We start from the raw sequence: 144,179 nt of genomic DNA, 5'->3' as shown, positions 1-144,179 counted from the left end.
TTCATACATAGGCAATTCCTTCCCAGAGAGATGCCCACATTTGGCCACCAGTTTATATTATTTTGTTTAAAACCTGTAGCCCAAGTCATTTCCAGTAACGCATGGTCACTTTGGCCCCTGGATGTCACCTGAAAGGTGTTTACGGTATTTACCACGTTCCTTGAAACAAATAAATGATCCCAAACTCTTCAGTGATTCCCATTGGACCAAGTGGGCTTACCTGGAATGTCACCACCGTTTGGCCATTAAGCATGTAAAAATCCCTAGTGTTCATTGCATTACACCTTGTTTTCAATCACTCGTGTCCCTTGTTCACCAAGCTGCCAGCATCATTAGTGAACATACTATTTTTATCAATACAAGAAATGTTAAAGTCCCCAGAAATAATCATGAATAAGTTATTAAATCTAATAGTAAAAGTATCAATAATGTCCGTCAAAGAGTCCACCAATACATCTGAAGCAACGGCCTTAGGGTTCCAGTACACATTGTAAATCAGGTACCAGCTCGTCTTTTTAAAAGACTCCTGGGTGATTTTACAAAGTTTAAGCACCACCTAATAACTAAAAAGGGTAGGAAGGGAATGGGGACGGTGGTAAAATATTGAATGGACACAAAAGGAGAGGAGAATGGTAACTTGACTCCCCTCCTGCACATGCTCCTCTGAGTACCTGTGCATTCAGACTAAATACGTAAATACAGTTCTTTCTCCAACACGTCCACAGTCCCCCACCACAGCAGCTGGTCCACTCCAGCAGTCGTTGTTAAAGGTGAATTGTCTGTGTTTATTGTCCTCAATCTCTGACCTCAGGAAGTTAGTTCCTCAGCATAACATTGTTTTTATTTCCCAGTATGATCAAATGGGTCCGGTCTTTGGCATTTTTTTGTCCTGTAGACTGTAGTTGGTGTCTATGGGGAGGCATAACTAAACAGGACCCAAAGGCATACAAAGCAATGCTAGGACTGTCTTTCTTAAACCCTCCATTCGATTACATACCTTACTTGAGGGGCAGTTCACCCTATTGACACCATAAATAGTCTGTTGTTAACACAGCAGGGTTTGGATAACTATCCAAAAGGCAATTCAAGAGACCAATTTGTTTCTATCCCAACCCCTCAGTGGTAATTTCTGTTGTTATGTTAAGTCTGTCCACTCACTTACCAATTGTGTCTAAAGCTTACCAGGGGCTATGCTATGCCCAATGCAGAAACACTCCACCTCTTCAAGGACCTCAATGAGCCATACAAACATTGCATATTGGCACCAATAGTTGTATGAAAGGGGCTTCCCTCTACTATGCCTAAATGAGATGACTCCCCTGAAATTTAGAAATAAAACAATGCCTTGTTTTGCAAGAATATAGGTATGGGACCTATTTCCAGAACAACTTTTACCTGAGCCTTCTGCTCACTTCTGCACTGAAACAAGCCCTGCCAGAACAAACCTGCAAAATAATGTGCACTGATAGGTCACTGCAGCTGTCAGTCAGCATCCCAGGGTCTGTCTATCTATCTATCTATCTATCTATCTATCTATCTATCTATCTATCTATCTATCTATCTATCTATCTATCTATCTATCTATCTATCTATCTATCTATCTATCTATCTATCTAACGATTTTTTGTATAGCGCTGCTTGCCCAAAGGCCTCTCCAGAGGTTTTAATTTAGTCTTCTGTGCCTCTGCCATCTGCAGGCATGAATGCTGTATCACCTTTCTCTCAGCTGACCAACAAGACTGACTAACTGCTGACCGCTAAGAAGCCCGAAGAGGAAACACTTGTAAGAAAAACATATATTGTTATGTCCTATACCCTGACTCATCAGGTTACATGATGAAGTTATTCCCAGAGAGATAACCACAAAAATTACTTTTTATTTTCCTTTAATCCCGTATTCAGATATACGCCCCTGCCTCCCCTGCCTCTACTTGGATTTTCTGCCTCAGAGATAGTTATGAACATCTGGGCTCAGACCGTGATCCAGCTTTGAAAATGTAAGTATAAGAGCTGGAGTGCTGTGCTGTTAGGGACGTTCCTAGCTCATCATGCACCCCACACGTTGGGCCATACTCTTGTGGACCCCTTGACTGTTCGAAAGTGGGGATATGAGAAAAAACATGCCATATGTGGTACAAGCCCCAGTGTTGTGGGAGGTCCAGAGATGCATGTGATAATCATGCGCCCTGCAGCTTTTTTCCTGCAGTTTGCAGGGGTTGACAGGCCGCTCTCATCCGTGGTAGTTGCGGTAACACTGCACAGTTCATGACGATCAGCTTCCTTTTTCTAGGAATACATATTTTGTTTAAACTTTTTCAAAGTTTATCGAACCCCAAATGTCCCCATATGTCCCAAGCAGAACCCCAACATGTAGCACCCCAACATGTATTTCCTCGCCCCAATTCACACATACACAAAGGCGTGGTTAACTCTGGAGTAAGTGTTGCCAGGTCAGAAGGAAAAAATAAGCTGAATGGCCACGAGGGGGCGCACTCATGGGTGCAGCCCGAGCGCGATCTTCTTCTAGCCCGGGACCGTTAAGTGACATGAGTCCCCGCTTTATGCCCCCCCACATGAAATTTGAGGCGGGTGAAGGTGAGAGGCTGCTGCACATAAGGGTGAAACAAATCGCCCCCGGAATTGTGGTGAACGAGGCCAGCAAACTTGCGGTGATAGCAAAAGTTGGATTTCCCGCCTGTGTGCGTCCTGAAAGGCATTGTGCTGCGCTGGTGTCCCTCTCGAGCAACTGGAACTAGCTGGGAGCATGGCGGATCCCTCCCGAGAGTGCGGGGGAGGAGAATGAGTGCCCCTCCTCCCAGATTACTGCAATTGCTTGGCCCCATGGGTGTGAAGGGCCCCCTACTCCCTATGTCCCCCACCTGGCAGTCGGCCGAGTGGGAGGTCCTCGGGTCTGGGGAGACCCGAGGTGACAACCCGCATGCAGAGGAAGACTTGCTCAGCTGTGGCCGGAGACACTATAGAACCCTAGGGGTGAAGTCAGGGGATGGTCAGGAATACATACGGAATCCTCCCGTGCGGAGTGGGCACCCCCAACCATACAGGCCACTGGGCCTGCGCCGAACGGAGGTAGAGAAGGGTGAGCCAGCAGCTGGGGCTCGTGGAATTCTGCTGCAATCACTTGCATACCGATAACATTGGAGAGCCTGCTGGAGGATGAGCTTTCAGCTCTACAAAACGCTATTTTAGAGCCCAAAACGTATTGAACGTGCTAGCTGTGTCTTCTCCTGTACCCCAAATGGTCTCTCTGTTGGAGACATCCTTGTTTGGGGCTGCAACTCTGCCACAGTGGTCAGGGAAACACACAGTCTAACTTCAGTGCCCTTTATTCCTTATGAGCAAAATTCCATGTACATTACCTCGCAAGCAAATAGGCAACACAACCTTAAGTCTTACCTACCTAACCAAGGACTCCCTGTCTCCAATGCGGTATGGAAGAAGAACCAAGGCACCTCCACAAACAGCAGTATAGCTTGGGAGCACATAAGTGGCAGTGGCAACTGCACGCAGGGACTGTTTCCCACAACCTTTAGGGATGAGAAGATTCCTATTGTTAAAGACCACAACAAGAGCCAAGCCACATTGTAGGGACAAAGGGGACAGTCTCTTGAGGGATCCTGAGTCCACCCCAGAGGTGAGGCTTGTCAGGTCCACTTGTCTCTTGAGATGGATGTGCTGTAATGTATAGTAATTCTTTGTTTAATTAACTACTTACACAATTCATACACAGTTCAGACTAAAACTTACATTAACTTCCATTGTTCAGAAGGAGAGTTCCCCAAGCCATCATGGTGGTGAGGAGGCAGGATCCTGATTGGATGAGAACATTCCACAAGATGATTGGAGGCTGAGGTGGCTTGGAAACAGAAAGAGAATTCCAAACTGCCTTTCATTGTCCTCACCTTAACAGGAAGGTCCTGTTTTTTGTATCTCTTGAAGTAGGCCCCATTTATTTTAATCTTTGAATTCAGCCCAGGTTGGTGAAGAGGCAGGTTGGAGTCCAGATCCACGAGGGACAAGACAAGCGGAGATCTGGTGGGAGCGGAGTGCTCTGATTTCTAGAGAAAGTTCTTATACAAATTCTACTGAAGAACAAATTTGCATTCATGAGAAGTTAAGAAGTGACTGCAAGTTTATTTTTAATCTCTTAGTTAGTTTAGGTATTTAGTCAGTTAGTTTTAAATGCCAAGAAAGCAACCTTTGTGAGTGCAAGTTAGGAGCAGCGTTCTGCAAGGAACTGTCATTTTAAGCTGACAGCAGTAAAACCAGTCACACTTGTAAGTGTTGATTTTCTCTCTGAAGGAAATGAAATGCTGTTAAGAAAGACTGCTGTCAAGGAAAAAGACTTTGATAATAATATGCACGCGCTATAGCAGACCTGTCCTTTATTTGCTGCTGCTCGCATGCATGCCACTGACAGTGTAATGATCGCTAGTGCCTGGCAGTGATTTATAACACGAAAGTAAGCCTCAGACTGCATCTGACTGCGCATGCGCTCAGGATGACCAGTGGTTTCTCAGGAAGAGAGTCAAGCGCAGCATTCTCTCATATCCTGGACAGGAGTCTAGGAGTTAGAAGGTAATATTCCTTGAAGAATGCAATAGAGGAGATACAAATAAAGGACACTGATTACTTAAAGACTCATTCCAAGAGAGATAAGACTAGCATAATAGACTCAAGGTATCTGCTGCCAGTTTGTTACTGAGGGTTTGAGTAGTCTATGAGAATGTTTGCCCAGGAGAGTCATTCCAGAAGAACAGTTTTCTAGTCTGCCTCCATCTAGCAAATCAACAGACATGTTTCCAGACTGTGGGATGGTACAGAATTAGTTTGAACAGCTATTCCAAAGGAAACCTCTCATAAGGAAAAGGTTGTTAAAGTTTTATTTAGAACCTCTGAAATAGAACTCGCTTCCCAGCTCTCAAGGGAAGCACAACAGGTATAGAAAAGTACAGGGAAACTCTGGTGGGGTGTTTTGATTAGGAAGGTATTCATCTTTGGTTTTCTCATCCTCTGCAGGTGCTCGGCTGGTTGGAGAGAGAGTAACCTATGTTCTGTTTTTTGTTTTATCCACTTTCCCCTTTCCCTTTGGGGTGTAGAGAGTTCTGCTGTTACAATCAGTAGTCGTCTACACATCACAGAGGGACTGTGGGGCTCAGCAGCTCCCGTGGATCAAGATTCAGGACCGCACTGAATGAAAGGCCAAATAGTAAAATAAGCCTGAGCTGCTGAGCCCACCTAGAGAATATGGCCTAGTTTGGATGCAGGCGTTCTAACCTCCTATGTTGTTGATTAGGGAAGAACCTCAGTTTAGGGGAAGGGTGGGCAGGGGAATGGAGGTGTTAGCAGTACCTGTTCCTTTGGCCCCTCCTGAGTGTTTTAGTGGGGACCCAAAAAGGTTTCAAATTTTCTTAACTCAATGTGAGTTACACTTCCTCTGCAGGCCTGGAAGTTTCCCCACCAAGGAAGCTAGGGTAGCGTTTGTTCTTTCATATCTGACTGGGGAAGCTGCTGCACGGTCAGAATTATTAGTTGGCCAGAAGAATCCAGTTTAAAGAGTTTTGCTCAATTTCAGATGGAATTTAAGAAAATGTTTGGGAGAAGGCAGTTGTCACTTGAAATAGATGGTGAGTTATTGTAACTTAGGCAGGGGAGTAGAGATTTGGTGAACTACATCACCATCACCAAGTTCAAGTCATTGGTGATGGAAAGTAATTGGCCGGAGGAGAAGAGGACAACGTTGTTTTACCGTGGTCTCAGGGATGACCTTAAGGATGCCTTGGCTAATATAGCGGATTGACCCTCTACCTGTGATGCTCTTATAGATTTGGTCATGCAGGTTGATTTCAGGTTAAATGAGAGAAGGAGTGAGAGGCGGAGAGGTTGGGGAGAAACCAAATTGGGTCAGCGTGTAGATAGACCAAAAGATTTGGCTAACAAATAGGATGAGGGAAAGGTTGCAGAGGCAGGGAGAAGATTTCAGGGTCCTTTATCCAAGGAAGAGAAGGATAGGCGAAGACAAAATAATGTGTGCTTATATTGTGGAAGAAGTGGGAATTTCCTAGGTAACTGTCCATATACTCCAAAGAGGTCCCAGTCATCCCGTCTCGGAACACAGGTTGCTGCTAACACTCTTCAAACAGCCATGCCACACATCACCATCAATGTATCCTTATTTCATTTGGGGGTCTTGAAGGGAGCTGGTCCAGCCATGATAGATTCGGGGGCAACTGGGAATTTCATGGACAAAAGGCTAGCTGAATCTTTAGGGATTCCCTTAGTGGAAAAGGAGATGTTGGAACAAGTCAGAGCGGTGGGTTGTGTCTTGTTGAACATCAGGCCCCATCACTCACGATACGGTTCCAGTACATTTATTCGTAAATGGTGATTATGGAGAGGAAATAGTTTTTCAGCTGATTGACGCCCCTCAGCTAAAGATAATTTTGAGTATGCCCTGGTTGACTTCACACAATCCTGTTATAGACTGGGGAAGGAGAGTAGTAGATTTCAGTTGTTCTACCTTCTGTAAGGAACATTGTTTACATTTCTTGGGTTGGAAAGATGAAGAAGTTAATGAGAATAGAGTCAGAAATGTGTCTTTGGCAGATGGAGGTGGAGTCAATCATTCAATTGGGGCGGTCATGGGAAGTTTACCTGAATGTTATAATGATTTTGTAGATGTTTTTGATTAATTAGAAGCCGGAGGGCTACCACCACACAGATCCTATGATTGTAAGATTGATTTAGAGGATGAAGCCATGTTACCTTGTAGTTGAGTGTGTGCTTTGACAGAGAAGGAAAATGAGTACTTGAAAGAATATCTGGAATAGAACCTAGCCAAGGGCTTCATAAGACACTCTCAGTCCCCAGCAGCCTCTCCCTTATTTTTTGTCCCAAAGAAAGATGGGAAGTTAAGGACTTGTATTGACTACAGCTCCCTGAACAGGGTTCCCATCAAGAATTGTTATCCTTTGCCTCTGATTTCAGAGATGTTGGCTCGTATTCAGGGGGCGGTGATCTTTTCCAAGTTAGATTTACGAGGGGCATACCATCTGGTTAGAGTTAGGGAGGGAGATGAATGGAAGACAGCGTTTAAGACCCATTTTGGACTATTCGAGTATCTGGTTATGCTTTTTGGTTTGTGTAACGCTCCAGCCGCTTTACAATTCTTTATAAATAACATTCTTAGAGAATTTCTGGATATCTTCGTGGTAGTTTACATTGATGATATCTTGATCTTCTCTTCTGATGAGGAACAGCATCAGAGACATGTGAGATTAGTCCTGCAAAGGTTGCGTGAAAATCATCTCTTTGCTAAACTAGAGAAAAGTCAGTTTCATACCAAGACTGTGGAATTCCTCAGGTTTGTGATCTCTCCTTCAGGTTTAGAGATGGACGACAAGGAGGTGCACGCTGTTAAAAACTGGCCTACTCCAACTCGGGTAAAGGAAGTCCAAAGTTTTCTTGGAGTCGCCAATTCTTATAGGAGATTCATTGAGGGGTTCTCCCAGACCATTCCTCCAATTAAAAGTTTGTTGAAGAAGGGGGTGAAATTTTCTTGGAATGACAAGGCTGAGAAGGCTTTTCAAGCTTTGAAGAAGAAATTCATCTCAGGTCCAGTTTTGCTTCATCCAGGTCCCTCTAAGGCCTTTTTGTAGAGGCTGATGCGTCAGATTTGGCCATGGGAGCTATCTTGTCTCAACAACATAAACAAACTGGGCAGGTGCATCCAATAGCACATTTTTCCAAGAAATTCTCTGAAGCAGAGTGCAATTACACCATAATGGATCGTGAATTATTAGCTATAAAGGCAGCGTTCATTGAGGGGCGGCATTATTTGATGGGGGCCAGACATACGGTCACAGTTCTTATGAATCATAAGAATTTGTTGTTTTTAAATCAGCCATAACTTTAACTCCTCGACAGTTGCGTTGGTCCCTGTTTTTTGAAGATTTTTACTTCCTCGTTACCTTCAGGCTGGGTAAACTGAATGGGAAGGTGGACACTTTGTCAAGGCAGTTTCCTGGGTGTGAGCAAAAGTAAAGTGGAAATTAATTTCAAGCCAGTGATTCCAGAAGATCATTGGGTTAGTTGGGCTTCCTGGGTTTCAAAAGACTTTGGATCTTATGCAGAGGCACTTTTGGTGGAGAACTATGAGAGTTGATACATTAAACTATGTGAAGATCTGCAAGACTTGTGCTAAGGCCAAGGTATCTTGTGGTAAGCCAGTAGGGCTTCTGGAACCTTTGCCAATTCCTCTGCATCCATGGCACACAGTATCTTTGGACTTTATAGTGGATCTGCCTTTGGATCAAGGATGTACAGTTGTTCTTCTCGTTGTGGATTGCTTAACCAAGGAGGCTCATTTTATCCCATAGGGGTAAGGCCACAGCATCAGCGTTAGCTGAAGGATTTTTACAGGAGGTGGTTCGTTTACATGGTTTACCTAGTTGAGCAATCTCTGATCGAGCATCTCAGTTTGTTTCTAAATTCTGGAGGGCTTTCTGCAAGGAGCTTGGTATGGAAATCCAATTGACATCGGGATATCACCCTGAAGCAAATGGTCAAGTTAAGCGCGTCAACCAAGAACTGGAAAAATATCTTAGATGTTTTTAGCAAGATGGAAAGGGATGTATTGATCTGCTTTGGATGGCTGAATTCGCTTACAACAACTCCAAAAAGGATTTGACTTCTATTTCTCCTTTTTATTGCAGTAGAGGCTTTTATCCACAATTTCTCAGAGAGCTAGTTCAGGGAGAATCGTCCAGTCCGGCAGTGGAGGAGGGATTACAAACCATGAGAGAGGGGTTGATTAAGGTGGCTAAATCTTTACAGTTGAATAAGGAGAGTTACAAAAGGTTTGCTGACAAGAGGCGTAACATCAGTCCAAGTTATGAAATAGGGGATTTGGTGTGACTTTCCACTAACTTTCTGAGGTTGAAGGGTCGAAACAAGTTTAGTCCCAATTTGTTGGGCCTTTTGAAGTCGAGAGGGTTATCAATCCTGTGGCGGTTGGACTGAAGTTAGCAGCTGGGTTGAAGGTGCATCCAACATTTCATGTCAGTTTGTTGAAGCCAGTGGTTAAAGGAACCAGATTAAGTCCCTTTGCTCAGGTGGTTTTAATTGAAGACAATGCAGATGAGTAGTTTGAGGTCAGGACAATTTTGGACTCTAGGAAATCTCAAGGAAAAATACAGTATTTGGTAGATTGGTTGGGGTTTGGTCCCGAAGAAAGGTCATGGGTGTTTGCTGATGACGTTCATGCGCCAATTCTGGTGGCTAAGTTTCATAGGAAAAATCCAAGTAAGCCCATTCTTTAGGGGGAGCCTCACCCCGGAGGGTAGGAGTACTACTTGAATAAGACTGTGGGTCAGTGTCCTACGAGTTCCGGTGGAGGAGGTAGACTCCTGTGGTTGACGATGGGAGGTGTGGGCCCCCAACCTTGGGGCATGTGCCCGCCTCCCTGGCATAAGCTGGGAATCGACAGCCATTGTCTGAAGAGACTCTAAGACGGTTCTCTATAGAGCACCAAGCTCGGTTCTCCACAAAGGGGCCCACCCGCAAAATAGGAGGCACCACACTGAAGTCAGAGGTGAATTGGAGGAGTCGACACAGTGGTCTGCAATGGGTCCCGCACCCAGGGAAGAGGGTGACATTAGGGCACAGAGTAAAAGGAAGGAAGACCCCAAGGTCTGGATGGGGCTGGAAGCACGTGGGGCTGAGCTAGCGATCGCTCACAACAGTACCTATGAGATCGTCCATCAGCAGGCGTTCTCCCCTTCTGAGCAGAAATACAGGACTGGAGAGTGGAGGAGGGAGGGTCCCCCCTAAGCCGGACTTGGGTGGTGTTGGCCCCGACTCTGGGACATGGCCCGCCACATGGGTCACGGCAGGGAGCAACGTCCTAGGATGTACATGTGATCTTTAAGAAAAGACACATAAAAGGCAACAATTACCACCCGGAGAGGTGTACAGGGTGAGCGAGCGTAAAGGGGAACACGCACTGGATAGCGGGTGGAGGTGCATGGAGGCAAAGCAGAAGTTGCCCACATATATATATACACCGAGCCGCCCCGAGCCTGGGACCGTAGCACAGGGCAAAATGGCTTCTAAACCGGAGGAATCCGCAGCAACCAAAAAGGACATGGTGGTGCTGATGGAAGAAATAAGGAACATGAGGCCAGAAGAGTTTCGAATGAAAATGGACGATTCGGAAAACTGAATTACGCAGAACAACCTTAGGCTATTCGGAATCCCAGATAGGGTGTGGGAGTTGGAGCAAGACTTGAAAAGCACACTTCACAAAGTCACAAAGTTGGTTTTTGATGACCACACCATTGATGAGACTAAGATCGAGAGGATTCATCGGGTGGGAAGGGCTACTGGGGGCCCTAAGTCAGTTCTGGCCCGGTTTCATAATTACGCGGACAAAATGAAAATCCTAGAGAAAGCAAAACAGAAAGGCCCGATCATCTATGGTACGTCCAGAGTGTCAATTCTTAAAGATTTATTCTCATTGACCCTGGCACGGGGAAGGATGTGCGTGCCCCTGACAAAGATGCTTCAGGAGAAGGGAGTGCGGTATAGATGGGGGTTCCTTTTCTCCCTCACATTTGAAATGGGTGGACACAAACATAGGCTGACGACAGAAGAAGACATTCGCAGTGACATGAGCGAGTTGCTGGGTGGATCTGACACTATGAAGAACCAGGGCGAAAGGTTGGATGATGTTAGACAGTGGCGCATCAAAGGTCCTAGAAGGAGGCGTATACCGGGGTCCAGGAAAAACACGTAGCTGAACGCATCGCCTGTGGTGGACACATGAATCACACTGGGGATACAGTAATGAGGATAATGTCGAAGAATGTGGTCTTAAATGTGCTGTGAGCTGGTGAAGGGGACCTAGGTGTACTCCTATTGGGTTATGTTTTTGTAGTGTGTTGGAGAGGATTTGTGGGACCTGGTAGATCAGACAGTTGCGGCTCATACTGAGGTGGGGGGGAGGAGGCTCAATGGCAATGAGAAAGGGTAAGTGCCGGACCGGGAAGGAAACAGTCCCTGCTGGTGGTCTGACCTCAGCCCAGTGATGTCAACAGGGAGGAGTCGGGTGCCTCTGAGGGTTATGGAGGGGGGAAGGGTGGATGGTGGGGACGGGGTTAGGATACAGTTCTTCTCCAAGTTGTGTTTTTCGGTTGTTGTGTGGTGGAGTTCTAAGCTTGGCCGCCAGGGGAGGGAAGAAGAGGTAAGGGCATTGGGATAGTACTATGGCAGTACATTTAGGAACCCAGGGGGGGTGGTCATTTTAGGGTGGGAACGTTGAATGTCAAGGAGATGAACACAACCACAAAAAGGTTGTTGGTGGCTAGGGAGTTCTGTAGAGCAGGCCTTGATGTAATGTTCCTCCAGGAGACTATATACGCCAGAGGAGAGGAACGGAGGGCCCCGGAATACTGGGGCTCTCTGGACCTTGAGGAAAGCGGGGGTGAGAATTCTCATTGGGAAGGGGCTTAAAATGGATGTGACTAAGGTATGGGCAGATGAAGAAGGCAGGGCTCTTTTGGTTGTTGGTACTATACAAAAGGTGTGTTTTACATTTGCCACAATCTACTGCCCCAACCAAGGTCAGCTGAGGTTTTTGTTGAAAACTCTCCCAAAGTTGATGTTGGAGGCCTCATGCCATATAATATTGGGAGGTGATTTTAACATGTGGGCTGATATTAACCTGGATACACAAGTGGGAGCTACAGGGACACAGGAGCCGCCCGGAAGATGGTGTGGGGAGATCCTGGAAATGTTGGGGTTTACAAGCTCAGAGATGAATGGCAGCATTGTCACCCGAATGAAAAGGGGTATACCTTCTACTCGACCCACACGGCACCTTCACCAGAATAGATTATTTGTACATCTCAAGGAGGCTGTGGGAGGAGGCGCTGGGCCCGGAGATCTCCCCGATCACATGGTCAGACCACGATATGGTAACAGTGGAGTTGAATAGGCTCGGCCTGGTACATAGAGGGTCCAAATTCGGGATGTAATGAGTCACAGTGGAAGGACCTAGTGTTCCACGTGGAAATGACCGCTGAAATTGGGGAATACTTCAAAATAAATAATATGGGAGAGGTTTCAAGGAGGATGGTCTAGGGGGCAAGGAAGAAAAGGGAGCAGACGTTAATTGAGAACAGGCTGAGAGAGGGGTTTGCTCACCTCGATAGGAGGGCACAGGATGCCACTGAAGAGAGAGCGGGCAGAGTTTTGGAGGCAAGGAGGAAAAGGGAAGAGCTCAGGCTCGTTGAAGAAGGTCGAAAAGTCCTATGAAAAGGGAGACAAGGCAGACACACTCCTGGCCCCCAGGTTGAGGAGACAGCTGTCCAAGAGATGGGTGGTGGCCATCGAAGGGGTGGATGGGACACAGGACCCGGTTACGGAAGGCATTCAAGAAGCATTTGCGACATTTTATGAAAATCTATACAAATCAAAGGCTAACCCAGGGAGAGGAGACATATCGGCCTATTTGGCCGAAACGCAGATGCTGAGGCTTTCCCAGGAGGAGGCTGAGGCATTGGAAGACCCAAATACGGCAGAAGAAATTAAGAGGGCAGTGGTGAGCCTACCGTTGGGTAAGGCTCCAGGGGAAGACGGGTTCTCAGCAGGTTTTTATAAGTCATTTATCTCCCCCTCCTCACCTTTATGGTTGAACTATTTAATGATATTCTGGAGACGGGGGAAGCCCCAGAATCCTTTTCTGTTGCACTAATAACAGTGATTCATAAGGAAGGTAGGGACCCCAGAAGATGTGGGTCTTACCGCCCGATCTCCCTCCAGAATATCGACGCCAATATTTACACACGGGTACTGGCGGCGAGATTGTAAACATGCATGCCCCACCTGATACATTCGGATCAAGTGGGCTTTATAAAGGGTCGACAGGGAGCGGACACAATGAGGAAAACCTTGCATCTGATTCATGAGACACGGGATATGGCGGGGGACCTCACCCTTCTCTCGTGGATGCTGAGAAAGCTTTTGATAGGGTGGAATGGGGCTTTCTTGAGGAAGTCTGGGCAAGGTGGGTTTGGGGTCTAGGTTCAGGAGGGGCATAATGGCAGTGGACATTTCCCCCAGGGCATCCGTGGCAGTTAATGACAGTTATTCCTGCTGGTTCACCCTTAGAAGGGGTATGAGACACGACTGTCCCCTCTCCCCGACCCTATTTGGGCTTTCTCTGGAGCCTCTTGCTCAAAGAATCAGAGGGGACCACCGAGTAGAAGGACTTACAGTGGGAAGGGTAGATTACAAAGTTGCGTTATACGCAGATAATATGCTCTTGTATGTAAGGAACCCCCCAACCTCTATACCAAGGGTAATCCACCTAATTGAACAAAATAGAGAGCTATCTGGTTTTAAGATTAACAGGGCTAAATCGGTCCTGTTTCCTTTGAAGGGGGACGGGGATGCAGACAGGAATAGATTCGTACCACTGGGACTAATGGTTAAGTGGGACACATTAAGATATCTGGGGATTCATCTCACAAGGGAGGTGGGAGACTTATTTGAAGCCAATTTCCCTTCACTCATTTCCAGATTTCGAGCCGACCTAGAAAGATGGGGGAAAACTGACCATATGGGTGCCTTAATACCCTGAAGATGATTTACCTGCCGAGGTTCCTATACGCATTTCAGATGCTTCTGTTTGAGGTCCCTGAGTCCTTTTTCTGGGAGACAAAAGGGGAGATGCTTACGTTTTTGTGGCAGGGCAAGAAAGCAAGAGTTGCGTACGAGGTTCTCACCTTGCCGAAAGAAAGGGGGGTGGGACTTCCGAACCTGAAACTGTATTATAAAGCTGTTCAGCTAAAGGTCCTCATACCACATCTTAGAATGCAGAGGGAATGCCAGTGGGTTGGACAATCTTAACTTAGCCCCCACCACGGTAGGGGAGTGGCTGTGGGTACCAAGAGGCATGCTTCCTCGTAAAATCAGGGACCACCCAATCCTGGGGACTATATGGGAGATCTGGCATAAGAAGGCGGATATGCAAGGAGTAACGACATGGCCATCTCCCCAGAGTCACCTCTGGGTGCCTTGTGTCCGAGACGCGATCCCAAACCCAGAGAGATTCCAAGCATGGTTTGAGGTGGGTCTGGAGAGGGTGGGCCAACTGTGGAAGGCGGCCTCCTTCATAACCATCATGGACCTGGTGGGGGAACTGGGTAGATGCACTCTTTCAGTCTTCCCATACCTTCAGCTAAAGGGAGTGCTCACGAGTGAAAAATGGAGGGAGGGGATACAGAGAGACCTTACTCCCTTTGACAGTCTCCTGGATAAAATAATTGAAATGAAGGGCTTCATTTCTGCTATGTACAGTCCACAGTTTCTCACAGGGAAGGGGTCCACCTAGAACCTGAGACAGAGATGGGAAAGAGATATGGATAAGGAAATAGACCCAGGGCTTTGGTTGAAACTGTGTGAGGAGGCCTTGCGGACCTCGGTCTCGAGTCAGTACAAATTACATGCCATAAAGCTTCTTCATAGAGGGCAATATGACCCGGCCCGGCTCTCAAAGATGTTTCAGTCGGCGAGTCCCATGTGCTGGCGCTTGTGTGGGAAAAGGGCTGACTATTGGCATATGTGGGAGAAAAGTATCTAGATATCAATGGAGTGACATTTGTGGGAGGGCAAGAAAAGGGTGGATTTTTCCTGTTTGAATGTCTTATTCCCAATGTTGATGGTTCTTGATGTACAAAAACTAAAATAAAAAGTAAAAAAATAAAAATAAGCTGTATGACCATTCAGAACAAGCCCAAAACAAGCTGCCTCCTGAACAAATAAGCTGAAAAAACAAGCACACCTCTAAATCACGTTGGATAGGTCTTAAAAGTAAGAAAAATAACAATGATGCAATTATACATAGAGAGAACACAAACACAATATCTTAGAACAAAAAGCATTTATTAAAATAGCATTTTATTTTTCTAACAATTAGTGTCTATTTTTATTTCTTGTGTGTGTGACTTATAAAAGCACATCATTGGCTTTTTGGATCCTTGGCTCCTCTGGTCCATCGTCCAACTGGTCCTTGATTCGTCACTCCTGTTAAATGCTAGGACTGGTATTTTTGTTCTTTCCATTATAAGTATTGGCCTACAAGCACCACCATGCAAAGTGAAAATCCAGGACTGGCTCATGGCATCACGCATGACATGGGCCCCCCACTTGGGAGCAATGTCTTTGTCAGTTGCTCCTCTTTTCTGTCGCCCCTCTGGTCCTTGACAACCTTGTGAGTACCTCTCCTCTCGTCAGTCACCCTTCTGGTCTTGGGCAACCTGGTTGATCGCTCTCCTCTGGTCCTTGGTTCATATGATCCATCAACCCTCTGGTCAATGGCTCCCTAATGAGTTGCTCCTTTAGTCCATCACTCCTTACATTTTGATGTAATCATAAAATACCCCGGTAGGTACCGAGGATCATTTTTGGCAAAATAGAGAAAGAATAGCCATGCAGAATGTTTACAAAGGATCCACTTGTACTCCCCAAGTGAACTAGCCATGTACTATGCAGAGGTCTAAGTGGGCGGGAGCGGTCGGGAGCGGTGCTCCTATACTTTTTATTTTTAGGTTTCACCGTTCCTATACTTTTATTTTAGAAAGAAACCGTTCTGGAATGCTTTAGTTTTAAAATAAAAGTGTAGGAAGAAGATGAAGCTTGCACTTCAGTGCACTGCACTGAACATTCCCTTAAATAGCAGGTGTGTTTGTTTGGGGGTTTGGATTGTGTGTGGGAGGGGGCGCAGCGAGGGGGTGTGTGGCGAGCATGGAAGGCCAGCAGGGAACATAGTTCCACTACTTATTTTCGTACACTTCGACCACTGGTGCTATGGCAGTACTGGTGAAAGGACTCAGTCATCTGGTTCACCCTAGAGTTGGCCTGTCAATGTACTGAGCAAGAAGTAAAATTAAACCTACAGGAGAAATACCAACATATGAACAGAAGCACACGTAAGAAGACAGAATCATACCCAACCACCAGAATAAGAATTGTCAAATGCATTAGTTCTGTTTTTATAATATGCCGTATGTACACCTGTATGCCTGGACAACCTAGTATGATAGATATTGCCTTTTTCTACCATGTACTGACATCTTACACCAGCACACTGTCAAATATCCAGCCATAGCCATTACACAAAGAGGTACAGCTATTATATGGCTCTTGTATGGTCAGATGTTTCCATCAAATGACCAAGTGCAGCCGATGGTTACATAAGTAAGCACAGGTTTTACTCCCCTATGCCCTGTTGCAGCGTCACAAGCTCAGGCTTTGCCATCATATGTCTGGTGCTGGTTCACATGCTAGTGAAAACTTTATATCCCTAGAGGCTGTCATAATGTGGCTATATCCCTTATATGCCTATGTAAAGCTGCCCCCCCACCCGCTTAGCCTCCTCAGCTTAAAAAGGAACTGTCCTTTTTAGTTTAGGTTATTATAAGCCAAAACTATTGCATTAGTGTACAGATAGGAAGAAATGGCATCTGAGGGACATACATCTTGTGGGTGTTGTTTGGTTAATAGCCCACCCATTGACCTCCTATTGCCATGCTAATCCCTATGGCCATTTCCAGCCAGTTCCTGCCCAACACCCTTTCTCATGGGAACTCTTTGAGCTCCTTTTAATCAAGCCTTAATATCAAACTTTGCACTCAAAGTGTGTGTCAGCGTTTTTTTTTCTTCAAAGCAGTCTTCTGCAAGTTAATGACTTAATTTGAGCTGTAAACGCTACTGGTGTAGTTCAAATGTCTTAACCATGTCTTTCTTCAGCCAATTGGTATATATAAGCACTTTGCATGTCCTTCAGTGAAGTCCTGTTAAAAAAAAGAATTGGCAAAGCCAGCAGTTTTTGGCTTGTGTATGTGTATTAAGCATTTGCCAGGCTAGTAGATGCCCAGAATCAAAAAAATATGAGCTTGTCCAATAGTACTTTTTCTGCAATTTCCTCAGTTCCCTTTCCTTTTCTTCCTTTAAAGCAAGACTGTCCCGCCCTGTGATTTGTAGTCTGGCATTGCCAAGAAATGATCAAATATAAACTGTATACATCATTTTCAAAACAATCACTGCAAAAGGTGTTGTCGCCATCTCACAAAAAAACCTCTACTGTGTCCAGAAAATGCAGCAGTTGACCCAGTGTGCTGAATGCAGTATTTTTTTAAATGTACATTACATTTATATAGCACTTATACAGCCCTTATAAATACTGAGCAGCAGGGGTCGGCACTGCAGTGGTGAAGATAAGAAGCACACCAGTAACCCATAGGGAAGTTAACTCCTAGAACATGATTGAAATGCGAGTTAACTTCCCTGTGGCTAAATTGTTGTGCTTCTTCACTTCACCTTTGGTGATGACCCCTGCTGCTAAATTTCATTCGAAATTATATGCTTAGCAGCAGGGGCCGGGCGATGTAGCGGTGAGATAACTTCCCCGTGGCTTATTGCTGGCTTCTTTACTTGACTTCACTGGCGCTGCAGCGCTGACCCCTGCAGCTAAGTTATGTAACTCCTATTTCAATCATGTTCTAAATTAGAACATGATTGAAATATAAATTAACTTCCCTCTGGCTTATTGTTGCTTCTTCGCTTCACTGCTGTGGTGCCGTCAGTGACACTTGCTGCTAAGGAAACTTGCTGCTAAGGAAACTTAGCAGCAGTGGTTGTGGCGCCACAGAGAGGGGAAAATTAAAAAAAAGGGATGATTTAACATTGGAAAAGAAAAGGGAATGATAAAGTATGGTGAAAGGAAGGCATGGTATCAAACATTAAGACAGACACAAGTTATCACAGTTCAAGGTTGTTTATTGAACTTCAATTGGGTTTGAAAAACACCAAGTACTGCAAGTACTGTTTACTGTGCCGGACCTTTGATCTTGTAAAGATTCGGGCTGCTGTGTTTTCTGAACGTTTATTCCTTGGACCTGTGAACATTCTACTGCAGCATGTATACTGACGTGCTGGTGTTTGCCTACAGAGAGGACGTCTTTAGCGGCAACACCATATTGCCTGGAGGACAGAAACAAAAGAAGATTCTAAACCACAGTGACTCCGCCCCCCCTGGCGCGCACATCCCGCTCAGTCGAGGATAAATACATACGCAGCAGCGCACCCACGCGCACACCCACCAAGTACTGCAAGTACTGTTTACTGTGCCGTACCTTTGATCTTGTAAGGATTCGGGCTGCTGTGTTTTCTGAACGTTTATTCCTTGGACCTGTGAACGTTCTACTGCAGCGTGTATACTGACGTGCTGGTATTTGCCTACAGAGAGGACGTCTTTAGCGGCACCACCATATTGCCTGGAGGACAGAAACAAAAGAAGGTGACTGTTGTGCACGTTGTGCACTTTAGACTAGTTGTGTACGTTGTGCACACGGTGCACAACCAGTAGTTAGTGTTGTGCCGCTAATATATGTCAGCTGCCCTCTGAAATACTTTTTTTCTAATTTTGTTTAAAGGTTCTAAACTACGGTGACTCCGCCCCCCTGGCGAGCACGTCCTGCTCTGTCAAGGATAAATACATACGCAGCAGCGCACCCACCAAGTACTGCAAGTACTGTTTACTGTTCACGGTGCGCGGCGCGGAGTGCGGAGCTGCAGAGATACCGTTTTATTGGTTATCAGAGGATATTACGTTATTCAAAGCGGGTGTTGGCTATAGTACCCTATTAGCATTTATATGCATTAAGTGTTCCCAAGTGTATGCTCTTGACCACTGGATAGGAGGACAGCTATAACTTCACTGCTGCTTGATTATCCGGTGGGGTCGGGGGAGGCTTGGGCCACCTAGAGTACCACATTACCTGGTGAGTAATAGGTTGGTGCTCACTTTGAAGATTGTGGTAGTTGTGGTTGCAGGTCCTATAGTATGGTCAAAAAATTGCAAAACGGGAAAGGTGTTTAAGTGTTAAGTGAGGGGAATATGTCAGAGGATGGAGTATCACAGGAAACTATAAATCACACCAAAAAAAAAAGGGAGATGTGCTCGCAAGATATCCAGCGAAATTGAACCTGTCTCAGCTCCTCCATGTATACCTATGCTAAATACAATTTCGCTGGAGCTGGAGAATTCAAAAAATGTATCAAATAAAAACAAAACAGATACTACAGCTCAAGTTCACGTGGAGAGTAATGATGGTCTCAGCTACCCATCAAACCCTATATGTAATATACCCATTACTGATAGCTCGCTACTGGGTGTGGTAACCGATGGATACAGCATACCTATTGCTGATACCTCACTGGTTGCACCAGTGGTTCTTGCTGAATTACACAGCAGAACGCGTCTATCAAACGGGCCATCGACCCCAGCAGCAAGCTTACATGGTCTTAGGGAATAAGTACACTTTCATGCAGCTATTGCGGCAAATTTGAACCAACTAAAAGAAACGAGAAAGAAGGAGATAGGTTGGGAGAGAAAAGAGATAAAACAAAATGCTAGTTTACCTGCACATGAGTTACGGTGTAACCCAACTGATATAACTTATCCACACTCACCTGTCCTAGGTTCTGACCCATTCCTCCCTAAACGGATTTCCGAGATACCACAACAACCAAATTCATCATTGCCACTCTTCCCTCTTGAAGATACCTTAGTGGATCTCAATCAACAAGAATTACAGAACTTTCCTGTTCTAGCAAGATTCTGAACTTGCTGGACAAAGGGCACGAATATACACATGGGGCAATTGGTGCCCTGAGCTCAGCAACCTCAGAAATTAACTCTAGATTGAGTAGAATAGAGGATTGTTTGATGGCACAAGAAAAATGCCACACCTTCTGGGCAGATCAGTTTCTTAGTGGCAAATCATGGTATGAGAATAAGTTGACGGAGTCCGTACGAGTACCAAATGTGGAAACTATGTCTCCGTTGAAGTCGCAATCCACGCAAACTACTTCCTGGGGAAATCTGACAGTATAGAAATAAACTCAGGTCTGAGTACTAAAGAACACAAAATGAACCAGCTCCCCCCATATGCAGACATTACTAAATTGCAACACGAGAGAATCTTGGTGCTAGAAAAAGTATTGTTGGCTGCAAATCTAGTGCCTGTTGAGGTTATGGGTGGACAACTGGACGGGTATGAGGAACCAAAATCTCCTGTGTTGAAAATCACTCCTGATAGCCCTACAGCCCTTAGGGATTTGATTGACCTAAATGAAGGTCCCAACCTGAAGGGTCATTCTCCCATTGAAGCCTTGGCAGAAGTCTGTAACGAAAAACAGTCGACCTTTTTCATGTCTCGCTAAGCAAAAAAACTTCATGCGAGAGCATTGAAAAGGCGGACTAACATAGGTGCACAAAATGCCAGCAAACAATTGGGGCTTAATACAATAAACACTATCAATAACAAACATTTTAAAAAACAGTCTATGCAAGAAAAGACACATAAAAAAAAAATAACATGAATGTAAAGGATGAAACGATTATTGATCTAACGCAATTAAACATTGAAAGTCAGGCCCTTTTAGGCATTAATGAGAGCAACGAAAATGTGAGCTCATCATCAATGTTGTTAAAGGGGTTGAATAAGGAACAAGAACAGGGAGGCGGTGTAGACACTGTGGAACAAGCGAGAGAGAGAGCGGTGTAATACTGACCCCCCCTTCTGATACAAACACAGTTACAACCATTCTTTGAAAAAATGGATAAGAAAATAACATCTCTAACTCAACACTCTCAAGGCCCTGCAATTAACATTGATGGCTCTGTCTCACTGACTAAAGAGTTAAGTGGCAGTGAGCACACCCAAGTGCGAAATGATGACAAAGAAAAGATGCTTCCACAGGTGTCTGGGGATGCTAATATACAGGTGACTCCTGATTGCTTAAATGCTCGTGAAAAGGAGCACTTTATCAATGCTACTCCAACACCGGATGGACAGGGAGTTGATAGAATCCCAAATTACAAAGAAATGTCACCCGAAATGAAATTGGTGATGGGTTGGACGGTGGATCCGACAAAAGTCGATAAACCTAACTTAAATCGTGCCTCATTAATGAAAGTGTTCCATCAAATACCAGCTTTGCGTAATTTGGTGTCTAATGACATTGACTGGATTAGACTTCCTTATGTGCCCAATTGTCGGATGCTTTGCAAATACCAATCTATAATAATTGCCTCTTTAATATGGAAACACGAAGAATATTTTCAAATGCTTGGTTATGATTTATCTATGTATTATTCGATGGAAGATGCGACATGTTTTGTTGAATCCCAGGCCCCACCATCTCAAAGTGAGTTCAATCAGAATCAGTGGCACAAATTGTCACAAGCCTTGCGTGGCTTGAACCTCTAATGAAAACATTAATCGGTGAGTTGCCAGGTAAAGAAAAGATATAAAATATTGCACTGGTGATAAACTCATGGAATTGTTGTGGGTTTAAGAATTTAAAGCTATGGTTTCAGGATATCCAACATAGTAAATTACCTGCAATAATCATAGTGCAAGAAACCATGGCACTCCAGAACATTTACTTAGAAGGCTATACGGCCTTCTGTGCCCATGCTGTGAGAGGTTTATTTGGGCATCCATCCCGTGGGCTTGCTATATTTGTGAAACATACATATTCCGTTAAGGTACGCCAAGTGTTTACTTCCACAGATATACTTGCTATAGAAGATACATCAAGCTCTCAAATGTACTCACATATGCTACTCATTTCACTATACTGGAACCCGACTGTAATGTCTGTAGACAGCATGATTGACAAATTAAATCATGTAATGATAAACGCTGTTGCAAACTCTCCAAATATGTAAATCATTATAGGTGGTGATTTTAATTCTAATCTCAGTACAAGTATTGTGGGCCAAGAAATATCAAATTATCTATATGCCATGTCCTCATATGAAAGGGGTCAATTATGGACAAATTACTTTGAACAATGGGATATGCAACTAATACCATTTGCTGAAAAAGAGCCATTGCATACTTGATCTTGTGGCTCTAAAATCTCCACGATTGACTACATTGTGATTTCTGGACCTCTAGCTAACACAGCAACCGTGTGTAATATCATACATTCCCACCTAAGTGATCACGGCATTTTGAAATGTTGTCTTGAATGTAATCTTCCAGTGTATAATTCTATACCTGCTCTGTCCTTATTGGAAATAGATCGGAAGGCATTATCCATTAGATGCAATACTAGCCTACACAGGCATTTAAACTATTTGGTTAATATGGACATTGTTAAAATAAATGTTCAAATGTCGTCTACAAGTGATGTTAAGTCTTGTGAAATAAAGAATGATACTATGATACGTGGGCATATTGAAGCGCTGGCAAACCAAAAAATAATTGAGAAACTGAACAACTATAATGGTACTTACAATGCTGCAATTGCGCTTAGAAAAAAACAGAAAAACATCGAAATACGTAATCTGCTTAAACACTCTAATGGTAGACCCTCCTATGCTAGTGAAAAAAAGACAATTCTGATAAGATATAAAAATGATCTTAAACAATTAAAGTTTGATAAATATATGAAATCTAACCAAAAAATGATCCATAATCTTACCGATAAAAACACCAGAGAAGTTTGGGCCACGCTGAAAGATCCTCTTTTGAAAGGAAAGCCGACATTGTGTTCGGCCGTGAGTGGTAAAGCTTGGATTGAACTATACCAGAACAAATACGCTTTGCCCCAGAAATTTAGTGATCTTCAAACTTTAGTTACTGTGACAGATCTACCAACACAATGTCCATGGGGTTTAGATGACATCGAACAGATAATAGGGAAATTGAAACCCTCAAAGGCTGCTGGGCCAGACGGCATCCCCCCGTGTGTCGTGAAAGACGATCCGAAGTTATGGGCAGCAATCATATTAAGGCGCTTTGAATGTGTATTCCAATCTAAAACTGTACCGTCATCATGGCTATCGGCTATTGTAATACCAATACATAAAAAAGGGCCCTTGAATGATCCTTGTAATTTTAGACCTATAGCCCTTATTGATGTTTCTGCAAAGATCTTTGCTGCGCTAGTCCTAAGAGACCTAAATGACTTCATCGTTAAACAGAACATTCTTTCTCGCTATCAAACAGGGTTTCGTAAGGGAATGGGCACACACTTAAATGCCACTATGTTGGCACACCTATTAAAGCTCACTAGGCAGAAAGATCATGGACTGATTTATATGGCCCTCTTGGACATATCTGGGGCATTTGACTCAGTAATAAGACAAATATTATGGCAAAGAATGCAAGGGCTATTGATACCACCACCGCGTATAGCCATGATAGTACTATTACACACTAATACAAACTACAGGATAAATATTGATAAAACTGGAACTTTAACTCCTCCGATTATCACACATATATATAAACAACGATGCAATCTTGCAGCCACTCTTTTCAATCTGTACTTAACTGAGATCGGTACCCTATGGCAAAGCTGCAATTCCTTTGCGGTCAAAATTGTTGATCTGCGTCTAGATTGGCTAGCATTTGCAGATGACCTAATATTATTTGACCTAACTCCGTTCAGGCTGCAAAATAAATTGGAACGCCTAGTTGAATTCTGTGACAACCATAATCTGAAGCTAAACTCAAAAAAATCGAATATTTTGGTCTTCACAAAAAGGAGAAAGATAATTTGTTATCAATGGAACATCAAAGGGATGATCATTCCATGTGCATTGGGCATGATATACTTAGGGTATAACTTGATCAACTATGATTCAATTGCCAAATGGCAGGTAGAAATTGCAACTAAATGCTTGCCATTGATTGCACAGATGAAATTAATACACTTGAAGGTCTGCCAATTCTCTTTGATTCCGTTGATTGAATTTTACACGCTTAAGGTTGAAGCAATCATTATCTATGGCTTAGACTTATGCTCTCTTGAAATTGGGTCAGTTTTTAATAAAATCCAAGGCAAAATATGGAAACAAGTGTTGCACCTATCGCCATCTTTACCAAATGCCATAATTATGCATGAATTGGGACTTACATCCCTAGCTACTAAATATCTGTGGCGAAAATTGGCTAGTTATGCCAAAATATTAGACCCGGTTCCAAATTCCTTATATGAAGATCTTGGAAAAATGCTAAACCATGGTTTTCCAAAATCTGTTTATGTTGCGGGGCAATTGTGTGAAAAGAGCCTTGAAATGATTGCAATGGACACAGGTGACCTAATTAAATGGCCACAAATTGTGAAGAAGAAATCATTGCAATATGACTGGGCAGTGACATCTGATAAAATTGGGAATTATTCAGCTTATAAGGAATACGCAAAATTTCGTCACAAACAGACACCACTGCTTGCTTATATCAGACAGGTTCCTTGTCAAAAGATACGCATATTATATATGCGTTTTAAATTTAACCTTCTTCCCACATTAGATCGTACAAAAAACGGCTCCACAATACTTTATTATCTGAAGAGGGTTGCAGATTCTGTAAAACCCAGGTAAACGAATCTCTAAAACACCTTGTGCTTTATTGTGCTCATTTCGCAAAGTAGAGGCAAAGATACCTAGGGAAATATGTGGATGAATATGTGGATGAAGCAGCTACTTATAAATTAGAATTGTTGTGGATACAATGCATGTGGGGATACAGGCAAGCATTGATTATTGATCTGTTTCATCTTTTATTTGCCATAGAGTTGAACATGGTAAATCTTAAAATCTGAGATGGTTACAATTAAGAGTTATAGAATGATATTCTAACAAGAAAGCACTTGAAAATGAATGTAAACTGTAATGATGAATTTATAGGTTGCTTGCTTTAGTTTATTATTTTTAAAGCTGAATTGTTACCTCCTTGTATTATGTTTTTATTATATTGTATTTATTGCTTTCTTTTCCATACCTTTTGTTGTTCCTTTTTTGCCTTCATTCTTACTTATTCCCTTTTATAAAATGTTTTTAAATAATGTTGTAAAGATATTTTCTATCAAAAAACAACAATAAAAAATAAAACCCAAATAAACACCTATCTAACCCTAAATCTAAAGATGGGAGCAAGCTACGACCATCAAATTATAAAAACGTAGTGTTGTCTTGTCAAAATAAAAGCGCTTATACTACTAAACCTATTGCCAATCCATACTTCTAAATACAAATAGTGTGGGAAACAATGTTATGCAAAAGAAAAGTGTTCAAGAAATGATATGTCAGGATACTCAAGCCATTGGCTTCCCTTCCCCACATTTTCAGCATGGGACAAGGCGACACTCTCAAGCTTAGCACAGTCTTTGGCTTCTCTAGCGAGGGTGTAGTTCAAAACTTCAACATCATGACCTTCTGTGGCAAAGTCTCTTTGCCATTCAAAGTCTCTCTTCCAGAGGGCCTGATGCAATACAACAAACAACACAGTTCCTTCCTCCTTAGGGTTTCACACATACACATTCTTGTGTGATTTTCGCGTCACCCTGGATCCCCCTCCGTCGGGCTATGACCCACTTCAACACAAAACCTTCTGTGGAGATTTTCGCTTCACCCTGGATCCCCCTCCATCGGGCTTAGCCCCACTTCAACACAAAGCTTTCAATTTATCTCCCTCTGCCGGGCTCGAAGTTTGCCACAAATGTTCTTTACTGTATCAACATCGAAGACTTTCGACTGTGTGTAGGGTTTTGCTTGACTTGTCGCAGGACCACTTCGATTCACAATGCCCTACAACTCTTTCACTTTTCAGCTGGATATCTTACAGAGACCTTCGATTGAGCACCCATGTGGTGCCGGACCACTCTGTCAAAGTTATTGTATCTAAGATTCAAAGTTCAATCACTCATCAGCAGTTCAACTTTACTTGCGTCTTTTAGCACACATATTTCAAACAATGTTCGTTCCAGTGCTCGCCATCCAATGTTCCCATTTGCAACTTTAGCTTCAACACAGAACGGTCTTGTCTTGGTCTCCCCAACTCACCGGCTGTGTTGACTTCACTGACGCTGCTTTGTTCTTGGAGCCAAGGCCAGTACTATGGCGGGTAATTCTCCCCGCCTTGATTCTTTACACGGCAGGGCCCCGGGTATCTCCGACACACCACGGAGGATTCTTCAACCTGTTTTCCTGATCTTACGCTTTCCAATCTCGAGGGCTCATGAAAGTAATGGTTCCTTGTCGAAAAGGTCAACGGAACTTCCCTCCTGGCAATACCCTTCTGTTTAGCCATCTTTCTCCTCTTGTTAAACTGCCATCTTGGAACTGCTGTTTCCTTGTGTGCTTTGCCTCGCTCAGAGTGTGCTCTCGTGCTCCTCCTTTTATCCGTGTGGGGAAGCTTAATGGAAGTCAGGTGGGTGTGATGGTCAGTAATTGCCTGACCTTGCCTGACCATTGTATTGGGAGACGTCAGGCATTCAGCTCAGGTGTTAGTCCGTTTTCTCTCATAGCAGGCTGTCCGTGAGAAAGTGTTTGTGTTGTAAAGGGGGGTGGGTGGTTGAGGTTCCTAAATATCCTACTTGGTAGGATGGAGTAAATGTGTTATAACGAAGGGGATACCGAGCCTCACCATCCGGTGTTCCAATCCCACTCCCCGAAGAGCCCTCACCCAGATTATCGTCCTGCACTGGTCCACCCCCAGGACCTGGATCCAAAAGCGATGGCTGTGTCCTGGCCACCTGGATTCCAGATCCCCGCAGACTAGTGGGCGAGACACCTTCTGGCTTCTCACAATGGGGAGTTGATAAGGGGAGTGGAACCACACATTTACAAATAGAATGGTCAGCAAATGTGCTAATTTTCTCATTTTAGGGCATTTGTGAAGACCTAAAAATCACCAAAGTCTCAAGCAACACTGTGGATAGCCATCATCTCTAGGTGATGTCACAACAGCCATTGGAATTAGACGATTGTAGTTTAGACATTAGCACAGGAAGATTTTAGAATAAACATCAACACTTCATATTCGCCAGTGACGACAGCAATAAAAACATTTAGACCGTTTGTACACCTGAACTTCGGTGACATACTGTGGTGGACTGTAAAGGACCTACAAAAGTTGGTAAAACTAGAGGACTGTCTCCGAGGTGGGATCTGAGAGCCCTAATGCACACTGCCATGCATTAGAGTGCTGATGGCCTTGGGCACGAAGAGATAGGATACATGTAGTCTTCAAGGGTATTCAAAGGCTAAGCAGGGTCCTGTCTGTGGACTGTGGAAAGGTGCAAAACGCTGAGTCGTGCTCCTGTAGAATCTGCTTGTTGCGGTTTTTGTCTGCTTGAACTAAACAAGCGCAACAATACATGCTTAATATGGGTAATAAGCAGACAAAAACCGCAACAAGCAACCTGCAAAAATTATAAGCGACTTTGGCCAAGAAGAAGCCCAAAGTTACTTATAATAAGTGGACCTGTAGTGAAAGAAGATAATCAGCCATTCCCAGTGACAGAGCTGTTGGAGGTCAAGGTCTATCCGCGTGGCCACGCTGTATTTTCATTTTCAAGCTATATTTATGGCTCTAAGCATCTGTGGGTGGGCGGGGCTACACGGTTGCCCTATAGGCCATTCCCAGCCTGGTCCCTGCCTGCAGCAGAAAGTGGTTTACCATTTAACATTGTCCGGAAGGTGAATTGTAGAACCTCTGGATTCCAGTCATGGTGGAATGTGCTCCTCGGCCTGCTGTAGTTTAGGAGGGAAGGTGGGGTAGAGCAGGCGAGCCCAGGGCTTTTAAGCAATGCGCTGCAAGGCACACTTGTTTGGACAGCAGGATTTCTTTTACCCATGTGAACTTCGGTCTGGCTGCTTGCAAGCTACTTTCATTTTCACGCTATCATCTAGGGCTGTGCATTAAAGGGAGTTTTCTTTGGCTCCCAACTACTTTTTGGGAAAGAGGTTAGCTGAGGGCCAGGTTTAACCCTGCGGCGTGAAGCCTGTAAATAAAATCCTGTTAAAAAGGTATGTAAGGATATTTGGCGTGTTACAGCACAGAGTACAGAACTACTGCACAGGATCAATGTGTAGCATGATTTTTTATGCAGCACCACTGCATGGGTTTGGTGCACTGCTATGATGCAGTTGTTTCAAGCTATGTGTTGCCAGTGTAACATGGACATATAAGTAAGGGCAGGTTATTCAGTCAAAAACGATTTTTAGATATAAAATGCAAATACATTTTTCACTGTTAAAAGCACACATCTGTACCTTCAAAATGCACAGCATTTCTCACCTGTAATGCCTATGTTGCAAGAGACACATTTGGTAATTAACAAACTAATATCACTAACAAGATTAATAATTATAACTCACTAATAAAAGAATGTGTCTTCACTGCAAAAAGAGGCAGACTCTGAAAATCAGTTTTAAACACACATTCAAGTTTTTTTTTTTCTTTGCCTTCCTGTGCTCTGTCCACAGTAACTGCAGGAAGCAAAGACTTCGAATAAGCAGGAAATCAGCTTGTTACAGTTGCAACTGTACAAGAAGAACCATTGTTAAAAGTAGGAGGATAGAACATGATTGATTCTGATTGGAGCACGTCACATCAAGCATCATGTTGGAGGCTGTGACTAGTGCTTTGCTGCAGAATCTGGGGGAAGAAAGGGAGAGACATCTTGACACAGCTCGAAGAAGGACGGGGTTGACAGCTGGGGAGGCCTGATTCCTAAAACAGATTCAACTTGGTTGCAGAGACTGGCTTTTCCAGTCAACAAGTCCCAGTTCGAGTGACGGCAGATGCTTTTCCTTGCTGGGTGAACCCCTCCAGAAGGCAAACAGCCAAAGAAGTTACATGCTGAATAAGCCTGGTAATTATCTCGCTGAGGTGTGGGGGCTGAGTGTGTACGAGAATATTCAGTCAGTGTAGGAAAGGAGATTCCTGTGCTTTACTCACGTGTTTAATGTTGCAAATTGAGTTCTTGTCTCCGCCACTCTCTTTTCAGTGTATCACAGATAATGCTGTTACTGTGCTATTTCATTTATTTCTGTAAAGAGTGAGATCGTGTTTAAATGCAACTTTTATAATACACAAAAATATCTGAAAGAAGACGGGTGGTGTGTTTTATATTAACCAATACAGTGCTGATGATGTGGGGAGATGTTTAGACAGTGCAATTGTCATTTTCAAGGTAGCTAAACATAAGATTTGGCTGCAGCCGTGTGCACAATGTAATTCAGTATGAGCAATTATAACTAACTGTGTGTGTTGTAGTCTGCCGGAGGTCTATGAGTCGGCAAAAAGGGAGGCCCGGGACATAGTTCACTACCGTATATAAGATAGTGAAAATACCACATGATAGCACGCTGCCGTAGATAAGACAGAGAGAAATTGCCCATGGTGGCACACTAAAAATGAAAATGTGGTGTTCCTGAAATGCAAGACTGAGGTCTCTCTAGTGATTACACGAAAAATCTAAACAAAAATAAGGGGTTCTAGATATTGGGGCCACAAATAAAACAAGGGAATTATGCTCACCAAAATACCACCAACCACGCATACCAACCACGCATACCAACCACGCATGTCTGTGTGCTGAAATAATGCATGTCCACTGTATTATTGTTGTACATGGCCCAATCTGAATACAAGGAGTGATTGTTGCTAAATTATTTTTCGGCGGTAAGAAAATACCGTCAGGCCCCAAATCTCCACAAAAATACCCAACACCATGTGAACTTCGGTCTGGCTGCTTGCAAGCTACTTCCATTTTCACGCTATCATCTAGGGCTGTGCATTAAAGGGAGTTTTCTTTGGATCCCAACCACTTTTTGGGAAAGAAGTTAGCTGAGGGCCAGGTTTAACCCTTCGGCGTGAAGCCTGTAAATAAAATCCTGTTAAAAAGGCAGACAGGACTGACAAGATATGATATATGTAGCACTGTGCTTAAACTTGCTGCATGTGGCTAGTAAAGAGCACAAGATATGTGTGTGTGCTCTGTTACACGCGTTGAATGCATTTTATAATGATGGAAACACGATTCCCGTGGGGGTGAAGACCACAAGTAAGCTATGCAGTCCCCATATTTAAGTCCTTCGAAATGGCGGTGTTGTACAGGGGCGCAAAGAAATCTACATTTCGGGGGGGGGCTACGTGGTGATGGAAGGGGCCACTTTAAAAAATAGGCGGGGTAAACTTGGAGGCTCCGCCCCTACTGTTCTACTCCACTCCCACCCCCCAGGGTCTGGTGTGGGGACCAACTATCAAATAGTATATTTTAAAACACAATGGGCCTCATTACGACCCAGGCGGTAAGTTACCGCCTGGGCCGTGACTTTACCACCATGGCGTAAACTATGTTTACGCCATGGTGGTTGGCGGACTTACCGCCCCATTCCGAGTTTGGCGGGGCGGTAAGTCCCCAATCCCCATTTACCCTTCCCCATTCCCATTTTTGCCCCATAGGGCATAATGGGAGTGGGGAAGGCGTTAATTACGCCACCGTAAATTACGGTGGCGTAATTAACTCCATGGTCCCTTAGCGCCATGGATTTTAACACCTGCTAAAAGCAGGTGTTAAATCCGCCATGGCGCTAAGGGACCTCGTACTCAGGCGGTAAGGGTCGGCGCTGTTTACGGCGCTGTAAACCCCTTACCGCCTGAGTTGTAATGAGGCCCAATATGCAGAGAGGCGATGGAAGTCTTTCTTGAAAGTGACAGCTTTAAGAAGGTTTTACTGTGTTCAAGTACATTTTTCTGAACAAACACAGTAAAACTTGAACAACGCCAGTTTCGGAGAAAGGCTTCCCTCACCTCTCTGCCTAACAAAATGAAAGTGCGCACATCCAGGGGTGCACCTAGGCTAAAATGTAGGCAGGGGCTAATCCTTCAAATGTTGGGAGAGGCGCTAACTTCAGAGACGGTGGAGGAGTGACAAACATACTTGTGTAGGGGCATCTAACTTCCTTACTCATTGTAATGAGACTATTCTAGTACAGCTTCAACGTTACAATCAGTTAACTCTCTCCTTTAAGTCTGAAAACACCCACTTCTGAAGGTCCTAGAAAGTTTGAAAATGGTAGATGGTGTGCAATGAAAGACTCAATATCATAGCATAACAGGACATAGCAAAGTGTAGGGGAGTACTATGGACGGCCCAAGCAACTTCAGTGGCTGGGTGCAACAGGGGAGAAAATGTGATGTTGGTTCTGCCAGATTTAGTCCGGTATGCTAGAATCTCTAGTGCACTGACTGGAGGGGGAGACTATGGGGGTCATTCCGAGTATGGCGGTAGGGGCTTAAAGGCACCGTTAAGGATGGCGGTGCCGTTAAGCCAATAACGCCATATTCCGAGGTCCCTTAGCGGGTTCCTACAGGAACGGCTGGTCTGACCAGCCGTTCTTAGCGGGACCCGTTAAGGGACCTCGAGCAAATAACGGGCCCGCTATTAGCGGGCCCTTTATTTGCTACTTCCCCATTCCCATTGAGCCCTCTAAGGACTCAATGGGAATGGGGAATGGTTTACTGAATGTGGACTTCCCAGGTCCTCCAAGGTTGGAATGACCTGGTAAGTTCCCATTCAGTGAGACCGGACCCGGACCCGGGTTTGGAGTCAGCTATGGTGCTAAAAGCGCCATGGCTACCCCCAAACTCGTAATGACCCCCTATGTCTGCCTGTCAAATCAAGTTATATGAGACTGGCGGAGGGCTAGTGCAGCAATAATGCAATTCTATGTGAGCGTATTGGAGCCACTAGCCACGCCAGGGTACATTCATTTGTCCCTACACTTTTTAAAACTGTCCTATTGTAAGGGTGTAAACGTAATCACTTATAAGCACTCCAATTTTTGCAGTTGAAGTCAGCGTGAGAGTACATTATTTGCCCAGGATAACACACTTATGCTAAACAGAGAAGCAGGGATTTCAACCCACTCTGCAATTTGGGCACAGCCACCTTCCTCAACACTTTACTTGGAACAAATATTTAAGTTTTGGGTGTCAATACCTACAATAATTCTGTCCTATAGAGTTTACTTGCAAAATCCAAAAAATTGCATAGTAAAGCATCATGACAACATGGTACATGGTAATGTTTATTTATAAAGTGCCTATACACAGGCAGTGTTTCAAAGTGCCCAAGGAGGGTGGGAACATGGGGAAAACAATGGTCGTTCAGAGTCCTTGAAATTCTGAGACAATAATAGTCTGCACAGGCAGAGTAAGTGCATAATACATTTAACAGTTGAGACGCAGCAAATAGGCCTGCACTGCGATTCTGCAGTTGGGGTGAAGACAAAAGAGCTTGTAAATACTTATAGCAGCAGCATGTTGGGCCAAAATAATATCAGTGTACCTTTATTTTCCACATCCTGAATGGAAAACTACAAGATGCAAAAGCAAAATATCTACGTACCCACTGTATTGTCAGCTTTAAGACACACAATAAAAGAGGTGTAAAATACTCACTTAGGTTTGGAGATTTGTCACAAACTTCCAGCGTGTTGTTATGTATGGTTTTAAGAACATTCAACTAAGAACATCAAAGCAAACTTTACTTTTTAGCATATCAAGCTATAAGACGTTATGGGTATGAACAGATTTTCAAAGGGTGCTTTAGTGTGTTGCTTGCTTTAACTGTCACAGATTTGCAAGGTGAATGGTGGTCTTTCAGCTGGAAATTCACCATCATGCATAAGTATTCTGCATCTCCCACAGATGACAGGAATGGGCAGGGGCGGAGCTACAAAGAGCATCACTGGCCAATCCCAGAAACCGAGCTATTGGAGAGAGGGCTAGCAAACTGTATTTTCATATTTGCATTTTTATGCTGTTTGTATGACTGTAGCCATCTGTGGGTGGGCAGGGTATCCAAGTGGGCGTGGCCCCGAAGATTGCCGAACACTGCCCCCCTCATCCTGCCATGGGGATGCAGGATATCACACAACACCGGCAGTGCAGGCCATAACGTCACAGAGGACGGGTGACCTCACCTGCAGCCTGGGCCGGGGCTCTCGGTTTATGGAGGAAGACGAGGGGTGGAATCGACTTTCAAAGCATGGATTTGGATGTGCGTCAGTAACTGAATCTAGCAGGGCCAGCTGCTCAGGTTTAAAGTGCGTGAACTCTCCGTGTGAGTATTTTTAATTTGCATTTCAAGCGAATCAAAGTGATTCGAGTCAGACGCTTGATAAATGAGGGCCTTCAACTAAAGCAATTTCCGAGGTGATGTTAAATTATAGAGGTTTCATCACCCCCTCAGACGCGTCCTAGCCATGCTTGCTAGAGAGAGCGCCTCTTATTTCTACAGATGATGTGAACGATGGTCGAGTGCCATTGCAAGTTCAAAGAACGTGGGGCGTATCTTAGTCAATAATATTGGGGTGAGTGGGGAGAGGATGTGAAGTTTCTGTATTCTTCCCAACAAGCTATGTGAAGTATTCAACTAACAGGGAAGAGAGCGTGTTGGTCACCGGGACTTTATCATGTACATTTAATTGAATCTGTGACCGAATGCCTTTCAAGGAAGTATCACTCTCAACTATGGGCGCAAGAACATTGGGCTAATTGGGCTTCAGAAACAGAAAGGCCCCCTTAGCCAGACGTGTTGATGCCCATGGTGGGACATGAGAAAAAGGGGATTGGGTTGATGTGGGTATCGGATGCTCTTGACATCATGTTTTACAGCTCTCTGGAAGTGACACCATTTCTTTTAGAGTGGGGTCCATGTTTATTATGACGAAGCATAAAAATTATGTAAAAATGTATGTGTAAAAGTTTTACACATGATTTTTTTGCTGTGCCATATTTTTATTTATTTGTATGGTGGAGAGGGGGCACGGAACGAAATGACCTTTTTCTGCAAAATGTACAAGCATTTACGCCAGCGTGACATTTTCATGCTAATGCACATGCGTTGGTTTCTTATGGAATCTGACTACTTTTTACACTAGCTGAAAGCAGGCAGATTCCAAAGGAATCCATTGCAAAAAACGACCTGACGTGCATAAAGGGCAAATGGCATTTACGCTCCACTGCAAAGTGTACCAACTATGGCGTACAACGATTAGGCGCACATTTACACATCTGGTTTGTACTTCGTAGTGCAAAAGAATAAAACTGCATGCATGGGACCTCTTTGCACGTAAGTAAACGTGACAGGGCACCCACCATGTAATTTATATTTTTAAGTAAAAGGACCCCCATGTTTTTTTAAAGTGCTGAAAACACACTTCTCTGTAATGCTGTGGGAAAACGGGAATGGGGCACCATTCAAGTAAATGTACCCCGCCCACACTAAGTCTCTGAAGGGAGCCCCTCCCATACCACGTGATGCTTTAGCCCCTCCCGAAGCTACGGCTTTGTCACGCTCCTGCTCTCAAACCACCACCCCAAACATCCCATGCCCACATTACTAGCATTGTTGTCTCATTCATTTGACTTAATTCAGGAGGCAGCTGTAGTGTCCTGTAAGTGGACCTCCTCACACTCTTTACCGCTCTCTCTCTTTAATCAGAGACTGACACGGGAGCTGGGGTGCAACACGTCTTCTCTTTATTTAATCTCAACACCAACTGCCGCTCCACGCGGTAACCCCTCCCCTTCCTGTCACGTGGGGCGCAGCCCACTCAACAATCAATAACAGAGAGAGAGGACTGTTCCTCTCTTCGATGCCTTGGTGACGACACCACACCCTCCCGTCACTAAACAGTCAGTTGCGTTCCCAACCCATTTCTTCGATGAGACGAGTAGGCCGCCTTCTGGTTCTGTGTGGTCGGAGGTCCACACTTGTGGATGGTGCCACCCATTCTCCTGACGTTATATCGTCTCCTGAGTCTTCCCTGTCTCCCTCATAGGGGGCGTCCCATTGGGAGAAAGTGTCACACACACTTGAATTTCTTGAGCGCTGAAAACCCGGCATCTTTCTAAAGTGAGAAGAGTTTCGCGTTATGGACCGGTGATCTCCTTCTGCGGTGATGAGCGATCCCTTCTTCCTAGTGATGATGAGGGGTTCTTCATTGAACGGAGTTGCGTTTTTGTGCTGTGGCCGTTGTCGGACCACGACCAGATCCCCAGGCGCCAGGTCACTCTCTCTGGCCCTGCGCTTGCGGTCGGCTGCCTCTTTCATGTGTTCCTTCATGAGGGAGTCTCTTGTTCGCATCTCCGTGTCCTCTTCGTACTGTCCTTCAACGTCGGGCGCGTGCGGTATTCACGTTCTGATCATTCGTCCGAGCATTACTTCTGATGGTGACTTCCCCGTGGTGCTGTGTGGAGTGTTCCTATAATCTCGCATGAGTTGGTACAGCAGTTTTTCGACAGGTTCTCCCGTGAGGCGGGCGATCTGAGTCGTGCGCTTGATGTTACTCATGAATCTTTCTACAGTGCCATTTGCTTGGGGCCACAGCGGCGTTATCTTACGATGATGGAAACCCATGTATTCTGCGAATCTCTGAAAGTCTTGTCCCGTGAAGGGTGGTCCGTTGTCAGACTTCACAACCTTCGGTATGCCATAGATCACGAACATCCGATCCAGTGCTGGGATGGTATGATGTGCAGCGGTGGATGGGATGACCTGTAGGTCTGGATATCTAGAGTATTCATCTACCGCTACCAAAATGTATTCGCCCCCTTCCATGGGCCCAAAGTGGTCGATGGCTATCTCTTCCCATGTTCCTTCGGGTAGTCCAGTCATTCTTAGTGGTTCCGGGACTGTGGTGTGCGGCTTTACAATGGCACAGGTGGGACAGTTTTGTAATAATTCCTCCACAGAGGTGTCCAGTTGGGGAAACCATAGCTTTTGCCTCAGCATCCTTTTGGTGGATACAATTCCCCGGTGTCCTTCATGAGCTAGCTCTAGCACCTTCTGGCGTAGGCTTCGCGGTATTACTAATTTCGTCCCTTTTAGTAGTAGTCCTTCCTCAGACTTCGCAAGTTCTTCTTTTACAGCCAAAAGGCACGTGATGTCTCGTCTGATGTCCTCGTTCATTGTTTCACATATCTGCTTTGCATGTTTCCACCGTCCTGTTTCTAGACACCTCAAGATGGTCTGTATTCCTTGATCTGTGTTGGATTCCCTTGTTATCTGTTCCATGTCGAGCCCTTGCGGTGTGCTGCTGTGAATAACATATCTGATGTATTGATCAGCAATGGATTGTTCTGGTCCGCTCTTTTCCTTGGGGTGCCGGGAGAGGAAATCTGCTGGATTATGTTCCTTCCCTGGCCGGTGTATGATGGTGAATCGATAGTCTTGTAGCCTAAGGGCCCATCTGGCTATCCTTGGTGGCATTTTGGCTTGTGGGTTGCCGTAGATGAAAGTGAGTGCCTGGTGATCCGTCACAACTGTAAAAGGTTTCCCATATAGGAAGAGGTGAAAATGCTCACAGGCCCATACGACCGCCAGTCCTTCCTTTTCTGCTTGAGAGTAGGCTTGTTCGGTTTTTGATAGGCTTCGACTGGCGTACGACACTATGTGTTTCTCGCCTCCCTCTTTGTCGTCTAGTTGTGTGAGAATGGCGCCTAACCCAACGGGACTGGCGTCTACGACAAGTTCTGTTGTCTTCTTGGGGTCAAAGTACGCCAGGTTTCGGGCGTCTGAGATGCGGTCTTTGATGATCTGGAATGCTTCTTGGCATTTGGGTGACCATACGAATTCGGTGTTTTGTTTGGTTAAGGCTCTCAGGGGTTCACTGATGGACGCAAAATCACGTATGTACCTTGTGCAGTAGCTTGCGAGCCCCAGGAACGATCTGAGGTCAGACGTTGTGGCGGGTGGTGTAGCTTCTCGGAGTGCACTAACCTTTTCGGGGTCAGGCGTCATGCCCTTCTCTGAAAATATGTGTCCGAAAAACCTGAGCGTCTTCTTGCGGAATTCACACTTTTCTTTGTTGAGTGTTAGCTGGGCTTCCTCCAAGGCCATGCAGACTCTCATCAGAGTGTCATCATGTTGTTCCTTGGTCTGGCCGAACACTAGAATGTCATCGCTGTAATTTAAGCAATTGGGCACATGCTTGATTACATTGTGGATCACGGCTTGAAAGATTTCGGCCGCTGAGGATACTCCAAAACTGAGTCGCTTGTAGCGGAACAGACCTAGATGGGTGGCAAACGTTGTTATGTATCGTGATTTCTTGCTGAGCTCCAGCTGATGATAGCCTTTGTTTAGGTCTAGCTTCGAGAATGTTGTCGCCCCATTTAAGAGGTGCACCATGTCCGTTATTCGGGGGGCTTGATGTCTCTCTCTTAGGATGGCTTCATTTGGTCTTCTCATATCTACACATATCCTAATGTCCGGAGATTCTCTTTTGGGTACCGGCACTATAGGAGAGACCCATGGTGTGGGGCCTTCCGCGGGCTCAATGATGTCGGCCTCTAGTAGCTTAGATAGTTCGCTTTCAACTTGCTGTTGAATGTTGATGGGGATCCCCCTGTAGTGTTGGGCTACTGGAGTGATGCGGGGGTCGATGTGAAGTTCAATCTGTTTTCCCTTCAGCTTTCCTAAACCTTTGAACAGGGCCGGGAATATTTGATCGATGCTTGCCGTTGGGTCTAGGTACTTGTGCACCATGAGACGATACAATATGTGAATGAGTCCCATCTCAGCGGCTGACCGATAGCTCAAGATGCATCCGCTCTCAGTGGCGGCTTCTAGTACGTGCATGGGGATGCTTTTCTTGTGTTCCTTGTACTGGCATGATGCCATGAAAAACCCTTTGCACGCTAGGGGTGTTTTTGATCCATAGGGATAGATGAGGGCTCGTGCTGGCTGTAGGCGAGGGGCGTTCGGTATGCTTTGGTATACTTCCTCACTTATTACATTCACAGTTGCTCCAGTATCTATCAGGAATTCTGCAGCTGTTTGGTTTATTTGTATTCTTAGTATCGGGCTGTGTTCCTTGGCCATGTTGTTTCCAAGGGCGTATAAATATCCCTTCTTCCGTGGTGCTTCTTGTTGCATTTCCGGTCTGCGGGACCTCTCCTCTGAGGATGCACTTGACACGCTGTCTGACTGTGATTGTTCTATGAGGCACCTCACGTACCTTCTGGGTCGCCTTCTTGCTTTTGGCTGGGTGGTTTTGTTCTCCCTCCATTCTCTCCTCTCTTGTCTTCTTTCCGGTTGCTCACCGTGGTGACGGCGCCGTCCCTGTTCCGGGAAGTGATGTGCCGCCCTGCTGTGGTGGGAGAGTTGATTCTGCTCTAGTTCCGTCGAGGATTTCCCACTCCTACCGGCTCCTTTCATTTTGCTGCGAAATATCAGGCATACGGACTTGTAGTGGTTGTCACCCCCACATGCGGAGCAGGTCTGTCCCATGGCCGGACACGTTCCTTCGTGTGGGTATTCATGGCCACATCTGTAGCAGAAGGGATCCGTGTTGGTTCTCGTTGTACCCTCCAGCTTGTTGATGCTTTCTTGCTTGCCGTGCGTGATCTTTATATCGTCCAGGCCTTCCACTTGTGCTGCGAGGGCAGCGTCGGATCTCGCTAGGCGCAAGATTTCTTCTAGACTTCTCGGCTGTTGTAGTAGTCGCCTCCGGAAGTCCGCGCTTTCACATCCCACAATGATTTGTGATCTAAGGGCCTCTTCATTCGAGTAATTATTGAAATCACAGTGCTTCATTTTTGATCTTAGCCTCATGACGAACGCGTCTATGGATTCTCCCTTATTTTGCTTGGTAGTGTGGAATACATGTCGCTCGTAGTCCACGTTTGTGTGAGGTGTGAAGTATTCTCTGAGCGATGTTTTTAGCTTGGTGTAAGTATCGATGTTGCCTTCCGGCATTTCCTCGAGGATATCACGCACGTTGGAACCTACCGCATGGTTTAGGAGGTTCAGTTTTTGTTCATCCTCCAGTGGTCCAGCTGCCTTTAGGCATACTTCAAAGTCTCTCAGCCATCTTCTCCACCTTGACCCCAGGGTGCTTGTCTCTGAGAGGTCAAAGTTAGCTGGTAATTGGGCTAGGAGGCTGTCCGTCATCTTCCTGTGCGGGGACGCTGTGGGGTAGGAACCCTCTTCTTGTGCTGGTGTCACTGGGACAGTGAGTGACACCCTTCGGGCTGGAGTCGCTGTAGCGGTGGGTGACTCCTCTCCTGAGCCACTCATGAGCCGGACCTGAGCTTGCTTGTTGTACACGAGTGCGGTGGCTTCTAGCCGCCACTAGGGGGCGCTGTGTTGGGGGAGTTCGCTCTCCCTGCGCCAAACGGGTGTGGATGGCTGCGTGGGGTCTCTGAGGCCTACGATGTGCGTCTCCTGACTCGCTGCTCGCGTAGGGGTTCGTGTGCTTACCCTTATAAGGCAAGCGCTGAGCGGGCACAACGTGTCTTTTTGGCCATTTCCCTGAGTTCTGTTGGAGTTATTTGCTCCAGCCGTTGCCGTTGGCAGGAGGTCAGTGCACCTCGACCGCCCAGTGGTGTGGTGCGGGGAGTCGCCGCTCCACCCGCGGCGTTTGAGGTCGCGTCTAGGGCGTCGATGCCGTTGGCGGGGGCGATGTCTTCTGTTACTCCCGCCCGGAAGGTAGTAGCGCGGGGAGCCGCCGCTCCTACTCTGCCCGTGGGGTGAGTGCTGCGTGGCCTCTTCCGGTGGCGGGGAGCCCTCACGCTCCGACCCGCTATCCTCGGGGCATCGGAGGACGGAAGCCTCACGGGCGTCACGAGCGCCGTGACTTGAGGTGGCGGGCACGGCGGGGCGCGTGTCCGCCTCGTCGCCAGATGTAGTGTCCTGTAAGTGGACCTCCTCACACTCTTTACCGCTCTCTCTCTTTAATCAGAGACTGACACGGGAGCTGGGGTGCAACACGTCTTCTCTTTATTTAATCTCAACACCAACTGCCGCTCCACGCGGTAACCCCTCCCCTTCCTGTCACGTGGGGCGCAGCCCACTCAACAATCAATAACAGAGAGAGAGGACTGTTCCTCTCTTCGATGCCTTGGTGACGACACCACAGCAGCCATGGTTTAAAATTGATGTGTCTATTAGCGACAAAGAGACAATTCTGTGGAAACTATCAACGTTATACCATACGTTGTTTTGTAACACTGCAGTCTGTTAAGCCATATATGAATGAGTCTCCGTGTAGTGCATAACCAGAAGAAGCAAATAACAACGATGTCAGCTAAGGAAGCTAAGTCATGATTTGGGCAGGATCGCGTACTTGGGCCAAGGGGAGAAGCCGGGATTTTAAGATAGGTTTCCGGTTTCCTAGTTTTAAATTAGGCAGTAGTCTTTGGGGGTCATTGCAAAGATGGTGGTGCCGTGGTGTGGTAAAAAAAAAGTGCCTGCCATGGAATAACTGTCACGTTTACCACACCGGCTTGCTACATGTTTGCGGGTAACGCACAGGAAATACTTCCAGCACTTGGCTGTGGTATTACCTCCTATTTACTTAATAAAGCTGGAAGAAATCGACATTTTGAATTGCCAACTGTGGTAAATCCTCCTTGCTCCCAAAGGAGTCTTGAAGGACTCCACAAATGCAGACTAACACCACGCTACCTCCACTCATTGTCAGGCGAATTTACCACCAATACTAGTAGCAGTAGCAGTACATGAGAATGGCAGTATGGCTATGGGAAATAATGCCATACTCGTAATTCCCCTATCTCTTCCCATCCTATTTCTAGTTTTACATCACTGCTCAGTGCTTTCTGCTGAATGCTACACCAGTGGTGTGGGCTCAATAAAGCTGACTTCCAAAGCAGCAAACCACCTGGCAAATCAACCGGACAATACAACTTGTGATTCCTGTGACAATGCAAAAGGGCACAACAGAGGACAGAGAATGTGTCTGAAAAATAGTTATACGGAAATCCAGCAAAGTACGCTGGATTAGATGTTTCAATATATATCTCAGTCTCCACATTGCAATACAAAGAAAGGAACAACTGTGCGGGTATTGACAACAGGGTCCAGCACTGGTTTACCATGAGTAACTATTTGAGAAGTTGACAAAATTGGTCGAAAAACCTATATGTCTGCATATTATATAGCAATTGATTCGTGTGGCGTATGTGCAAGATTGTGATGACAGTATAGCTCAGTGAGTTGAGGGCCCACTGCAGAGGTCAGTGTGTGTGTGCGCTCTGGCAGGAAGGAGATGATGTTTAATCCTTCAGATGTCAGTAAAGCAATTAGCATGGTGAGTAATCATAGCACTATTAGTGACAGCAGAGAAAATAAAAACTGTGGGCCTGTTTATAATGTGGACATATTCTGCCTCTATACTCCCACAAAAGGCTTACGTACCATACATTGCCATCTACTAGATCCAATCCTCTTGCTCATGTGGAAACATAGAAGGAGAGATCCCACTCCCAGTCTACTGGGTTATAAACTCTGATTTTTAATTATGATGCGATTGCCCACTAGCATTGTGGCAAAGTGGTATAACTTGAATTGTTCAGCCGCATAATAATAGTCTACACGAAAAGGAACTTCTGAGCAAGGATGGTTTGAAGAACAGTAATGTAAACAAACTAATGGGTCACATTTAATCATCTAGCTTCATTGCTTCATTTACACTAATTTCTAAAAAGCATGTAGAGCCAAAGCTACTCTATTGTCCGGTGGGAGATATGACATTTTGTGCCTGTCTTTTTTAAAAATTTTAGTTCATGCCAACTTGCTGCTTTACACAATAGTGAAGTTTAATTTTCCCAATGTAAATGCTGATCTAAATGTAGCTGATGTACAAAATGGAGCAGGCCTAGAGGTGAAGATGGCTGCAATATCTAACACTTGACATTGGAACAGCCACATAGATGTCATAGCTGTCAATTTACCTGGATTTTGCAGGTACCACCCAATCTGGATTCACTTGACACTCATAGCAAGTCCATTCTCCTGCATATACTTTAACGAACTTTACACCCTCCAAGACCAAACATTGCATTTCACCTGCCACGGAGGCCGAATAAGTTGAGAGATCTGCGATAACTAGAGAAGATGCTGCATTCCAACAAAGCTTTAAGTTTTGCTAAGTAGCTCCATGACATTTCTGACAGAACCATCTAGTCTGGCTGTTCAGTCAATAGCAACATGCATTCTCGGACTTGCAGTTACTTTATTACTACTACTTTTTATTACTATCCCTACAAATGTGTGGGAGCCCCTCAACCTAGAATGAACACGGTCAAATAACCTGTTCTGTGGGTAGGTTCCCACTAAGGAGGGTCTACAACCATGTTTTAGCTCCCTGTACCTTTTGCAAAGGAGAACTATCCATTTGCATATCAGTCTGGTCCCACCCACCTGAGCAGTCCAGCACCGAAATGCTAGGCAAGTCTCCTCTGAACAAGAGTACCAACAGCAACCCCAGACACATGTTTTGGCCTTGTTGGTCCTCCGTAGTGAGGTGAAGCTGTGCCTCTCTAAGCACATTGAGCAAGGGGTCCACATCTGGATTACCCTTGGTTACTTATGGTGAAACACACAGAACATGTAACAAAACAGGGCATCCAGTGACACTAGCATGTGATCCAGAGCCAGGCGACATGGTACACTACAGTCTGATCAATGCCCACTCCTTCTGTAACACTGTACTGTGATTCACCAAATTCTTAGTGAAAAAGGAGCTGACATACTCTTTACAACAGAAACCTGGTTGTAATAGCACACAAATCCAGCTTCACCAACTTCATACTCGTCCACGTGAACTGGACTGGCAAAAGAGGAGAAGATATTGCCGAGGCACACAAGAAACACCTCAAATACCGGCAAAGAAATGCAGCGTGGATGAAAATCCCAAATACCATAATGCTGAACAAGGGGAGCAGGGGTGTCCCCCGCTCCCCTTGTTTGGGATTATGGGATTGTGGGGTGGCAAGGGTGTCTTCCACTTCCATTAAATGGAAAGCAGGGGAAAATTGACAGGTGAATGTAGTCAGAATTTTCGTGATGCAAAGCTTTCCACTTTGCTATATCATGCCGCATTGTGGTCAGCTTCGGTATTCCAAGGTAGAACCAAAATATGAACTACACAAGACATGGATTTCTCCGACTGTGAAGGGCTTGTTTTCCATCTCACACTTATCCACCAAGCCAACCACTCCTTCCTAGTTATTTACAGACCACCAACCCAACTTTTGCAGAAACCGCTTCAGATGTAATTGCTAGCCTAGCAATACAACGCAAACATTCAATGGTCCTTGAAGACTTCAACATTTCGTCCGAGCAGTAAAAAGAGTTACCACCCAAAAACCTGAGTTCCAGCATGGCCAGCTTTCACTTGAAACTAATGATCTTTCCTGGAAAATCACCACCCAGCAATAATCCAGTCTCAGAGTAGGTTGGAAAGCATCTTTAATTGCAGTCGGCAAAGCAACATACAAACCATCCAAAGAACACTCAACCAACATATGAACTGTATACAGTCCAGCAACCCCCTTCCTGGGTTTACATGGTTTATATGCTGTTAACTCAGACAGGTCTTGCATGCAAGGGGTGGGCCATGCAACTTTCAATGTGAACAGTATAACATTTTCCAGGTGGTTTCAACCTGTATTACATATGTCTCATAATATGGTCTAAAAGCATCAGTGAGGTTCTCACACCTTGGCGAGTAACTTTTGCAGCATGCAGCAAACATATTCAGATACATTTCTAGCGAGTCAGCATTTTCGACTATGACTCCAGGTCTTACACGGGTCAGGCAATGCCTGGCCTGCCAATGTTGCTAATTCTACATGCTGAAGCCATCTTGAATAGTGAGGCAGCAATTTAAAACATGCTTGCCCGTGCCTAACAGGGAACACGTAAGAAGCTGGCAGACTATGAAGCAGGGCTCATTCACACAGCATAACGTGTGTACATTTCAGTTTGGACGTGCACACAACAACATTTATAGTCAGCAAGGCACAATTCAACATGGCAGCCGTTGGTGGCTGAACTTTCACAATCAAGGAACAGAGTAGTACATATATGGAGAGTACAATTTAACTTTTTCCGACCAGAGGTCAAAGGAACGATACACACTGCAGGCCATACTCACTAAGAAGGCTTAATAACCACTAAACCACCCTCATTCAGGTACCAATGAGCAATCATCACATTTTTATTATCAACACTCCCATGCACCAACTCACATCTCACAAAGAACAATCAACCACTGCCAGGAGAAGCTGGAAAACATGGAGGACGTTGGAAATCTTATGTAAGAAACCAAACCCAATCCCAACAAACCAGAACTCTTACTACCGCAAATAACTTTAGCAACACTAGAAAACTGTATAACCAAGCATTTGTAACCTCACTTCATCTAAAGCAGATCACCCTCTCAGAAAAAAAAGACTTGGCAAGATGGTTCACACTCTCCCTAGGAACAGTGAAAAAAAAGAAATTGAATATTTGGAAAAACATGGAGGAAACTATACAGCCCACAAGACTATCTTGCCGCCCAAAGACCGATCTATCATTGCAAAGCAGAACTACTTAAAGCAAAACATTTGACTATTCTGAACGAATCAACAATGCACCTCATCCACAAAAATAACTTTACAAAATCATATAAGCAACACAGCTTCATGCAGCAAAGTATTTCGACTTACCCCAAAACTATGTGACAATATCACTGACCATTTCAGATGCAAAGTTCGAAATGTAGAGCAAACCATCAATGCTGCAATAAGGAACAGAATTGGAAACAACATTTAAACCCTGGTCAATGACTTTCAGCCTATAACACTGCTGATGAAAATCTTTAAATCAATGTCTGAACCAGAATTTAAAAAAATTGGTGAAACTTGGCAACAAAGTCATCTCTCCGATTAACGCCTGCCCCCTGAACATCTACAAGGAGAACCTTAACAATGAAACATCAGCTTTGTACTTTAGCAAATTAATTAACTGCTATTTCGAAAGAGAAATTGTACCAAGAGCACTTAAAACTGCCAACGTCAAACCACGTCTACAAAACACAGCTGGAGACCCTGAAGACCCCTTCAACTTTTGTCCTATTTCAAACATACCTTACCCAGCCATAATTCTAGACAGCTGCGTATGCAGCAAAATCCTGTAGCATCTAGAGTCTAATAACTTACTAGCTCTCTCACAAGTTGTTTTCAGACGCATGAGAGGTACTGAATCAGTGTTATTTTACATTTGGGGCAACCTCAAAATCATAGCAGATGACAACGCCACCTTGGCACTAGTAATCCTCAACATCGCAGTGGCCTTTGACACTATTAACCACAGTACACCAATTAGACGGTTCAAAGAAACCATAACACAACTCTATAATGAATATTTCTTAGCCTAAAGAACTTAAATCACCAACCCTCCCATCCAGTTTAAACCCACGGTTCACTACCTGTGGAGTTCATCAGGCACCACATCTCTCAACGCTTCTTTTCAACAGCTATCAATCCCTTTGTTGAAAATCATAAAATCTTTTGGGCTCACCTGTTACAGCTATGCAGATGACACATAAATCTTATACAGAATGAACGACGATGGAAACTTCAACACCAATAAAAAAATATTGTGTCAAAAGACTGGAACCCGAAGCGCTTGTCAATTTCAAAAACATTTTTCAAAAGAGTTCTATTGAATACATTCCAAAATGTATGTTTTTGCTGCAGGTGGTCGTGTCAAGATGGACCCTATGCTCCAGGAGTCCCAAACATGACAATTCAATGGATACACAACCATTCTGCGATGATCCCAATGTTTGTCAAAGGCCTCCAATTTTAATCGCAAAGAAACAGCCAACACGTGTTTCGACCACAGGTCTTCTTCCAGGCTATGATTCGCATACCATGATACAGAGTAATATAAAGTGGTTTTTTACATTAATGATTATAGCACAGCATGTTAAATCATTACAGCATACCAGGCACAAAAACTCGGGCATAAGTGATCGTAAAACACAGAAAATTATAATAATGATCCAACAGAACATATTATTCATTATCTGTTGAAAACAACTATAATATCCAAAAAAGGATACCAGCACATACTAACCAAAACGGTAAAAAAAGAAGAAATAGGAGGGGGAGATAGAACACATAATTAGATAACGGATGAACGAAAATACATTGAAAGCACTTGTGAATTAGAAACTCAAATGACTTAGTCATTTGTAAAATGAACCCTTGTAAATAAATAACCAAATATGTGAAATAGAGAGGTGACATGCTTGAGAAATGGTTTTATTAGAAGATGTATGCTCCAATATTTAGGAGATCATTTTAGAGCTTGGAGTTTCTAACTTGGTTTCTCCATTTGCCTAGCAGGCATCTCTTGAAGAATCGTTGTGCTCATTGTCTCGCAATAAATTGGCCATAAAATGGAGAGCAAATAAGGAGCTTTCTGGCACAATCACTAGCACATTATGCACTTTTAAAGTGATATACTACTTGTCAAAATTATTTTGGTTCACCACATACCTAATTATTGAGTTGGTCTCTTCTCAGATCACAATGAGCTGCACTGGTGAAGATGACTGCAAGCTTTGGGGCAGATGCCAGGGGTGCTGCCAAGAAGCCTGGCCGAATCAAGTGTTGCGCCAGGTACCACATCAAACTCCAACTGTCTGGCAGCTCCAGCAGATGCTTGGAGCTAGAACATGCTGCCCTAATCAAGAAGATGAAGTCTGGCCAAATCTCTTCTTGGGTGATGAGTAAGTGCACTAAGAAATCAGAAATTATAAGTAGCATAGATATGCCAAAACAGAGAAAAGGGGATCACAGTCCATGATAAATGGAGAATACCAATTTTTTATGAAGGGAAATGCTTGAGCTAACACTTCCTTAACACTAAGAATTCCTCTTGGTAGTAATCTATATAACGGTTCTTTCCAGGTTAGATCATAGAACAGAGATAGACCTGGTATCCCCTGTCACTCTTGTTTTTTGCAGTAATCTATTCCCATCTTTTTTGGCTCATCCGCGTCATTATCAAGAATTGATGAACCATGAACATCAATATTAACCCCACCACAAATTAACTGCTTATACAGACCAGCAAGCCCGGATTCCCTCTTATTAGAAACAGAAGAAACACTGAACACATCTATCCTTATCTGGCCTCGCCGGTTTGGTGTAGCTTGAGTTCCCAGAGGCAGCAAGCACAAAGCACACTTCCACCCCACCACTTTTTGAGAGATTCACTGACAAAATCAAAATGGGATATATAGAAATGCTTGATCCAAAGCTTCTTTCGTATTGGGAATTCTTCTGTGGCACATTCCGTTTAATTGTTTTGGGACCATTTGCACTGTTAAACAAGTGGAAAATCCACATACAAATTAGTCTTTAGCAAGGCCTCAATGCAGCTGGAATTGCTAAGACATGCCTCTCTGAATGTTAATATTAACAATCCCAGAAATATGTCAAGTTTGATGGAGCTCATTGATGAGATGCAGCTTCAATCACTAAGCAAGACGAACTTGGGACTGAGGTCTGGGCATACCACCCCAGCTTACTGTAACTCACTGAGAAAGTCAAAACATGATGAGTGGACAAATCTGAGCAGTGTTTCCGAACCAGCTGGGTAGAATTCCAGTTCATCGTTTGTAATGTTTTGGTTAGATAACTCCATTGGGGGCATATTGAAGACTAATTTACATACTGCTCCTCCACTACTTTAATGTAATAGACAAGATACACATATGGACACACATTTCTCCCTGTGGAAATTACCAATTTTCAAGAAGTGCTGGTCAAGCATTTCTATCATCACTATTTGCTTTTCTGCGACAGTCTACCTGAGTGGAAAGGAAATGCCCAGATGTGGGAACCCAATTCCTTGTGCATACAGACCCAAGTTGCACCACATACGTGAATTCTCCACTAGTAGAAAATATCCCACTTGCCCATGTTTCTGTGTCACAGAGAGTTTATGTAGCACTGCAGTTTGGAGGTGAACTACTCACAAAGGGAGTAGGGGCCAAAACCTTTTTACCTATGATTTGTTACCTTCTGTAATGGCACAGGCAAGCTACAAGTGATCCAATAAAAGTATTCCCAGAAGAACTAACAGTGGTTAAGAAGCACTGGATGAAGATTTTCTTTGAACCTTCTTTTGGTCTTATCTAGCTAGATAAAAATATTAATCTGGTCCGCTTTCACACATTTTCCTATCTGGGTGTGAAGATGTTTTATGTACCATTAGTACCCAACGAGGGCGAATCATAATGAAAGGACCATTCTGATTGGCCCTCGCCGGGGCATTACCCGGCCGGGATTCCCTGGATTCCATGCTTTATTCCCCGGCGGGGGGCGTGGCAGCCCCTCAACCAATGAGGAGGCTCGAAGCGAGCCATCCCCGTTCCGAGGCTCCACACGGCTGGAGGCTTCCATCGTCTCCCGCCGAGGACCCAGGTACGTTTTCTTTTTTTTCCCCCTCCCTACCTTACGCCCTCCCAACCCCACTTACCTTCTTCTCTGTCGTCTTTCGGGAACGGACACGCTGGCCGATGGCCGCCATGAAAAGGGAAAACGGACTCTGTTTTCCCTTTTCCGGTGGCCATTTTCTTGGTCATTTTTTTTTTCTGTCCCGAAACGCTGCAGTGTTACGGGACAAAAAAAAATGCTTTTAGTGCCCCGGTCACGTAGATCTTGCGGCCAGGGTACTAATAGCTATATGCCCCTCACGGCGGGAGTCTTACCGGATCTGGTAATGCCCCGGGGTCTTCGTTAACTATGTGCCCCGGGGCATTACCTGAGTCGGTAATGCCCCCACCGCTCGGGGCATATTGCTTAAGTAGATATGCAAATACTGATCGTAATGTATGGTACACTTTTTAATGTTTCCTTGGTTGTTGTCATAACTCAGTGAAACTTTAAAATGTATATCTTTCACTTGCGTGAGCCACCCAAAGCTTGAACCCATGAAATGGCCCTTCTCTTGTATTAAATCAATTAAAAGGAAGGTTATGGAGAGGTCACCATTAGGGACAGGCAATATGGCGGCCACATTTCTGAGTTCCATCTAACTCCTGTTTTCCCCAAGCCCCCACAGCAGCAGAGATCCACCAACATTGTAGTAGTTGAGGACAGTGAAGAAACTCTTTCTGGAGCAATCAGGAAAAGGGAGGAGTCTGCTGAGCTTGTGGAATGAGCAGGAGTTGAGGGAACTGAGCTGTGAAAGGCCACTTTACAGTTCCGGCAAAGGAGTCGGAAGCCTGAGAAGTCTGATGGGAGGCACACCTCTGGATCCTGGCATCCTCTGCGCAGCAGAGCGGCTCACGGTTGCCAAGTAGCCTTGGGAGTGCCCACGAACTGTGTACTACCGCTTGCTTCGGAGCACATGAGGGCTCACCTGAGAAAGGCAGGCTGTGGGGCACCTAGGTCAGAGTCTACCCGCCACTTGGGAGACAAGAGCACCATTGGCTCTGCTGCAACTGAGGAGGAGAGCCTGGTGCAAGGGTTCTGCATTTGCCACAGGAGAGATTGAATGCTCTGATTGCCAGTCCTGCTCCTCTTCCCTGGTGCACCTATGCCAGCAAAAGTAAGGAGTGGCGCAACACAGTGCTCTGCACTATACAGGGGCCATAACACGAGTTGGACGGTATCCCCGCTGTAATACCGCCCAACTATACTAGTGTTAGCGCCCACCAGCACAGCGGTATTACCACTGGATCATGGTTTGGGCGTTAACTGTAAAACCCCATTCCCCATTGGTTCCAAAGGACCCAATAGGGAATCTTCGGCGCTAATACAGCGTGCTAATCCAGCCGGCAGTAGTACAGGGCACTAAATGGGATTTTCACCACCTCCAGAAAAAAGCTGGAGGTAAAACAGCCCATTCAGTGCCCAACTCGTGATAGGGCCAGCCTTCAAATGTGACGGTAATACTGCTACCGCCGCATTTAAGGGCTACAGACCAACTTGTGATGAAGCCCAGAGTATTGGAGGCCTCCAATCTGAAGAAGATGAACAAAACACATCATACTGATCTGACCATTCAGCCCTTAACTGGGACCAGTCAGAAGGGCCTGCTCGAATTTAGGGGGAATTGAAGCAGCATGTGGTGGGATTCAAAATGCACGTTTAATGTGAAGGCACTGAATTTAGACCAAACAATCTTTCAATATTATTTGTTCAAAAGACCAAATATAAAAAAGGGAAGGGAGTTTAGAGTGTATGTGTCACGCCTGTGCCACTGGCGCACACATTGGCAACCACCATGGACGATATGGTACTCGTTTATCTTCATAATACTCTTTAAACAACCCCTATTCACATTTTGGTCATTAATTTCCATTTGTATTACATTGGTACTTTTCTATTTAATTCAGCAAACTACATGTACCATAATGCACCTTGCTTCAGCTATCAATTCCTGGCCATTCACATTCGTCTGTATTGAAACCACAATCCCCAGAAGCCCTAGCAACCAGTGCTGCTTCCACCATCTCAGGACCAGAGAGGGAGGAGGCAGATTATCTTCAGGTGTGCTGCTCCAGGTGCTGCCAATTAGCCTGCCTCAGTACAGGGCAGGGCTGTATTTAAGCAGCTACCTGCAGGAGCTCAGTCTCTTGCATCAAGAGTCCTCCCAGACCCTTGTTTGCCTTTTGACTCGAATTTGTATGCTGTTCCTGCTGCTGCATTTTCCTGCTTTTGATCCAGTGCTCTTTCTGGGCTCCCTGCCTTGCAGCCCTAGCCTTTTGGGCTCCCTGCCTCACAGCTCTGCTCCTCTGGGCTTCCTGCCTTGCAGCCTGCTACACCCTGCTGCCTACAGCCCTAGCCCTTTGGGCTCACTGCCTGACAGCCCTGCTCCTCTGGGCTTCCTGCCTTGCAGCCTGCTACACCCTGCTGCCTACAGCCCTAGCCTTTTGGGCTCCCTGCCTCACAGCCCTGCCCCTCTGGGCTTCCTGCCTTGCAGCTTGCTACACCCTGCTGCCTACAGCCCTAGCCTTTTGGGCTCCCTGCCTCACAGCCCTGCTCCTCTGGGCTTCCTGCCTTGCAGCCTGCTACACCCTGCTGCCTACAGCCCTAGCCTTTTGGGCTCCCTGCCTCACAGCCCTGCCCCTCTGGGCTTCCTGCCTTGCAGCCTGCTACACCCTGCTGCCTACAGCCCTAGCCTTTTGGGCTCCCTGCCTCACAGCCCTGCTCCTCTGGGCTTCCTGCCTTGCAGCCTGTTACACTACGCTGCCTACAGCCATAGCCTTCCGGGCTCCCTGCCTCACTGCTCTGCTCCTCTGAGCTCGCTCCTTGCTGCTCCGCTGGGCTCCCTGCCTTGCAGCCTGCTACTCTCTTCTGCTTTCAGCCCTGACCCTCTGGTCTCTCTGCCTCAACGGCCTGTTCCTTTGGGTTCGCTCCTTGCTGCCCTACTCCTCTGGGCTCTCTGTCTGCCGCCTACTACAGCTCTCAGTCCTGCTCCTCTGGACTCTCTGCCTTGCAGCCTACTACAGTCCACTGCAATCCACTACAGTTTTTCTGTACCTTGTGCCATCCGGTACTGCAGACCTGCTTCCTTGTTAACAGCCCCCCTCTTTCCTGGCTGCTGCTCCCTTGCTCTCTTCCTTGTTTGCAACCCCTTGTTCTTGATCCCTGTCCTTCTCTTCCTTGACTCCTCTGTCCTCCCCTTTAGTTTACCCATTTCTATTGTACTGTTTTTTTCCTTCATTCCCTTCTGCTAGATTTCTATTAGACTTCCTTGTCCCTGGTTATTTCTGTTCTTGTCTCTCTTGTGTCTTATGTTGATCCTTTGTACAGAGCTTGACTGTTGGTTTCCGGCAGGCAACCTCTGCCCCTTCCCTTGTGGCGTTTCCAATTTAACAGACACCCACAGCTGTTGTTCCCAGCCATGAGCAGACAGAGTGGGCCTCTGTAATAGTAATCTGTGCAGAAGGCTGGAGTTTCCAAAGGTCCGTGGAACACTCTTTTTCCATATCTGCATACACCCCAAGAGGGAATCCAGTTTGTTAGTATCTTTGTATTTCCTGCCCCTTTCTGTTCACAACTACAGTTGCCTACTTTTCTTTCTTGATGAGTTTCCTGCTGTGTGTGTACTTATCTGTCACCTTAAATCAGCACAGCCACCCAAACCCTACCTGGGGGCCCTGTGCCACTCTTGACAGAGTGCCATCCTTGACAGTATGGCTCCTACATTGGGATCGCTTATTGGGAGTATGACGCTCATATGTGGGATTTTAACAAATTTCTGAGTGGAGTTCAAGGTCTCAACAAACTAAAAAGGCCTTCTGGGGTCGGTTGCTCTTGGTGAAGGGACATTTAAGGGGATTGTTAGTAACTTTGGAAGTCGTTTACACTTTTGACCAGCAGCTACTTACAAAAACATAACACCGAGAATGATCTTGAACACTACCTTGGTAATCATTTTCTGACAGATATCTGGAGGGATCGGAATTCTAAGGTGGGAGGGTGTACATCTTTTTCAATACCACACCTCACCTAGTCATCCACTGTTTATTATTTGGATGAAGAGGGAAAGAGAGTGCATATATTCCTCATGTGCAATTGTTCTATTGGGTTGGACAGACTAGAATCTGGTGTTCACACAGGGTGACATGGGAGGGTTCTGTACAGATGATGCGATGTGGAGACATAGCGACATACTGTTTCATGATGCGCCAATCGGGGAGGTTCTGGAAAGTGAAATGGAGAAGTTCTTTGAAACAAATCATACGGGTGAGCTGCACAGTAGCATTGTATAGGAAGTGGCCAAGGCTACTTTCTGAGGGCCATTGATCAGAAATTGAGGAAAAAGGCAAGGGGCCTAAAAAGGCTTAAGGGGGAGATCCAGAAGTTGGAAGATACCTTACAAGGAACTCAAGGGAGAAAGAAAAACATTGTTTCAGAGATTCAATTGAAAAGAGTAATGCAATCCTAAGGGAAGGAGATTTTAGAAAGCTTAGATTCCTTAAACAAAGAATTTATGAAAAAAAAGACAAGGCAGACACTTTATTGGAGAACTGGTTGAGAGTTTAGTGGTTAGAAAGGGACATAGGTAAGATTATGGAACCCTCTGGGAAATAATGTTCACACCCATCAGAAGTGGCCCATTGTTTTTCCCAGAATTCGGAGAAATTATACAGTGGCAATGCCATGGAAGAAATCCGAAGGTATCTGGAGGAATTATATCCCCCCAAATGATCCTTGGAAGAGGTGAGTTGGTTTGATGCTGCAATATCAGAAATAGAGATCCAGAAAGTGCTGGGAAGAGATAGTCTTACCATAGCTTTCTACAGAAGATGTTCAAACATATTAGTTCCTTTTTTAGGCAAGATTTTGAATGGGTATTGGAGGCAGAGATGATCACACTCTCCATGGTAGACACTGAAGTCTCTACAATACCAAAAAATGGGGAAGATCCATTTGACTGCAAATCGTACAGACCCATTTCTTGATTGAACACCAATATAAACAAATGGTGACAAGTGTATTTGAGATTGGGTTGGACAGATTATTACTTAGAACGCATTAATGCAGACCAGGTTGTTTTTTTTGGGGGGCAATGTGGGTGGAACAATATAAGAAAACATGTAAATGTGAAGGACTTCCTGAAAGAGGGCACAGCCGACCTGGTCTTGGTAACACATTATGCAGAAAAGGCTTTTGACCGGGTTGGTGAGTGTTTCAAGGTAAAGCATTGAACTATATAGGCGTGGGGAAGTTTTTAAAAGGTGTGAGGATGCCTTGTATTTTAGCCTTGGGGCTATAGTGGTGGTAACAGGCGTTAAAGCGGATAGATTTACATTAGAAGAATAGATAAGACAGGGATGCCCTTTGCCACCCCAACTATGTGCATTAGTAATCAAACCACTAGCCATAGAAGTGATATCAAAAAATTGGTCAAAGGGTTTTAAAGGTGAGAGAGAGTGAATTCAAACTTGGTCTTTTTGCGCAGGAAATATTTGTTCATGAATGCTGCACCCTCAGTCCCAGTTTTTGGGGAGAAGATAGAATGTTTTGGGAGATGGTACAGGCTTTAGGTGAATTATAAGAAATCTGTTTATATGCCCTTAGATGAGCTAGACACAACACAGTTATCTCAGCCTCATTCCATTTCATTTGAGATCCTGTGTGAGAGTATAAAGTGCCTGCGTGTTCACTTGACCATGACCCTGCAGTCCTTACGTGGGAAAGGTTTTCCACCGAAGTGGGAGCAAATCAAGAGAGATCTAGGGAGGTGGGCTGTTCTGACTTTATCGTGGATGGGTACATGAACTGCTATCAAAATTAATGTATATGCCAGATTGCTTTACCACTTCCAGATGCTAACAGTAAAATACTTTTTTTCAAAGAAATAGATTGCTTTTACACTTTCCATGGAAGAGGAAAAATCGAGGATATCATTCTCTATTTGGTTCTCCTGAAGGAGAAAGGAGGCTTGGGTTTTCCACCTATTGAATGGTATTATAGGGCAGTGCAGTTGCAGGTTCTTTATAACTTCTTACATAATTCTGACACTGAGAAATATATTTCCTAGAGAACTAACTCCTTGCACCAGTGACACCCTGGGAAGGTAAGAAATAACCCAGCGGGCCTGATTCTCAATGGGTGCATCATTTTAAAATTCACTTTGTGAATCAGGCCCAGTGTTGGCAGTTATGTGGCTTTGTCGATGAAGGAAAGATATCAATTTCGATTTAACATTCTTGGTAAAGGGGCCCCTAAATATTAAAGCACATTTCCCCAATCACGTGCAAAGTTTAGCAGGGATAAGTGAATAGCAGTAATTGTAATTTGTTATTCATAATTGCTTAATACCCAGATGTTTTAAAGCGCGGACCTGGGGACCAAACCTATGTTGCTTGCCTCGTCTTGCTTCCAAGGCAAGCACGTTGCCCCTGTGCTATCCTAGTGGTCAGGATATTAAATTAAATGGTCTGACATAGTTTTGACCTCACCAAACTCGACAAATTGAGTTAATTGTTCTGCCGACTGCTTTTGGATGTCTGGGAGTCTGGGAATGGGTGGAGTAAGTTTTTTTTTTTTTTTTTTTTTTGTTGCATTGAATTATTTTGTGGTCATACATTTGAGTTTGCGAAACATGCAATTTTCCAGTATTCAAAGCTTATAAAGTGCTTACCCACGTACGCATGTAAGAAATCACATGATACATTTGAATGGTATTGAGAGGTTTTATTGCTGTCAAACAGATTGAACTTTTCTTTGGTGTTTTTTTTTGTTTTACACAATTTCAGATAAAATAATAAAAATTAATTTGATAACAAAAAAACAAGTGCGTGCTAATTAGACACATGTTGAGAAAAACATTTCAGAAAGGCTGTGGGCGTAGCTGCACCCTTCACGAAAAGCAGTGCTCAGAGATTTAGGATGATTTGGTATAATTCATAAATCTACTCTATTTTATTGACTTATTTTGGTATTGTGTATAGCGCTGACATACCGCCTTAGGTAAATATCTTTAGGATTAATGTCTGGTTTTTCTCTAGTCCCATAATGTCTAGGTTTTCTTAGTCCGATAAATTAGGTCAAACTGGGTTCATGCCCAGGTTTATTGCAACAAACACTCTTCGTAGTGACTATATGATGCTTTGTTTTTGGGGTTCATGGGGTGTTATGTTTAGAGACGTTATTTTTAATTGGAAGCTTTTCTTTACAAACCTCGCTGCCGTTTGCACAGTTGGAGTATCTGATGTCGTATCTTCCACGGCTGATCTCTGATTTCGTTCCATGGTATAGCTTGGTCTGCTGTGTTTCCGTGCAAAGAGCTGAATAATTTCTCAAATATTTTAAGAGCTGCTCTTCTGTGCCTCTAGTGACCGGAGCATAATTCTGCAGTATCCTACAGGGATTGAGGGTGGTACAAGGAGGCACTGATATAGACTAAAGCAGGATATGCACAGTAAAGCCTAGATTTTCTAAAAGATTTCTGCATCCTGATTCAGAGAGCTCCAGGGTGGTAAGAGGTACTGGCCAATGCGTGACTTTACCAGATTCTGTTGAAAAGAGATGCAAAATGCCCAGTTAACTGTTGATGGTTTTATAAAAACAAGGCAGTGAAGTCTTTTGGTCCTAGTGCTTTGTTGTAATGGATGGTTTAATGGCCGCCTCAACCTTTTCAGCAGTAATCAGGGCTTCCAGCTTCTCTCCATCTTCCTCCGGGATCTGTGGGCAAGGGAAGAAAGTGGATCTCTGAATTGTTTTAATATTAGGTGTCTTCTTTATGGAGAGTCATGCAAAATAAGAACAAAGTGCTGTTGGCTTATGTCCTTGAAGGGTATTGCACCGCAATGCACTCTAAGCTTTCTCTTGAACATTTCCATCTCCTAACCTTCAGCTTGAAGGTAAGCAATCTGTTGGCTTTGTTACCTTAATTAATGAGATTTGATAATGTGCAAAATCAAGAAGTTAGTAGTCCCAAAGCACCTATACCTAACTGAGCTTTAAAGCGTTTTGTGTCCCGTCCGCCCGTAGAGGTCCAGGCCTTTGTCTGCCGGAGGAAATTTAAAATAAGGAAAGTAAGAGAAAGAATAAGAAGAGAAAGGAGGAAATGAGAAATAGATAGAAGCTTGAAATGGAAGAACATGTGAATGGAAAGGATGTAAATACTGACATGTGGATGTACTGTATCAGCGATTTGTAAGGTTGTGATATTGGGCTATTTTGGGCCATTTCAGGCACAATGGGGCTAATTTCAGGCTACTGTCGACAGCAGATCTGTTTTTATTGTCTTCCCGAGACTGCCTCTATACCTCCACTGACCAACCCCATGCCCACTCTCTCTACACCCACCACACCCCCGTTACATGTGGTGGTTTGGGCTTTTTTACACTACTTTCAATAAGTCCTCCTGGGGTTGTTTTGTTCTTCATGTTTTCTGTCCCCCAAACAACTACCAACAAATACCCACTGCCACTATCTCTACCCCCCACTCTCTCTACCCCACCCTAACCCCACTCTCTCTACCACCCTCCCTAGCCCACTCTCTACCCCACCCACCCTACGCCCAATCTGTCTACCCCACCCATCTACCCTAACCCCATCTATCTACCACCAACCACCCACCCAACCCATACTCTCAACCCCAAACCACTCTCTCTACCCCATCCACCCACCCTACCCTCACTCTCTCTACCCACACTCACTCTCTCTACCCTAAGCCATGCACCCCACCCTCCCTACGCCCACCCATCCTCTCTACCCCAACACCCCCACTCCCTCTACCCACACCCACTCTACCCCCAGTCTCTACCAACATCCCTACCCCAAAGCCTCCCCACCCAACCACCCTACTCACACTCTCTCGACCCCATCCAACCAGCCTACCCCCACTCTCTCTACTGTCACCCAACCACCCTACTCCCACTCTCTCTACCCCTGCTCAACCACCCTACCCCACTTTATCTACATGCACCCACCCTACCCCCAATCTCTCTACCCCCCACCCATCCACCTTAGCCTAACACCCTGTACCTCCATCCACCCTACCTGCACTCCCTCTACCCCCACCCACCCATCCTAACCTCCACTCTTTCTACCCCCATCGACCCTAGCCTAATCTCTACCCACCCCCAATTTCACTACCCCAACCCACTCTCTATACCCCCACCTACCCACCCAGCCCAATCTCTCTACCCCATCCACCCACCATATCCTCACTCCCTTTTCCTCCACCCCCTCTACCCCCAGTCTCTCTCTACCCCATCCACCATACCCCTTCTCTCTCGCTCTACCCCATCCACCCGCCCTATCCCCTCTCAAATGCAAAGAACAGCAGTAAACACCAAAACGATTGGCTTTGCCAGTGCTTTTTGTTATTAGTGTAATAGCATTTTTCACTTTCTGAAGAGCCTACTGTAACATGAGATCCTTTAATATTTTGACATCTAATTTCCATCTAAACCCTACTTCAAGGGCCTGACTCTGTATCTGAAAATGCAGGCCTATCGGGGTGTGATCTACTGTCATGTTGGGAAATAACTTCTTTTGTGTGGTAGGCTCCAAAAACTTCTGGGATAGCGCATCTCTTGCCCAATTCTCAAGGGCATTTGACTGAGTAGATCTTAGATGCCCTCCCTACCCCTGTGCGCATTTGTGCAAATAAGGGGCCCTTTCTGTACATTTAAAAGTGCACCCCAAACTCACAGGCGCGATGCATTTTTAAATGCTCAGAAGTGAAAGACTTCCCCCTCTGCCTGTTCAGAACAGGTGCAGAGGTAGGCGCAAATCATGTCAGGGCCATTAATGAACCACGGCTGTCACACTAGCATTTCCAGCCCCCAAACCGGGATGAAAATGCTTTTTTATTTTTTCGGTCATTTGTGGCTTGATGACATGCGCTCTCACCTCCAACCTGGTTAGCACGCTCCCCGTACTTATGTATGCATGGGAGCTGACAGCACATCTTTGCGCTATTGCCCAGCCCATCCTGAAATGCCCAGGTCACCTTTGACAATAAGGTGACATGAGCATTTTAGCAATAAACACACATGAAAGGAGCACATTCTCTGTGCTCCTTTCCTTTGCGCCCATTTATGAGAATCTGACCCTATAAGCGCTATTGTCAATGTGATGGTGCAGTGGGTGTGCTTTGTTGCAATCCCTGTCTGGTTTCTGGATTACTTCATCACTCTCAGGGTATCTCCTACTGAGGCGGGATTTATTTAACGCTTCCTGCTGTCTGCCCCGTTGCTGTTTGGGAATGATGCTACAGTCAATCAGGAGTGCTACAGCAGGCTGGTATTAAGTTGGGAAGAGGCCATCTCTCCTCCGCTTGTGCTAAGGACTCCTGGTGTATTTTGCATATCTAACATGAGTGGGCAACCATTTTATGGAGATCTTCGAGGTGCAGAGTACACCCACCTTCGGTATCCGCATGATCATTGCTCTTTGCTCTAGAAGATCGGGTGAGCGAGAGCCCCCCAGTAATTCTCCCCTTGGCCTCTCTGCACAGTAAGGAAAATCAGATGTCACTTCAGTTTCCCAACCAAGTTTCCACTGTCATACTGAGGGCACAGTGGCGGCCATCTTAGGGCCAACTATCCTGGCGCTGCTCATCCTAATGGACATTGCGAGACACACCATGTTGTTAATGCAGTAGACACACTTTTTGGGCACCTGGCAGATTCACAATGCCCTCCTTTTATTTTCAAAGTTCAGGGGCAGGTCTAATGAGGATGGGGCTGCTAAATGCCAAAATGACCAGAGAATTCTGGGGAAGATTACTTAGCCTATCTGCACATGTCCAGAAGTCTGGCAAGATAGTGGAGACGTGCAGTTTTCAGCTAAATGCCATCCCCACTCATAAATAGCACAATAGTTGATTTTTTTCACCTTACCTTGCATTCTTTACATGGTAGTTTCAAAAACATGTATAAACGTTCTAAAGTCAATGACAAAAAAATTGGATTTCTCAACTATTACAATGAGCCATTCTATCGACCCAGCCAGTCCGGAGCATGGATCCCAGTGGGTGCTGCTGAAGCAGCAGGAAGAGAAGGAACCCCCTACACAGAGGTGGCCTTCTTCCTTCTTGCCTTGGGTCTTCCCTTTGGCAGGGGTACCTGACTGGCAGTCAGACCCGGTGCGACTTTTGACCTAGTGACTGCAGCAGGTACTGGTCCCAAGCCCCAAGGGACACTGGGGAAATCTCGAAGGAGCACCAAATGTGATTCCTGTAGAGGAGGGGATTACAGTGGCCTCCACCTCAGGCATGGGGCAAGTGGGTAAGGGTAGGCCAGGCTGACAGCCTGGACTCCAAGAGCCTTACCTTTACACTTGGGGTCACCTTTTTTGTGGTCCAGAGCCCCACAGTCCCAACAAGTGCCAGGAATGTGGAGTACGGTACTGGAGCCACTGGGAGCCTGCTCTGCAGCAGGGGACCACTACTCTTACTCCCACCCACATAGGACCTATCCCCACTAAAAGTATGGGTCTTAACAGAGGAAGGTTTTAGTTTACCTGACTGTGACTCCTTTTGGGACTCCTCAGACCTCTGAGTGGCCCTCTTTTCTTTGTCCCTTTCCTTCCCACTGGGTTCCTTAGGTGACACACAGTGGGAGACCCACTTGTCAGCCAGCCTGGCCAGCTTAAAGGGATCTAAAATGTTCTGGTCAGCAACATACCGACGCAGCTCTGGTGAACAGGCTTCAGAAAAATGCTCAAAACCAAAAGGTGAGACAATTCAAAAAACGTTTTCACTTTGTAACCATCAATCCACCCCATCATGTTCATGTGCGCAGCACTCACCCAGTCAACCCACGACACATTCTCTTTTTTCTTAAAATCCCTGAACCTCTTAAGGTATTGTGTAGGTGTCTTGCCGAACTTGGCAATCAAAGCAGACTTCATGCACTCATACTGACCCCTTTTTTCCACACTCAGTTTCAGAATACAGTCATAAGCAGCCTGAGGCACTCTGCTTAACAAACACTTAGCCCAATCTCTTTTATCAACATAATGGATTCCCCAAGCCATTTCAAATGTTTCAATCCATTGGAGGATATCAGAACCCTCCACATACACACCAACCAAATCTTTCATAAACTTGGTGGCAGGGGACTTGACACTCTCGACTGGTTTTGTTGAAGTCTCCACTCTAGCTTTCTCCACCTGGATTATTTGACATTCAGTGTCCCTATCTTTGAGTATCACTTGCTGTGCCAACTCCTCTTTCTTAAGTTCAGCTTCTGTTTCCAACTTTTTATATTGAAAGGCCAATTTCATCCTTAATATTTTAAGTTCCAAGGGATTCCCTGAAGAAACATTGCTGGGGTTCAGAATAGAGGCGGCAGGAGTGGTGGCACTTCCAGAAACAAATTCAGTAACGACACCACGGGTGGGGCCTCAATGGTTTCATCCACCATCCCCTTCATCAGGAGAATCACCATCAGGCGGGTAGTCCGCCAGGGCAGCTATCAGCTCAGCCCTAGACTTATCTTCATTGCTTGTAATATAGTTATCTAGTACACAACTAAACCTCAGTTTAACAAAGTGTAGATATTTTGTAAGTGGCAAGGTTACACACTGATTCTTAAAATCATAAGCATCCAACGCTGCCACCAGTGTAAAGACTGGAGGGGCTATCTGTACTCCTGCTCTCTATATGGCGGAGTAGAGGCACAGAGCACCCCAGCCAAGATTCTCTATTTGGTAAACGTGGATGAGCAATCAAGGCTTAAGCTCTCAGGAGGTGATGTATGCTGGTTCTTAAGTACAGAGTAGTCCCCAAGCACCCACAAAGGAATGTCCACACACTATGTTAGTGAAAACACAGTTCTTTATATGAATATGGCTTTGGTTATGTACACATACAATAACACACTTTGTGCTCAGGCAATTTAAAAATGATAAATATATAGTCTCAATGTGGTACTACAATTACTACTTAGATTCCATTAAAATGCATCAACTGTAGACAGTTCACATTGCATACAAATCATTTAATAAAGGGTATCAACAATAGACATAGGAGCAAAACAAGGGGTTAAACAATTGGCAGAATACTGGGCCCCTACCACTAGGCACAGTTTGGTATGAGGACCCCCCCCCCCACTGGGGCAAACTGTAAATAAATATATAAAAGAAGTGCAGTCCATATATTGCTTATAAGAGTCTTATTTCCTTCTATAAAGTTCTACCACCCCAATGTACCTGGTTTAGCAGAGTTTGAAGTCGGGTCGTCGACGGATCCTTCTTGAGTGAACTCCCTTTAAGGAAGGAGCCATGGATCGTCGAAATCCCTCAAAGAAAAGGTGAACGAGCAGCTTCGGTCTTGGTCGGTGCTAGTTGACGATCGGTCGTGGACGTCCTGCGAAGATGACGTGTGCGGTGCACCTCGACGACGATAGTTCATTGCCGCAAAGTCCCTGAAGAACTTTGACCCAGCAAGGATGTCGGGCTGTTGTCTTTGTGGTCTTCGGGTGGCGGGAAAGCCACCGGCGGATTCTCCTTGGTTCGTCAGCGACCTTAACTTTCTCCAGCGGGACAAAGCGGTCGACGGTGATGAGCAAGGGAGTCCTTGTTTCAAAGTGTTCTTTGGCAAGCTGTCCCAGCTTCTGGGCAACACGGCTGCGACAGGCCTCCAGCGGTTACGACGATCCTCTGAACCCTAGTTGACGACGGTGGACGGATGTCCAGGTGCTTCTCTTCAGATTCCTCGGCGGTCCCTGTCTCCGGTCGACAGTCTTTCGAGGGCTGACTTGCAGTGCGCTTCGGTGAAGGTTAGCTGGTGCACGATGGTCCCTTGTAGCCCTGGAAGAGGTCTCCTGGCCAGGTCCTCTCTTGGATCAGTTTCTTGAAGGCACAGCAGCTTTCAGATTGCATCGAAGGCAAACAGCAGTTAACCACCTTCTTCCGGCTCGGCTTCGAGAGTAAGCACCAAGTTTCGACTTCAGCTTCTGAACGATTTCCATCAGTGAGAGGTGCCCAGATAAACTGTTTGATCTCTCATTCACTCTGCTGGGTCAGTCTCAGGCAACCAATCATCCAGAAGGGCATGCAGGCAGGCAGCCAATACGGCTCACAGTGCATTCAGGCCATTCTCCTCCCTCCAGACACTCATAACAAGGAATGTGTTTTGGGGCAAGTGCCCCGCCATTCAGAACTCCACACTGCATTCATACCAGTTTCGGGCAGAGCTGACTCAGTCTTTGTGTCACATACCAGAAACCCACAACATGTAGTGTATATTGGTCACACACTCCAGTCACCCAGGACCCTCCACAAGGGTGTACCCACAACATACAGTCACTGGGAAGGCTCCAGCCAGTCTGGACTTGACTTCCCCATAATACCATGCATGGAATTTCCACCCAACAGCCAGTCAGGGGAAGAGACATAGTCAGGGCTTACCGGAAAGAATAGAAATATTAATAGAAAGGCCTTCCTAATAGAAAGCAAGAGGCCACACGGGCCATCTTGTCTCGTATCAGGAATCAACTGATTCGAATGGCAGGGCCTGGGTATCCCAAAATGGAGGATACTCAGAGCACCTGTCAAATTCAGCATAGAGCTACCACCAGCCCATACCCTGCTCTGTGGGCCACACACAGGTGCCCAAAAAACATACACTAGGGGTACAAGGTTGTACCCCCACTCATGGGTGCTATAAGGGTATCCCAAGGGTATGTTCACCAAACCAAAAAGAGGAGGAGTTTCACTGCCAGGAGTCCCACGTGGACTCCTGTGCAGAAAGGAACACAGAACACACATGATAAAAGGACTACAGGACAAGGACATGGAGGCCCTGTCCCTCCAGTGCATTTCCAGCATCACAGTCAGCTGACTCCAGGCCCCGTTTCCATCTTAACTCACTTTATTTTGTCGAGGGGAGGAGGGGGCGGTACCTTCTCAACCTGGGGCAGGTGGCTTACCACAGTGTTTCCAGGAGCCGGTCATGCCCCAGAGGCGGGGTCAGGGAGTTGGGAATGCTTCATTCTCTGTCCCTTCTACCTGTGCCTGGCTGAATGAACTGAATACCGTTGTTTCTTGACCCATAACTGTTATGCACGATAGAGGCCATTTTCTTTCTGTTTGTTCCATATGACTACATTCAGCCAGAAGGCCTGGCAGTGGAGGAAAGAGAGCGAGCAACCAAACAGGTTGAAAAAGCAAGGAGCTGCAGGACCGAGGAGAAACCCACAAACCAAACCAGCAATCCAGATACTCTATGCGACATGAAGTAGGCATTGACTAGATCTTCACCAGGACAACAGAGCAGTCCCCACATCAAACCTGCAAGCTGGCCTTGCCACTTAGTCCTGATATGGACTCTGGAATCAACTACCCCTGTAGCAAGCCGCCATTAGCGGACACCAACAGTCATACGAACTGTGAAGCTGGCTGCACTTTGAGCTGGCTGACCTTGCCAAAGACTGCTGGTCCTGTTATATTTTTTGTTTGCCTCTAACACAGCCTCTGCATTGAAGGAAGCCAGTGGTTGGCCCCGGAAACCAATTGAAGCAGAGACCTAAATGGAATGCAAAGGGGAAAGATAAATCGGGACCTGGGAGTCAAGGTCGTGTTCGGGGAGGGTCAAGGGAGAAGAGGGAGAACCAAAAGACCAAGCAAAGGAAGGACAGTGCAGAGGACCATGGGAGAGGATTGCTGAAAGGGTGTACAAGTGTCAGGGTTCCGTTGAATGCCTCGTTGGCAAACATAGACAGAGCTCGTGCAATAACAAATTACCTAGTAACCCCAGGGGAGCAAACGTTTTTGGTTCCAAATCAAGGTGGTCTGCTATGCCTCAGAACCGTGCTGCATCGTTTCTGGCGCGTCCTTTTACAGAACGCTATGGGTTGCCATGGAAACGCTGGCAGCCATGGTATTCGCGTAGGTACTCAGGCCTACGGCGCCCTCCTGTGCGTATGGTCAGGTGACCAGTACTTAAGCCGCGCCCCTGCGCTCAGCTGCGCTTCTGAATTTGTCTGTTTTCAAAGCTACGTACCTTGTACCTTGTATTCTTGGCTCCTTGAATCCCCGGCCCGCCTTATGATCCTCCCTGCTTCCTTCTTGTCATTGCTCTCAAGTCTTACCTGCTCAAGCCCGACCCGGAACGTCCACGGACTGCATTCGTCTAATCCCTCAAATCTTACCTGCTCAGACCAGACCCGGAACGGCCACGGACTGCATTCGTCTAATCCCTCAAGATCCAACATGTCTCCACCGTTTTGCAGAGATTGTGTGAAAACAACCTCTATGGCAAATTGGAGAAGTGTGTGTGGGATATTGCTAAAATAATGCAGGAGCCTAGGCAGAACCACCATATTAAGCATCGCTCCCGGCCCCATCATCGCTAAGGGCAACTTCTCTCAAAATCTCATGCATTTGCGGATTTTCTCAACGGCCATCTCGGTATTACACCTGTCTTCCTCCTCCGCCGTATGGCACACATCTATTCCAAGGTAGCGGAAAGAGCCCACAGTCCACGGCACCTGCAACACCGGCAACCTTTCCACAGGGATTCCTTTGTAACTGCCCAGGGGAAAATGCTAGATTTTTGGGGATTCACCGCTATACCAGACAACCTCGCATACCTTTCCATCACCTCCAGAATATACTGAAGGTTTTCTTCCAGGTATCTCAAATATAATAACAAATCATCCGCACACAGGGATATCAGGTGCCGTTCCCCCCCAACCTCGATGCCTATCGCATCGTATTGCTGCCTCAGGTACAGTGCCCGGGGCTCCAGAGCCAGAATGTACAACATCGGGGACCAGGGGCACCCCTGTCTAGTGCCCCTGCTAAATTGCCATCTCTCAGATATCACTGTACCTGTCCGCACCCTGGCCAGTGGTGCACTATACAGAATCTCCGCCCACCTAATGTACCCCGGCCCCATTCCATACTCTCCCAAAGCCGCCAGCAGCCACGCCCATCTGACCGAGTCGAAAGCCTTTACCGCGTCCAAAGACACGATTGCCATCTCTCCTTCATTGTCATAGCCCCATTCGATCAGTTTCCAGCATTTCATCCCGGCTGCCTCCTCCTCTATCCCCATATAACTCTCTATAGTAATCCGCAAATTCCCTATTGACTCCCTCTTGGGTGTCTGTCACCTCCCCATCTTCTCTGGTTATTGTCCTAATCGGGGGCCTCGGGGTTTCACTTTTATATAGCCACGCCAAGAGACGGCCCGTTTTATCTCCACCTGCATGTTGTCTCTCAACGTACTTTTTGTAATTGAGGTTGCAGAGCCTTTCCCAGTATTCCGTGCACTGTTGCTGTAGTTTAAGCACCAGCTCGGTGTCTATGCATTCACTTTTTAGTTCTCTCTCTAACTCGCCTTCTACTCTTTGTAAATCAGCCAGAACCCCATCCTGCAGGCCTTTCGATTTAGCAATGGCCACACCCCGTACCACCACCTTGAAGGCCTCCCACAGTGTCCCCGCCGAGTCAACGCTGCCTGTATTCACCTCAAAATAACTAATGATTTCATCTCTTATATCATCCCGAAAAGCCGGATCTTCAAGCGCCTCCGCACGGAGGCGCCACGTCGGAATCTGTGCCCTAGGACGGCCGTATTGCCACCCCACAACCAGGGGTGAGTGATCCAACAGGACCCTCGCCTTATATTCTATATGAGCAATCTCTATCATTCCATCCGACGTGGCAAAGAAATAATCAAGTCTAGTGTGCAGCTGTTGTGGAGCCGAGTAATGTGAATACTGCCACTCATTAGGGTGCTTAGTTCTCCACACATCTACCAGTCCAAAGTCGTCTAACAACGACTGCAATGCCCTGGCTGCTGGGGCAGGCCTGACCATCTTGTCATCCGACCTGTCCACTGCGGGGTTCAGCACACAATTGAAATTCCCTCCCCAGATCACCGTGCTACCCACGCACAAGCTCAGGTTGGTGCACATAGCCCGGAAGTACTCCACTGTGTTTTGATTAGGGGCGTACGTGTTCACAATGTACACCTCTTTATTCTCCACCACCCCTCTCACTATGGCCAAACGCCCCTCAGTATCCACCATTTCCTGCATCAGTTGGAACGGGACGTGCGGCGCCACCCAGACCAGCACACCCCTAGCATAGGCCGAGTACGAAGACCCCACTACAGTACCTTTCCACTTTCTCCTCACCAGCTCCAGTTTTTCCCGGGTCAAGTGCGTCTCTTGTAACAATGCAATATCTATCTTTTGTCTTTTCAAATACAGCATGACCTTGTTCCGTTTTAGATAGCTATTGAGTCCCCTGACATTCCACGTCACTATTTTAAGATCCCCCATGGTTCATCAATGCCCATCTCCCTCCCTCTCGGCCGACCCCATCCACCTGCGCAATACAGATACAATTCTAGGGCTATTCCCTTTAGGCTCACGTTTAAACTCAAACTCCCCAAAACTATATACACACCAAACTCCCAACTTCCCTCCCCTCCCCCCACCTGTCCCTTCCCCAACAACTCCCTCCCCAACTGTTGCCCAGCTCCATCCCCGGATCTCAGGCACCCCCACATCTAGCCCTGTCTGGTATGCTCAGAGCTCAGTAGGGTGAAGTCGCCCTAATGGCCACTTAACTATTAACACTAAATGGGGGTGTGAGGACTAGCCCTGAAAGGCTCCTTAATAAAGCAACAGTCCCAGTGCAAACAATGCATTATCTATCCCACTTGAGGCCCGTCTATGAACAGGCCACTTCAATGACTATAATCAAGTCCCATAGTCTTAAGCCGCACAATCTCACTGTGCTCCCATCACTATTTACTTATCACTTCTGCCTCTTTCTTCCGCCTGGACGTCTGGCTCCTGGGGGCAGCCTTGCGTATCAAGCCATCCCATGGCATCCTCCGGAGTGTCGAAAAATAAAGTTCTGATTTTATGAAACACCTTCAATTTCGCCGGGTAAAGTAGCATGTATTTCTGCCCCGCCTCCCTCAGTCTCCTCCTAACAGCCCCGAAGTTCATCCGTCTCTGCTGCACCATCAGGGTGTAGTCCGGGTAGGCTGTTATGTTTGCCTCTCCTCGCTTGATTGTTCCACCTTTGCGAAAGTGTTCCAGAATCCTTTCCCGGTCCCGATAGTTAAGGATCTTGGCGATCACTGGCCTGGGCGGATTGCCTGGCGGCGGCCTCCTCGTCGGAGCCCTGTGCGCTCGTTCCACAGCAAATCCTTGAGACAGAACCCCTCCCGTGATCTCCTGTAACAACATATTTTCGATAAACTCTGTGGGGTTGTGGCCCTCTGTTCCCTCCGGTATACCCACAATGCGGATGTTGTTCCTTCGGACGCGTCCTTCCGCTTCCTCCACTCTGCTCTCCAGGTTGCCTACTCTTTGCACCGGGGCATACAGTTCTGACTTGTGTGAGGTGCAGTCTGCTGTGTTCGAGCTCCCCTCTTTCTCCACGCTCTCTGTGCGCTCCGACAGGGACCTCACATCCTGTCGGAGTAGGTTCACCTCCTCCTGCACCTCACCGATCTTAAGGTCCAACACAGTTTTCAATTCAGCCACTACTATTTCGAGTTTGGCCTCCCAGGCTGCTTTCAAATCTGCCTTCAAATCCGCAATTGCAGCCAGAACCTCCTGATTTGGACCCGCGGAAGCCATGCCACCTGCGGGAGGCTTGTCTTTGCTCCTAACACTTTCCGGCCCCGTCGCTGTTCTGGCAAATTCGTCCAGCGTAGGTTGCTTCACTTTCTGTCTTAGAGGCTTATTAGACATGACACAGCAGCCGTATGTAGTGGGTCCACCCACCTCTTATGCTCCACAATCAGGGGGAGAAGGGCACACACTCCGTTCCAATTTCCAATGCCCTACCCAAGCATGGGGGGGCCACAGAACCTCAGAAGCTCCGCCAGCCTCCTCCGTGCCACGCCCTCCCGGCCTTCGTACACACCAACATGCAATGTGTCTTTAGTTTCCTCCTGTTGGAGTCGCGGACTCGCATACTTCCACTTAAAGTTCAGTGGTGCCACCTCTCATGCAGTGCGTCCGCGCTATTGTTTGAGTAGTTCCAGAGGGGCGGCCCGTTGCTGTCTTCCGTGTTTGAGGCGACGCCCACACCAGCGTCCTGAGCCTATTCCCCGTTTGCCGCAATGGATTGTGCTCTCCCACGTAGTTAGATAAGTCCTCCGCGGGGGTATCTCATGACACTTGTCCGGATCACCGACAAGTCCCACGTGTCACCGAAGCAATTGTGCCCCTGGAAGTGCCCCCGCTGTGTTTGGGATTGTCCTGGCACTATTTTGTGTGCCCTTTAATTTCCAGGCAGCATTTTATACACGCAATGTCCTGCTACCTTATTCCATGCCGGCAACTTTGCGTGCCTCTGAACCTTATCATGGGTCGCCACCTCGGGTGTTATTACGGCGCAGCTCCCGTATATACACTGACTGTGTACAAGTGATCCGTGGCCTTCGCGTGTTCCAAGGACCTTCTATTGTACGCGTCCATCTCCCTCCTCAGCCAGCGTTGGCCTATTCACTTCCTTATTCTTGCCGGTATGCCGGGCTCCCATGCCCTCCGTCTCCGCGACTATGTAGCTTGTATCAGCTACTTACTTGTTGGGCAGTATTCCTCTGCATTAGTGACGGCCCGCTACTCTGTTCTCCTGCTCCCGGCAGTTGCTCTCACGCCCCCTTGCTCCTGTGTCTGCTGGGGGCCCTTAGGCCATCGTCCTCACACTTCACTTCGTTGGCACACTCGCTTTGCGCAGGGAGACTCGTGTCAGTGTTTAGGGCACGGGGCACTCTGTGCATGCACCCCCGATGCACCTGGGTCCCCTGGGCCAGTGCGACCACTCGGACGGGTCCCGCTGTCGATTCTCGTACTGCGGATCGCGGGCACAGCGCACCCCGAATGCTGTTGGGCGCTGGTGGTGCCGTCACTGTGGTCGGTCCCCCACGCACTCTGTGCACGCACCCCCGGTGCCCTTGGGTCTCACGTGCCAGTCCGACCCCTCGGATGGGTCTCGCCGTCGTTTTTCTTGCTGCGGGTCGGGGGCACCATACCCCGCAGGCTGCCGGGCGCCGGCGCTGCTGTCACTGCAGTCGGTCCCCCGCACTCTTGTGGCTATCCTCAGGCAGGTCACCCTCCGGCGAGGCCGACTCCACAATCCCCCTCTGGATATGATTCGAGCTGCCGCGTGGCACCCGAACTGCCGTCACTCGACTCTTCTCTTTATCCCCTTTGTTGTCAAGCGGCAGCCATCTTCCCCTCTTCGGCGGACAAGTCTCCAGAGCTTCAAAGCTTCTAGTGTTGTAGTCTCTTCATCTTTCGCCTCCGTACTGCTCACAGTGGTGCCCTGAGGCTTCAGCTGCTCGATCCTATGTTTGTGGAATCTATGCAGCAGTTTCCACGCAGTTTTTAGCAGGATGTTGTCCGGATCAACAGGAGCCTCTACGAGGACACGTCCACCTACATGGCTCTTTAGCCACGCCCCCGACCAAAAACATCAGTTTATTGTTGAGGCTGATGCCTCAGATCTGGCTGCGGGAGAGATTCTGTCCCAGAGGAGTGAAGACTCTGGTCTTCTACATGCTGTGGCTTACAATTCCAGGAGACTTACTAAGTATGAGATTAATTACACTATCACTGAATGTGAACTGCTGGCAATACACGATGCGTTCATGGTATGGAGACATCATCTATTGGGTACTATTACACCGTACAGGTTTTCACTGATCATCGTAATCTTCTTGCTCTTAAATCTGTATGCTGTACCACCGCTCGCCACGCAAGGTGGCATGAATTCTTTTCCATGTACAACTTCCAGATCATGCACCGTCCCGGCAAGATGCATTCTAAGGCAGATGCTTTATCAAGGTTGAACGAAGGCGGTCAGATTCCTCACCGGGAAAGCACTGTGTTACAACCATTGTTTGTCATATGTTCTTGTACCGTAGATTCTTCTTTGAAGGGAATGATTAAATCCTGGATGGCGACGAATCCTCCTGAACTCCATGATCATGATATAAATTCCATGCCTTATGTACAAGAACAATTGTATCTCCCTACTTCAGAGACCTGTGTCTTGGCCCTTTAGTGGTGTCATGATGCCTTAATGGCTGCACATACATGGAGACACAAGACACTTGAACTGTTAAAACGTTGGGCGTTCTGGCCTACGATGGTTAAAGATTTTTTTCGGACTACATCGAAGGGTGCGCTATTTGTGCTCAGTGCAAAGGTACAGTTTCTAAGCCTCTGGGATTGATTCAGCCTATCCCTAAAAAGCTCTGGCTAATGATCTCAATGGACTTTGTGGTCGAATTACCTCTTGTCTGAGGTATTGATACCATATGGGTGATCGTTGACTTCTTTTCCAAGATGGCCTTGTTTGTACCCTGCCAGGTGTTATCTTCTGCTCCGGTTCTGGCAGAAATGTTTTTGCAGAATGTGTCCCATATTTTTGGGCTACCTGAGATCATCATTACAGATCGTGGCTCACAGTTTACCTCTCGTTTCTGGCGCCATCTAGTCACTGCCTTGGGTATAGATGCACGTTGTTCTATGGCCTACCATCCCGAAACGGATGGGAAAACCGAAAGGGCAAATACCACTATGAAACAATCCTTACATTGTCTGATTACTCACCATCAAGAGTCATGGTTAAATGTTCTGGGGGCGGCAGAATATGTATACAATAATTCAGTACATTCGTCTACAGGTACTTCACCATTCTTTGCTCTTTACGTTCTCCATCCTAGATCGATTCCTGAGGATCTAATACCTACCACTGAAAATCCGGCAGCTCAGGCTTGCATTCACAACTTCATCTCCCTTAGGGAAACAGTCTTTGATCATTTGGAGGCCGCTCAACAGCAAGCTAAACTCTATGCTGACAAACACCGGGAACCTGCTCCTGATTATCAATCTGGAATGTTGGTCTGGTTATCTTCCAAGAACCTCCATCTGCCTGGTCGTAGATGTTTGATACCTTGTTTCGTGGGATCTTTCCTCATTAAGGAAGTGATCAATCCCTTGGTGGTGCACTTAGATTTACCCTCCCAATGGAAGATTCATCCAGTCTTTCACGTTTCACTTCTGAGGCCATGTGCCACAGGCACTCGCCTCTCCTCTCGTCCGGTGTCGAGTGGGTGGTGGAGTACGTGGTCAATGCCATTCTGGATACTAAGATGATACGTGGGGTTCGTCATTTCCTTATTGATTGGGAAGGTTATGGTCCGGAGGAGTGAACATGGGAATGGACACGGACTGCATTTGTCTAATCCCTCAAGTCTTACCTGCTCATACCAGACCCGGAACGGCCACGGACTGAATTCATCTAATCCCTCAAGTCTTACCTGCTCATACCAGACCCGGAACGGCCACGGACTGCATTCGTCTAATCTCTCAAGCCTTACCTGCTCATGCCAGACCCGGAACTTCCACAAACTGCATTTATCTCATTTCACAAGTCTTACCTGCTCGTCGTTACAATCGGAAAACCCACGGACTGCATACATCTCAACTCTTGAGTCTTACCTGTGTCATATCTTCTTTCTGGAACTGTCATAGACACTTTTGGAACATTCAGGACTGTTGCGCATCGGTGCAAGGACCTAAAGACATTGGCGCATCAGTGCAAGGATCAAAGGACACCAGCGCAACGGCGCCCAGATCAATTAACTCTTTAGGCGTCCTCGTGCCGGCGGGTATAGGAAAACAAAACATTCTGTTTCCCTGACTGCCACTCCATTTCCTACTCTCCTGCAACACCTATCCAGGTCACTCATTTGGTAAGCACAAGACAATGTGTTTCTTACTTTCTTGCTATTTCTGTACTCCTGGTAACAGTTACCTTCCTTGTTTTCAAGGTACTCACCAATCTAAGTTGGAACTATTCAGTCCCAGTCTGATTTTCTTGTTTGTGAGTATCAGTTCAGTATCTTGCTTTGAAGAGTCCATTGACTTAATCCACATGTTAATATCTGGTTAATTTTTCTTGCAGCCAGCTGTTGGAGTACCAGGGTGTACCATATTTTCTGGCAATACTCACCTCAATCTGTCCTTTTGTACTCTTGAGGGGTATGTTGTCAGAAAGCCTAAATTGCATCACGACGTGTCAAGCCACCACTACTATACTGAGCACTTGTGCCCTAACAGCAAGGAGAGGTATTAGTGGGAGTAAGTTGTACTTGGGTGTGAGAGAGTTTGTATGTTGAGTGAGACTAACAGAAGGAGAAAACGGGTAAATGAGTTTGAATGTCAAGGTGGCTGGGAGAAAGGAGGGTGATTGTGGGAGAATATGTGGCTGGAGGGTAGTGTTGTAGTGTAGTAGTGAAGTTAGAGTAGGGGAGTGGAGAAGGGAGTGTACTATAGCAGAGAGGGGAGAGGAGTAGAGTGGAGAATGGCTGAGAGCGAAGGAGAATAGTGGTGAATGGAAGAACATTGTGAGAGGGAGAAACAAAAGGAGAGTGAAGGAAGAAAAGGGAGAAAAGCAGAAGGAAGGGAGAGGAAGGAGTACCAGACTGTGCAATGAAAGGACCAGATGAGTCCTGGGTGTTTGGAAGGCAGCTCCTCTTGTGACAGTTTACTGGGCTGTCAAGATGAGGATTCATCTGGATTTTTCTCAGAGGGAGAGAGAGAAAGGGTGCCTTTAAGTCATCATGACCAGCCAGTCAGTTTTGAGAGAGTAGGGGTTAATGATAGCTAGTGACCATCTTGGGGTTCAGGGACACCGGGACCAGTGAGGGAGCTGCCCCGGGAAGATGGGAGAGGGCGGGGTGACCCTTAGCAAGCCTCATTTTAAATTAAAACTCTATAAACTGTCTTCTGGAGTTGGTGTGTTTTCTTGAGGCCATCTGTGACATTATCTTGTTTGGATAAACCCTGTGCATAACTCAAAGTAAGCATTCTATCCTGGAGTATTAAAGCTGAAGTCATACTACTGACTACTTTGCAGGCCCCCTTTAAAGAAAGGACAAAATCTATATGCTTAGCTTTGTTCTTAGTTCGTTTTTTGGAAATCGTTCCCATTTAACCCCACCATAATCACTGCTATGCCCAGTGACTCCCCTAAACTATATAACCATATATTGTACTGCCAACACATGAACTAAGTAGCAAACAACATTTGGCAAGCAAATCATGGGACAAGTGTATCAATTTTTCCAAAAACCTGGCTTCCACTTCTCAGACCAAGGAACTCAGTACAATTTGTAGCTGTAGCTACATCAGTTGATGTAGCTCGTGATAAATAGATAGCCTTTCCCAACAGTGAACCTTCGGGTGTATCTAAAGTTTTAGCCTTTTCAGAATGCATATAAGGATACCATTTAACACTACATCAGCCATTTTATTGAGATAATTTAAAGTGGTAGTAGCAAAATCCTTCAATATAAACTATTACATCAAATCAGGGATATACATGTGGCCTTTGCTTTGCCACACATTCTGTCCAAATGGGCTGCCCAGGAAAGCCAATACAAAATAACAATCCACAATATTTTAACTGTTTAACCTAGTCAATAAAATAAGCCCACAAATAATGGGTCTTGTATCATAAAAAGACTATGGATTTAGTTTTTCTCTCTTAATTGTCAAGATGTTTTCTCTACAGTAGACTCCTAGGATAGCCCATTGCATCTAAATCCCATTGCTATTTCGTCTAAAATTACTGAACTGTAAGTGTTCATTAAAAATGCCATGCCAAAATAATTTATCCTAGGAGGGATATAGCTTACCGACGCGAGTAAAAGGCATGAATTAACAAGATCTGGAGATTAGATGGAGCCTTGACGAAAGCCATGTATAGATGCAAATCTTTCTGATAGTTGACTGCCTCCCTACACATTTTACTCATATGCTTGTATCTGCATGAAATCACTTAATGTAAGCTAACAGCCAGGTTGTACAACTTTGCCCAAATGGTGTGATAGTCAAATATAATATGCATATGAGGTGCCCCTTTTGAGACTTTGCTGCCTTATGCCCATAAATTGCAATGCATATGCTTCATTAAGCGTCCCAACTCCCTCCCATCAGCCCCCTAAATCTCCACCATTATAACTAACAATCAATAATCAAAACCTTTGCTGCAAACATCCAGGAGAGAGAGATTTCTGCAGGGTGCTGGATCAAACTTTACATCTGTTTTCAATAGGGGAACCTTTATGGTACGTTGCGTGGAGATACAGTTTCCCTGTTTTTACAATAGTATTATATACAGGAGTAAGTGCCTGCTCACCATTCAGCATTTCTTTTTAATGCATTATTGAACAGACCATACAGCTCAAAGACCAGGCTCACTTACAAAAGGCACAAAATACTGGCTACTATTATCGTAGTAATTACTCTATCAGGAGGGACATATTCACCGTTGTTAAGACAGACATGTGATGTAAAACTTTCATTTGTGACATAACGTCTAGATAGAAATAACATCCACTTCTCCATCGCCACACTTATTGCCAGAGCTACGCTGGCAGTTAGGATGGGGCAAAAACCCAGCTGCTATGATTCGACATTAAAGTTGACTGTTACCAGTATGAAAAATATATAAAACATTAATTTCTAGAGACATAATATGGCATTGTACCCATTTAGAACTGATTTTACCATTGGAACATGTTTTACAGGGTCATAGAATTCAGTTTAACAGGATTGAAATTATTTATATCTATGGAATGTACATTAACCTTTTTTATTTTTAGCTTTTATATCATGCCTCATGCTGGAGATTAGCCTCTAAGCGCAGGACAGGAACTCAAACCATGATGCTCTGAGTTGTGTTGCTTCAAGACAAACGCGGTGCCCCTGAGCTATCCTGCCATGCTTGATTCCTTTTACAGAGCAATATCCATGATGCAACACCCTCCTACCAAAACAATTCCACCCCACAACCAGGCACAAGAAACAGGCTGCTTATAATATGAGCAGTCTTTTTTGTTTGAAATAAAAAAATCAAGAAATGAAATACAGGCAGCTTGTCAAAAGAAAAAAGAACAACCTATCTGCTTTAGTCTCACTTAAAATTGCATAATCACACCAACATCTATACATAGAGAAGCAAATGCGAATGGATATTCTAGCAAAACAAATAAAATCCTCTCCAAAATCAACATACAAATACATTTACATTGGTTTATTTAGTCATAATTATGAAACTGTACTTAGAATAAAGTTTAAAGTAAAACAATAAACTTAGTTTTCTTTGAAACCATCAACACACACTGGCATCAGAAAAAAGGATTTCATTAACATATGATTTTCCTATTCTAGAACTGATTAAACTCTAAAATATTGGATCCTATCTGCGGCACACAATAGCTTTGTGGCTCGGGCATAGAAATAAGAATGTTATGTGGGGTTGACTTGGTTACAATTGTTCTAAAGGCATGGGCTTGGGAATTCTATTCCTTTTCCTAATATTGGACAGTCATGCGTAACTTCCTCACTATTCTCTAGGATCAGTCCTACACTCTCATTACCTCAGTTCAAAATGTTCATTGAGGAATAGATGTCAATTACTTTATTGACTAGTATATACAACAATCACAAACGCTTGTCATTCAACATCCCAATTTAGGATGTCGAAGGCCTCCAGTTATCCCAAAAATGGTAGAGAAAAGCCTTATTAAGGTGAAATACCCATGGTTTCAATTTGAATTATCAATCACAAACCCATACACGTTGTATTACATTCCCCCTTTTTACGATATAGCTAATAAACAAGACTCCTCAAAATACTTTGATTTACTATCTGGGATTTAATTCTTGGGACATTTATCTAAATGCCCTAGGATTATTGGACTTGCTTCTGGTTGGTATTTCAAAGTCCAAGGACAGGTATGGGCATCAACAGACTGCCGGCATCACTATCCATGTACTCCCAAAGCCCCTCTTCAGTAATCTGGTTCTGTGTTGGGAAAGGTCTTAGTATTCAGCCCAACCCCTTGAATAGGCCTTCTTGAGGAGATTTTCCATCAGCTACATCCAGGTGGAACCGCAATACGATTTTCACCTGTCGAAAAGGCTCTTTTGCTTTTCTGTTATCCCAAAACACTTCCCTCTTCCTGTGTGCTTGAGTTTAAATTCCCAGTGAACTCCACTCAGGCAGCATCACTTGATGCAGCAAATTTGGATTAATCTCCTTTTTCTTACACCCACTAGGATCCACATCTTTTTTTTCGATTGGCCCATTGAGTTCCTTGTCATAAGGAGATCTGTTACCTATGAGGTCGCCCTCACCATGGAAATGTGATGTCGAAAATGGAGTGAAATATTTGCTTCCTTTATGACTCCTGGTATGGCCCTATTACATTAATGAGAATTTTGCTTTCAGAAATGCAAGAATATTCTGATTCCAGAGACATCCTTTATTTACGTTGTTTACTACAGGCCTATCAGAGTTAGCAAAATGTGCACATTTATTAATAATGTATATCCTTTTTATATACCATGTTCTTCTTTTCACCCTGGATTCAGATCTATTTTTATTTTTGAAAACAGACAAATTGTTTAAAAATGAGAGGCAATAATGTATTTCCCACTTGTCACTTTAAAATGCATTTCTTTCGGTGCACATTTCGCTGCACAAACCCGCTTGAATTACATATGTATGTATGTGTGTGTCTTGACCCATTTTTATCCACTGAATCCCTCTGCTGAGAAAGATATTCTATGAATCAAAGGGATCTTTCTAATATGCTAATTTAATGGAACAGGTTGAATTCTGCCTGTGGCTTTATTGCTCTGCTAGGCTCAGAGGCCAGGGACTGTTCGAGCCCTTTGATCTTAAGAATGCAGTTTAGTGATTAACAGAAAATTGAGCATTATGACCTTTTCATCATCTTAACAAAAATTAAACAGTGAAAACCCTGGATTTGGAATTCATTTTGCCTTTTTTGTATTTTACATGCATACCTTTACACTGGGTAGACACAGCTGTGCCATTAAATCAGATCAAAGTGAATGTAAAGGGTCTGTCCAATCCTTCATATCATCATCCTACAGGAGACTTGGATTTTGTAGGTTTGGGATCTGGGTAGCAATCTGAATTTCTTTAAAGCATCTGAAAAGGGAGATCAAGTGAATACTTTGGGTGACCTCCAGATTTTGTGTAGGGCCAAAGTGTGTCAGAAAGCAGATGCGTGTCATATAAGCACAAGACCGGAAAGGACAGTTCAGGGGCAACACTCTGTTCTTGTAAACAAGACTGCACTGAGCATCATGCGTTCGGTACCCAGTCCTTGTGCTGTGCCTACATGCTGGAGTCTGACATAAGCGCAATATCAAAACCAATTTCATTTTTCTTTTTTTAAGACATGCAATGGCCGTTGACTTCATCCTCCTGAATGGATACAAATTTAGAATTATAAAAATGTCTATCCCAAGTGGTGGAGTTCGACTCCAGATGAGAGCTGCAAACGGTGATATACAAAGCGGTTATAACGGTGATAAACAAGGCAATTATAACAGAGCAGTGCTCAATGGCCACAAACACAAGACATTTTGAAGACACTGAGGATAATGGACCGGGCGAGGAGTGGGCCTGCGCACAGCCAATCCTCTAAGCAAATTCATCACTCTCTGCTCTGCAGCCCTCTGGCAGTGAAAGGGTAACCTGGCCACAACAAACAGTGCCATGGGCACAGGCTTTGGTGCAGGCACAATGGGCCACAGTCCCAATGCCGAGTCCAACCAAGGCCAACCCAGATGGCAGTCCATATGCACTAAAGATGGAATCATCTATTAAAGACTTGAAAAATTGAGTGATTTCTCAAATGCTACTCCGGAGGCAAGAGTCGCCCTCAGTGCACGGCTGTGGTCTGCTGTCCTAAAAAAGCGCCGGCTGATGCTCAGAATCTAGGCACCCCAAAAGAAAAGGGTGAAATGGACACTCCATGGTATGATGCAGACTGCAGACATGCAAAGTGGTGTCTAGCCACGGAGGTCGCAAGAGAGGCGCTAAACGCAGGACTACTCTTCGCAATGAAGCAAAAGTATAAAAGCCTGCTCATAATTAAGAAACTGAATTTTGGGTTCTGTCAAACAGGGCAGCTAAGGAGAACAATGCTAAAATATTCTGGCAGCTGGTGGCCAGGGGTTACAAGGAGAATGGGGAGAGTAATCTGAATTGCATCCACCCAGATGTGTGGTTAAACAACTTTAGTGGGGTCCTATATTCAACCGAGGCCAACAGTTCCAGTAGGGACACTACCAGGAGACAGAATAGCATTTCAGGAGAGAAGAGGCAAAAAGCGATTTTAAATTGCATCTGGTAAATGAAGAGTGGAAAAGCACCAGGGCCCAATGGGTTAAGCCCTGACCTCATTAGATGGTTCCTGGGCTAGTGGTCCCCAATGCTAGGTCAACTTTGTAATGAAATAACAAAATCCAGCAGGGGCTTATGATCATGGAATACAAGTTTAATTGTTCCTATTTTTAAGAAAGTGTCATTACAGGATCCTCGTTGGTACAGGCCTATTGCTTGCTAGACGCCTTGAGTAAAATCTTCATGAACTGTTTGGCTATAAGATTGGAGAACTGGGCAGTGGAGAATAATATAGTCCTGAACACCTAGGCAGGTTTCAGGAAAGGCCTTTCCACAACAGATCAGTGTTTTCTGCTTAATACTATTGTGGAAAAATATACGAGGGCGAGAGCTGTCCAGTTGTACGTGGTCTTCCTGGACCTGGCCAAGGCATTTGATTCTGTTGACCGCAGGACCTTACGGGTCAAGTTAGCCAGGTTAGGAGTACTGCCAGACCTTCTATTATTAATCCACCTGTTAGACAGGTAGGGGTGGTCTGTTGCACTAACTATGGGAATATACTAAGGACTTTCCAACCAACAGAGGCATAAAACAGGGGCCCATTGGCCCATTTACTAGTTATGGTTTTTATTTCTGAAATCCTCCCACACAAGGCAACTACGAGGCATACTCTACCGCCCATTAATGCAACAAAAACAAACGTGCTCCTTTATGCAGATGACATGGTCCTAATTGACCCGACTCCAAGTGGGCTACAAAAAAGCTTGGGGTTTACTGAGGCATATCTGTCCAACCATCGGCTGAAATTGAAGTCAAAGATCATGGTGTTTGGTAAAGGGATCCCAAGATATAATTGGGTATATGAGAGCCAATTTAACTATTTGGGCTTGGTTTGCACAAGCAAGGTTAGCTGGTGCCCACAATTAATGAATGTAGTCAAGGGTGCAGCGCAGGGATTGGGTGGGTTCTCACAATCCTATCACTAGTTTGGGACCCGGAGGGCTCGATATGTGCTGAAAAGTGCTTGAGAGCAAAACCCAGGCCCCAAAACTGTATGGCAGCGGAATGTGGGGTATGTGCCTAGTAGCTGCCTGGAGGTGCCACAGAATATTCTTCTATTAAGAGTGACTAGTTGCCCTTCCTCCCCACTCCTGGTGATTTTGAAGAATCCTGCAGATCTCTCACGAAAGTCTCCTCCCAGGTGGCCTGGGGTTGGCAGACACTTCCTGATGCCAACCCTGGGGGTGGTGTCCAGCGGGAGGGTTACCTGGGTGAAGACAGGGCCCATGGTAGTGAGGAGAACCTCCTACTAAAACTAAGGTGGTAAAACCTTACATTGTAACACCCAAACCTATTGTACTAAAAGAAAGACATCTTCTGATCCCTAAAAACAGAGATCTTCCTCAATATCAAGGGTACACTACAAGGAACAGCAGATGTATTGCCTTCTCTACCACATCTTCCTCTTATAGAGTTAAAATCTACAGATCCTCTGTTAAAATACTAAGGGAATTAAATCTGCCTTTGAGAATATACAAGAAGTGGTAAATCCTAACTTTGATAAAGTGAACTACATGTGTCAGAATCCCATAGGGACTGAGATGAAGAAGAGGGCTGAAGAGGCATGTAGAAGTGAAGGACAGGCAATTAGGCCTAACAGCCTTTGCCAGGGTCAGGCAATTAACAGTAATGGCCTGCACCTGGAATCAATTTCACCACCTAAGAGGTATAAAAGGCTGCAGCAGGAGGGGGAGGAGAGAAGGAGCTGGCAGCAGTAGCAGAAGGAAAAGTGCACGAGACTGGCAGTTCATGAGGAAGTGTGATCACTTAAGGGACGGCAGGACGTGGAGAGAGCAGATTTCACCTGCAAGGTCTGAGAGGCTCTTGTATTCAAAAACCCTTTCTTGCCATAGCTGCACTTAGAGAGACGTGCTGAAAGTGAAGGTCTTCCCAAGTGCACCTAGTGGCTTTGATTCCAGAGCTGTGACTGTGCTGATGCCTGAGGCCCGTAGCAAGAAGCAAGCCGAGGGACAACGGAGTGCAGGAGACTCCAAGTTGGTGAGGCCAGACCAAAGAAACACGTGCTGCAGAAGTTTGTGGGTCACAAGTGTGCTCTAAACCGTAGTAGAAGAGGAAGAATTCGGGAAGTAGAAGCAACCTCAACTTGTGTGTTCCGTGAGCCGCTGAGTGAAGATTGGCACTCAGGTTCATTTTTAAACCCTTGCTGGTAACTGTTATCAGGTCTAAAGTGGCTCACCTTAAACTAGAAACGAGAATAAACCGTTTGTCATTGTGAAAGCTGTTTTTTACAATGGAAATGCATCACGTGCACTTCTAGTACAAGTTATAGTGCTTGTGTGTGAAGAAAAGCAGTTCATTTCCCACTGTCGAGCTTTGTCATGTTATGTTAGGAGCTTTAAAAATGTTGTCAGATTGGCTGTGTGTCTCCAATAAAAAGGGGAACGCTTTCTGAAGTACTCCGAACACTCTGATGCTCACTTTCACACTTCTTACAAGATCTTAAGACAACAAAAGAAGGTTGTGTGTGACCAATTCTGATTGCCGACCGTGGTAGAAATTTTCTTTGTGTTAATATTTGGGAATGCAAACCATTACAAATACTTAAGGTCGAATAACTGCCTTAAAAAGTGTATGTCTAAAAGTGTTTTGCCTTTGAAGACTGAATCTTGTAACACTAAAACTGAATATTATTTGAATACAGCAGTTGTCGTATTAATAAGAAGAACGCATATTAGCCAAGCCAAGAGGTGAACCCTTTCTATACTGAAGAAAACCCAGTTTATATCCATACACCTAACAGATGAAGTTGTTAAAGGTCTTGTATTCTCTGATACAAGAGGGATATTGTTATCTGAAGTTGGAAGTGTGGTAATACAGCTTCACAGAAGCTACTGGAACCAAGAAAGTGTGTACCAAAGGGTGCTGGGTGCGTGTAAGAAGTTTAAGCAAACAACCTGTAATGCTGGGACTGTTCACGATGAGAGAAAGCCGATCAGGAAGCAGAAACAGGTTATCCTAGCGGCAGTAAGGCAGAAAGAAGAGGCAAAAAGGTTTCCCCTTTCTTGGAGCATAGGAAAGAAGAGTGCCTTGCCTACCTGTAGAGGTCGAAGTGACTTGTCTTTAAAATGATGATCTATTCTAACATATAAAGTTGAAGCAGAAATACCTGAACTGTGGTTATGTATAATATTGTCAGTAGATGTCACAATTAATTTGGTTGAAGTAGTGGCATGCTGTGGAACCAAGGAGTCTGTTTCCACTGTAACAGTAGTAGAAGGATGGTTGTCAAGTGGAGAACAATCCCCTGCCACCCAAGAAGACAATTATACCAAATATACTGCAGAGGTTAGGAACACTTGTAGAATTGTAGAAGAAGTGGCTAATCTATTCCTTGAACTGTGGAAAAGCAATCTTGGAAGGAAGACATCCAGGATTACCATTGGTGCTATTTGCTTGGCTGGAACTGGAAGGGGATCTGTTCAACTGGAAGCTGAAGAACTGTTACCAGTGTATTTTTCATTGATGAATTTTTGTTTTATTTGGAACTTATAAGAACTGGTTCAAGAATGTATTCTTCTGTATGAACATTTGGGAAAATTGATTTAACAGGTGGCGGTCATCCTAGTTAATGGTTGTTTGTTATTCACTCATTTATGTTGTTTATGATTTATTTTGTATGTTTTTGTTGTTTAGTATGAAGGCCAGTTTATTTCTGTCTGGAGAAAGTCCCTTAGCTCTTAGACAAGGTAGGTAACCGTCTAGCAAGGATTCTTAATAAAATGTATAATTCGTAGAAAAATACAAGCAGTTGTCCGCATCACATTGCTGATCCCTTGCATGATGCTCTGAGGCAAACCTTTGGGGTATCCAGCATAGAGATCCAGACTCAGAGGAAGTTCCTGGACTTCTTCCTGATGCTCCACTTAGATGGTTGTACGAATGACAATATAGTTTGCAAGCTTAAAGAACTGCCCGGCCCCTTGGCCTCAAACCAGTATTTGTCGTTAAGGAAGGGGTCAGCCCTATTAAAAAGGTGGAGGTAGGGAAATATATCAGCAGTTCCAAGTTTGTCAAAAGGTGAGCACAAGACACTGCTTAAAGTCAGAGCAAGGGACATTGAAGCAAGCCCCATTAATAACCTTCCATCACTGAAATGGTACAGACTGTACTCAAGCTCTTGGCTGAAAGACAAAATAAACTAAATAAATGCACTAGAGGCCAGGTGCCTTCTGCTGATAGTTTGGTTAAAAGTATTGCCCCTGTAGGCCGTATGCTGCAGTTAGATACTAACAAAAAATATGCTTGCGCGACAGATAGCAGCGAAGATGCGCCGCACATAATGTTAATTTGCAAAAATCTGCTGGACTTGAGGCAGAAATGGCTATGACCACACTTCATCAGAAGTCAAATAAGAACATGCGTGGACAATATTTCCATGATTTTCAACTTTAACGACCCAGCTTTTTTTGCAGGATGTGGTGGAGTTTATTAAAGCAGTATTTAGCAGATTGAAGAGAGCTTTATGACGTTTTGTATATGAATCTTTTTTTGTAACTTTGTTATCTGTGTTAATGGATTGGTTACTGAATACATTTTGAACTGAACTGGAGTTTCCAGACTTCTGACATAACTTGTAGATGAGGCCATCAAACAACTGCAAAGAAATGTTCAACACACAACCATCACATGTGACAATATATATGTTTTTATGGGGTCTTGGGGCAGGATCCAAGATATCCTTCATGGAAACCTAAGAGCATTTAATATCCCCATATTAAATTACAGCCATCAGCAAATTGATACCCGGAAGCAGTTAATAATGAAATTTGGTAATACATTTAATTTAATTTTGGTACAAAATACCATTATGTCAGAACATACGCGATTTTAAAGTTACAATGCTATAGGACCAAATTTGGAAATTGACTTCCTCTTGTTCACTTCAGAGGATTGAGCCAAGTTGAAGAATTTCAAAGTATGCTGCAGAAATAAGAAGGATCATGATGCCCTGATTTTGCACAGTCAATTTAATGGAGGCATAAATAGCACTCTGCTCAATAATCAGGCACTCACGTATGACCTAAATAAAGTTAGGGTCAGATTGCATCCTATCTTGGAAGAAAATGGAAATGCCTGGTTAGAACAGAGTGTAACATGTATCATTTGTTTGTTTGTTTGTTTGTTTGTTTTATTTTCTTGTATAGCGCGCCAAACCCAAGGGTATCTGAGCGCTTTCATTAGGTCAAAGTTACAATGATATACAGAAGCAAAGAAAAATACAGAGTGAAATACAATAGAATACAGGGTGTGTGCAAAACTATACAGTAATATACAAAATGCAAAAGAATATGCAAAATTGACAGGTTAATGACACAGTTATGTTATAAGCTAGCACCAAGCCCAGGCGGCCTGTGGTCAGATTATACCTAGGCTATCACCATAGTCGGCCGGGTGTCAAGGTCAAGGTCACGTTATGGAGCAAAAGTCATTAGTTTGATTGCGAGAACAGCCATGTTTTGTACTTTGTTTCGGAAGGAGAGGACCATGGCTCAGGAAATTCATGATTTTGTGCGGCCAGGCAGGGCCCAAATGCCACAAATCAGGATGAAATCAGATTAAGGTCATCTTTATCCCCGGTGATAACAAGAGAAAAATCCATGTAGAATAAAGAAGCTAGCTAGTCAAACAGGAATCCATTGGTTTCACAAACAGTGTACTGATGCCAAATCTGAAATACACAAAGCAATCAAGTATAGCCCTGAGACAGAGAAAACGCTATAAATGACTTTTAACCTCTGAAAAAGAAACACACCTGGTGCTGATGGTAGCAACTGGGGAGAGCTGCCATCGAAAATAATGCAGTCTTTTTGGAGATGTATGGCCCAAGAATTGGGCCAACATAAATCATTTACTGAAGTAAACATCTATGAATGTGATTGGGTAGATCATTTCATCCAAATGTTTAATGGGCTGCCTTCTGGCCACCACAAATCAGATGACAGGAATATGATTGCTCCAAATACCAGTGATTCATGTTTTGGGCAAAAACTGTTTCCCTCTCCATCTAACATCATGACTATTGATTTTCTCCAGGATGCCTTTTTAGTTAATACTTGTTTTACTTCATATGAAATTAATTCCACCTATATAGAGTCAAGGCACTTGGGCCAAATATGATCCATCACGAAATATTTAAGTATGCCCAAGTTTGATGGGCCAAGTTTTTCAGAGTAAGCTTTCCTCTTTTTGCTGTAAGTAATGTTTTTCCTGATTCCTGGATACACTCAGTAACTGTACTGCTGTATAAAAAAGGGCCAACTAATGCAACAAACTCCTACAGACCAATCAGTCTAATAGATATAGACTGTAAAATCATGAATCTTATAATACCCTCTGAATTAAATGCAATTATGAATCCGGTCCAAGGAGGTTTTCGACCAGGTCTATCCACAGTGGACCAAATATTGACCCTGACACATCTGGCACATTAATATGCTGTTGCCATGAAAATGCCCATGTATGTTGCCTTCTTGGATTTCTCATCGCCCTTTGACTTAGTGGTGGGAGGCAGGCTCTCTAACAAATTGGCAAGAACGGGCATATATTGGAGCCTTTTAAACTTCATTAGTACCCAGTGAGAGGGGTGCACTGGCATCCCAGCCAATCAAGAGGCTCTGAATGGGGGCATTACCAGACAGTAAAGTCTCCGTTCCGATCCTCCTCGGAGTGGGAGGCCCTCATCTTCCTCCATCCGGAACCAAGGTAAGTGTGCCCCTTGCTCGCTTGCGTCCCCTTCCCCACATACCCCTTTTCCACATATTTAAATCCCCACCCTAACCCCACTTACCTGGTGCTCACTGGTCCATTGCCAGCTCGAGAACACTAATGTTGCCAGCGCATCCCTGCCACGGCAATGCCTCCCATGGAAAAGAAGAAGGGACTATGTGTAGTTCCCTTCTCCCTCTTCCATGGTGGCCATGTTGGGTTGTCATTTTTTTTGCAAGTTGAGAAACTGCATGTTTGCTATTTCTCAACTTGAAGAAAATAACTATTAGCAGCCCGATATGACATTCCGGGATGCTAATAGCAATAAACACCTCTTATAGGGGGTGTTACCCTGTCAGATAATGCCCTGGGGCTATCGTTAAGGCCCGAGCGTGAGCCCCTGCTCGGGGGTTATTGATTAACTATGGTCTTCTATTCCAAGACCACCACACAAATCTGCTTTGGCTGTAGCGGGTAATTAACCAGGGAGATTGCAACAGCAAGATGAGTGAAATAAGGCTGATTATTAGCCCATGTCCTTTTTTGCCTTTACATTATTCACAATGAAAATTAAGTATTAGCTACATTACAAGACATCCCATACATCATGGGCAAACAGGTGCCCATGCTTTTATGCAGGCGACTCTGTTGTATTGGCTTAGACTCCAAAAGCTCTTAACGCTCCATTGATAGCTGTAACACTACTGAAAATGTAACCATTTTTTTTAGTACTAAAAAGGGTTACGTCAAAAATGATGGTCCTAAATAGATACCCAAGTAGGAAGGCCAAATACCAATGTATGATGGAGGGGGTATTGATCGACAGGTTGACTCCTTTTCATATATGAGGATCACTTTATCAGCTCATGTTTCATGGAATCCCCACATTGATCTGGCATTGAAAAAAGCAATTGTGGTAGCAAGAGCGCTCTGAAAATGTATAAAAAACATAATAATAATATAGGGCCTAAAGTAGAAATGGTCTTTTGGGCAAAACATGGCAGCTTGGTGGCCTAAGGAGCAGATATATAGGGACTAGATAAAAATATCACCAAAGTTGGTACTAGTGTAAAAAAGGTTTGGAAGCAGCTTCTATATCTGACACAAGGGTTTTCAAACTCTGCATCAGCAGTGGAGGTCAGCTTTATCCCTCAGCAAATGAGAGATAGTCCTGCAAGATGCGCAACCAAAAGAATCATATTGACAAAAGAAAATATGCTGGACGGGGTTTACCGGAAGTAATTACTGAATGACGTAAATACCCTGGGTTTGGCTGGACATCTAGATTTTAATCATTGCAAGGTACCCTGAAACAGATCTCTAATTATGTAATAAAAAAAACAATGCAAGCAAAACAATAAGACTTTGAAGTGTTGCTGGCATGCTCAACTAACTCAGGTTGGGCTGATGTCTATGTGGGTGGCACCTGCCAAAAACCATATCTGAACATGTTGTCAAAATCCTTTGAGAGATATTTTTTTGTTCTGGTGAGAGCCAATATTATGGCACTTGAAAGCAATATGAAAAGATGATATAATTCCCAAAATCAATATGTAGGGTCTTCCAAGCACAGGATGAGGCACTCCCATATTTTCTTCTAACCTTTCTGAGATATAATCATCTACAGATAGAAACACAAATTCGAGTCCCATGCTTAAACTGGACTGCAGTATTATGAGCGTTCTAAAAGAAGGTTGTATGTGATTTCTTCGTAGATATTTCACCTAATGGAGATTTCACCGAATCCATTTCACCGAAAAACGAAATCTACTTTTAAATATTTCTGTGAAATCTCATTAGGTGAAATGGTATTTGAAGAAATCTACGGTAATGATAAAAGAACAATTCTAATTGTATGTTCCAAACACGTTGTTACCCTATTGATGAGAGAAGCTCTAACGGATAACTACAAATCAGCAATGATGCTTATCTTGGGGGACTTTGATCAGAACAATACTCAGGCCTCACAAAATCTACTTGCCCACTAGCATTGGTTAGTAGTTTTAAGGTGAATCGAGTACCTTTCTTATGCTACTTAACCTTGCTGGCATGCTTACCTATTTTCAATCAATATTTGGCTCTGAGTGCATTTGATGTAATGGTCATGTCTGAGGACTTAGTGGTGGCGGTGCACACAGCATTGCAATGTCCCATTTTGTTAATTCATAAATAACTGTTTTTAAAACCTGCAATTAGGACAAATGTCATAACCGTGAATGCTTCCCAGTAATTCTTCCGAATCAAGTGGAAGCCTACATATTAATATTTTTCAAGATGTAATTGAAAATATACATTTTGGTAGCTGGATAAGAGTTTTAGCTAGAAATGTTGTATGCCCTAGTTAACTCGTGCACAACATATGCCCACAGCCCATGTGCGGGACACCATATTGCATTTTGCGGCCTGTCGTCGGGTGATGACTTTCATAATGAAATGCAGCCCACTTCAAGGGATTGAAAAGCAGCATAAACTAAGCAGAGTGCACTTCTTTACAAATGTCAACAACATGTATGTTCAAGAATATTGCTGGCCCTCTTTTGGCTGCTGTAAGGGTGTGGAAGGAGGAGACTGACACAGAGGTGGCATTACTTTGGCTATACACTTGTATTTGTTTCAAAAAATAAAGAGAAAACCCTAACTTTCCCTATCTTCTAAGACCATAACCCTAAACCTAAATGCCTAAACCATAAACACGAAGGAGACTGTCAAGATGTCCAGAAAAATATAAAGTCTACACTTCTGTGTCAGAAACCTATTTCCTCCCCTTACACGTATGACTAAACTGAATGAATGGTGAGTCTTCTTGGTGCAGAAGAATGGCTCCCTTCTTCTGGAGAGCGGACTCTGGTTCCACTGAAACAAGGGACTGTTCCCAGAGGGAATGCCTCCCTTTGCCAGGTGACAATCCTTTTACAAGGTGAAAACAAAGTTCCAATTAAAAAGTCTTAAAGAGGACTACAACTTCTTGGTACAACTCAAAGTCCCAAAACCTCAGCATTCCTTATTTACCATGATTACTGATTTTACTGTTGGATCCCTTCAGAGTGTCTCCCCTCTCCATATGTTCTGCTTCTGTCCCAGGGGGTATGACTCTCTTCCTCTGGATCTTTTTCAGATTTCCTTATGTGTGGTGTCTATTGTGCAACAACAGATGTGATATCTTTTCAGCACCAGGGGGTATGACTTTCTTCCCCTGGTTCTTTTCAGGCTTCTTACAATGCCAGAGAAAATGGCTCCCTTTCCCCTGGCTTTTCACCAGCTTCTCACAACGCCAGTGGCAATGGCTCCCTTCCCCTGGGCTTTCTCAGGCTTCTCACAATGCCGGTGGAAATTACTCCCTTTCCCCAGGCTTTTCTCAGGTTTCTCTGCTGATCCTATAGCAGGCTTGGTTCACTCTTCTAAAGGAAGGAAAGAGTCCTAACTAAGTACCCTCGCGTTCCCTCTACAACCACCAGATTGTTTACCAGTCAAAACTCATCACAATGTAGATATAAGATTACAAGCAACCATTTAGAGCCAAAAATGTATTCATGGATAATCAAGTAGTTCATTTAATAGTGTAATCAAAACAAATTTAAAGCGCTATGCATTTCGGGTATCCCCCTTCAGCAGGAGCAGAATGATATCATCATTCCAGCAGGTTCAATCTTCCATTACTATAAAGTAAACACAGTACATTAACACATGTTATTTTATGTCCCACTCAAGTTACACAGAAATGTCATTGACAATTGTCAAAAACTCCCATGATTAAGAGTCCCTGTTCACCTGGATTATGATGGAGGGCAATGTTCATGGATTAAAAGCGATCCTAGGTATGAAAAGCTATCTTCAATCCACATCTTCACACCAATATCTGCATCACAATCTGTCCCATTCTGAAAAAAAGGGGGAGATATGATGTAGCTAAGTAGTGGTCTGAAACCAATGCATAATGACCATTGATAGATGGGAGCAAAGTGCTCAAACATACCAATCAATCAGGTAAATAGGAACCTTACCTAAAGATTGCATGCAGAGTTAAACACCATCGTCTTCACATGGAGGAAAACGTCTTTAATTCAATAAGGAAGATCTATACAATAGAGAAACTTAATGTATGATACTGAGCTGAGTTCAGGTCTAGTGACCTAGGCCACCCTAGTTATTTATAAAACAAGAAATGTATCTTACCTTACAGGTATGGGTCAATGACTCAAACGGTCATGGTTAAGTAAAGACTGGTATAGGCAAGTACGTACAAACGTAGTGTGTACTGCTGAAATAACAGAAATATTGAAAAATATATATCGGGACTAAAACAGTCCTTTTGAAACTCAGAGGAGTGTAATTGACCATAAGGTAAGTTCCATACTCACCAGCGTAGTACACAGCGTTCAGGCGGGCACCTCAAGATGGCCTCCGTTAAATGCAGGATAACAAGTACAAGATGTAAACAATGCTTAATAATAAAAGTATAATGATTGGACCCGCTTTGTATGAGGTAATTAAATGACTCCAGCATAAAGGATGTGAATTGCCTCTTAGGTTGCCACACCTAATTAATGATAAAGGCATGTAGAAATGGAATATAATATGCTAACTGAGTGCGCGATATGCTAACTGAGAATGCTCCGGAAGGTCAAAAGAAATAGTAATTCTTTAATGTGGGTGATGTGTCTGGGAAATAAATCAACCCCAGAGGAAAGGTCTGAAGGACCAAACTCACAGTACAGTTGGATATGAACCCTTGTTCATGATAATAGCCTAAAGGGATAAAATCCCTAGTAATGTACATTGTACTGCAGATGTTCACACAGTGGACAATACCTTAAACATTTTAGCAAATCAGTTTGCGAGTATCTGTGATCATAATCAGTTTCCGAGTATCTGTGATCATAATGCAGAGTGCAAATATTCAGAAGAAGAATTTAATGTGATGAAAGCAATCAACTACAGGGTATTAAGCTATCAAACATTCTATTTGGCATTTTCCATGATGTACAAGATGGTGTTATAAATCCATAGATAGGAGTTACATTTTTACAAGAATTGGTCTGTAAGTCAATGCTGACATTTATACTGTTGATATCTACCGGTGCCCTTAGAGTTCACATTTCATAAGAAAGCTCCCAAATATAATTCTCCATTCATCCCTGTTGGGTGTAGGGAATCAAGTTTATCAATCCATGCAAATTCTCTTTGTGTTAGTTTCTTGGACATGTTTCCCCCTCTTTGAGGCTTACATACCACCTCTAATATTATACAGCATAGTTGTGCTACTGTATGTCTCTTGTCAGTAAAATGTCTAGCCAGCAGTGACTTGGTATTATGGGTTCTAATGTTGCTGTTGTGTTCGTTCCATCTTTCTTTAGCGCGCCTCGGGGTCTGTCCTACATAGAAGATACCACATGGGCAACAAGGTCCATAGATAATATTACTGTAATCACATGTTGCAAAATCTCTCAGTGCAATCTTAGCCCCTGTACGGGTGTGCCTTTTATTATGTTATTACAATTATTGCAGCTTAAGCAAGGGAACGTTCCGTTTTTGCGCTTGTGTGAGACCGCTTGGTTCTTTTTTTTGCATTTCCCTGCCTTAACCAGATGGTTACAAAAGTTTCTGCCTCTTTTGTAGGCAGTCATTGGTGGTACATGGAAGAGTTTATTGAGCTGTCTATCAAGTTGGATTAGCCCCCAGTTTTTCTTGTTACTCCTAGATATATGATGACTCTGGCTTGAGTATCTCATAGTATAAATGAATGGAGTATCTCCATTCTTATGTTTAGGGATCAATAATGTGTCCCCTGTTCTGGCGCTCACATGTTTTTATAGCATAACAATAGTGTACCCCCTATCCTGATATCTCTCTGTCTGTTTATCACATTCATTTTCAAATGTTGGTACGTCTGTTATTACACATCTCAATCTTAGAAACTGGCTATAAAGTAGGTTATCTTTCAAATGTCTCGGGTGCCGACTCAAGTAATGTAAAGTGTTCACATTAGTTGGTCTTCTAAAGATGATAGTGGATAACTCATTATTCACAATCTCTATCTCTACATCCAGAAAGTGTAATCTCAGGTCACCCCTATCCATTGTACATTTTATTCGTCGTGTATGGAATTAAGGTAGTCAACAAACATGGAAAGTTCTTCGGTGCTGCCGTTCCAGATGAGCAAATAAAATGTATAATGGAAAGGGATGACCGGAGATTACACTTTCTGGATGCAGAGATCAAGATTGTGAATAATGAGTTATCCACTACCATCTTTAGAAAACCAATTGATGTGAACAACACTTTACATTACTTGAGTTAGCACCTGAGACATTTGAAAGATAACCTACCTTACAGCCAGTTTCTAAGATTGAGAAGCATAATAACAGACAGACCAACATTTGAAAGTGAATGCGATAAACTGACAGAGAGATATCAGGAAAGCACGCACTAAAGCGAGAGCCAGAACACGGGACAAATTGTTGATCTCTTTTTTTTTAAAACCTTTTATTTTTGCTGGCAGAGGGAATAGCTTACACATACATCAGAGCAGCAAGGAGAAACACAATACATTATCAACTGAGTACAGTGGTACATATGAACGGTAGTATAAAGACAGTCAGAAATACAGCATCTAGAAGGGTCCAAAGCTATAGCATTTTATAACGATGATCGCGATGAGTTGTCCTCAGAGGAGGATGCATCAAGTCTGTTGAGATAGCTGTTAAATAATGACCAAATGTTTTTAGGCCGGGAGTGGGCAGGGAGGGTGGTGAGGTACTCCTCCTCACAGTTCCGAGACCATGTTAATAAGTTCAACCATTTCCGAAGTGTGGGGGGAGAGGACTTCCAGCCCTGCAGCACACACTTCTTAGCAATTATGCAGCTCACATTTAACAATTTACCAGCACCTCTGGCTCCCTCGGTCCCCAAAACCCCGAACAGAACCCCCAGCTGGTCAGGTTCAATAACAGTGTCACAGATTTCTGACAGCATTTTCAGGATTTCGCCCCAAAATGTAGCTAGCCTCAGACAGTCCCAGAACATTTGGAGATGGCCCGCATCTTCCGCACCGCAGCGAGGGCAGAGCCTCGGGGTGGAGACCCTGCGAGGGGTATAGTACAACCAGTTCAATAGTTTGTACTGAATGGTGCGGTAGCGGAAGTTCAAAAAGACTCTGTTAGTGTGGGAGCACATTTTTGTCCAAAGATGGTCGGTGAGTTCCATCTCCAGTTCGGATGCCCAGTCGTCCCGGGCCCCAGAGAGCTGTGGTGGGGCAATAGTAAGGAGGAATTTGTATAATGCGTATACCACCCCGTGAGCCCCTCCCGAGTTGGCGATGTAGGAAATCCCAGGGTAGTCAGGGGGTTCGTTGGGAAAGCCAGGCCAAGCACTATGGAAAGCAGCTCGCAGTCTGTAAAATTGTAGAAGTTCCAACGGTGACCCCGAGTGTCCAGGCCTCCAGGTCTGTGGTGTTATGAACTGCGCTTCCGGGTAGAAGTCAGTAAGGGCCATGTATCCCAGGGACTGCCAGTGTCTGGCCGGGGCTATGTCGTTTGTGGGTTCCAGCCCGGGGAAACGCCAGGCGTGGAGCCACTTGTAATATAGATGTTCCTCAGCGCCCATAGCAAATATCCGCCCCCAGGCTTGCACTGTGGTTCGGACCGGGTCAATGGCCAAGTCCGGCTCGTATAGCCGATGTAGTATTAAAGCCATCAAGTTGGTGCCGGATGCCGCAAGGGTCTCCAGCTTGACATGGGGGCGCAGGAGGGGGGGGACCGGTATATCAGTAGGAGGCGAACTGTGCCTGCGCAGCAATCCAGTACCGCAGCATGCCAGTGGCAGGGAACCCACCTTTGTCGTAGGGTAGCGTCATAGCAAGCCATTTTTTCTGCACGGCCCCTGAGTGCCACAGAAACTGAGCACATAGCTTGTGTAAGTCTGCAAAGTATTTCTTGCCGGGCCAGATAGGTACATTGGTGAATACATACAGGAGCTTAGGAAGTAGTATCATTTTTATCAGTGAAAGTCTCCCCACCAGAGAAAGCGGGAGAGGGCGCCAGCGCGTTATTTTGGCTGCAGCCTGTTCAGCCACGGCCAAGTAATAGTCAGCCAGGAGGGTGTCTTTGGTTAAGGACACCTGGATTCCCAGGTATTTCATCCCGTCAGGGGACTAGCGAAGCGGGTACTCGGTGGCAGGGCGCACACTGGAGCTCGTGAGAGGGAAGAGTTCAGACTTGTTGTAATTGATCGTGAAACCAGAGTATGTCCCGATGCGGGTGATGTCGCGCAGGATTGGGTCAAGGTGGGTATTGGGGTCTTTGACAAACAGCAGCACGTCGTCCGCGTACAGTGAAATAATTTCAGGGGTATCCTGTAGCTGTATCCCTTTACGCGAGTGGCACTCCTTAACGTAGTCTGCCATGGGCTCAATAGCCAAGGCAAACAAGATTGGGGAGAACGGGCATCCCTGACGGGTGCCTCTGAAGAGAGGGATCAAACGGAGGTTTGCGAGTTGACACGGACCCTGGCCACCAGGAAGTGTATAGTAACTTAATGTATGCATTCATCCTGGGTCCTATGCCCATGGTCTCGAGGACGAGCCACATGTACTTCCAAGACACCATGTCGAAGGGCTTCTGGGCATCCAAGGTGACCGCAACCACACTCACCCCTGATTGATTCGCGCCATGACGTTAAGAAGTCTCCTGATATTATGGGACGTAGATCTCCCGGGCACAAAGCCTGACTGGTCATCATGCACCGTATAGGACATGACAGGCAGGAAGATGTTAGCGATCACCTTGGCAAAAATCTTAGTATCCAAATTCATCAACAAAAGGGGCCGGTAGGACCTGCATTCATTGACGGGCTTACCAGGTTAGAGCAGAACCGTGATGACAGCCTCTCGTAATGTTGGGGGAATGGATCCCAGCCCTAGCGACTCATTCCACACCCCAAGCAGTTCAGGGGCCAATATTGCCATGTGCTCCTGATAAAATTCAGCCGTTAGCCCGTCAGGGCCCGGTGCCTTTCCTTTAGGGAGACTAGATATGGCCTCTACTATTTCGTTCAATGTAATGGGGGAATCTAAATGGTCTTTAGTGGCAGGGGAGACACATGTGGTAGGAATCTGCTCCAGGAGTTCCCGCATCTGGGAGTCACTATGTTCAGGGGGCTGGCTGTATAGTTCGGAGTAGAAGCCAGTAAAGACTTCAAGGATGTGCTGGTCGGACCATTGTATAACCCCCTGGCTATCCTTGATACAGGTTATTTGGGATTGGCCCCATTCCCCCCATGACAATGCGGCCAGTGTTTTGCCGGGTCTATCACCCTCGCCGTATTTACGTGCTGCTTGTGGACAACTGAAGTACTGGACTTCCCTAGTGGCATGTTCATTGAAGATTTTGAGTTCCTCACTGATCTGGGAGAGGACACTTGGGTCAATCGAAGCCGGGTGGGCTCGTTCCAGGTCCCGTAATTTAGTTTCCGTGCGGGACAGGGCGGCTCTTATAGTTTTGAGGACACCAGACACCCTGGAGATGGATGCACCCCTGATAAAATCTTTGAAGGCGTCCCAGCGGATCCCCAGGGTGGTGGACTGGGGCAGATTGTGTTCAAAATAGGTCTGAATGTCGGCGAGGATGTCCGCCTTGAATATAATGTCCCGCAGGGCGGATGATTTGAATCGCCACGTGTGACTAGTAGGGGCGGGTATCCCCAATTCCAGAGTTATCAAGACCGGTGAGTGATCAGAGAGTGTGCGCGCGAGTATCCGCATTTCCACAACCTTGCCCAGCAAGGGGCAGGACAACAGGACCATGTCGATCCTGGAGGAACTGTCGTGGACAGAAGAGTAATAAGTAAACACGCACGCTTGCGGATGTAGAGCCCTCCATGCGTCATGAATGTCAAGTGTAGCAATGTGGGACTGCAATCTGCGCGCAGCACCAGACAGGGACCTAGGGGCTGTGCCGGACCTATCCATCACGGTATCCAATATGAAGTTCATGTCCTCCCCCAAATGATATGCACCCCGACATATCCTAGCAGTATGGATGCCACCTAGTCAACAAAATCAGGAGAGTCAACATTAGGGCCGTAAGTATTTACCATCAAATAATCCCTGTCGGCTACGGCGCAATGCAACACAGTGTATCTCCCCTCGGGATCTATATAGCTCTTGTGGAGAACAAACTTAAGTGACTTATGGATCATTGTTACTACCCCTCTAGCGCGCGTGGAGTATGTGGTGAAATATCTATGTGGTCCCCAGGTTGGTGCAATATTCTTGATCAGAGGGCCCATTGAGTGAGTCTCCTGCAGGAGCAGTATTTTACATCCATGCCTGTTGGCATACGCCATAATCTTACGAGCCTTGGTATAGTTGCTCAGGCCTCGCACATTCCAGGTCATCACCGTTACAGGCATGTCAATGATTTGAGTAACATCCCACCACTGTTGTCGTAAAATGAATCCAGGGCGGAGGTCGCCCTCGTATGGACCCCCCAATGCACTGTGGTCTCCCAATCCACCTCTGCCTTTTTGCATAACATGCAACAACCCCACTCCCCCCCTGCCGCACCACCCCATCCAAGCGGGCAGTGTTACCCCCGTCACCCCATCGTGATTACCAACATGTCCCACAATAGAGAGGACAACAGGCGACACCCAACATGGGTCAGCAACCTTATTGACCCAACCAGGGCCAATACCCAACTTCAAATTAACAGAACTGAACATTGCAATCGCAGTGGGGTGCGCCATTGCTGTGTGGTGGACACTTAACAGAATAGGAATAACATTGGGTTACCAGTGGTATCTTAAGTGATTCATATGCATACACGGCACACCTGGCACACGTAGGCCAGGTTCGAATAAGCAACAGAAGGGGGGTTAAGCAAGCCGGAGGGCGACAGCGTGCCGTGCACCGCTCCCAGTGCCAGGCAGTAGTAGCACGTGTAGTCAGAATCAATGAGTGGATCATGCAATGGTGGCCGGCCAGTATGAACCATATAAAAGTGATCAACACCGGTATTCGATGTGCAGTTACAGGTGAGGCCAAAGGGCCGCTTTACTATCAACACATGAAAACAAGCAGTGATAACCAAATAACCAAGATGTGGAATGATCTGCATTCAGTCATCAGCCACGAGGTTGTCGTTGAGATTGGGCAGTGGAATCTGTGCCTCTATAAATTTGACAGCCTCCTCGGGCACCGTGAAAAAGAACAATTTCTCTTTAAAAGTAATTTTAAGTCTGGCCGGGAAGAGGATAGCATACGGGACATTGCGCTCTCGTAACAGTTTCTTGACTCCCAAAAATTGACGTTGCTCCTGCTGCACCCCAACGGAGAAGTCAGGGAATATCCGGATGGTGTTAGAGTCAAGGCGTAGGTCCCCTTTCTCGCGTGACAGGCGTAATATGAGGTCCCGGTCCCTATAGTTGAGAATCCTGGCGATGATAGGTCTGGGGAAATCTCCCGGCTTGGGGCACGGGGACAGGGCCCGGTGGGCTCGCTCAGCCGTAGGGGGATAGAGCGGGGTTCGCCAATAGGTCCTTTAAGCAGGTTTTCGACGGCCAATTCCATGCGCCCCTTCAGGGCGTTCTCGGGGACCCCGATAATACGCTGGTTGTTCCTACGTGTGCGGGATTCGAGGTCGTCCCACTTTGATTTCACAGCCTTCATGTCGCGGGTCAGGGTGGCCACTGCATCCTGTAAGGTGTGAAGCTGGCCCTCGTTAGCCCCAATTCTGCCTTCTGCCTCGGTAATCCGCGTTCCCGCCTGATCGACCCGGGACTTTAGGGAGGCGACGTTGGCATTAATATCGTCCAATTTTCCGTGGAACGAGGCAAAGTTCTTGGCCATCGACTCCATCACGATAGTGAGATCCGGGGCAGTTGTTCCTGGGGTGGCCTCAAAGCCGGGATGTTTGTGGACGGGGGCAGCAGCGCCCTGATCGGGACACAGGGCCACCTTTGCAAATCTGTCCATGGCACCCACCTTGTTTGACCCTCTGGATTTGTTGGGCATTGCGCGTATGTTGAGGTGTGATCAATTGGTCGGACCCGACTTAGTATGGGGCTCCGGGACACAGTGGCGGGGCCCACACCACAAGCGCGCAGTTCAGTGAGATCCAGTGAGGGTAGCGGTGGACTGCGGCCCCTTTGGTATGATTGCAGACTAGCTAGTCACTGGGCCCATGTATGAGCCAGGTGGGTGCAGTGGGTGGCACTGAAGTCCAACCTGGGGGGCACAGAGGCTGGCAGGAGTAGCTGCAGCGATCAGGGCTGAGGCCCCCAACATGAGGCAGTGCCCCCCAGGGCAGCTCAGAAGTGTGTGCAGGAAAAGGTGGTGATCGGAGCCCCCAGTACGAGGCAGCTGAGGGGAGCCAATGGCTCAATGCATACACAGCCCCAGGGGGCAGGGCCGTGGAGGAGGGTCCAGGCAGGTCTGAGGGAGAGGCGCCTGGGGGATGCCACACGCACCAATGAGGGGGAGCCTCCGCCCAGCCCAGCTCCTCACCTGGGCTGCCGCGGCAGGCCGCCTCCCGTGGAAAGTACTCCGGGGCTCCTGGATGTCAGCTGGTAGGTCTGTTGGTCCAGCGGCCCGCTCAGGAGCCGGAGCGGAGCCACCACGTCAAGATGGCAAGGGAGGGGGTGGGCCAAGGCAGGCACCAGTCCAGACGTCGCCCCCGACCTCCAGGACAGCAGGATCGGGGCAGGAGAGCCCCGATGTGCAGATGTGGCCGGCGGACACCCGCGCCTCCCCACACCAGTGTCGGTGACCGCGGGCGCCGCTCACATGCGCTGCAGTGAAGTTGCAGGATCTTGCCTGCGGGAGGGCCCGCGCCGGGACCCAGGCAGCGCCGAGGCGTACACAGGGCTGCAGGCCAAAAATTCAGATGCGGCCCGGAGAGGCTTACAGTGCCTGATTCAGGCCAAAAAAGCAGCAGGGTGTTCAGCGCGATGTCGGGAGTAACTTGGGCCGGTGTAGTGTTGAAGACAAAGCAGGTTTCCGCTGATGATGGCCGATATGGGTCCCTGCCACACGGAGCTCCTCGGCTAGGCGGCCATTTTCGGGCTGCTCAACAGCACCCCCCCAAATTGTTGATCTCTAAACATAAGTACAGAAATACTCCATTCATTTATACTAAGATCTAGTCAAGCCAGAGTCATCACATATCTAGGATTATCAAGAAAAACTGGAGGCTAATCCAACTTGATAGACAGCTCAATAAACTCTTCCCTGTACCACCAATGATTGCCTTCAAAAGAGGCAGAAACCTTTGTGACCATCTGGTTACGGCAGAGAAGTACAAAAAAACAAAAACAGCCAGTCTTATACAATTGCAAGAACGGCATGTTCCCTTGCTTAATCTGCAATAATTGGTAATAGTATAATGAAAGGTTCTTGTGTAAGGCATCCCCATACAGGGGCTAAGATTGCACTGAGATAATTTACAACATGTGATTCCAGGAATATCATCTATGGACTTAGTTGCCCATGTGGTATCTTCTATGTAGGACAGACCATGAGGCGCACTGAAGAAAGAAAAACGAACACAAGAGCAACATTAGAATCCACAATACCAAGTCACCGTTGGCTAGGCATTTTACTAACAAGAAACATACAGTAGCACAACTACGCTGTATAATATTAGAGGTGGTATGTAAGCCTCAGAGGGGGGAAACGTGTCCAAGAAACTAACACAACTAGAATTGGCTTGGAGTGATAAACTTGATTCCCTACACCCAACAGGGATGAATGAAGAATTCTATTTGGGAACGTTCTTATGAAATGCAAACTCTAAGGGCACCGGTAGAGATCAATAGTATGAATGTAAGCATTGACCTACAGACCAATTTCTGTTAAAACCGAACACCTATCTATGGATTTATAACACCATATTATACATCATGAAAAATGTCCAATAGAAGTTTTGATGGAGTGATAGCTGAATACCCTCTAGTTGATTGCTTTCATCACATTAAGTTCTTCTTGTCAGTATTTTCACTCTGCATTATGATCACAGATACTAGCAAACTGAATTGCTAAAACATTTTTCTTATTTTTTTATTTTTTTATTTGTTTGGTTGATAAAATCAAACTTTCAAATTTTCACCATACAAAACAACAATACATTTTTTTTAAGAATTACATTTCATAATTGTTTACCAGCGGAAATATACAAAAACAACAATTACAGTAAATACACTCGACAGACTAAATTACTCAATGGCAAATTTCAATAAAATTTGGCTGATGCTTATAGCATTGAGCATCCAAAAATTGAATTGTGGCTATCTTTATAAATAGCTTAGGTGATGAGAAGATATATTGCCATAGATCCTTATGTGTATAAATATTTTGTTCTTTCAGATGATTTTTGAAATACAATTTACGAGTAGATTCCAATTGAGAACAGTACACCATACAATGTTCCAAAGTCTCTTTCTGATCTAAGGCTTTACAAAATCGGCAATAATTGTCAACCTTCGGGATTAAATTTCTACGAGAAACAACATCTCGAGTTGGCCACAGATTCAGGCGGAAGCGAAGTAGCTTTTGTCGTATTTTTGGACATGGAAATTTGACCAAATAGTCAGCCATAACACTATAACGCTTATGACCAAATAAGTTCCGTTTGAAGTCTCTATAATTTAAACATTTATTTTGGTTGGTGCACCAGACATACTGTTGAATTTTCTTTTTTGCACTGCCTTCATTTGATAAAAGAAGCTCTAGCGAGATTGATGCATCAGCTAGTGCATTTAGAGTTGACTTGCACTATTTTTGGGAGAACATTCGATCTCTACTTAGTAGATGGACAGCCACTTTGCCCAAAATATCTGGACGATTAAGAGAGAGAAGACATTTTTGGAAAAATGCACAGTACTTCCAAATAACAAAAGAAGACATGGAAAGAGAGCCCAATTCAAACCTGATCAATGGTAACGGGGTGCATGCCAGTAAATGTAGTACTTGCTTCCAGAAGGATGATTCCAATCTGTCCCACCAAAGATCATTTTTAGAGGGTTGGGCTTCAGACCCATAAGTTAAGATTGGAAGGACTTTCTGCATATAAAAAGTTAACACATGTTTTGTTGTGAATTTTCCTAATGTACCCATTAATACTTTAGCCTGAGCAACTAGAGACTGTAATTTGCCCTTAATTTCTCTCTCTTGACAAGGGTTTGCGAGAGTATCAGTGATCAGTATCCCCAGATATTTGCAGGTGGATACCTTAACAAGGGCAGAGGTATGCAATCTCCATATAAAAGGTTTAACTTTAGCTCCTGAGTGCCATTTGCAGACCATTATTTGTGTTTTGTTTGTATTTATGTTTAGATGATTTGTGTCTACATAAGATTCCAGACCATTTAGAAGATTTTGTAGACCACTTTGAGTTTTCGAAATAAGAATCAGATCGTCTGCATAAAGGAGATATTGGATTTTGGTCAAGCCCATAGTCGGAGAATCACTGCTTATCTGTTTTAGAGCAATACCCAAATCAAAAATAAAGAAATTAAATATGGAAGAGGCCAAGATGCACCCTTGTTTCAGTCCTCTGTGTGTTTTAAATTTAGCTGTCAAGTCGCCCCCCAGAGCAAGTGTCACCTCCCCATGGTGTAAAACATTTAAGGTATTGTCCACAGTGTGAAAATCTGCAGTACAATGTACATTGTTAGGGATTTTATCACATTAGATTATTACCATGAACAAGGGTTCTTATCCAACTGGATTGTAAGTTTGGTCCTCCAGACCTTTCCTCTGGGGTTGATTTGTTTCCAGGACACATCACCCACATTAAAGTATTACTATTTCTTTTCACCATCCGAGCGCACCCGGTTAGCATGTCATATCCCATTTCTACATGCCTTTATCATTAATTAGGTATGACAACCTCTGAGGCGATTCACATCCTTTATGCCATACCCATTTAATTACCACATAGAAAGCAGGTCCAATCATTATACTTTTATTATTGATCATTGTTTACATCTTGACGTCACCACATGCAGTGTGATGACATCACACGTTAGGCTACATTTAACAGCAGCCATCTTGAGGTGCCTGCATGAATGCTGGTTTGAACTGCTAGCAGTAGAGTGTGTGTACCACACTGGCGAGTATGTAACTGACCTTATGGTCAATTACACACCTTCTCTGAGTTTCAAAAGGACTGTTTTAGTCCTGATATATATTTTTCAATATTTCTGTTATTTCAGCAGTGCACACTACGTTTGTATGTACCTGCTGATACCTGTCTTTAATAAACCGTGATCGTTTGAGTCATTGACCCACACCTGTAAGGTAGATAGAATTTCTTTTTTTATATGCACTTAGGATTGCCTAAGTCACTAGACCTGATCTTAGCTCAGTATCTTACATTGAGTTTCCCTACTGTATAGATCTTCCTTATTGAATTAAAGACAGTTTCCTCCATGTGAAGATGACAGTGTTTAACTTTGCATACAATCTTTAGGTAAGGTTCCTATTTACCAGATTGATTATGATATGATATGATATGATATGATATGGCATTTATAACGCGCCTATACACAGGGGTTTCAAGGCGCGACGAGGCAAGGGAGGTGGAACAAAGGGAAGATAGAAAACGATCCTACTAGGCCAGGTATCATTCAGATTGTGCAAGTGCAAAGGGAGGGGGAGAGGGAAAAGTGCATGGGGAAGGGAGAGGGGAAAAGTGCAGTACAAGGGATAGTAGAATAAATAAGATAAATAAAAAAAAAAAGAAAAACGGCCGTTGGTGGCAAGTGCAAGGTAAGTGCAGACATAAGTGCTGGTAGGGGGACTCTAGGGATACAGAAAACAATCCCCAGGTGCTGGGGTAGCAAGGGAGTCAATGCAAGTGGGCAACTGGCGCGGCCTGGTTCCGAGAATCAGAAAGCAGGGGAGAGGGGAAGAGAAAGCATAGGCAAAGAGGAAGGTTTTGAGGTGCTTCCGGAACCGGACATGGTTCTCCTCAAGTTTCTGGGAGACAGGAAGGCTGTTCCAGCTTGTTTGAGCACTTAGCTCCCATCTATCAATGGTCATTAAGCATTGATTTCAGACCACTACTTAGCTACATCAAATCTCCCCTTTTTTCAGAATGGGACAGATTGCGATGTGGATATTGATGTGAAGATAGCTTTTCATACCTAGGATCGATTTTAATCCATGAACATTGCCCTCCATCATAATTCAGTTGAACCAGATTAACAGGGACTCTTAAACATGATAGTCTGAGGTTTTGACAGTTAATTAAATTTCTTTGTAACTTGAGTGGGATATAAAATAACAAAATGTGCTAATATACTGTGTTTACTTTATAGTAGTTGAAGATTGAACATGCTGGAATGATGAGTTAATTCTGCTCATGATGAAGGGGGATACCCAAAATGCTTAGAGCGCTGAATGATTACACTATTAAATGAACTAATTGATTATCTGTGAATTAATGTTCGACTCTGAATGGTTGCTTGTAATCTCATATCTACATTTTGATGAGTTTTGACAGGTACAGAGTCTAGTGGTTGTGCAGGGGACGCAAGGGTCCTTAGTTAGGACTCTATCCTTCCTTTGTTATTAACGTTCCACCTTGTGCCAGGGTGGTCTTACTCTACTCTGCACCCCAACTAGTTAACTTTGATTTAATCTACTTGATACACAACCTACCCAGGTGTGCAACATCAGTGTGCTTTTGACTAGTTGGTTCACTATCCTGCCAGGTACTGCTATTGTCCATATAACTGTTATACCTTCTTTTCTGTACTTTGGAGTCCCAGACCCTTACTTCAGGTGAAATTACCAATTCAACGTCTCTTTCCCAGGGTCTCCTCTCAGCCCTGTTCTCTAGGGAACTTCAACCCGTTTTATAGGGCTGCCGGCCCTTGTAATGTCCCCACTAGCTAGCCCTGGCAAGCCCCTACTTCCGAGGAGCTTCAGTCAGGCTATGGCTGGGCCCAGGACTTGATCTCTTCTGTCCCACGCTCTCACAGTGGTCCGATCAGCTATGGTGTCTCCATAGCTGCTGCTCCCCGTTGGCCAGCCTTTCCGATGTGGACCGCATGGTCCCTTCTCTTCCTTCAGGATAGGCAGACTGCTTCCAGTGGGGAAAAGGGTATTTTCTCTTCCAAACTATTTCTGAGACATCACCTTCTCGCCTTACATCTATGTTCCCCAGGTTTCCCTTCACCACCTGCTAACCTGCTTGCGGCTCCTCGAGGGACAGCATTTTAAGTCCTTTTCCCCTTTTTATGTTCCCATTACTCACAGATTGTCCATATTGACTAGAATGCTCTTTTTGGATCCGCAAAGTGTAACTGGGTTACCTGGGTTCTTCTTGATCCCAGTCTTCCTATATGTCTCACATAGGTAGTCCCTGCACTTCCTCACTTCTAAGGAGGTTGGATCATCTACCCTACACAAGTACATGGAAGTGTGGGGAACTATGGTACCCTGCATAGGGTAAAAGGAAGAGGGAGGTAGTGGTATATCTGTATATACCATGTTCTCCCTGGATAGTCATTCCTAGTCCCATAGGGGGGATCCCTCCCCATGAGGTCCACCCACTGATTACCACCCCCAGAGGGACTACCAGGTAACAGCCTCACCTCCCTGGCCTCACTGGAAGGGGCTCCGCCTAGGGGGTTCCATGTGTTAATATCCCCACAAAAATATCACCATACAAGAATATAGCCATATTTTTGCAGAGATATTAAGCCATGAAACCTGCGAGGGACACCTTCGCAACCCCCATCATTTTTTAATGGAGCGGGAGAAACCCCCACAACCCCAGGTCCCAATGACCCCATATATTATCCCAACTAATAATATCGCCTATGGCCTTACCCCACAACCATATTTATGGCAATGTTATTGGTGGGGATAATATTACCTGATACCCCCTAGGTGAGAAGGCACGACACCCAAGATGCGTACATTGAAAACATACGTGTGTGTCTTCTATAAAAACATAGTGCGAATGCTGAGCCAATAGGCAATCAGCATTATGGGAGCCATTTCCCTTTAAATGTTGGCTTAAATGTTGTTAGAAGATTGCACTATCACCCTGAAAACCATCAGTGACGCTTTTAACTGCCTGCAACCCTGGCCTCCTTTGAGGCCCTTGCTACCCACAGACCTTTCCAAAGCTTTGCTTTGTCACCCAAGGTAGAATGGCTCAGCGTCAGCTGTGTGTGAGTGAGACAGAGAGAGTAGGAGACGAGTACAGGGTTATGCCAGCATGCTTTTGCAGACCCATCCTGGGCATTGGGAGTGGGGAAACTGCCCTTGTTAAATATGCGCTTGGAAGCAGTTCACTCATGACAAAGCACTATATGCATGCCTCATGTCTAGAGCATAATTCGATGGTACAAGCAGACGATTGGCATCCATCCACTTTTCTCACAGGGTGGTTGCCATCCGTTCATGGCAATTACATTGTAAACATTTCACTGACAGACTGCCTACACCAAACAGCAGGCTGTCGGAGAAACAGCGCAAGCACTTACTACACATATGCAACTAATGGACAAGGAAGTGGCACGAAATAAAGGAGTGGGAGCGACTACCCCTCTCTGAATTCGCTGTTTTGTGGTGAGTGTGACACTTACTCTAGTGCGAAGAATTGTACATAGATATCACATGTTCTCTCCAATATTTCAAATAAAACAAATGTTATTCATGTTTTGATGTAAACTTAAAAACAGTTAAGATTGGATATGTGTCTTTTACTACGGACACTCTTATACACAGTACATCTATATCAACTCCATAGAAAGTGGGGTTAGTACGTGACACCATTTTTTCTTATTTCTACAAGATAATGACTAAGCGAAACGCTTATCGTTTTTCAATATCATTCTGTGTTATCAAAAGTCACGACAAATATTTATTTGCAAGAGACCTTTGTCCTGGTCTCTATTTGTCTAGGTTTTTTACTTGAAACCAAAAGGATTGTCTACATATGATCTATATGTTTTGGCTTTTTCAAAATACATTAAATGCTATCCCTCGCATCTTTTCTTGATGTTGTGGCCATCTTCAGGACAGAAGTATTTCTTGATTAGTTGCAAATAATCACAGTACGACCTAGGTATCATCTTACATACACTACATGATTGGCTCTCGTGATATCAGCCAATTGTGGGCACTGACCTGTCTCTTGGAAACAGTCGGATTCGAGCTTTTTGTTTTCTTGCACAATACGGTTTCTTGTGTGCAATGTAGGGATGCTTAATTACACCTGTGAGTAAGCAATGAGTAACATGTGTCTCAATTTCATCCTCAAGGCTTATGGCAGTTTACATTTATTTATAACCATCTTTTTGTTTAGTTTTTTTTATTTTGCACCTTTGTACTAGCCTGTTGATACAGGGCGTGGGTGTGTCTTGTCATCTGTGTTCAGCCTCTACTTTTCCAGTTTTTTCTAGTTGCTGAATCTTGTCTTAATTTACGGCTACGAGTGGCGCTGAAACAGTTATTATGAACAAAAGGTTCAATTAGAAGAAGTTATTCTATGGTGGCATAGTTGTTGTCATTACTTTTTTGCTTTGTGTTTTGCGCCCTCTTGTAAGTGCAATGCGCTTTTTAATGCACCTCCTTTTTCGCATCTTTTATTTGTCATGCGGCAGACATTAAAACTAAGGCATTATGTGTATAGCAGCTGTCTTAGAATATGATGTCTGCCACGTTTTGCATTGCATCTGCTATTGCGCCCACCCGAGATATTGTTGTCATACTTTTATTATCCTAGGAGACAAAGGGTAAAAGGGCATGGTTCACAAGAAAACACTCTCAGTTTATTGCTGGAAATGCTAACTCAAGTACTGCAGAAACTGGGCATGGACTCCCAGCCTCTTTATTCGGTTAGAATTGTGTTTGATTAGCTGGAATACGCGGGGTCTCAACACGTTCAACTCAAGATTAATGAAAGAGCAACTTTTCAGTACAGCTGATATAATCATGTTCCAGGAAACATGGTTAGTGAATGCTGTGGCAATTGAAGGTTTCACAATCTATAATCAATCAGCCTCTCAAAAGCTAATGGCAGACCCTCGGGAGGGTTGCTGACAGCTTTTAAAAATTCCACAGTTATGAACACCTCTATATTTTTTTAATGATAATAGGGGTATTCAAGCATGTAGGGCTACTATAGAGAATCAAGGGCCTATTCTTGAGTTGATCCTAATAAATGCATATTGGAACCCCGCCTGCTCCAGCCTTCAGGGTTTTTTGGATAGCCTAACTTCTCTTTTGGAAAAGATAGAACTATAATTTGTGGGATCCTACATCATCCTTGCGGGGGATCTTAACACCTTAATGCATTCTACCCTCGCAGGAGGTAGAAAATGGGAGATGTAGGAGAGTTTCGCACAAGGGGAAAAAATGGGTGGACTTCTTGGGGGTTCGGGGGCTGCAAATGACGAATGGGGCCTTGGCATCGGGGTCTCTCCACCTCAATTCTGGACTATATGTTCATGCCAGCTGAATTGTTTGCCCAGGATGCATCATTGAGGGTTAGGGGGGATGGAGGCAGGGACCACTGTAGAATAGAGCTAAAATGTCAGTTGTTGGCTAGTATGTCGGAAAAGTATGCACAGTGTCTATTAAGCAGAAAGAGCAGACTCCGCCTACCCACATACAAATGGGAAGGAACTACCCTTAATAGTAAACTCCTGGCAATTCCGGAAAGGATTCAGTTTGATAACTGCCAGCGAGACTTGTTTGTGAATTTCGTCTGGTCGGTTTGTTCGCCGAATACTGGAGGAGGGGGAGAACACAGGTTCATCGGCACGTATTCGACTGGGCGTCCAGAGAAAAAAGGAAGGCCTTGAATAAGAAGGTAAAAATTGGTGTGTTAACTTTTCTTCCGATTTTAAAAGAGAATCGGGAAGCTTAAACAACAATATAAGCTGTGGTCTCTAGACAGAAGGATGTGGCGCCTTCAACAAGACGGGGAACTGATGTTAAGGTTGGTGTGTAACAAAGACTCGAGAAACTTCTGGTCGGTCTTGCATCAGCTGGAGACCGTCTCTCACTCCCACCAATGCAATCTGGTCCCTGAACAGAAGTGGGTAGATTTCTTGTCATCTAATTTTAAGGGTAATGGAGTGTCCACCTTCAAGGTCGCTAAGGGGGTCATGTGGAATCTTCCGCTTGACTAACAATCCCTGATAGATCGAATTGTGAAGTCATCTGTTTCGAAGGCAGCAGGCCCAAATGGCCTCACCTACCAAGTGTTGAAAAATAACCCAGCACTCTGGGCGAAACTGCTTTTTTGGCTGTTCAGGGAAATATTAGTGAGGCAAAGCTTTCCCTCTTCGTGGAAGTGCATGATAATTATACCCTTGTTTAAGGGGGGGGCGATCGGATGTTACCAACCAATTATCACCCGATCGCCCTCCTTGACATTGAGAGCAAGCTATTTATGAGGATCCTCTTGGATGAAGTGGAGGAATGGGCCAAAACTATCAACGTCCTCTCTAAATATCAGACAGAGTTTAGAAGAGGTTTATCAACCGCTTTGAATGGGGTAGTTCTGAACATCCTAAGTGAAAAAACCATGGGAAAGGGTGAATGTCCGCTTCATGGGGCCTGGGTGGACCTCTCCAGAGCCTTTGATCAGGTGGACAGGGATCGGTTATGAAGGAAGTTGAGAGCATGGGGTATCCCGGAACACCTATTATTTATGCTTGTGGAATTCCACAAAGACACTACAATGAGAGTAAGACTGGATGAATTGGGTTATCTTTCTGAATCCATTAAGGTGGAAAGAGGAGTGCGTCAAGGCTGCCTGGGTGCACCCCTTCATTCGTTATCTGGCAGACATGGGTGATTTCCTGAGTTCATCAGCATTGGGCAGTCCAGTGATTAACGGCGGCAGAATTCACTGGTTGGCCTATGCTGATGACGTTGTTCTGTTGGATAAAACATCAATAGTGCTTCATCACCTTTTGAACAAGTTGAATGACTACTCAATAGAGAATGGTCTCTCGATAAATCCCATTAAGTCCAAAATAGTTGTTTGTTAGGCACGCGCAAAAAAGGGTTGTCTGCTCTCAGTGGAAATTGACAGGCCCGGTAATTCCAAGAGTAGAGGATGTGGTCAATCTGGGGTATAAAGTTTATGCCTTGCCTTCTATGTGCAAACTGGAGTGTGATTTAAGGAGCAAAATTATGCTAGTGGTGCCTCAGTTGAAAAATATTCTGATTAAATATTGTACATTTTCCATTCTCCCTGTAATTAAGTTCTATAAGGCGAAATTTGTCCCAGTACTTCTTTACTGCCTGGAGGCCAAGCCCTTTTTATGGAATCGAGACTGGCAAATAATTGAGGGGCTTGTGTGGAAGAAAGCCCTTAGTCTGCCTATGTGCCTGCCCATTTCTAGTCTTAGATCCGAGCTGGGTTTAAGATCGCTGAAAGCTCATGTATTATGGAAGTTATGCTCTTTGTTCCGGTTGATCACCACTGCCCAGGATTTAACATTGTATGCAGACATTAGATGTCATTTAGAAAGCAAAAGATCAAAGATACTGTCATCTCTAGAAGAAATGGTGGGGGGGTGCACTTGCCAATGCCAGTACTAATACTGGGACCCTGATCCAGAACCTCTTGAAGGGCAAGAAGGCCTTGGAGGAAATGGAATGGATTAATACTATTGACAGTATGCATGTTATTTCCCCCGTGAACTCATTCGAGAAGGTCGACAAAATAGTCGGAGCGATACTGAAATATTTGTTAACGTTTCCAGATTGGCAATCTAGACAGAACTTTCTGAGAATGCGTTGCAATACAGTTCACACAGGGGAAGTTTTGTTTAAAAGGGGGATGGGCATGCTTTCAATTGGTTTGTGCAATGTCTGCAAAGTTCCAGCTAACCAATCATTGCATCATCTTCTAATGGAGTGTGAAGGCACCTGGGCAGTGAGGTCTTTGGTGTTTGCCTCCTTCGGAGTGAACAATGACAGGTTTTGCCCAACATTGACTGGTATAGAGCAATTTCTGGTCATGACAGCCGTTGACAATAGCATGAGATGTGTTGAGAAACCATCCCTGATTTTTTATGCTGCTTTTGTATTCCCAGCTATTGTGTCACGTGACCTCATTATTTCAGTCACGTGATATATCCCGCTTGTGTTTATTCAGTCAATACGTCCAGTTTCCTTTCCTTATTAAAACGCCATCTTGTAGCGTAAATTTACTATTTAGGAACAGGCAAATATATGTGTTTAAGTATACTAGTTGGACTTGTTTCAGGGTGTTATGCGTTAATTTTCTAGCATTGTTTTGCATTTTCCATAATTTTGTAAGACATTTTTTATGCAGTGATATGCCATCATTTTGAATTTTGCTTTTTAGGGAAGTTCCTGTGAGATTGTACATTTCATCCCCAGTCTATGTAATTGAGCTCCTAATACATAGACTGGGGATTTTACACTTACACATTACGTCATTGGTTTGTCTTTTTACATCAAAGCTGACACGTATCCTGTTGTCATTGGTCTGACCAAACAAGATCACTGGTATTTTGTCATATTCGTATTATTGATTACTTATTACGTATGGACACCATACATCTTCCAACGTGGGAGTCATGATCTGGCACCTCTTGCTTAGAAGGTGTGTGATGTCTATATCGTTTATTGTATGATGTCTCATTCTTTGTTTTTTATCATGTTTTATTGTCAAAGGGGATGTTGATTTTAGCTTGTTATTCTTACCAAACTATTAGGCGGAGCTATTGTTGCCATTGGTTATCTTCATTTTTAGACAGTGCCTCAATTTGACAGACCTACTGTTACTGCAAGTTATCTTGGTCTTGAGGCAGATGTTATTGCTATCTATTTGCATTCTCTTACATGAAGATGCCCCACTCTACTGACAAATTAAGACCGTTGTTGACTGTGTCAAGATTGTAGATCCATTTCTGTTCACATTATTTTAAGGCAAGATCTCTGTTGCCCCCTCGTGCAGAGGTTTTCATTACTTGAATTACAAACCAGAATATCTCTGTAGGTTTATGTTGGTGGTGTGTGTAGTGTGCCACCAGAGGTTTGTTGTCTACTTTGTTCTTTATACACAATCTATGTTCGCATATGCGTTGGCGTATTGGACGTTTCGTTTTGCCAATATACAGAAGGCCACATGGGCATTTGATACCATATACTGCTCATTGGGTCAGACAATTGATGAAGATGTTTAACTGCCATTCTTTGCCTTTCAAGTGTACACTTTTGATATTCTGGTTCAGGGAGCACACTGAGCAGTTGCCACATTTAAAGTGGCCAATCACGGGTGGGAGATTCCACAGAGTTGTTTGCCGTATTTCTATTTGTTTGAAGTCGGGGGAGGTGTGTACCAGGCTATCTTTTACATTTTTGTTGCCTTTTAAAGGCAAACCTAGGTGGATTAGGATTGAAATCAGGGGTTCTTAGACAATTAATTATGGGACTGAAAGTGCTTACGCACGTAACTTTATCCATGTTGGTCTTCTTTTCCGGATTGAGACATCTATCCCTATTTATTTTCTTGGCTCTTTTATATGCTGTTTTAATTGTCTTTTTTGGATGGCCTCATTCTTGTAATCGTACTTTAAGAGCCTTCCATGGACTTCACAGTCAGCAATCTGCGTACAATGTCTACGGATTCTTAGGAATTGTCCCACAGACAGGCTCTCTTTCAGACTTTGAGGGTGAAAGCTGAGGTATTCTAACAACATGTTTTTATCTGTTGTTTTTTTAATAGAGTATCATCTGTAGGGTACCTTCAACTGTCTTCACAATTTCTAGATCTAAAAAAGTCATTCTGTTCATATCTTGATTCATAGTGAACTTAATGTGTTCATTTTGTTGGTTCATCCATGTTACAAAATGTGTGTAAGTTCTTCTACGGACCCTCTCCAGATTAAGAAAATGTCATCGATGTACCGATGCCACAAGATCACTTTCTCCTTATATGGATTGTCAGCATGGTACACTGAAAGAGTTTCCAAGTAATCCATAAAAAGATTTTCAAGGCGCGGGGCAAAAGTTGCCCCCATGCTTGTTCCGTGCTTCTGATTAAAGAAGGGCCCTGCATATAGAAAATAATTTTCCATAAGTGCAATCCTTCTGTATTCTAAAATGAATGCCATTGGTACTGCGGATAGAGTTGTTTGTTTATTCAGATATATTTCCAGTACCTTGATACAGACGAGTTGGGGAGGGGAATACTGGTATACAAGGATGTAACATCTAGTGTTACCAGGATGTCATTCGGGTCAGTTCGTAGATTTTGTAAGATTTTTATCATGCTGGTGGTATCTTTCATATATGATTGAAGTTTTTTAACAGAAGGGCGCAAAAAACAATTTACATAGATGGATAGAGGCTCCAGAATGAAATCTATTGCCGATAAATTCAGTCTCCCTGGTGGTCTGGTGGAGTTTTTATGGATTTTCAGAAGGATGTAAAATGCCGGTATTGTGGGGTCACGATTCATGAGAAAAAGTTCATCATCTATATCGATCCACCTCTCCTGGAAGGCATGGCCCATTAGACCTTTGATTTCCTCCTTAAGTCTTGAGGTTGGATCTGTGTCTATATTATGATAGAATATAGGATTATTGAGCTGGAGTTTTACTTCAATGTCATACCCTTGTTTGTCCCATAGGACAATCCTACCTACTTTATCTGCAAGTTTTATTATAAATGCTTTATTTTCTTGTAGATCTTTTAGGGACTTTCTTTCGCCTTTTGTCAGATTGTCAGATTGTCTCTCATGTGATTTTTATGTTGCAACATTTCATGTGTTTCATTACTGATTTTGTTTTCGAAGGCCAAAATCGCAGGGCTGACCATAGTCCCTGTTAGCCAGAATGTCGACGGTGGTTTCAGTCCTGTAATATTGTCTTCTTTGTTAGACATAGGGGGGTTACGAAAGAAATATTTCAGACGGATGAGTCTAAAAAACCTGTGTAACTCCATCTCAGACTGAAAGTTATTTGCCTTGGTCGTTGGTACAAAGCTAAGACCTCTGCTTAGGACATTTTCCTCTGATTTAGACAGAATGTGAGTGGGCAAATTGAAAATTGGAACTACCAATTTTGTGGTGGTCCGTCCAATTGTGTGTCTGCACTCTCGGAGGACCCTGTTGTCTGTTCTGGCCTCCTTTGCCCTTCCCTTGAAAAAACTCCTGTTTTTGTGTGGCCCCTGAACTTGATATGTTTCCAGTATTGGTGCTGTCAGAGTCATTGCTAGTTGTACTATTACTGATGTTCAAGAAGGTCATAAATCATTTGCTTCTGGTAATCTGTATTTCTCCCACTATATTGACTCAGTTTATTTTGGTCTTCATAATATGTATCAGCTAGATATGGGTATGTTTTAAAATCCTTGTAATGTTTCTACATCCTTTTTTAATTTCCAGATTTTCTTGTGTAAATTTCTTCATTTTTTTCATTTCTTCTTCAATTTTTTCTATCTTTTCTCTGATATCTTGTATCAGGTTATCAGATTTTATCTTATCTTCTAGGGTTTCAATTTCTAATTTCTTCTGTTTTGCTTTTTCTTTGGCTATCTCAATGATTAAAGTCAGCCAGTCCCTTGAGCATTTGTTACCCACCCTGCTGAAGTTCCCTTTGAATTTTATATTGTCGGTGAACACACTGGGTATATTTTTCATCCGAAGGTCTTCATGGATCACCCCAGCTTTTAGATAGGCCAGCATCAGTTGGCTGTGGGATTCTGTTCTTATTAACTTCTTTTTCTTTTGTGTTAGAATCTCTAGATCATTTCGCTATTACTTGGCGGTGGGTTGCTGTTATCAGCAATCAGGATGGATGGTAGGCTGATAAGTTTCTGAAAATATTCATCAGAGAATGATACAGTATTGAAATTCTCCATTATTCACACTTTTTACTGGTGGGCCCTCTTTTCATGAATGAAGGCTCTTTGTAAGCTAATTTGCTCAAATTGGCTCAAGAACTACAGGGTTCTATATGTTTCTATTGTAGTGTATATAAGATGATACCTAAAGGGTCATGTGATTATTTGCAACTAATCAAGAAATACATCTGTCCTGAAGATGGCCACAACATCAAGAAAAGATGCAAAGGATAACATCAAATGTACTTTGAAAAGGCCAAAACATATAGATCATATGTAGACAATCCTTTTGGTTTAAAGTAAAAAACCTAAACAAATAGAGACAAGAGCAAAGATCTCTTGCAAATAAATATTTGTCATTACTTTTAATAACACGGAATGATATTGAAACACGATAAGCGCTTCACTTAGCCATTTTCGTGTAGAAATAATTAAAAAATTGTGTTGCGTACTAACACCACTTTTTATGGAGTTGATATAGATGTAATATAGAGTGTCCGTAGTAAAGGACACATACAATCTTAGCGGTTTTTAAGTTTATATCAAAACATGAATACAACTTGTTTTATTTGAAATATTGGAGAGAACATGTGATATCTACATACAATTCTTCGCACTAGAGTAAGTGTCACACTCACCACAAATCAGTGGATTCAGAGAGTGGTAGTCGCTCTCACTTCTTTATTCCATGCACATATTTTCCCTATGTGAGATTAACCCCCCATAAACAAAAAATAGGGACAAACCCAAGGAAGTGGTAGCCAAAATGGTGAGGTAATGAGGGTAATTGGGGGTGAGTGTGTGTGTGTGTGGTATACATGTATGTATGTGGTATATATATAGTGAATATGGGGGGCCAGGAGTTTGGGAGTTTTGGGGTTGTGCCCCATGGAACACAGATCAGGACATGGATGACGGGGAGAATGGTGGGTGTGGGGGTGTCCCCTGCATTGGCAGAGGGCCCAGAAGGGGGTGCTCCAAAAAAATAATACTTCTTTGCAGTGCTGAAAATAGGTTGAGGAACCAGGCATCCACCTTGTGGTTTTGAAGATCAGAGTAAAAGTTCTTTTCTCCCTTCCGCTGTGTTAATTGGTCAGCAAGTTTTTAAACCTTATCCATGTGACCACAAAAGCAAAGCATTACATATATGCGCAAAGTATCCCCATTGAGGTTTTGCTAGACAAGGACTCTTTTGAAAAAGATGCCTTAGTTTAAAAGCTGCTCAACACCTTTAAGGTGCCCAGCTTTCAAACTGAAAATATGTTTCAATATAGTTCCAGCTGAGCACAAAGTCTATAAGAGATATTTTACACACTTTTTATTCTGTTGCCCTGTGGTTGTCTGGGGAAGTACTTGGATTGTTAAACTGCTGATCTGTGTTGAAGACTTCACCCATGCATTTAAGCAATGTTACATGAAAATGTTGCTGGTTATGTTTCGTCAATGCGTCATTACGTTGTTTGTCAATATATATATAAATGATGCTGTCCAGTATATGGGTCGAGTGCATTTATCGTAGATCAAGTAGATAAACTAGGTTACCCAACCTGCAGGTCTAGAAGGATTTAAAAGATTTTTTGGGCCTGATCACTAAGATGACGGCTGCCCTTCTTGCTGCTGCTTGGAAAATATGAGTGAAATTTGAATGATGAACTTAAGTATTAAAGTAGCATGTTTACATTTGGCATAGCGAAGGTCTTACCCCGAGTGATATATGGTTGTGAGGGATGGCTTGTAAATAGGTCACCTCTGCACTGTTTTATAGATTTATTGAGTAACTGTTATCTATGGTGTAACCAATTGGGTGTTTTATGTATATATTTTATATTCTGTTATTTTAAATATGTTTTTAAGATTGGTTCAGATTTCTGGTTTTATTACTTTGTATTCTTGTCACAAATGGCTCCCATAGCCGAAATAATTATTGAAACAAATCAAATCCTTCAACTCCTGGGGTCTCATTACGAGTTTGGAGGCCGCCATGGAGCTATTAGCTATTAGCTCCATGGCTGCCTCCAAACCGGGCTCCTTTGCGGGTTCCTGCAATGGGGACTTACCGGGTCATTCTGACATAGGAGGACCCGGTAAGTCCTCCTTGCAGGAACCATTCCCCATTCCCATTTGAGCACCCATAGGTCTCAATGGGAATGGGGATGGAGGTAACAACGGGCACTTTATAAGTGTCCCGTTGTTACCTCCCTCTTCCCCTCGCGGGACCCGGAAAAGAAGTCTGGTTTTACCAGACATCTGGTCCGGGTCCCGCAACGGGAACCTCTTAATACGCGCTCCCGGAATGAAGGGGGCCGGTCCCGTACCGGCCCCCTTCATTCCGGGAGCGCAAGGGTCGTAATGAGGCCCCTGGTCTCAAGAAGACTGACCATTGCATAAACATACAGTTTAGGTGAACCAGAATTTACAGCTTTAGGTTCACAGTACATAAAGCTACATGAGATAATCTGTCTATCCCATGTAAAAGAAATGCACCATTTACCCAGTCTTTATTTAAAATGAAACTCAAATGATAAAAGTGCTATGTTAATACATAAACTAAATCTCACATGATTTTCAATTGCTCTGTGCCTAAGTTTCTGAAGGGAATTCGTCACAGACATGGGATTCGATTTTCATTAAAAGTCCCAGTCGAACTAGGGACAATTACTGTGTTTCTTCATCTGAGGTCCTCTTCATTGCTTTTTCTTTTATTTAGGTTCTTTGTACTGTTCCTCATGACACTCTGGAATTTTAACGTTTACTTTGAGCTTAATCTTTCCAGTTCTGACGGCATTGGCATTTTTCTTTGGCATGGGTTTTTCAACAATTCATTCCTAGGATTCACTGGCGTGATTGGAAATATATGTTTTATGTTATTCTGCCATTAGAGAGTAATAGAAAGGATGGTTTAGTTTAAGGCATGGGTATTTTAGTTTCAGCTCTCCATTTTATTTATTTATTCATTTCCACATTTTAAGATATTAATTTTAATAATGCAGTTCAAGCATTTGTCCTTTCATCTAAACATCCTTATTTAACCCTTTAACACAGATTCCTGTATTATTCAGAGGTCACCTCAGCTATGGGTTCAGATGCTTCCTCTATGTGCTTGCATAATGACTGGGGATGACTGGTCTTCAGCTGGTTGAAATGTTTGCAGTGTTCCTCTGTCTGATGCCATTTCTGTATTTTTATTTTGTAGACAACAAAGGACCTTTACAAGAAGGTAGAAATGTACAATTCTTATATTGGTTCCTTTGGAATTATAGAAATAGACTTTTTTTGTAGACTTGCGATTATATTGTGTTTGATTCTGACATCAGGTTTCTCCAAGTTCCGTTGGGCATAGGGAAATGTGTGTTGAAAGTGTTTTCAAGATTTTCATCACATTCACGAGTAGTAAAGGCATAAACCAACCTCTCTTCCTGTGTTTGCTATAACAGATGCTGAGATAATACCAGTTCTCTGCCAGGCATGAGTTTAGAATGGGGCATTCTAAAGTACCAATAGATCTCAGACCAATCAGAACCTGTGGTAATTGCAAAACCCAAATGGATCAAGACATCACCACAAAAGTCTTAAGAATTCCTATACATGTCTTGTTATAATGCTCTATTCTGCCTCCCTTGCTAGATGCCGGTGGTGGGTAGTATTTAGTCTCCTTTTAACTAGTCTAAATGAATCAATGGTCCAATTAAATTGATTTGTAGGTGGAACCACATTAAAATAATTCCTCTTTTATTTAGAGGAACCCAGAGAGTGGGAGAACTTGGTTGGAACTAAGCACGAAGCAGGCAACCCTTTAAATATATGTTTAGGTCTTGACCCATGTGTGGCCACAAGCAACCTCTTATAGGATCCTCATTTTCTTTTCAAATTCACAGCGGCAGGCAGAGGCCGCATGATGGAGTGTTTAATAGTAGGCTTTGGAATGAGGAAGGTGCGACCCACTGGTTGTACCCAAATTGGGGTTTTGTTACCAACAATCTACCCTGAATTTGGAACTTCCTCTAAAATATCATACATACTCTTTTAGATATTGATAATAATTTCTAATGGTTTAATCTTGCATTTCTGACGTCAGCAAATATTTCCTTCCAGTGATGTTCTGTGATATGGTAGAAACATTTATTCACATAAACAATAGGCATTCCCTCACAGGTGGTTTTTTCATACACTTTGTGGGCCTTCTTATTGTCAGTCATTTTCAATTCTTCATCTGCTACATAGTTACCTTCAACACAGTCATCAAGGCCTGCTAAACCTTGAGTCATAGCACTCTTTTTATTCTAGTCATATCTGATCTCTACAGGGTAGCCTTGCATGAAAAGAATCCAGGAAATAATCTTTAAATTAGAGAGCTTCCCAGTGCTAATTCGGTCGCTATGCAAATATTATAGAGGCTGGTGGGAGGTCCCTACTGTAATATGTTCTTTTGGATTGTTTACCTTTATTTGTTTTGGGTAAAAAATGTCAACCTTTGAAATTTACATTCTTATTTACAACTTTAAAAATGACATTAATAACATCTTTAAAATATATCTTTTCTTTCATCTTATCTATTTGCAGCACGATTATTTATCATTTCTCATTGTTAAAAACCTCATAAAACATGATCTTTCCGTTAAAAGGAAAAAAAAGATTTTAAGACATTTCACTACCTTTCGGCAACCCTCAAAAGAACTGAAAAATTCTGGCTTATCGTGCACATTTGGCCACTAAAACTTGGTGTGTAGAGATGTTACCCTCTTAACCTACCCATCATATGCCTTCTAGCTAACATGTCTCCCTCACCTCTAACCTGCCTCTGTCTCTCACTTCCTCTGCCTCGGCTCTAGCACTTCATCCATCATGTTCACATACCTACCACAGCTGGCCGTACCACCTAATGGCACTTAGAAATGGCTATTGTAATCGGTGACTGTTCCATTTACTCCCCTCCGCAACCTGGTCAGAATGTGTCACGACCCACATCCAAAAACCCCTCTGGCAAGCCCATGGGCCAGGAGAGGTCCTTGGCTCGGGTCTCCAATAAACCTAGGCATCCACTGCCTAGGCCCTCTTGGAGCCAGTCCTGGCGCCTATGGCGCCAGGCTCATACACAGTGAAGACATGTGTTTGGGGAACTACTTTATTTTGAAGCTGCCAGCCAACATGGAGGCATCCACATAGCTTGGCTCCTAGGAACCAAGCTATGCGGTATAGTGTTTTGGGTGTGGTAGCCCAGGAACTACTTTACTTGGACTACTTTCTTGAAGCTATTAAAACCACACCCGACTTGGATAACACGCTTCGCGTTACTTTCCAATCCTGCAATGTGACGTTCACCGTGTCCAGCAATACCCGCGAACCTCGGAGAAACAGCACTTGTAAGGAGACAAAAGGAACATTGTTAGCAGCAGCATCTTACCTGCAACTTTCATCTTTAGCTGCCCACAGCTCCTGCAAACAGCTTCCTAGGATAAGCACGTCTCCCGGACCGACGGATCTGCAAAAAGGAAAGAAACCAGGTATTAGAGACATTACAACATAACGAACTGTGCCGAAAAGCTTACCTAGCAGGTCGCTCCTCGACCAGCATCGCCTCGGAATTCCACACCCTGGGTGAACACAGCGATCTATGGGAAAAGAAAAGAAAACAGGTTAGTAAAGGCAAGGCATCACTGCGCTGCGCATAGCGCCTACTTACCGCATCATAGCGCTCATTACATGCCATCATTTACCGGCGAGACCCAATTCAGCCAATGCACCACACTGGACTTCCGCACATCTAAGGAAGAGAAAGAGACATTATTAAACCAAGAAAGGCATGCAGGAATAACAACAATATACAACAGCAATAAGACCTACCTGAAAGACTTCAAACAGGCCGGCAGCAGTGAAATAACTATATCGCATCCACCCACAAAGGACAACGCGCTCCTGCCAAGAAGGCAGGACGCAGAGCACATCTGAATCAACAATAAGGTGAGGAGAGGCCCCAGAGGGGCTGAAGGCATACGGGGTGGTGGGAGGCCCAGTTAACCAGTCTTGAACATAGCCCTCCTGTATTACATGGATAACCTCCCCCACTGGCCACATCTGGGAACCGCAGAGAAGGACACCAGTGCCCATACAGCTGGGTGGGGTCCCCGTGGATACCAGGTGAGTGTAACAGAATGTCACTTAAACTAACCCCATTGTAAGAAGTTCACTGCTTCCCATCAAATCTAATTTCCTATCTACTGTATGTTCTTTTGTGATCAATAGAACATTGTTCCTCCCTTTATACAAAATTATAAACAATTAGAAAAACATAAAAAAGATATACAAAATAAAAATAATGTAAAAACATTTTCTTACATGGGCCAGCTATGCTACTGGACTACATAAGAGATATTAATCTCACCCCTGCTAAAGGGCTAGGTCTTAAACATGATTCACAGAGTTTGTTAGTATCAGCATAGTGATATATACGACTAAATGCTACACATTACAACACATAAGAGCTGAGGGGGGAGGAAAGATCGAAAGTTTGCAGGGCTGTCAGGATTTTCAGAGGGATTGTTATTTTTAAGCAGAATAATGGCAATAATAAGGCAGATGAGGATGATCCCCAAGGAGAGGGATAAGTTGTAGAAGAAGAGATGGAAACAGGTTAGGGATACTATTTGTAGAGCAAATGGATCTACTGAGGAATAGGATGGGTTGGCTGTTCATAGAATATGAGTTAGCATAGTAGGTGGGGTAGGGAAGAAGGAGCTATAGAAGGTCGGAGAAGTGAGAGCAGATAAGAAGGTGGTGGGGCAGAGTAGTACTCTGAGAGTATCAGAGATCATAGATATCTTAATCGAGAAGTAGAGGGAAATGTCATTGGCTGAAAGGGATAAGGGGGTAGAGGAAGGGCACAAGGATAGTCTAGTTAAGAAAATAGGTGTCCTAAATAGGGCAAGCTCTAGAGTGGGTAGATTGTGGGTGAGTCAGCAGGAGCACAGCCCCAAGATGGCCAGCTTGCATTGTAGTCGGTGGATGGATGCCCAATTCCCTGATGATGACTATAATAATCAGTATCAGAGCAGATGCTGGGGAACTGACTGTCTGACCCCACCTGCAGTTGGAATGAGCAGAAAAGGGCTCATTTGCAGTACTGAGATGCTCTTTATTGGGAAAGGTCCCTCTGGCATGCTGATTCTGGGTGAACTGGCAGTAACAGTAACCCAGTGGCAAGATGGCCAGCTCACAATGTAGACAGTGGGCAGATCCAGATGATTTCCCAAGCGTGCTACCAGGCTATATAAGAAAAATGATTTCCACTTTCTAGCCCTGCTACTGGGCTATATCAGAGACACACACCCCACCACTAATAATGAGCTACGTCATAGACAAGATTTTCCAGCATTGCTACTAGACTTTGTAATAACTGTTTGCCTTACTCTTGCTCGTGTCCTGTTTAATAGAGGCTCTATCCACTCTTGCTACCTACCTGTCAAAAACATATGCATTCCACCACTACTGGAGTCCTAAATAAGAACCATGAATCACATTTCTGTTATCATTTTCTGCAAGAACCATGCAGCAATTCTTCATAGTAACCACAGCAATCTCACCACTGACACCAACATTGATTTTTCCAGCAGAATGCATTGTCATCTAAGAGTGACTGACCTGCAGGGAAAGCAAATGATTTCCTGACGGATATGGGTTTTTTGACCGAGGTCAATATATTTGCGGCAGAATTGATGTTAGTTGATTATGCCGCAAATCTTTTTGACCTTCAGTCAAACAACCCAAATCCCTGTCCCGCCAGCAGCCCTATATCAATCCCCCCTCCCATACTTATCTATTTTGCCAGCTGGTGGGCACCGGCGCCTCGGCTATACCCATGCGGCGTCAGTTCCGTCCCTCAAACGTGTGTCGGAGCTGACGCGACATGGTCCCTTTATCTTTTTTTATTTTTAGTCCCCTGAAACCCCCAAGACCATAATTCCGAACATGGGGAGCAGTGTACACCCCCACAACCCATGCTCCTCATGTTCGGTATAATGGGTTTCGGTATTTTGTAGTGGGCAAATTCTGCCAATTAGTCCATAGGGGACACATTTTTTCGGTCAGATTTGCCAATACCTTATCTGACAGGCCAAAGCCTCAAAATGTTTGGAAAAAGTAAAGCACATCACATGTCACACCTGACAGCATCTCTAAGTTTTACGACTTGTCAGGCAGTCTGTCACTTTTTCTACAGCTCTGACAAAATTAGAGGGTTACAAAGTGCCAAAAACAATGATATGTTTATTATCCCTATGAATGTGAAAGGCTAATAATATTGTTGGATGGATCCACAGTGGATTGTCAGATCATTAAATCTAAGGAGATGTTTTTTCTTTGAACAGATATTCGGCGATGGATATAGACAAACTGCAGTGTATGGGAATCACACACATTCTGAATGCAGCACATGACACCCAAGAAGTAAGCACAGAAGCTATGTACTACAAGTGTTTTCCCATTACCTATTATGGGGTGAAGGCTCTCGACGAACGAACATTTGACATAAGCCGCTTTTTCTGTGAAGCTTGCAGATTTATAGACATTGGGCTAAGGACACCAGGAGGTAAGAAAGCAGAGAATAAAGGTGAGCGAGTTACAAAGGCAGAGGACGGGCAACATCAACTGCATGGCAAAAGGTACCATGACAGACTGACAAAGAAAGCCCCATCGCTAATTATATGCCAAGGGGGACAGGATAGAGCATGGGGAAGAATCATATATCAATGAGACCGCCTGACAAAGACAATAAAGCACATGAGATTGACTGTAGGATACAAAGACCCGTGACAAATCAAAGTGTCTAAAGCAACACTGTATGAAAAGGATACATAAAGACTGTCAAGGGCCCCTGACCAATTTCCTGATAATCATACTCTGTAATAGTAAGAGGCCTTTGACATGTTGCATTATAATTAGATTCTGTGATTGCAAATAGCCATAATCTGCTGTATAATTATGAGATTATGACAGCAAGGGGCCCGAGTTCTGCTGTGTGATAATGAGGCTCTATGATTGCAAGGGCAGATGATCTGCTGCATGATAATTACATTCTCTGACATGCAGGGAACCTGTTCTGCTGCATGATATGAAGTCCTAGTAATAGAAAGGGTCCATGATCACGTGGGAAAAATGTGGGTAAACTGTTGCATGCTGATGATGCAATACTGATACCAAAAATACTGGCAGGCCTAAAAAAGCAGATGTTTGTTTCATCAAGGGCTTTTATGTGATTAACGAATGCATGATATATTACTGGCAAACATCGCTGAAACTCCACCTGACAAAATTAGGCAAACAGATTGAAAAATAATCTAATTATGATTACCTTAAAAAACAATTAAATAACCATGCAAATTGCCAAGATCACACTTTCTAAAGTACCTTTATTCTGGCCCCTAGAGGAGGGGCAGCAGGGAGCTCTTCAAAGGATTTTGGAGATAAAACCATTGGTCATCCTTTAGATGTATAAAAGATCAAGCATTTTTGACAGCAACTTATAGACCATATCTCTTGCGAGAAGGTACAGTTCATAAGCATGTCTCCAAGGACAGTGTTAGTATTAGGCTATTGAATATAACATAACATTTAAGATCTTGATGCACTGAGTACACATATGGATATCTCCACGTTTGTGAGATTACAAAAGGGCTGTGGCTGATTTAATGATGTCCGCAGGAGCATTGCATTATTTATGTTCAAGGTTGTGAGGGACCTGCTAACAGATTTGGATATGGTCCCTCTGTGTACAACCTGACTTTAATTATTAGTTCCAACCTGAGCGATGACAAGATAGCATAGAAGAAGAGGTCTGTAAGGTGCAGTAGAACAAACAATTGCCTACTTCAAGGGCCTTGCCTGGAAAGTAAGTCAGGACTGAAATCTCTACACTGGCTCCCAGTGGCTGCGAGGATTAAGTTCAAAACCCTCTGCATTGTCCACAAGGCCTTCTGGGGCCTGGGGCCTAAATACCTTCAACTCTCTCTTCCTAAATATCTTCCTTCTCGAGCTCTTCGCTCATCCGTCTCCAACTCCCTCCGGGTCAGCCGCTTCTCCAAGCAACAAGTTGGTGGTAGATCTCTCTCCGCGGCAGGGGCCTCCCTCTGGAACAGCCCTCCTGCCTCCCTGAAACTTGAGGAGAACCATCTCCGGTTCCGGAAGCACCTCAAAACCTTCCTCTTTGCTTCTGCCTTCTCCCCCCCTCTCCCCTGCTCAATTCTTGACTGAAACTGCACTCTACCTGCATCTGGGCCACTCTCCACTTGCACCGCCTCCATGGCAACCTCTGCACTACGGGACTGTCTCCGTATCCCGACAGCCCCCCTTTCCCAGCACTTGTCTGCACTTACCTTGCACTTGCCACCAGTTTGGCCCTATTATTTATCTGTTGTTCCACTACCCTGTACTGCACTTTCCCCCCTCCCTTTCCCCTTGCACTTTCCCTTCCCTCCACCCATGCACTTGCGCGATCTGAATGACACCTGGCCTAGTAGGATCATTGTCTGTCTTCCCTCTGTTCCCCTCTCCCTGCCTCTTCGCACCTTGAAACACTTGTGTATAGGAGCGTTACAAATGCCATATCATATCATATCATATCATATTATATCCAAAGGGAGTGAAGGATAATTAGCTACTACTGACCCACTCACATCATCGAGCTTGCATCTAAAGCCCTAACATTAGAGAAGATCTTGCCCATTACATGTGTATGCCCACTTTATTGTAGACCCAGGGCATATTGGCTGTAACCAATCATGTGCAAATTAAACATATGCACGGTAACAGAAGCAGTTAAAACATGTAGGTAATTCACTCTTCTTTAGGTGGTATGTGGAATGGTAAACATTTTGACGTGGGCATGAACGTTGGAGAACATGAAAAGAAGGGGCTTACAAATAGCTTTACTATTATGAGCCTGAGTATGTCAGCATTATGCTGATTGACATCTCTACTCATATAGCTTGACTGGTCAGATGGCCCAGTATTTCAACTGTCTCCCTTCCATTAAATATTGGATGTCTTCCCACTCTCTGATGTTAAACTCTACCAAAACAGAGGTCTCCCCTTCCAAAAGCTCTCTCATATCTCTTCCTCTGCCTATCCAGTTCCCACCTGACACTCTCCCCTACTATTCTTCAGCTAGAAACCTCGGCATCATCCATGAACCTTCTCACACCTTTGCTACTTTCATCTCCCAAACTGGAACAGCAGCTTGCCTCAACCTCATAAATATTACGAAAATCAGACACCTCCTTCCTTTCAGCACCACCAAGCATCTCTAAACTAGACTACTGTGCCAGCATCCTCTTTGGTCTCCCCAACTATGCTTTCTGTCCTCTCGACAAGATCATTAACTTTGATACCGTGACTCTCTTTGACTTCCCTCACTTCACACCTACTTCCTCGTACCATCACCGGGCTGGATGGCTGATGATGCAAAACAGGGCCAGATTTAAATGTCTTCTTCTGGTTCACAAATCTATCCACGGTAAGGCACCACTGTATCTATCCTCCTCTATCCTACTCTACAAGCCTTCTCGTAATGTCTGCTCTGCCTCCTTGACAACCCTTGTAGCTCCTCGCCCTCTCTCTGCTGCCTCTTCTTTCTGCTCTTTCTCTCTTCTTGCTCCACTTGCATGGAATTCTCTTCCCCCGAACTTCCGAGAAGAAACATTCCACATGGATTTGTTCAAACCAAACTAAAAGCTTACCTCCTCGCCTCTGAGTTACCCTCTTAACCTACCTTGCATCTGCCTGCTAGCTAACATTGTGGATGTATCGTGTAATGATATTGCGTTGGAAATTATCTGCTAATGCTGCCTCAACCCAAATGTATATTTATGTGTCTGGTAACAGTGCACAGTAAGCCTGTTTTAACTTAAATATGCATCTTTTGTTGCACTAGCCACAGCTTTCATATGTAAAATAGATGGTGTAAAGTAGAAACTACCAACTAGTAAAGTTGTATTTGGGTATTAAGCATTGAGGCATTATAACAAGTTATTTCACGTTATTACGAATTATTGTTAATATATCAAAGATTTTATGGTGGGTACTTGACTGTGGTTTTATATTGAATTGGGTTTTGATTATTTTATTTATAAGGCGCTTATACATCAAGTAAATTGTGTGTTCAAAGCACCCACAGGGCAATGGGGTGGGGACATGGGAAATAAAGGCAAATATAATAACAATGAAGAGATAGAAAGAGGCGGTCCTACTAGGCCTTGTGAGCATTCAGAACGTACAAGTGCTGAGAGAGAGAGTAAGTGTTAGGAGTTTCACTGAGGGAACTGCTAGGGAGTAAGTTGCAAGCATTTGTTAAGTGCCTGGCAGAGATCACTTGGTAAGAGTGGTTAACTGCTAATACAATAAGTGCAGGTTTGTTTGACAGCAACAGGCCAATGGGCACCCAAAGGCAAGTTCTGGGAGTAGGCGGAGGCTGAAGGTGATTGGGGGAGGAGGCCAGGACCCAGAAGGACACATAATGGCCCTGGTCACCAATCTCAGCAACTGTGGGGTTTAGCAAGGGAGGCAGAGGGGGAAGGAGGAGGTGAAAAGGAAAGTCTTGAGGAGCTTCCGGAATTTGAGGAGATCCGGCTCAAGACGGATAGGAGGGGCAGGGGGGCTGTTCCAGAGGAGGGAGCCAGCCGAGGAAAGAGATCGGCCACCAGCTCTCTGTTTAGGGAAGCACTTGACATGCAGAGAGTTGGCGCTGAAGGAGCGTAAAGATCTGGAGGGAGAGTATTTGGTCAGAGCCAGTTGTGGATAGCGTGGTCCCCGGCCCCAGGTAGCCTTATGGATGATGCAACGAGATTTGAATTTGATCCTTGCAGCAACCGGGAGCCAGTGGAGAGATTTTAGGACTGGAGAGATGTGGTCCCTGGGCTTGAGGTCAAGGATAATTCTCACAGTCCTATTCTGGATTAACTGGAGGTGACGTAGAGAATAAAAGGGTAGATTAATGAATAGGCTGTTGCTGTAGTCCAACCTAGAGAGTACCAGAGCCCTAGAGACATTTATTTTCTGGGGGAAAGTGAGGAAAGGAAGGATTTCTTTGAGGGGGCGTAGTTGAAAGTGGGCCTTCTTGGCAAGGTCCTGGATGTGAGGGTGCAAGGAGACAGAGGAGTCGAAGATGACTCCAAGGTTTCTGGCTTCAGATGAAGGAGAAGGGGGAGAGCCCATAGAGCGTGGCCAGAGTGACGGGAGGAAAGAAGGAGCAGGAGTCCCAATACTGGTATTGAGGCAGAGATCATTGGAGGCACACCAGGACTGGATGGCAGATATGCAGTCAGGAATGATGAAGGAAGTAAGGAGAGGATCATAGGGAAATTTGAAGGCAGCTGTGTGTCATCTGCATAACACTGTAAGGGGAGAAAGTGGAAATGAGTTGTGCTAGCAGGGCAAGATAGATGTTAAAAAGCCAGGGAGAAAGGGTGGAGCCCTGGGGAATGCCACAGGTGGAGATAGAAGTGGGAGTGAGGAAGTGAGGAAGGAGTGAGGAAGGAGGTCAGCCAGTCCAGTGCCCACTCCAAGATGCCAAGGGTATCGTGGAGTCGTTTTATGAGGATGAAGTGGTTGACCATGTCAAATGCAGAGGAGAGATCAAGTAGAATGAGAACAGCTGGATAATTATAGTCAAGAGATTATTGTATTTATGATGCTTTTATGGAAATATGTATTCCTAAATAAAGCAAAAAATCAATGCATTAATGGGGCACCCTCAAAACGGTCTAGTGATAGAAAATAAACTATGATTTCTGCTTGATAAGAAGAACCAGTCATAGTGAGAGTCCCATCATATACAGTATGATAAGTAGATTAAGCAATAGCAGGGGACATGACAAGGGACCCATAATCCATTGTATGCTATGGAGATCTACAGACATTGTGTATGACCATTTATCTGAAGCAAGGATGCCATTTCCAACTGAAATGATGTAGTGAGTAGCATTACCGAAGACCTACTGATGAAAAGGTAATATATAGGAACGTGCACTGGAGACATTGACTAGGGGACACACATAAATAATATGAAATTCTTTGACTAGGGCCAGTAGTTACACAATAAAACACGTACATGTGTGTCTTCCTGTGAGATGTTTGAGTTCTGAGCTGAGTGGTCAGGTAAGCAAGGACGGGAGAGGTTGTGGGTGGCTCCTTCACCCTTCAGCAAGTGGTGCTTGGGCCTGGTTATTTGAACAGGAAGGGCTTTGGAGGAAAGGGGGAATTGTATTCCAGTGGAGTGGGGTAAGTAGCAAGAAGGAAAGAAAGCAGGAATATGCACAAGGGGCCGGGGGACAAATTGATTGATGAGAGAAAAGTAGTGCAGAATTATAATCAGCGGGGATGTGTGGGGGCAAGAACATAGATGAATTCAAAGGCAAGTAGAAACAATTAAAGAGTGAGTATTTTTGCAAGGCAAGGCATGTTGCATGGTGGTAGTTGGTAGAGGTGTGGGTGTGGTAGGTTGAAAACAATGGGTGTGAAAAAGCTGTGAACTTTGTTGCATGGAGTGAAGGGGCTCAAGTGCAACTGCATATCAACCAGAACTAATGACAATAATTAGCCCAAGAACCACTGAATTATAGAGAGACTTTGAGACAGTTAAAGACCCAATAACCTTTGAATGACATTGAGACCATATAACATAGAAATAAAAAAGACTTTTGGCTGAGCACTTTACATAATGACCTTATGATAAATTGCAGAGACACCTGAAAATTACAAGACAGAAAGACTTTTAAGGGCCCATGATCTACAGTATGACCAGATGACGCAGTAGAGAGGGCAGAATGAGTTTGTAATCCAATGCATGACAGCAGACGTTATGACCGAATGATGTCAGGATCCCCTGACCCACTGTGACAGCAACCTGCTGATGTTAGGCAGGCAACAGACCCATATGAAGAATGGTGGTCTTCATGTGATGTTTCCCCTTTTTCTAGTGCCTCTCCAGACTTTTCACCTCCTAATTCCTAGGCCCTGTCATCTCACTCTATGTATATCATTTCTCTGAACAGCTTAGGCAAGAACATGAAAAGAGTTACCTTTATTCTTTTTGTTTATAAGTCCATTTTCTCATTGGTGCCTCCACATTTCCTTTCACCCAAGGGTGTCAGCCCCTGATTTCTCTCAACTCATTCACTTTCTGGTTGTCCCACTCTTTGAGCATCCTTTCTCACTTTCCCACTGCTACTTTTACCACATTTACTCCTTCACATGCCCTAATACTGGATACATCCAAAATGGAGGATATAGTGGGCAACTTCATGAGATCCTCAAATAAAGTACATTCGAAAAAAGTGATATGTTTTAATGTGATCCAAAAAAGTGAACTATAGAATCATTTCTGGGAAAGAAAATTACATTTAGGAGACTGTTTTTTTTAGCTTAGCCCTTATTCCAAGCCTTCCTCTTTCCTTTGCTATTCACCTCATCAACTTTCACCAATGTTGTCAACTTTTGCTTTTTATTTTTTAACTTATACCTTACCCTTTTTATTATCCTGTCTTTTCCCTTTCTTTGCTTATCCCTTCATTTCCCCCTTACTCTTGATGTCTACTTTCCAGCTCTTTTAACGTATCTCCCTTCCATTAGTTCAAACTTTTCCTCATTTCCCTTTCATACCTTTGCTGGTGTCTATCTTTATTCTTTCATAATTTTATTCATTTTCCTTTCTTGATCAATTGGACTCCCTCTATTCTGCTTTTCTCTTTCTGTTGCCACTTTACAGCTCTGCCCCGGATGCCCCTTGTCTTTCCTCACTCATTGCTGCCTCTTTCACACTTTGTAAATTGAGCCTTCTTCCACATCCTTCACTCCCTGAAATCTCACCATAGAGCTACTTTACATATCTTTATTATGTCCACATCCTTTCCAACATCATCCCTCCTCTCTTCTTCTTTGTACCACTAACCATTCTTCCAGGACAGCCAGTCTGAGCCTTCTCTCTGGAATCTCTTGCAGGTAAAGTGCTTGTGCACAGCGTCCAGGGAAATAGTCGCGCAGCCACGCTGGTTCTCGCCTACTTGATGATCTATCAGAACACATGCCTTGTTGATGCTATTCGAACTGTGATTTCCAGGAGGTACATCTTTCCTAATGAAGCCTTCCTCCAGCAGCTACGGTGCCTGGACATGCAACTGTGAAAGCCCAGTTAGAAACTGCTACCACCTGAAAGTCTCTAAATAAACCGCTGTTTGGAAATAAACAATATTGACTTCTTTTAATTGCCCATGCTGAACACATTCACCCCAAATTCTGAACCAAATCACCCACTTTTTCAAGGATGGTCTATTTTCCCTAAATGTACACTGCACCATCCACACAAAGAGAACTACTTCCACATAAGCACTGGTCTGAGGGTTGAGTGCCCTGTGCATTGTTGCAATGCATAGCTAAGACAAACAGGTCTCAGAAAAGCCAAATGTTTTGCCATTTGTGTGGTAAAAATGGTTTGTTTTTTACGCTGTTGTTATCATATGACCAGGAACACACATTGCAAGTCAAGAAGTGACATTGTATGCCAGGTACTCGCATCATATGCCAAATATTCGCAAGAAATTCCCAGTTTGTCACATCGTACAAGGTATTCCCATTAAATGACAGGTTTGTTTGTTTATTTATTTTTAATGCGCACCAGAACCAGAGGTATCAGGGCGCAGAGGAACAGGAAGATACATGATTACTTTCAGCTTAACGTTACACAGTTACATAGTAGTAGAACAACATTTACAGATCAATCAATGCAGTCAATGGACTGTGTGCCAGGTATAGACATACAGTAGGAATAATCAATACGAAAACAATTACATAATTTACAATGGTTGAGATTCAGCATAAAAGGCTGTGTAGTAACTATTACAAAGCACGAAGGTGACAATACAGTAGGAATAATCAATACAGAAATTACATAATTTACAAAAGGTTGCGGTTCAGCATAAAAAGGCTTTGTGGTAACTATTGCAAAGCACGATAGTGGGCAGTGGAGAAGAGAAAAGAGGCAGTAGAGACACCAGACTGAGTTAGTAGTTATTATCTCTAAGCCATTTAATGATGTTATGTCTGAAGTTTAGATGGTTCTTGCATTACCTGGCAAGTACTGCTCTTACTCGTGTCATTGAATTGTAATTGTATTTAGGTTTTATATAGCGCATCCCTAACTAGGAAGCAGCGGAGCACTGTACATCTCGTTGAGAGTAACATGAAGTAAGGCGGGAGTCTCCAGCATGTGACATAGGATGCACAGTCTATGGGAGTGGAATGTGATGCAGTAACGCAAAGATCCTAGGCGGCGCCTACGTACTGAATGAAGACTAAGGTCTTGAGTTCCTTTCCTGAACTGCAAGAGCGATGGTGCGGTCTGAATAACCCCCAGGATCATGTTTCAGCTGGCAGGGGTATAACAAGAGAAGGACTGTTTCCTGCTTTTTCCCCCTGCATGCCTGTTTTTCCTGAAGCCTAGCAATGGCCTGGCTCCAGGAGGAGTGCGACCCACCTGAGCTATAGGTGTTACCTTCAAATTTAAGTAACTCCCCTCACATACCTTGTGTGCAAATCAAATGCCCAGTACTCACATCACATAGAAGGTATTGCCACCTTTGACAAATACATCATGCTCTAGGAATGTGAATCAGATGGGCAGTTACACACACCATATTCCATGTATTACTGTCAAATGCCAGGTACTCACATCACATAGAAGGTATTGCCACCTTTGACAAATACATCATGCTCTAGGAATGTGAATCAGATGGGCAGTTACACACACCATATTCCATGTATTACTGTCAAATGCCAGGTACTCACATCACATAGAAGGTATTGCCACCTTTGACAAATACATCATGCTCTAGGAATGTGAATCAGATAGGCAGTTACTCACACCATATTCCATGTACTACTGTCAAATGTCCGGTACTTGTATTGTATGCCATGAATTTCCATCATGTGCCAAGTACTCACAGTATATGAGGTCCAGCCCCATAAAACTACCAGATGCTCACGCAATATGCCAGGTATTGACATCAATTAGCAGGTACTAACATTATAGGGCAGCGGTTCACATAAAATATCCAGGTGGTCATATTAAAGGCCAGGCACTGCCAGCAAACAGGTATTTACACCATATTCCAAAGAAGCCTAGGTATAAACTTCATACCAGCCATTTCCATCATAGGGGAGCTGCTCACATAAACTCAGAGCTATTGTCATCCATTAGAAAACAATCACATCATATGGCTCGAATTGCAACCACAAATGTTGATGGGATTTGTGCCATGCGCCGCTGCCGCATCATTGGGCCTCATTACACGGAATGCGGTAAGGGTTTACCGGTACCGGTAAGGGCACTGGTACCTGTAAACCCTTACCGCCTTACTACGAGGTCCCTTTGCGAGACCCGACCTCAACGGCTGGTTTTACCAGCCATTAAGGAACGGGCCCGCAAAGGGACCTTGGTGCTAATTACGGTACCGCAATTTGCGGTACCGTAATTAGCTCCTTCCCCATTCCCATTGAGCCCTATGGGGGCAGAAATGGGAATGGGGAAGTGCCTTGGTGAAAGGGGAATTACCGCCCCCGCTCACCTTGGAGTAGGGCAGTAATTCCGCCATCCACCAAGGCGGACACGGTAAAATACCAGCGGCAACCATGGCGCTAATAGCGCCATGGTTACTGCATACCGTGTAATGAGGCCCATTGTCTCCAGGCGCTATGGCGAATATGAACATAGGGGAGGGTTTGGCTTATTAGTGGGAGGGGAGGGAGAGCAGAGCGCAGGAGTGCTTTTGAAATGGTGTTGGCAGTTGCAGTTTGGAAAAACCTGTCACTGTGTGTGGGTTTGCATCAAAGGCCAACAAGATGGCTTAGTGTCACAGCACTGCAACTTCTTCTGTGGAGATTGTGAAACAATGCCCTCAGGGTGAACCCCACCCGCATCATCACACATCAAACTGAAAAAAGTATGCAATTTGAATGACAGAACGTCTGGTGACCTCATGATAGTAGCCAGTTTAGGGCTTAAAACCTAGGGAAAAATTGATAAGCCACCTTTAATGCTAGTTCTTTTCTGAAGACCTGATCAGATCTGATGGCACTGACTTCTAAATGGCAGCTAGGAGGTTCCATAGGAAGTAGCTAGCCGTTGCATGCAAAAAGATCTCCTTAATTTATAACCCAGTGTTTGAATATCAGAATACTACAAGGCTGAAACATTTCTGGAGATGCATGTAGTCTGACCAAGCAGCTCGGGCTGGACTACCCCTTTTGGGGTGGGACCCGGCCTGATTTTCATATGGTCTTTCCCCTTTTGTGATGGCTTGGCAAGTGAAGAATGATGGTCTGGAGGGTTGGCCAGAGCAATGCCGGAGGCTAAGATTAATTCTAAACCTTCCAGCCATCACCTGTTTTGTTTTGAATATCAGAATACTGCCAGGAAACAGAAGAGTATGCAGAAGTCTTTTTCACCTACTGGGCGAGTTGCTGCAATTTGTGGTTGTAACATATTGCATGTTCCATTTGTATTGCCATTGGAAGGGTTTGGAACTGATGAGGGCACAATACCGTCAGTTATGTGGCTCCCATTACAGTCCTTCTGTTGTGTTATTTCCTTTACAGCACATTACAGCCCTTCCCAATTTAACCAATTTAAGTGTCTCACTAATACTATGACATTGGAAGGGTTTGGTATGGTAGGAGCACAGTACATATGTAAAGGCCAATGCCATGAACGTGCTACATGGTTCAATTATTTATCAGCACCAACGCCACCACTGCCACATAATCTAGGATGAGCCAGTGCCACTGACCAATGCCATGGCCACTGAGAGGGATAAAGGACACGTGCCCGACTAGCCTCCCTAAAATGGCACCAAAAAGTAGGAACCGCACAAAGGGCCAGAACACGCCTTTGATCTTTGCGATGGGGTGGCAGTGTAAGTAGTGCACACGAAGACAGCAGATGAACCGATTGTGTAGGGGAATGTGTGGTGTTGGTGGTGCAAGGAATGGATCCTGATGGAGTGGCTGACGTTCAGCAAGCTCAAGACCAATAAGCATACCAAGGACATTCAGGGGTATGTAAATAAGTCTGGAACTTGCAGACTGGTGGTTATACGGATGGTGCGTCTTTCCACACTGTACCACTAACTCGAAACACGGATGGTCTCACCTGACCCTTTCGTATATACTGTGCCCCTATATTCTCTCCTCCCCACAACTCTACTATCCCTCCGATGGTACACTCCGCCTTCATAACTCCACCCTATAATTTTCTTGATGGAGCTGCGTTTTGCAGGTTGCTGCGCCCCTTCACGGTTACACAGCAGCATTCCTCCTCCTGCTGGTCCTGGCCCTTCTCCTCTGCCAGTGTAAAACTGTCTGCCACTTCTCAAAGCATCCTGCCTACAGCCCCTGTGCAGCCCCCATCCTCATGGCACTGATGCTGGCTGCCCCTTCACGGTCTTCTGGTCGTTGTGGCTTCCTGCAGAATGGTGACGGGTCTCTATGGCTTCCTGCCACTGGCGTAAGCACCATTCTTGTGCCGGCTTGGTTGGGCAGCCTGTCCTCCGCTGCTCCGGCCTCTGGCTTTGCAGGTAAGGAGACACGGGGAGGGGTTCTGCCCGCACTCGTATTGAACCCTGTGGGGTGTGAAGGGTCTGTCTCCCTGCCCCAACAGGTCAGGACAAGCGGCCATGTCACATTAGCGCTACGATGATAGCCTTTCGTCAAGCCATAAAACACCTGCTAAAATCATTTTATTCAAAACAAAAGCATGGTTAGACCCTATGGAAGCCCATGAAAGTGCAGGCGCACTTACTAAATTGGAGACTAGTTGCCTCAAACATGTTCCCAGGTAAAGAAACTAATTTGCTTTTGAATCCCTTAACTCTAATAAGCTTGTCAAATATTTCTGTTCAGACTCAGCGATTAAGTCCATATGAAAGAATGCCCATGCAAACGCTGCACACCTAGACATAAAACAGCTTTTGGACACATATATAATTTGAATCATAGCCCCTCCTCCATGCTTAGCCGAAAAGCGTAACATTCTTACATTAGACTGACACAGTTTAACAGTGAGGACATCAACATGGTTTTTCGTACTATTGGCATATTTATTATAAAATCTGACCCTCCCCCCACCACCACAGGTCACCAAACCATTTGACTTCATTTAGACCTAAATGGTTAATATAAACATTTGATGTATTTTAAGTACATCTTTGATAGCACATTACCAGGGTTGGGACTTTTCAATGTAAACTGACATATTCAGATTAGACATGCTTGACTTGTAGTCAACAAGCAGCTTTTGGAAGGCCCTCAGAGTTCTACCCATGAGGACAATTGTGTCTGCATAGGTTACACGGAGAACCAACTTCCCAGATATGCTTAGTGTGTCATAAGTCACACCACACTCGGATGCTTCTGGGCTGTTAAAGGTGGTGTTGAAGAGATGGGGTGCTGTAATGCAACCCTGGTATACACCACACACGATTGGAAAATAATCATCCTGCTCACCTCCTCTACCGTAGATTACACAGGCTTCAGGACCTGTAGAAAGTTAAACAATCAGACTAAAGAACTCAGGGTTAACCCCCAAATCAGTAATAACTATCCAAAGTAAAAAACATTCAACTTGATCAATGAAGCCAAGGAAGATGTTGCATTTGTTGACTACAAAGCATTAATCAATTATCAACGGTAAGTTTAGAGATATTTCAGCTGGGATGAAAATTGTGTTAATTGACAAAATATCATTTGAATCCACCCATGACAGTAGCCTTTCACAAATGAAATTCCCCAATATTTTAAGTAAAATGTCACTCAAAGTGATAGGTCTATAACAGGCCAGATGACTCTTTAAGCTTTTCTTAGAAGTTGGAATAATCAATGAAAATTGAGAAGTAGATGGCAGATGTATAGATAAGTGCACAACTCTAAACAGGTTAGTCAACAGCGATGCCCAGACCTCAAGACACATTGTATTTATATATCCCGGCCCAACGTCTGGGCCTGGTCCTCTGAGTGGTTTAAGATCCTTGATATCTTTCCACGATTAGATTTGATTAATAATCCTTTATTCGACTATAGACCCTTCAGGAAAAATACATCACAACATTAAGTTACATAAAAATCGTTGTACCATTAATTAAAACAATACCACTATTAAACTCTTCTTCCCATTCTACCCAAGGGGCCATTGTCCTATGGATACACAGACAAAGTCATAAAATTCAGTGTTCTCCTAGATCATTAAAAATCAACAATCAAAACAATATTTTCAATTCTACACAACAAGCAATTAAGATCCTCAGTTACATTCCCTGAGAAAAAGTGTAAAACAAAGTCTGGTTATGACATCTTAATATAGACAAGTAACAAAACCCAGTTACAAAGTGTGGCACCCTTAATTCAAAGGTGAAAGGAATATGTGTTTCCTTAACCAGGATCGATGAATATATTTAGCCACAAAATAAACTACTACTAAATCATCTGTTTTTCTAACAAACTGGTTGGCATTACTTAAAGTGTGAACATTGTGCAATACAAAATATGTGTTGTGTCTTCCTTGGCTGCACCACATAGTAGGCAATTACTCCTCATTGAGTCTTTCCATTTTTTTGTCTGTTTCTGTACCCTCAGATAACCCATTCTAAATTCTGGATAAAGGGCCCGGCAGTAATTTAGGACAATTATGTCTAAATAGAGTTCATACCTGGGGCTCTGTTTGAAAGCCAAGTTTTCCTAGCACCGTGTCAAAGACAAACATCCCCCTTTCATATTTTTAAACCTCAGTGTTGCCCAGGCTTTTTTCATCTCCAATTCCGTGGAGTTAGTGATCAAATCTGGGTTTAGCCAATAATGTGTGAGACAAAGGGCTGCCAAGGAGTTTTTAACTTGAGTAAACCACGGGAAAGACCTCCCCCTTCCAGATTCGTCACCTGCATGAGAGCATCACAGAATTTGTCCAGTGCTGGCTTCCACCAGATTCTGAACCAGTAGAAGGCAGGTCTCATGGCAAGCTCCCCTTCCAGCGGGCACAGATTGCATTCCATACAAACCAGGGCTGTGGGGGCAGGGTTGGACTGGCCCCTCGGTCTTTCCGCCCGTGGCCCGAAATCGTCCCTGGGATGTGGGGGCGGTTTCTGGCCATGCCTGGGCCGGTTTGGCAAAACAAAAATTGAAAAAATAAATATTTTTTGTTCACTTTTTTTTTTTTCAAAAAGCCTTTCATCCTTCTTAGGTCGATAAATGGGTACCAACACAGGTTTGGTGATATTGTATGCATATTTGTTCTATAAAAAAAGAGATTAAGCGTAAGTGCTATACAATAACATTGTCATTTGGCCTTGGACATCTGCTTGGATTGACAGTAATTTAGTGTAGTTAGGAACAATGCTATTTGATGCCACTTACTGTTTTGTCAAGGGGTGAAAGGTTGTGTTTCATCGTTTCCCGGGACATCACTTCCGGTGATGTCATCAGAGGTAAAGGGTCATGAGGCTAGGGGTGCTCCACTTTTTTGAGGTGAGGGTTGGGCCACTTTTCTTTGGTTGACCGGGCCTATTTCTTGTCCCAGTCGGACCCTGTGTGGGGGTACCTTGGGGCAGTAGCAAAATACTTTTTATAAACTTGTTTTCACTTGCATTTACTGTCTCACCCCTAATAACACACCCAGAATCTGTGCCATAGACTGTGGCTTCTTTTGCTTGCGCTTTGTAATCTTCCAACACTGGGCCAACTGCCCCACCTCCCACCGTAAAGAAGATTATTTTTAGTGAGCCACAATTTTTGACCAACACCGTCCACATCCCTGTCTCCATGGAGAGCCCATCCACCATTCGAGGTGAAGCGGATTGCAGGGGTATTTTTCCAAGGGACTCTCTCCTGACCTTCCTCACACTCCATTCTCCTAAATTCTACGCTCTGCGTACTATACCACTATTCCTCTGCCTCTATCTCCCACTTTAGTCACACTAATACTGAAGAAGTCCTATCCCTACCGATGAAGGCTAACCCCTCTTGTGCCCCATCAGACCCTCTTGCTCCTCAGCTAGTCAAGCCTATTGCCCCTTTAGTATCCTCTCATCTGACCGAGCTCTTCAACCTGTCCTTCGATTCTGATTGCTTTCCCTCTACTTTCAAAACAGCCACAATGATCCTTCCCGTAAAAAAGCAAGGGGCTGACCCGAACCTACCAGCTAACTTTCACCCTGTGTCTCTCCTTCTGCACTACTCTAAAGTGCTCTAAAGGGTTGTATTACACTGTCTTACACATTTATTAGACATCTGCCACCTTCGAGACCCCCTACAAGCAGGTTTCCACTCCTCTCACTCCACGGAAACTGTTCTCATGATTGTCTCAATGCCTCTGCTAAGCACTCCAACCTATCCTCTATCCTATTTCTCCTTGGCCTGTCCACTGCCTTTGATACTGTGGACCACTCTGATCTCCCAAATACTCTCTCTCTCTCTTCTTGGGATTCGAAATTGAACCCTTGTTTGGATTGTATCCTACCTGGCACATCTCAACTCATTCATTTAACTGTTGGCTCTCCACAAAGCTATGGCCCTCATTACGATACTTTAGCTGAACCATGGCGCTATTAGCACCATGGTTGGTGCCGGTATCGTAACGAGTCCGCCAATGTTCAATGGGGAATTACCACCCCATTCCAAGGTTGGCGGGCGGTAATTCCCCATTGAACATTGGCCCGTCCCCATTCCCATTTTTGCCCCATAGGGCTCAATGGGACTGGGGAAGGCGAGAGCCGTTCAGGTCGGGTCCCGCAAAGGGTCCTCGTAGTAAGGTGCTAAGTGTTTAACGGCGCTGCAGCCTTTTACGGCGCCGTTAAACACTTAGTGCCAGGGTCCTAATGAGGGCCTATGTCCTGGTTCCTCTCCTCTTTACACTCTGTACCTCTGCTCTTGGGGCACATATCTGCTCCTTTGGGTTCTCATGCAAACTCTTCGTAGATGACACCCAAATCATCTTCTCTTTGCCTGGACTCTCTGATCTCGCTATCAAAATGTCCAACTTTGCACTCTCTGATGTTGAACTGTACCAAAACCGAGGGGCTCTTCTTCCCTGCTAAAGACTCTCTCATCTTTTCCCTTGTCTATCCAGTTCCCACCTGACGCTCTCCTGTACTCCTCTTCAGCTAGAAACCTTGGCGTCACCTACAACCCTTCTCTCACCTTCTCTACTATCATTTCTAAAACTGCAATGACAGCTTGCCTCAACTTCCTAAGTATTAGGAAAATCAAGTACTGTCTTCCTTTGCCAAGCATCTCTTTACCACTTTTGTCTTCTCCAAACTGGACTACTGTGCCAGCATCCTCTTTGGTCTCCCCAACTACTCTTTCTTTCCGCTCAACAAGATCATTAACTTTTCAACTGGGACTCTGGCTGGATGGCCGACGATGAAAAATGAAGCAAGATTTAAATTTCTTCTCCTGGTTCACAAATCTATCCATGGTAAGGCACTGTATTTATCTTCCTCCAGCCAACTTTGCGAACCTTCTTATAATCTCTGCTCTGCCTCCTCTTCTACCTCTGTGGCATCTCGCCTTCCCTGTGTTTGCTCTAGCTTCTGCTCTTTCTCTCTTTTTGCGCCACTTGCATGGAATTCTCTTCCCCTAGACATCTGATAAACAGTCCACACTGATTTGTTCAAACCCAAACTGAAAGCCTACCCCCTCGCCTCCGAGTTACCATCTGCCTTCAAGCTAAAAATGTTCCCTGATCATTAACCTGCCTCTGTCCCCACTTTCTCGCCTCCACTTTAGCACTTCATTCCTCATGGTCATATGCCTAACACAGCTGGCTGTACTGCATATCTGCACTTACAAATGTCTAATGTTGATTATCCGTAATCTATGTCTGTCCACCCATGTATTGTCCGCAATGACTGTTCCATTTACTCCCCTCCACAACCTGGTCAGAATGTCACTCAAACTCACTCCATTGAAAGAAGCTCACTTCATCCCATCAAATCTGATATATTATGTATTGTACGTTCTTTTGTGATCAAAAGAGCATTATTCTTCTCTGTATAAAAACATAAGTATTGTAGGGAAGGACTGGCCGCGAGGCCCTCCTCACCTGCAGTCTTCTCCCCAGGTGAGGACCACGACTCGGTGGCCGTCCCCTCATGCCACCCGGGCCCAGGTGGAGGAGGGGTCACCCGCCGACGACATTGCCCACACATATCCGTTCCCTGCATATACCAAAATTCAGTTAGGCCTAGAAGCCATCTTGTTTAGCAAACATGGCGTGAGTTCAGCACACTGTAACGAGGCCCCCACCTTTGGAGGGCCTTTCATGCATCTCTGCCGCCGCAGTAGCCCTGGTAGATCCGCTGCGAGCGCGTTCCCATGAGAAAGTCGGATATGAGCTAACCCGAGATGCTAACACTGTAACATTTTTATCCACAATGTAATATTGCACCCTGCATGACCTGGTCCGCGAGGCCGGGGTGACGGGGAAAAAAGCTGAAGCATCACTATCTGAAGAAAGTAGAAAATAATTCAAGTATTGGTATTAACGAACTACCTCGGTTTAAACAGATCCTGTAAACTGTGAATAAACCATAAAGATGTAACGTTACATGATACCACCCCAGGTCTGGACTAGTGCTGCTACAACCACAGAGAAAGATGTAGACCAAATGTATAGCCTTTATTTACTCATATATGTTTTCTTAATCACCTAAAGCAGCGAGCATCAATTTCTGTAGGCCATAACCTAGAACGACCTCGTGTAACGTTTAATGTACATAAAATAATCACATCATGTAGTAAATATAATGTTAAGTAACAAAAAGGTACTCAGACCGACTGTATTAAAGAAATGTGTAACGAAATGGAAATATATATGTGTGTTTAAATAACATCAAAATAAGGCGGAACATTATAAAAGTTCTGCATTCAAAAGTTAGCAACGCACGAGGAAAAAACCTTTGTGAGTATATGCAAGGCCATTCTCCCTCCCACCCTACCAAGCCTGCCAGATAAGGAAGCTAAGGCCTGTGCCGCGCTCCCTCACCTCCCCCAACCAAGCTGGAGCCGCTTCAGAGAGTCAGAGGCCCCGGTACCGCACCCAAGGCCACAGCCCACCACCTGTGTTATTTACAGCACGGTAATAAACCCACGTTTTGAATCCACTGATCTACCAGCACCCTCTCGTAAAGTCCACAACCCTCCCCCTAGACCACCCCAAGAACGACCCCCATCACTGGGACAAGACACAGAGACCCATTTATATAATAACTTCTAACGCGGCAGACAGGCATGTACCAGTCGGCTCAGGCCCCAGAACTCAGCCCCTCGACCTAAAATACCGGTCAATAGGACACAGGTAAATCTCACCCCAACCGACAATCACCGGACCTCTCAAGAGGTGCATTCCTCATGTGTTGCGTTTATTTTATAAGACAAACTGCCGAGCGATTTATTGATGAACTTAGATGTCGTTTCTTGAATAACTGCAGTGTGCATGGCCTAGGGCAAACGAGTCAGGAAAGGTATTCATCTTTGTCACAGGCTGCCCCAGCATACCAACACCGCTCGGATGACCTCAAGCTGGCCTGCCAGGCCCAACCCAACCCACGAGGCTGACCAGTGACGTCCTCACGCCAAGACCAACCACGCTGCAGCAACACCTATAGTTAGTCGACGCCACCCAATCCCAATTAACTTGTGCCCCCTATAGTGTGTAGGTTCTGATGACGTTTTTTGTATTAGAAATACGCCTGTCTTTGCTATTGTCAGACAGAGCGCTCTCGGAGGTTGCAGAGTTCTTTGCATGCCCTATTCTTTGGATAAACTCCCACTTACGCTCACCCGCACTCTGTCTTGGCCTTATTCCCATTACGGGAGAGTCCCTTATTGTCTCTCATTGCGGGGAGGATCGTGCTGAAATTGGGGGCGCTTCCTTTCAGTGGTGACCCCGATAGCGTGATATCTCCAAATTATTTTTCCTAACTCCTTTCTAACGACCCCCTTGTGGCACGAGAATCTCCGGTCGAGAAGGGATACGCACGGTGAGCCGGCTCCGGGAGGCTGCCCGCCAACGGCGACCGGCACAATAAGAAGTGCGCACTCAATGAGAAAGGGTACGGGATCCCGATTGGAAAAAAATCCCCTTGGAGTGCCGCTCGCCGGAGCCAGGGGCTGACCGTTGAGTTACCGGTGACACCGCCTGGACGGACCCAGTTTCGGAGACTATCGGTTCAAGACGGGCACGTGAGTACTGAGTGCGAGCGATCGTAAAAGGGAAGGGAGGGGAAACGGTGAACAGGAGAACGGGGACAGGTAGAGGAGAAGAATAACGGGGGTCTACTAAAGACGGGTCTTGAAACTTTCTTTATCTTTTCTTTGCATATGGCCATTAGGAGTAAGAAATAAGTGAAGTGGTAGAAGTGACGGAAACCTAGCTCCGAAAGGGGGTGGAAGGCGGCGCCGCATAGTGCTATCTAAACTAGTACTGGGAATATATGAAGAAGTAAGAAATAAGTTATTGGTGTCTAGCAAAAGGAGACACCGGGAATATTTTTTAGTGATTGCTACTCTCTCTATTTCTTTTTTCCATTCCACGGGGCAGGGGAAGAAAGCGAAAAGGGTATAAGATAAATATACTTGTAGAAGAACTATAAAATAGGGAGCACATTTTGAGGAGTGGGGACTAAGTAGGGGCACGTACAGACGTGAACATAGCAACCTTAGCAGAAAAACAGGGACAGCTGGCCAGGGAGGAAAGGGAGGAAATAAGACGAGGTGTGAGTGGAAAGGCATTGTGATGGGTGCGCGCACCGTGTGAGTGTTGGAGACGATCGGTTGACCGCGAGGTGGCGCCAGAGAGTGTTGACCATAACTAGTACTTGATCAGTTGCAAGCGGAATCACATGAGAGTGTATGGAAATGGGAAGGAGATGAGCTATGGTGAGTGCGAAAGGATTTGCGCAGTGAATAAACTTGGGTGATAATATTTGAGACGTCCGCTCTTGTCTGTGCCATAAAGGTATACATACACATATCTACACCTAACTAAAAGTAAAGAAGGTGGACACGGCTGTGTGAGTGATTTAGAGGATGGGGGCCGAAACTCCCTTGTCACATATTTGTAAGAGCTTACCGGGATACGCTGAACGAATAAATAAATATCACGATCAATGGGTAACAGAATTGAAGGGGGAGGGTCTGCCCCAGATTTGGCCCGAGGGAGGGTCTTTTGACAAAAGCGTTCTTGATATGGTACGAACATGCATTAGCCTCAAGTATAAGGGGAAACAATGGCAAAATAGGAAGGAGATATTAGACCTCTGGAGATTGTTTGAGGAGGTACCCCCACCCAAAGCTCCGGCACCAAATATTGATCTACCTTCCACCACAGATAATCCATTGATGATTCCAAGAGAGGAAAAGGAACAGCTAAGTACAGCACAACCTGCGGAGGTGATTAGTTTGTACCCGATATTACCTAAACCAGCTCCCGCAGCAGGATACAGCGACCCTACGTATGTGCCTCCCCCCACAACTGGTACACCACAAAGACCAACAGCCCCCCCGCCATACGAAAGCACCAGAGAGCGCGCCCAGGGAAGCACACAGAGGGTGGATATAGAGAAGCTAACGAGTGACTTAGAGTCGAGGCTTACTGTGGCAAGGGATGAACTCTCAAGAATAAAAGACATATGTGAGCGCACAGCGTGTGCCCCCACACAATCAGGACGCACGTCTAGAGCGTCGAGCGAAGGTAGACAGATTGAGGAAGGATGGAAAAAGGGGGAAATACTGTTCAGGATTGAGGAAGAGCCGACACGAATAATAGAGGTAGGAACAGTAGAAGGGAGCATTGGTGATGTATCACGAGAGAGAGGGATCAGAGAGGACTTGTTATGTGATGTCAGAGGAGGGTTGGATGACAGTGATAGGTTGAGTATGGCAGTGGGAGGGGAAAGCGAGGAAGTGGACGGTGCATGTTCGCTAGGGACTATAGACGACGAATGGATGGGACGACTAAGAAATAGGGTGGGGAAGATGGCGTCATTGGAGTCAGCAGCGACTAAGGAAAGGGAGGGTGCAACTGCAAAAGGGAAGTTACAACTCCCATTGATACACAGAGGGGGGGGGAGACCAAACTATATACCATGGGCTCAGATGGATAAGGCTAATTTAATGAAATTATTGCCCCAGCTGTCAGGAGGGGCGAGCAAGTGGATATATGCATTTGAGAAACATACCGCCGGCATACCGTTGGCAGTAGGCGATGTGAAAAGCCTACTAGTAACCGCAGTAGGAGATCAAGCGGACAGAGTATGGGCTAAGGCTGGTTTCCCGGCCGTGACGTTAGATTGTGATCGTCATGATGGGGCTTCCTTTAATACAGTACGAGCAAGGGTGTGGGACGCGCTGCGGGAGACATTCCCAGATACCCCTGATTTACAGTCGGTAATGCAATGTACAATGAATGACGGGGAGGATGCTATGGATTACATTCTCCGGGTGCAGGAGATGTGGAGAGCGGAAACGGGCACGCCCTGGCACCAATCCACATCTCTATTTTATTTTATCATTAAGAGAGGGCTCCCAAAAGAGGTGCAGAAGGCACTCGATAAGATAGCGGGCGTTGAGGCGAAGGGGTGGCCAGAGATCCAAAGTATAATAGTGCACCATTGCAAAAGGATCAAAGAGAGAGAGAGGGAAGTAGCACAGAAAAGGTTGGCAGACGAGGCAAAGTTGGTACAATCAAAACTAGTGAAGGTTGCAGCAGCGGTAGCAGGGCTCCCACTCATGAGGGAGGGAGAGGAAGGAGAGGAGGGGCAAATAGCAATACAAGGAAGAATAGCAGCAAATTGGGCAGGACAAGGACAACGACAGTGGACTGAGCAGGAGCAGAACGGAGGTCCAACGTGGCAAGAGTGGGCCCCAAGAGGGGGAAGAGGTGGGTACCGGGGCCGAAGAGGAGGACAAGGGTATGGAGGAATGGGAGGTAATGGGTGGCAGGGTCCCAGAGGTCCACAGGGGAGCTGCTGGAATTGTGGGAGATGGGGGCACTACTCAAGAGAGTGCAGGAGCAGACAAAACAACGGGTT

General features: G+C 44.7%; 1 protein-coding gene across 1 annotated transcript; it reads left to right on the top strand.

The window, feature by feature from the left end:
• The first annotated feature begins 32,905 nt into the window (after nucleotides 1-32,905).
• LOC138473719 (dual specificity protein phosphatase 13B-like) lies at nucleotides 32,906-129,279 on the top strand. Its single transcript, XM_069612195.1, has 4 exons — nucleotides 32,906-33,024; nucleotides 46,293-46,498; nucleotides 121,422-121,642; nucleotides 129,046-129,279. Exons 2-4 carry the CDS (start codon nucleotides 46,299-46,301, stop codon nucleotides 129,225-129,227), a joined length of 603 nt encoding a protein of 200 aa, XP_069468296.1. The 5' UTR covers nucleotides 32,906-33,024; nucleotides 46,293-46,298; the 3' UTR covers nucleotides 129,228-129,279.
• The last annotated feature ends 14,900 nt before the right edge of the window (nucleotides 129,280-144,179 follow it).

This window comes from Ambystoma mexicanum, chromosome 8 (assembly GCF_040938575.1).
Source record: "Ambystoma mexicanum isolate Mex_15411 chromosome 8, UKY_AmexF1_1, whole genome shotgun sequence".
Lineage (NCBI taxonomy): Eukaryota > Metazoa > Chordata > Amphibia > Caudata > Ambystomatidae > Ambystoma > Ambystoma mexicanum.
This window is presented reverse-complemented; position numbering and strand designations above follow the sequence as displayed.

Excerpts from the sequence above, each read along its gene's own strand:
- LOC138473719 (XM_069612195.1), top strand. The coding sequence starts at position 46,299 with ATGAGCTGCACTGGTGAAGATGACTGCAAGCTTTGGGGCAGATGCCAG. Across the intron at positions 46,499-121,421 it reads AATCTCTTCTTGGGTGATGA|ATATTCGGCGATGGATATAG; the intron begins GTAAGTGCACTA and ends TTCTTTGAACAG. Across the intron at positions 121,643-129,045 it reads TGGGCTAAGGACACCAGGAG|GTAAAGTGCTTGTGCACAGC; the intron begins GTAAGAAAGCAG and ends AATCTCTTGCAG.